Below are 141,727 nucleotides of genomic sequence, written 5' to 3' on the forward strand. Positions count from 1 at the left end.
TTTCGTCTATGGTTCGGATTTTATTTATGCTATATTTTGATGCATCAAATGTAGTATATTAATTGCCTCTTTCCAATGTCTCTTTAACTTCCAATGTCTCTTTAACTTGGAAATTGGATGAAAACTTAGATGAAAAACTTGTTAATTTTATCTTGTTCAGAGATAAATGTACAAGTGAATATTGATGTAAAAAAGTCTTTAAAGTTGAATTAATACTTACTATGCATCCGTATGAGTTTAGTTTGATGAGAAGATGTTTATGTGTTAAGTGTTCATCTAACCATAATATTTGTTAGTCTTAAGGAGTTAGTCTAGTATTTACCACGCTTCCGCAGGAATATTAGTCTAATGAGTATGTACTTTTAGCTATGTGTTCAGCTAGCATTAGTACTATAATTCTTTAAGTATGTTCAATACTTTTAGAGTGTAAAATTGATCATCGTTCTCAATAGCTTATGAATTTGAATATAGAATAAATACAATAGTGATTCATCCGAATGTTGTTGGGAGCAATGTTCTTAATCTCTTGAGTTTCTCCACTTTCGTACTTTAGTTCTTAAATTTAGTTTATTAATCTTGTCAATTCTTGTTAAATAATCAAACGCCACAATGTGGTTCGATACTCGAAGTACTACATTCGACGCTGTATTCTTGCAGTATCGTTGTAATATTAGAGTTATTTTTATTAAACTTGTGTGATCCTACACTTGATTCTTGAACTCGAAAATTACACATCAGGACCTCTTCGGCTTAATGGTAGGCCTCAGTGACCTTTTCCCAGAAGCATTTCCTGGGTTGTTGATTCCCGACGATGGGATCATACGAGACGCTGATCCAGGCGTTGTACACCGCCAGCGTTTCTTTGGGGCTATACGGATGTCGGCCTAGATCCTTTTCATCCTCGTCTGCCTACGCCTCCGCGCTGGAGCTTCCACCGCCTTAGCCTCTTCCTCCGCCTCGGCCTCCTCCACCGCCTCGGCCTTCTTCCGGAGTGGGATCAACGAAATAATCCTTTCGAATCTGGGATAATCCCTGCGAATACCTCGGGGCGGAGGGAAGGGCGTATGCATCCACATCAAAATGGGGTGGTTGGAACCCCCCCCGGCATCGACGAACCCTGGGTGCCTGGCGTCGACGAACCGGAACCGCCACCGAGGACATTGTACATGCACCCCCAGTCGCCGAATGCGTTGATGTCAAACCCGCCGGAGCCGCCACCGCCAGAGTTTCCATCGCCGGACATTTTGTGATGAGAGGTTAGATGAAAATTGGAGAGGAAATGAAGATGATTTGGGAAGAGTAGATGTGTATTTGTGTGTGAAATGAGGATGAAATAGGAGTATTTATAGAGTAAAAAAATAATTAAAAAATAAAAAATTGAAAAACCGGTATTATAATGGTAATATTACCGTTTTTCATTTTTTATTTTTATTTTTATTTTTTATTTAATTCAATTTTTTTTAAAATGAATTATTGCGTCAGCGTGACGATGCCCACTCGCGGGCCGGCGAGTGGGTGTCACGCATGGCGCCGGAGCGCGCCACGTCGCATCGGCGCGTGGCGAGACGTCTCGCCAACCGTCGCGGCGTGACGGAATGCGGAACGGGCTGGGGACGAGACGGGGTGCTGCAACGCGTCACGCCGCCGTCCCATCCCTTCGTGACGGAATACGAGCCACTCGCGTGACACGTTGCAAGTGGCCTTATTAGCTAAAGAAAAAAATAATTAAATCTAATCTTGGTTACTACTCTTGAAGTGAGAAGAAATGATTGTGGAACATCCAGTGAAATTTGGGCCTCAAATTTTACCGTAAGAGTATCAGCAATGGCGCCTGTCTCGGCGGACGTCCGACCGGCGTGCCGGACGTCTGCGCGGGACGTCCGCCATTAGGCGAGAGAGGCACGGATAAGGGCGTCCGCTGCGGACACCGGAGTTCTGCGGCATTCCTGGGACGTCTGTCATTGCGTTGACACAACGGACGTCCGCACGGACGTCCCGATTTTTTATTTTTTTTAAAAACTCTATATATGTTACGGACATTTTTAAGGAGTTTCGAACATTGTAAATCAATCCTTCGACTATCAGAAATTATATTTCCGGTTGAATTTTCTACACAGCAACTTTAATGTAAATCAGCTCGACCCCAGCTAGGGGCTCTGCCCCTTGGACCCCGCAACTCGGGGGCGCTGCCCCCGAACCTCTGTCTAATCATAATGAATTCAAACAAGCGTGCACTCCGCACTTCCAAACTTATATGATGTCTCATTATGACAATATTGATCAATCAAGTTAATCCGATTACACTAAAATAACCAACACGACATGCGCCAAAAACAAGCCCATATTCGACTCCAGAACGATATAATTGAAGAAGTATGGCAGCGGAGGGGTCATCGTGGATGAAATTTGTATTTATTGAAGTGTACTTTTTTAGTTTTTTTTTGTTGAAATGTACCTTTCTTTTTTTATTTAATGAAATTTTTATTTCGTAATCGTGGCGAAATTTATTCCGTAAATTGTTTAATTCTGGAAATTGTTTAATTTGTGAATTTTTATTATTGTGGGAAGTCTGTCGGGATGTCCATGAGGATGTCCGTATGACGTGGCATCCGCTGTAGGATGTCCGTATGACGTGGCAGGAGGTGTTTTTGGGATGTCCGTCGGGACATCCGCACCACTGCTAATGCTCTAAGATAAATAGTTAGCCGGATAAGTTTGAGTACACTTTGTAAATCTTTATCGGAACAATACCAAAAATCGTCCCAATTTTGAGCAGCATTTTTTATTTTGAATAAGTAAAATTGTTTTCTGATACTCTCTCCGTCCTCAAAGAGTATGAACTTTGGGTTCGGCACGAGTTTTAATAAATAAGGGAAAAGGTAAGAGAGATGGGAGAAAGGATAATGGAAATAATGTTAGTGGAGAGTGATGTCCACATTATTATAATGATATAAGTGTTAATGGTAATGATATAAGTTGTAAATAAAATTATGTGTATTGGTAGTATGTTGTTTGCATTTTTTTAAAATTAGAAAGTTCATACTCTTTAGGGACGGACGTAAAAGGAAATAGTTCATATTTTTTTGTGGTGTTCGGTTGCCAAGATAAAATAATACCAAGATATAATCTAGGATTGAGTTATGAGATCATTTTAGTCATAGGGGGTTAGTAATGACTAATTATCCCATGATTATCCATCTATGATTGAGTTGTGAGATTGAATCTCATGAATCAAACACACTACAAATTTAATTTCGGATACAATCTTGCAAACTGAACACCCCATTTGAGGACCGCGGGAGTATAAATGTGTAATTCAATTCTTTAGAGCATACATAATAGGAAGGATTTCCCCACGGACTAGCACTAGGACTTCCCAAAAACATCTTCTGCCACGTCACTAGGACTTCGCACCCCACTGCCGCATCACTAGGACATCCCACTACACAATAGTGGACAAGCACTAGGACATGCCGGCGGACAAGCATAATAATAAAAATTCACAAATTCACAAATATGCAATTACGGAATTAAAATTTCGACACGAATACGGGTGGAGAAAGTGCAATAATAATTTTATTAAATAAAAAAATTAAAATAATACAATGCAACAAAAAAACAACAATTTAAACAAAGTTTGGTATGCCTTGAATCTTTATAGTTTAGTATGATATGTTTATGTTTTAGACCTTCATTTTCGACGATCGTTGGGTATGATATGAAGTGCAAATGAAATGAAGTGTAACGAGCCGGATACATAGAGTTGAAATTTAAAAAAAAAATAAAAAGTAAAAAAATCAAAAAATGCTCTCGTCCGTTGAGGACTCACAATAGCGGACGAGCAGACGGACGAAACGAGAAATCCGACAGATGAGAGGTCGCCCGTCTAGCTCGTCGCGAGCCACTCGCCGGTCGCAATAGTAGACGAGCGCGACGGACGAGCGGCTCACTGGTCGCTCGTCCGCTAGATGTTCTTAGTAGTAGTAATTGAATAGGGAGGGTAACACGGAGAATATTGATCTTGCTTGTGAGCTTCTCCACTTTAACACCAAATACGGGGTTTATCTGATTAAAGTGGGTTCGAAATATTTTAGTGGCGTACCCAAAGAGCCCTTGCATTTGTTGGCAGGTAACTTTCTCTTTTTTCTTCTAAATGGAGTGATATTCAAAATTTCAGTGGCGTGTATATAATAGTTATTGATTCTCTTTTCCTGTTTATAGCTATTAGCCTATTACTATGATTCAGACTACAGTCAGTATACTTAAGTAAGTAAATATCTTGCACATGCATAATTCTTTAATTTGTCGATAATCTTAATCGATTATATGAATTCATAAGATTTTTATCGCTATATGAAAAATATATCATTCCTTCTTTTATAAAACAGACAAATCAAATTCCATAAATAAAACTTTGTTTTCCAATATTTATTCGAAAAATCAATATTTATTGGGTTTTTAAACTTTTCTGCGTGCTCTGCAATGATGGGAAATAAATAAAAGACTGGAACCTGAAAAGAGATGATTTTTATTCAAAAATTCACTTTTCCAAAACATTAAAAAAAATGGGAGAAGAGGAAGCGGAACATCCCCAAAACTCACCACTCAGCGCCGGCCACCATTTTCCGGTGGGTTCCGCAGTTGAAGTACAGGAAAGCGACGCAGGCGTACGTTTCGTCGGCAACGTGGTCCCTCTTCCCAGAAATATCGACCCCGAAAATCAGGGGAAGCTTCACTTGACGTACAAAACTCTCCTGGCGCGCAAAGGCCGGTCGGGCCGCCTGCACGAGTTCGTCGACGCCTCCGCCTCCGCCGCCGCACAAGGCGGGCAAGCGCTTCGAGGTGGACGACCTCGTCGAAGCGTACTACAAAGACGGCTGGTGGGAGGGCGTCGTCACCGCCTCGGTGGACGGCGGGGAGAGGCTCGTGGTGACGTTTGAGAACCCTCCCGACGAGCGCGAGTTTGCGCCGTCGAGGCTGCGGCCGCTCTGGGATTGGGCCGATGGGGTTTGGACCTTTCCTCAGAGAAAGGGGGAAAATGTGAATTCGGGCTTTAATGTGGGAGAGAAGGTGGAGGTTTCGATTGAGAGAGATGGTGGGGATTGTGATTTTAGGGGCGCTTGGTTTCCGGCGGTGATTGTGAGGGATTTGGGGATTGGGGTTTATTCGGTGGAATTGAAGGATAAAAATGGCGGGAGTGTTGAAGAAGAGGTTGAATGTGGTCGAATTAGGCCTTGCCCTCCGGTTCTAGGCGATGGGAAATTTGGGGTTTTTGAGAAAGTGGATGCGTTCTTCGATTATGCGTGGTGGAGTGGATTGATTATGAAGAAGGTTAAGATGAATGAGTACATTGTGTATTTTGAGCACAGGGATTCTACTAAGAAGATGGATCGGCCGGAATTGAGGCCGCATTTGGAATGGAAGGATGGGAAATGGGTAATTGAAGGCGTCGCCGAGGCGGCGGCGTCATCGACGCCAAAGTCGTCGAAAAGTAGAAGAAAATCGACCTTTTCTGATTCTAGGGTTTCTCTGAAAAGGCACAAGCCCCAAATTGAACACGCAAATGGAGAAACAGAGCATGTTGATGAAGTCGGAGATGATGTTGAGTATGATCGAGAGCGGCGCTCGAAACGGATACAGGATGTACACATTCCAGCGATGCTGCCATTGATTGATGATGATGATGATGATGATTCTAGGGCACCAAATTCTGCGCAGAAACTGCCGTTTGTGAAACGGAACGCTATTTGGAAATCGATTGAGTCGATGGAGGTGCTGCGGAGGATGCCACAGAGGCCGCATTTTGAGCTGCTGAGTGCCTTCAAGGAGAGCCAGCGGGAGGGGCTGGCAATAGGGTGTATGGTGACCTTCACGAACGCGGTGGAGGCGAGCCGCGTGCTGAAGTTCAGCGATCCGAAGAGTGTGGCGGACGACCTTAAGGAGACGGTGTTGGACTTAGAGAGGTATGGTTTCAAATTTGGGGCGGTGAGGGAGCGGGTGATGAAGTTGTTGTGGGTCGGGCTAAGGGGATAATGGAGCAGATTGAGGTGCGGAGTGGGAGGAGGGGGGGAGATTGAGAGGGATATACGGGTGATAAGCGAGCATTTGGGGAGGCTGGAGGAGCAGCTTAAGCTGGCGGAGGTGGAGGTGGAGATGGAGATCGGGCGTTTGCAGGGAGGAGAATCGGCAGCAGGTGGAGAGTTTGAGGGGTGAGTGCCTGTGTGTAGTAGCAATGGCGATTGGAGAGGAGTGTGCATGGTTTAGAATAGTGGGGGGTTTATTTTGTCCTTTTGAAGCTTTGGCATTTTAGGTGTCTCTTTTGCCTTTGGTTTTTAGTTTAAGTTGAATTAGATGAGAGGAAGCCTTGTTGTAATTATAAAGTTAGTATTTACTACACACTGCTCTCTACTCTTGATTGATAGATACCATTGCAAACAACAAGAAGTGATTAAATAAATAATGACCAAAGGTGTGAATCTATTTACATGCTCCATTTAGTGAAAGATTCTTCAAATACAAAGGTGGGGAAAAAGAGAGTTGTTCGAGTGTGTAGGATTCGACAAATTGGCAGTGCCACCATTCATTCATTCATCAACAATTCTCTCAATTCTAAGTTACATTTTTGTATTTTGGTATATTGAGCATTTGATTCGTATTTTTTCTCGTATAATAGGACAAAATATTGAAACATTCTTATATTAGCTTGGGTTAATTGAGGATAATTTGTCTCTAAATTCTTAAATTTTCACTAACTTTTAATTTTGTTGATAACTTTAAAATATATCTATAAATTACTAAATTATTGGTTTGTTTTGATTTAGCAACTAATCAAAATTCTAAAATTAATATAAATTGATGAACGTCAACCTTAATGATGTCATATTATAGGCAATGAATAATATCGTATTAGTACATTAAATCAAATAATTTATTTGTTAAATTATAATTTATATTTAAAAAAAATGAGGTGGAACTTGGAAGTAAGAACGAAAAATGAGAAATGAGATTAAAGGGATTACAACAAATTAAAATATTTAACTTAGTATAATATATAAGTTGGTGTTTTGGTTAACGTTCGAGATCGAGAATAATTTAGTGCATTTATAGACAAATTGTCTAGTTGATAATATAGTCAAAATAAAAATTTAACAGATGTTTAAGAATACAAAAGCAAATACCTTCAATATTTGTCTTATTAAAAATAGAATGTTTCTTTTTTCCGATTATCCTACTAAAATTTATACATTTTCTAAAATAAAAATAATATTACTATCATTTCTATTTTTTTCTGTATTATTTTAATTTCTTTTAACTTATCTCATAAAATAATAGTACAATATAAAACTCTGCCGAAAAGTAAGTACTCCATTTCGTATCTAGTGAGAGTATTATTTATTAATAACACAATATAAAACTATGCCGAAAAGTAAGTATTTCGTATCTAGTGAGAGTATTATTTATTAATGCCACTACTTTGTTCTATAATTTATCAATTTTTTGTAGTATAAAAATGTTGAAGTCCTAAAATTTAGCAACTTTTTATAAGACAGTCCACGAAAAAAGAAAAAAAAAAAACTAATGTAAATAAAGAAGAATAAACCACTCCTTTCTTAATTGACCTGACATTAATGTAGGTTGTCAATGGCGCCCATCCCGGCGGATGTCCGGCCGGCGTGCCGGAGTTCGGCGCGGGACGTCTGCCGTTGCGCTGTGGTGATGCGGATATGGACGTCCGTTGCGGACATCGGAGTTCCGCAGCGTTCCCGAAAATTGCGTTTACCCCACAGACGTCCACTATTGCGTTTACCCCACGGACGTCCCGATTATTTTATATTTTTTTCTGAAAATTCTATAAATACGGCGCGGATGTCCGCCGCTGTGCAGTGGAAAGTCCTTATGACGTAGCAGGAGGTGTTTTTGGATGTCCACGGGGATGTCCGCCGGGACATCCGCACCACTGTGGATGCTCTCAGACAACCCCATTTCCGCCCAATGCCGACTCCACCGCCCACTCTCTCCTCTCATTCCAGAATTGAGTTGAGCCTAAAATTTCATCCGCAATTTCATTGATCACTTACGACGTTAATATATTACTATTTTTTAAACTAAAACACCCACAATCTATTCAAATTTAGGCATGAAATTAAATTAAGATTTCTTATTTCTGAAGGATTTTTTGTACTAATTTGCTCTCCTTGGAACTTGATATTAGGCACAACCAATTTAATGGCATTTTTCAATTGGATACCTTTTGAAACCTACCCAATCTCCACAATGCATAGCTCTTCTCAGTAGATGTTGGCAACGTAAATTCATATGGATGTCTATACACATGCCCTAATCTCACTCAGCTTTCTCCTCTTGAAACACATGCAGAATCCAACAACAACTTACACAATCCTTCTCATTTTTGGATTTATTAACATGTTTACAAGTTTTACATGTTGCAATTGTTTACAGGTTTGTATTTTATTTGACTGATTATAAATTGTTTCTTTTGCGAATTATCATAGCAAAAAAAAATTGTAGGTGTTGAATTTGTCATGTTTTATGTAAAAACGATGGAGTTTTGTTAGAGAATGGTTTAGAATAGGTTGGTGGTTTGTTCCAAAATAAAATGGCTACAAGGATTATAAGTAATTGTCCAATGAGTTGACTCGTTGAGTGTTAGGGAGAAGATGGAGTCGGTTATTACAGAGAGCATGACATCTTAGTTGTATATAGTTATAGAATGTTTTACTACATAATTTGGATGTATTACTGTATGCTTGCATACATGCATACCCGACTTTTACGTGTATATAAAATGTGTATGGGTCATTTTAGCAATAGTATTTATATATATCAGGGTAGGCCAAATTCCTTCTCATATTTACTCACGTGTCTCTCCAGTGATTTTGGTCCTTTTGGATGCCCTTCCTCCTCTTGGACATATAATAGGAGTATCTCATCATTATTCAAACGCAATTCCACTTTTTGTAAAATTAATGTTAATACGAGTTTTATATCACACAATTTACGCAGGTTAAACATTCAATTTTGTAGTACATCGAAATTGTGTAATTAGTTCAAAAAGTTTATAAACTACTATTATTTACTGTTTTAAGGTGTAACAATGCTAATAATACTATAACTACAAAAAACGTAATGTTTTGAGTAAAAACTGATACTATATGCAGAATCTTATAAGATTCATTTCTTTCATTTTTACTATAGCTCACAAGCTAATGTGAAAAATTGACTAGTATTTTAATTGCCTGTATCTCAATATTTATAAGAACATGTACATAGCTTATCGAATTCATGTACCATTTCTCTTGTGATAAGTAATAAAAATAAGGATCTGATATTTTTTTAATGATAAATACTATATCACGGTAAATGAGGGATAATATAATTCTCTCCCTTTAAATTCTTCATACGGAGCATAATTTTTCTTAGTTTAATTTGTAGTATGAAAGATGATTTCAGTTTCACCCTTTCTTATTCATCTTTTTCCCGTAAACAGTGATAATCTTATTCTTATTGGAGTGCACATGAAAAATAAGAAATTAAGTAAATCTTTATTTTTAAATAAAATTATTATTCTTTATATGCCAACAACCTGTTGAAGATTATTAATTTTGTATTCAAAGCGACTATATTTGGAATTCGCAAGTACTCCGTACTTTATCTAAAAGTAAGATATCTGTTAAATTATAAACCAAGCATTACGTACTAACATTAACATGTAATGAACACCTAATTTTAAAACAAAAACTCTTCAATGGAAAGAAAATTAAAGTTCAATAATAAGCATATATTGCACAATATGTGATAGCGCATGATATTAAAATATTGATAGGATTCAAACGAATCTTATTTCATGACAAAATAATCTAAACCCAAAAATAAATTAAATAAAAATTACCTAAAATTATGAGCAGTAAAAACATGAAGCAATAAAATTTCAGTTCAAAGGTCAATATTATACATCTTGCTCATCTTCTTATTCTGCTACCAAAATCATCTTAATTATAATAGCGATTCTTAACCCAATTCCTAATATTTTCTCGATTCTAAGCCATCAAATTTAAAATTGGTGAAAAGTAAATATGTAATGATTGGAAATGTGATGAGATAAAATTTGGTTTGCACAAAAGTCGTAGGTGTAAGAAATGGTCCTTCCAATGTCTCTTATCATTTCCATTGTTTTCAAAATCGTCTGCGTCTCAAAATTTCGGTTCATCAACACCCCAAATTAATTTTCCGATTTCAACACACATCCCTTTCCTCTCTTACTCCTCTCTTTGATGATTATTTTGACTTACTCAATCCCTAGAACTCTCTGTCCCTTTCTTATGGCCCTTCACAAAAATTAATCACAATTAATAACACTACTATATATCAACATATATCTGTCAACTTAAAATAGAAACAAGCTCTATCCAAATTAAAATACATACATAATCATTGAGAGCTTAGAACAAGTACATTATAAAAAAAACGTTACACAATGGCACTTTAATCATCAATTTTACACACACATACCAACAAAAGAGGGGTTTAGCAAAAAAAAATTCAGGGTTTGGAATTGAATTTGCTCTATGTTAAGGATGAAGTTCCTTAACTCGTAGATTTTGCGTCGAACGTCGCGGGAGCTTTTGCCCGTCGATCAATCCGGCGTCAAAATTATGATTTTGTGCGTTTTGCACGTTTGAAAGGAAAGAGAGTAAGAGAAAATAAAATAGAAGGATAATTGATATTTATTGAATTAATGAACTAAAGAACAATGTCCACTATTTATAATAGTAGATACTAACTTAATGAGCAAGACAAAAGATATGGAAAAGATATGCAAATCCATAATTAACTAACTAAATAATAATAATAATAATAATAATAATAATAATAATAATAATAATAATCATTATCATCATCGTATCAACTCCCCCACGGTTGAAATCCACCTTGTCCTCAAGGTGGGAACCATGAAGCAACGATGAGCGTCGAGGAATCCTCCTGGATCAAACATACACCGAATAGTTGAGCGTCTCCCTGCATCACCTCCATCAAAAATCATCAAAGGATGACTATTGTGGTTGCCAAAATTCATCGTTAAAATGGGAAGCTTGTCCACGCGTCCCATAATGCTCAAACACGACGTGTCCTTGCGCGGAGGAATCCACCGTTTATCACCGTCAAGCGATGTTGGTCGATGATTCATTCTTGCAACATCACCATCAATTGGATTCGCGTCATCATTAAAACCTATATCATCCAAATTGAGAAATTTCTCTGTAACTCTACTCTTGCCGAGAGAAGAACTATAGCAGTCGCGCTTCACACCCTCTGAAATCCCCAATTTTATAGAACCGGGGACAACAACAAGTACAAAATGAGGGACCGATGTTGGAATGGTATTGGAGTCGCCCGACTGAGATATCACGGCTAGTGGGAGTGGGTCATCGTCTAACAATTCGCCCTCATCTCCATTGATATCGGGGCTGCACGAAGGAGCTGGCGGGGGCAGATTCGTGGACGAGACAGCAGTTGTAGCGGCCAATGGGGCGGCTCTGCGGAGATGGCTCGTCGGCCTCATTGCGGCGTGTGGATAACCCAGGCAACGTTCACGTGAATCCATCTGAGACCCCAATTCCCTGACAATAGCAATCAAACGCTCGAGCTGTGAAGCCAAGTCAGCCACCATTAGGCTTGGTTCAGACTCCGGTGTCACTGGATCACGTGGCATGTCGAGAGGCTCCATATGGCCGACATCATTAGTCGTTGGGAGACATTGCCAATCCGGTTGATCGGGAGGTTGCGGATATAACAACGACGGTTGATCATAGGTCGAAGAACTCTGCTGCGTGCGCACCCATGGCGGGTCCCAGCAAGTGGGCTGTCTGAGCGCGGTGTGGGGTGGCTGCTGAGGCGGTTGATGAGGCTGAGAGTATCCATGCTGCGTGCACAACCTTGGCGAGTCGAGTGGGGGCTTCCTGGTGCAGCGCTGCTGTCCAACGGGCTGGTAGTTTTGGTGGGGTAGGTTTGCGGCGGCGCCTGCTGTCAGCGGTGGTTGTTGATAGTCGATGGGCTGGTGGCCGTGGTGCAATTGGTCTCTGTCCGGCTTGTATGGAGGAAGCGGTGGATTCTGAGGTCCGTCATAAGGACTTCGCAGCAGCGCGTATGAATCCATGTAGGTGTAGGGCGGCTGCAGGGCTGCGGGAGGGTTGAACTGGTGACGGTAAAGCTCAGGATCATACGCCGACACAAGACCATAGGTCGGGACTTGCTGGTTGGGACGAGGCAGGACGTAGTTCCACGGCTGTCCGTTAGGTGGGTTTGGTGGGGGTCGCAGCAGTGGGCGGCTGATTGGAGGCGGCGGCTGGTAGCAGGTGATCTGGAATTGCTGCTGTGGGACGGTGTACAGCGGGGGGCCATCCGGTGGGTCCGGTTCGGGTTGCAACGGAGGGAGCGTTGCTGCTACCCCGCGCTTATGCTCAACCAATCGGGTCTCGAGTCGGGCGAGACAAGCGTGGATATACTCCCACGTTGCTGCTGTTGAATTCAGTTGCAAGCCTTCGGATGCTTGCGATATCTCTGGCCATGAATGAAGATTGACTTCGGCCATGAGTTCGAGAATGAAAGCACCAATTGTTAAGGATGAAGTTCCTTAACTCGTAGATTTTGCGTCGAACGTCGCGGGAGCTTTTGCCCGTCGATCAATCCGGCGTCAAAATTATGATTTTGTGCGTTTTGCACGTTTGAAAGGAAAGAGAGTAAGAGAAAATAAAATAGAAGGATAATTGATATTTATTGAATTAATGAACTAAAGAACAATGTCCACTATTTATAATAGTAGATACTAACTTAATGAGCAAGACAAAAGATATGGAAAAGATATGCAAATCCATAATTAACTAACTAAATAATAATAATAATAATAATAATAATAATAATAATAATAATCATTATCATCATCGTATCACTCTACTTGTAATCCATTGTTGATATGCAACCCTAAATATAATACCCTATCAATTTCAATAAAATAAAATCTCTAATCATGCACTATTCAACGTATCCTCCACAATCAAGTTATTATATGCAAAATTTTCTTCTTTTTAATTTCATTTTTACCCTATGATTTTCATGATTGACAATTAAAACGAACCAAATCCAGGTATTAAAAACATGCAAAATCTGTGTTTTTCAAGTAACACTACTAAAAGTAGCTCCACAAGCGATCACTGCCGAAAATCTCTGGCCATTCATCCGGCGACGGCGAAGTCTCCAACCGAGGCGGGCTAACGAGCATCCCCTCCGCCATATCCACGAGCAAATTAGGCATGTAAAACAACTCCTCCTCATCAACATACGCATGCATTTCGCTCACCATTTTCGCATCCTCCGCCGCCGCCGTCTCCTCACAGCCGGCGGCCGCTTTGGGACGCATGAGCTCGGCCGCGCCGGCGGCAGCCCGGCGGATGTCGTGCGGCGAAGAGGAGGCCGGGATGGGAAATGAGGCGGCGTGATCGGGCAAGTTCAATGCGACTTGGCCGCCTTTGAGGGCGAGGGTGGCGACGTCGTAGGCGGCCGCGGCCATCTCCGGCGAGGGATAGGTGCCGAGCCATATGCGCGTGGTTTTTCTTGGCTGGCGAATCTCTGACACCCATTTCCCGCTGCGGCACCTTATTCCGCGGTATGTTGGGTGTTTTCCCGAGGTCGGGGAGGAGGAGGAGGAGGAGATTGTTTTGGTGGATTTCTTTGGAGTGTTAGCCATACATGGAATCATGAGTGACTCACTTTTTGTTTGTGTATATATATTACATATAATTGTAATGGTTGAATTTTGGGTATAATATATGATTTGGTTGATTTATGGAAGAAATTATAAGAGAAACTATATGTATATAAGGGAATAGGATTGTGTCAAAAAAAAAAAAGAACCGTGGGAAATTCGTGGGTAAATTGAGGACATGGGTGGAGACACACGTATTGTAGCATAAAAAAGTGAGCTAATATTGAGCTGTTTGTTTACAGAGGTCAATACCTTTCGTTTTCAGGTTATATCTATAAAAATGAAAAGAATATGGTGGAAGTGTAATTGTATGAATTGTTATGATGAATAGTTTGTTGGGAATGACCGCTTACTATCGGTATTTTCTTTTTATTTGTTAATTTCTTGTTTTTCATTCTTACAAAACGTGGTGTATATATTGAATTCAAGGGAATGTTATCGGTGAATTACTATATCTGTATTTTGACACTTTGACTATACCGGCATAAACATGCAATTGCTACTTGCATAAATACCTATGTTTTACTTGATTAAGTAGTTAAATATGTGAATCACCCACGCCTTAGTTGATTATCTTAGTTTGACTCTTAAAATGTTAAGGTCCAAAATATTTGAAACTTTTATAAAGATAAATTAAGGTATATCATGGTAGGCAGCGGGATTATGATCAATGTCGAACTAATTTCTAGCGTAAACCGTCGAGCCCTTCATTTTTAATTTGTGTTAGTTCATTTTAGAACATTTATAGATAATAAGGAGTTCATTTTTAGTTTGTGTTAAATTTTAGAAAAAATTTAGATGACGAGGAGTTCATTTTTAGGTCATTTTATACGGAGTTCATTTGTAGATTATTTTCATTCTTTCTAGAAAGAATGAACTAAAACGATCGTAAAATGAACTCCGTGTTATCTAATAATGAAGTCGGTATTGGTTCGACACAAGGAATGAGTTCTGCATATATCACAACCTGTAGGCCGGGCCCATTTGCAATTAATTGGCTAGTGGCGTTGGATTAATCCACATTTAATCAAATTATGTCATATTTCTCTTGATATGGAATATTTTTTCCCATATATAATCGTATTTGTTTCTGAGGGAAATAACAAGTAAGCTTATAGTGTGCCATCTGACGATTAGCACATCAAAGGCTTGATCCGATTGTAACAAAAGTATACTATATTATTTCAAAAGTATTCCTCCTGTCCTATTGAAAAATCCTCATTGAGAATGTTAAGAAAAATATGATTAAAGTATTAAATGTATTGATTCACGTGTAGTTTTAGACTGAGAAAAAAGTGAAAGACAAATATACAACTAACTATAGTAATTAAAAAATCTTATAGTGTATAATAGGACAATTTAAATAAGACAACTTAAGGGCATCCACTATAGGGCCGGCACGCCGCCCGCCCCGGAACCGCCGCCACCGCGGCTGACTATAGTGGGCGGGGCGTCCGCCCCGGACAAATTTTTTGGGGCGGAACATCCTTCGCCGACTAGGCGGCGAGGACACGCAGGTGCGCCGATAGACGCGCCTTCCAATAGCACATCCGCCCGGCACGGCGATCCGGCGATTTTTTTTTTAGTTTTCGACAATTTTAGAGAGAGGGGAGATCGGAGAAGGAAGAAGGAGAGAAAGAAGTAGCAGGTAGTACACGTTTTTGGAGAGAGAGAGAAGTAGGAGGAAGAAGGGGCGTCAATAATTTTGGAGACAAATCCTTTAAATAATTGACGATTATTTAAAATTAAATTTGTTTTTTTAATTGTTCATTGTATAATTTTACCGTTTCCAATACAACGAATATTTGGTCTCAATTACCTCGTTTTCTAATTATTTACATTCCGATAATATTAATTATAATTGATTTAAAATAAATGAAATAAATAAAATGAAAAGTGGCTAAAAATTTTGGGGCTATTGGAAGTGTCCACCTTATAGCTGCGGACACTTTTTTGTGGACGCGGACAAATAAATTGAGGCTATGGACAAAAAAAGTGGCGGAGCTATTGGAAGTGTTCGCCTTAGGATGCCCTAAATAGACGGAGTGAGTAATTTGGAAGCGAACCACATATCCCAACATCAAAATTCAGAAAATCCACACTTGCTTGTAGATCCGATCCCTCAAGCATTTTTTCTCTCGAGAATATCGATTAAGAATTGCTAATGTTGACTGTAATTTGTAATCTTGGAAGTTGGGATGGTTAAATTATAAATTTATTCTTAAAATAAAATAAAAATAAATGAAACAAAATCATTTAAGTATACATAGAGGTAGATAGGAAACCATAATTATCTTCTTAATAAATTAAAAAAAATCAATTTGAATTGTGTTTCAACTTTCATCATGAGCGATAGTAATGAATGTAAAAGAAGGGAGATGAGGTAATAAGAAACCACCCAGCATAAAATTATTGAGATCATGTACTAAAATAAATGAATTTCTTACAAACTATAGAAAAATATATTCAAGAGCAAGCCGCCAGCCATTAATTTAGCACATTCACTTATAAGAAACACATAAATTTTAATTGCCTTCGAAAACCAAGCCTAGTTAGTGATTAAACAAGTTTCTAGTAGTAAATAAAATAAAAGAAAAGAAAATTAAATAAATAGTCACGAGAATTTTACAATAAAAACGAGAACACATAAAATGGGTAGTAGTACAACATTAATAAATTTAAGAAAACACCTAATTTTCGTATCAAATCATCAGACGCATAGACTACTACTACATGGCACATATCTTATTTTTCATCTGTGAGTTCCCATCATCTTATCTATACGGGAAACAACATGAATTTCCCTGCCTACAAACAAATTACAGAATCAGCAGCATCCTAACAAAACTTATGGAACTTTGTGGGCTTCATTTCTTCCCACTAGAACCCTTTAAAAATAATTTCACAACTCCACAACCCAATATGCCAACAAAATGAAATAATGGAAACCAATCACTTGCAAGATGTGTACCCAAGTTCAAATAAGCACATCCTTGTGTAGAAAACCAATTTCCCAATGAAAACTACGATACTGCACGATTCCAGTCCCGATGTGTTAAACTTCAAGGTCCAATAAGAAAGGTGCTGGAATTCATCACCCAAACGCATCCCCAACTGAAAATGCCTCCAATAATTAGTGCCAAGAAAACAGCAGACCAGATGACAGGAATGACACTGTGAATCTTGCAAGACGGCATACAATGAAAACTCTCCAAAAACAAGGATCATTGCAGTTGATACTTCCGTAGCTTGTCCCTCACAGGTGGCTCCAAAGCGGACATGCATTGTTCCCATGCTCCATCCTTGAGCATCTGGCCACATTTCAAGTAAGCAGTGAGTCGTCATCACTTTATTCTTCCTCAAATTAGGAATAATTATTAAACACATCCTCACCAACCTAGTATACTTTCCAAATTCTAGAGTGGAATTTAGTCCCAACTAGCGGTATAATTGATCAAAATGCCCCAATTCCATTCCTTAAAAGAAAGGAAACAATCTAGGAAAGGAATTGAGATTATCAATAAAAAAATACTTACTTGTTTATACCCATGCAACACCTGGCATACTTCATTGTGTAGGTCCTCGCTCCTTATTTCCTGGGAACATAACATAAAATAAGAAACATGACTTGTTGCATATTCCACACAAAGAAACTAGTGAAACATCACTTACATGCCAACTTGCAATTGCCTTACACATGAAAACCAGTGAATTTAAGGCCCCTGATGGATTTGCTCTAACCTGAAACCCATCGATAACGTGTTGTCAAATCATGCCACAAAGGAAGTCACTGTCAAAATACCATGGGCATATGAGAACATAATCCTCTTACCATTGCACACAAACCTCTGAAAGCATCTTCCTTCTCTATGTCATCTCGTATCCTAATTTTATTCCACAGAAAAGGTTATCAAACTAGCTTCAAAATGAAGAAAACTGAAATCATCATGAAACCAATTCAAATTAACGAACTTTTTCCTGCATAGTTTACGAGTGTACAAGACAGACAAGTATTTTAAGTTGAAACTGGCTGCTAAATTAAAAGGAGATGTATTTCCTGCAGTTTTTCCAACAAGATGTTCAAACTCTCATTTGCAAATATATTATTGGCCTTTACATCACCTTCCCTAGTGATGCATTAGATGCAATTAACTTAATCCTTGATAGAGAAAATTCAAGTAGTAAAAAAAAATATTGATACAAATGAACAGAACTTACATGGACAAAGCAATACACCAAGACTGCATGAAATGCTCCATGTGTGGTGAGACAAGCTCAGGGCAAACCCATGCAAGTCTTCCAAGCGTAATTGCTGTATTTTCAATGAGTGATTTGTTGAGGCCCTGGAATATTAGCATAAGCAGCATGAGAAAAGCAATTAGACATACTTTCCCACTATAATATCCCTGATTCCAGGGCATCAACTTGAGGATACTCTGGGTCCTGGGATTTCTATGTATAGTCACAAATGGAAATACTATTATGTGATAAAAAGAAAGTACTGGGACAAAGGTAGTATTATTGCTAATACATTTATGAATGGGTCTAATATCTAGTACTATACCCTATTACTTTGGCAGCTGTGTGTCACATTCTTCCTTGCTGAACTACTTTGTAAATAATATTGAACATTAATAAAGTATCATGGTATTAGTGTTCTAAATCATTTGATGGATTTCAAACCACATGCCACATCTAAAGCAAGTAGCAGCGTGTAGATTAAGTATCAATCTTCTAAAGCATTTGTAATGCATACACAAAATCAGATCTTGTTCTCAAGTTTGAGGAACAATGGAAGAACACATGACTAGCTGAGATATTCATATAGTAGGTGTGGCAGAAAATTACTCCCAATGGAACGGGAAGCATGAACTTTCACATAGCGGACCATTCCTGTCTGAGTTCATTTTAAAATAAATCATAAGATCAACTAGTTTCAAGCAATAGAATGTAAAGCCACCCTCACATGCAGAAGGCAGAGTAAAACTTAAGCAAGCATATTAGAAGTCCAACAAAAGAAAGAATCAAGGAACGCTGGTTACCTCAGGATGTTGAAGTATTAAGACCAAGGCTGATACCACAGTCAGAACTACTGGAGACATCTCCTTGCGAACCTGAAGTTAAAAAGTTTCAACCAAAAAAATGTCAAGGCTCATTAAAGATATGAGGAGAGAATTATTTCTGCCATTCAAAATAATTGGGTCCTTTATGGTATTCACTGAGACTTGTTAAGAACAGGCTCACAGACTAGACCACAGGAGAAACTGTGAAATTGAGAAAGCACTGGAACAAAATGCATCAAGATGGGAAGGAAGTTACAATCAGAAGGTGAAGGATCTAAATGCACCCATAGTAAACATACAGATACATGCTAGTTCAAGTACTTCCTCTAGAATAGCAGAGTGTTGCACTGCAAGGCTTCACGAATTACTTCGTTGTCAATAGTTATCGGCAATCATTTCGAATTTTGCATGAATATGATGCCATCTCATATTCCTTTCTTTTATCCGACAAAATATTATATCAGGAATGTTTATGAATAAATTAAGAGATTCTGCATCATGCCTAGAAGATTATTCATATTTCTCAACTTTTTACAATATGCACAAGATAAGGCTTGACACTGTGCAAAAAGGATGATACCTTTATTGCTAGTTCTCCAATTGCCCAGCATGCATTGTTGGCAACAGATACTGTTTCCTTCAGTTTTGGGGAGTTCTGACGAGAGTGAAGGTAAATTGAATCATTAGAAAGGAAGGTCTAATAAAACAATAGCCAATGTAACAGATAAATTATTCTACTTACCAATTGCTTAGCAGAAACATCAAGGAATTCAGCTAATCGTGGATGTAAATGAACTGGACAGACCTAATCATATCATCAAAGAAAACACCGTTGAATGAACGCCCCAGCTAGGGTAGCTAGTTGGACCAGCACTAAAAAAGAATCATTCTCAACTTACTCTAGCAAGGTCCCCCAGCAGTGCAAAAGCACTTTGCCTGACATCATAGGCATCATCCATACAACATTGCAGCAGCAAGTCTCGTAAATTACTTTGCGAAACCTAAAATAAAAAAATAATTAGTAAAAATGATAATATGAAATTGTGAGCCCCACAACAAAAAATATACAGGAAAACAGATGTTATGAACTCATTAACATACTTTTATGCTATTTTTTTACAGTTAGGTTACAGAACTTTGTGACGTAGCAAGTAAAAGCTGAAGTTTGCCACAGCAATAACAAAGAACAACTCAAAGTAGTTGCCATTCAAAAAAATGCTTATCCAATAAGAAATCAATGGGAAAAATATAACACTATATCACTCAAGTGTAAGGGGGGTCAACACAATGAATAATTCGCCAAAAATAAATTGTAAAACAAGATGAGTACGTGGTGCAGCATCACAACATTAGCCATTATCAGGAAGGAGGAAAATTACCAAACTCTCTATGCCAGGACCAAGACCCTCAGTAAGTCCAGAGAGAAGATCCAAACAGCAAACTATGAACTCTTTATCATACGGTGAGCCAGCTGAAATGGGATCAGCCTGAATGGAGAAGTGCATCTTTTAGAGTATTCATTGCAAGAAGAAAAAATAAGTACAAAATTTTCGTCAATAACCTTAAAGTAGCAAGAGATTATGGGAGAATAATAAATTGTAAAAAAAGTCAAGGTGATTCAAAGGTACCCATTCTATTAAACTGAAATGCATCAGGCACATTCTAACTATTATATTTGCACATTTTCAAAGCAAAAGAACCAAATAGTTCAATCCCTTAGGCTCTACAGATGATTTGTATAAGTTTGATCTCGTGCAGAATAGAACAAAGCCGAAAGAAACCCTAAATCTAATGAAACCACAACATGAGGATCAGGGGCCACTATTCATGTAAATACTAAGTGACAAGATAAGCTAAGGACTCAGTAAGCAGGTATATATTACTAATTCAAACCTTTGCCAGTTGTTGAGTCTGGATGATGCTTATGCACCTCTGATACACTGGTTGAGCAAACTGCAAAAATCCAGTACCCAGTGCCTGAAAGAGACCATGCTATTCAGTTTCTCTTGACTATATTGTCCCAGATATACTCAATTCATATAGTTTTCCCTATTTGCACAGCAATAAGTGCAAAAAATTCAAATATGATTTCCAAAGAGATTACAGTTTACCTGTGCTATTGATGTAAAGCATTCCAGCAGTGGGAAAAGATCTTTGTCAGAGTTTGAAAGTTGCTGCCACTTTGTAATCAGTGGGGGCATCAAGATCTCAAGATATTTAGGCTGCATTAGAGTAAACAACATTTGTCCTTATAATGCTGAACAAGGGGGAAGACTTAAATAATACAATTGCAGTGAACAATCATGCACAGTACAGACCTGATTCAGTTCCCCTCCAACAGCATCTGCTAATGTTCCAATGGCATCATACACAATTCTGAGATTCCTCCTCTGTGAACAAAAAGGCGATCATGAAAAAGAAAAAAATAAAGAAAGTAGAAAAAAGGAGCTAAATAAGCACTGGAAAAGTTACACATGTATTTGACTAATAAGTTATGAAGCTTTCTACCCAGTAACCACATAACTGGAATAAAGAACATACAGAGGAGGAGCAAAATGAACCTGATATTTTCCAAAGGCACACATTAAGTGTTGCAGAATGACATCCAGTCGTGGTACCAACTCTTCCGCGGCTTCCTGAAATTTTGAAGAGAAAAAAGAACATTATAGGGAAGAAAGAAAAAACAGTATATGAATCAATAGTAACAACAATATGACTCCATTTACTAAAAGCTTCTTGAAAGACAAATGTAGGAGAAAGAGACCTCTTCAAGTGTCGCAAATGCTGAACAAGCAGCTTCTTGTACCCTCTTATTATCATCCAATAATCTTCGTAGGAAACCCGTCAAAACTTTGTCAAACTGATCATGACCTTCTCGATGTGCAGTACCCTACAACAATTTCCAATAGAGTTCAGTTTACATAAAGGAAGATTGATAAACTCAATAATCTCGTCATGGGCACCAAATGAACATAAAACCAATTAAGATGAAACAGAGCCTCAAAACATATTTAAAAAACAATAGAACACTGAGAATCTTGAGCAAATAGACTATAAGTCTCCAATACAAGGCTGATCAGATGACGAGAGGTGAGCAAAGTGAATAGCCTCACATGGAAATATTTTTCCCCAATTAAAACACCAATTCCCAAAACAATATCCATTCCAGGAAAGCAGAGAAATATCCCTTATACAAAAGCACACCAACTCCAAGATGCTTCTTGACTGTATGTGGAAAGCAAGGAATTACAATAATTTACCTGAACAATATATTTGCTGAACCGTGATAGTGTCCAACAAGAGATGCTCCTTATCAGAGGATACTTGTCATCTAAGAGAGGAACAAGAAATGCAATAATCTGCAAAAGAATTAGACACGAATGTATCACGGAAAATCAGATTGGGGGAAAATACAGAGGTATACTATTCATTATGGATTGAACTTTTGAATACAATAAATTTAATGAACCAAAACCACATTAAAGGTATCAATTCCTTAAAAAACAAAGTAAACAATACAACAAACCAGGATCATTATACACATGCAATGCACATTAGGAAAGAGCTTATATCAAATGAAGAAATAGACAGATAGACAGCATGCACTGAAATTGGCATGATAGGAGGGAGAGGAGGATATGATTGAAATTACAAGCTGGAACAAAAAAAAATTCAACTATCACCTATAGAAGCCATTTGAAGTAAGTTTAGAAGCCTTTTGAAGTAAGTATAGATATCTCAGTGACACCATGAGAGATTAGATTATGTAGCTAAAATGAAAGATCACCCTGATAAACTGTTCAGTCTCTACACATGTCCACTACCTCAGATAAATGTGGATAGAGGCCATTAATGCATCCCTCGCCTATGGCACCAAAGGCTAAAACGGCAGCTTCCCTATCTTTCCAGGCTTCATCACCAGTAGCAGACAACTTTGCCTGCAAAGAGAGCCAACCACAATTTCGACAAAATTGAGCAACAGCAAATATGTAAACATCAATAGAAAAAAAAATATGGCAGCAGTATGTATCCACAATATTATTCCCATGCCACATTATGTTTCTCATCACCTTCCATAATGGATACAGAATAATATTTGACTTTCTAATTCAATATAACATTTGTGCAATCAAAGGATCATTAAATTAAAATTTTCAGAGTGACTACACCTATGAGTCCTGCTAATTGTTGTTGTTGGAACCTTTCATGTCCAGCAACTAAAATAAGCAACTGAGACACTTGAGTCTTCATGAACTTTTACAGCTTTATACAGTTGAGAATGTTATCTAGTATATCAGTACAACATTTTTTGAAAGCCTCCACCATTTAAACATCATTTAGCAATGAATTACATATAGAAAACTCCATCAGGATTTGAAATAAAATTTAAAAAGTAATAACAAAATCTCAACCATCAATGATGAAGGGGAAAGTAACCAAGAAGAAAAAAGTAAATAACAGGAATACAGAACATCTTTCACCAAACAGCATCACCTGCACAATGGGCATCAAGGTGGGCAAGATCTCATCTCCAAACACATTGGAAATGAAATCCAGAGCAGCTGCACTGCATTTACGTAAGTTCCACACATTTACGATATCATCATCCTGAAATCACAAGAAAACTTGAATATACCAAACAAAAGACTTCAAAGGGGCACAAGTAAAAATATGAAGAAATAAAACAACATTAATGAATTATGAATCTGTATCTGTATAACTCCCTCCTTCCCACTCTAAGTGGAGCATTTCTTATTCGACACGAGATTTTATGTAGTGTTGTTTTGTGAGTTAAGTGGAGTATAAAGTAAGAGAGAGAACAAAGTAGAGGGTGATGTTTCTAATTTAAGAAATGTGTCATTTAGAGTGGATATCCCAAAAAGGAAAATGTGTCACTTAGAGTGGGATGGAGGGAGTATTATTTAGAGTAGAAGGGTTAGCAAGCCAATTCCAGTCAAAATGTGCAATTGGTACTACATGATAGCAACCCCAGACTTGAGTCTACTAGATGACCACTCCTAAAGTTACTTCAATGTTTATTTTCAATATTTGTCTTACTAGTTAGTAGTTAGTAGTTGTATAAGCATTTGTGTTTTGGTTTCCTACTTAATGTAAGTATAGGGTTGGACTCATATATGATCATCTCAGAGAACTTTGAGATGACAGATTTTTTGGGAGGCTCCGATGTCAATATGTTTTCTTTTTCTACAAGTTCCGTTCAGCACAGTACATTAATTTGTTCGATTTCTTCTTTTCTCTCAATTGTCATTTGAATTTACCAATTTGGTCCAACTTGCCCTTCCACCACATTTATGATTCAAATGAGCTGCATCAAGGCTTAGTTGGTTGAGATTGTACTCTACTAAGTAGCTCAGCAAAATCAATTAGTTGAACAAGACCGACGTCTTGAGCAACTTATCGTGTATGTTCTCCACGGCAAGGCCTGAAGTGGACACAGTACCCAGAGCCGATTTTCCAAGACAATTCATGCGTTCACCAACTCTTGTAGTTGCGGTTAGACCAGCCTCTTCAGTAAGATAGAGTTTCCACTTTTTCATGGTGATGACCCAAATTATTAGCTCTGCCAGGCAAAAAAAGTGTTTATTCGTACATCACAATCCTGATTCTTCTAACTCTTTTCATTACTAATTCTGAGAAAGTAGGCCTACCCTTGATTGCAATGGATGGCATCTCCCTACAAGGGGTGCTTAGCTATTGCTAGGAGTTAGGCCCTGCATGTGTGTTTTTAGTTTTCCTTATTATCCAAGTGGGAAGGTTGGAGCAATTTACATTCCCCTCCGGAAACCAAAAATTGTTATTATTGAAACCCCGTTTTGTCCATATCGACAAATTTCTGATCTTGACTCATCTATTAATGAGTGGATAACCCTCCCCCTTTTAAGGCCCTTTAAGGGGGAGAGTGGCCCATTTCTAACATGGTATTACAGCGGGCCCAAGTCAATGATGGGTTTCTTTGTTGCAAGTGTGAAAGCCCGATGATCTTTCCGGCCCACACATTGCAGGGCCGTATTGACCCCCCCCCTGTCCCACATCGACAAATTAAATTAGTGATCTTGACTCCTCTATAAATGAGTGGATAACCCTCCCCCTTATAAGGTCTTTTTATGGGGTGGGTGGCTTATTTCTAACAGGAATTTTGGCAACTTTCTTGGGCAGGCTACTTAGTGCCTTTTAATCATGTTTTTTTCCTTCAAGTTCTCTTCAGTTCAATACATCAGTATGACCATATTCTCATTCTCTCAATTAACCCTTGACTCTGTTTCTACCACCAAAACCAATAAGAAATGTCATAATTACCTCATCTTCCACATCCTCTGAACCATGAAAGCGAGATGCATGAAAGCGAGGCTTCAGATCCTGCATTATTTAATTTGCTCAGGAACATGTCGCATATCAAAATGCTACATCCAAATGAAACAGTATGAATTGCAATGTAACCTGCTCTCTGTCTGGAAGAGATCCATCCTCCTGCAAAAAGAGAAATAGTGACGAGAAAACAAACAGAATTAATTTCAATAAATCAATAAATAAAGGGTCGAGAGAATATTTATAAAAAAACCAATGAGAATAATAAGCGAACCTCAGCTTCAACAATAGATTCATCATCATCAGAATACGCCATGTTTGAAAGCAAAATCTGTAGAAGTAGTAGCGTGGCATATTAATGAAATGAATTGGTAAAGCAAGTTATTCAATGGAGAAGGCTGCATCAAGCATGAATCGTACTGGAAGAAGCCGTGGTAAAAACTCTCTCAAGTTTTCAGGAGGCAATTCAGCTTCGCAATAGGCAGACCTGTCAAGCGAAAACAAGGAAAATAAGTACAATAACAAAGATAGATCTCAACATCCAAGAGTTAATTCTCAGATGAGACAAAAAGACAGTGAAATTAAGAAACAACAAAAACAGCATATGCATAGGAAATAGATGGAAAAAATCTAGTTCCTGTAATTATATTCAAGAGATGTATACTGCTAAACTTATAGCTAAAACCATTAACGTGATTTACTATGTGGTATGCACTACAGATAATTTGGTCATGCAGCAGAAAATAATCCTCGAAAACTAAAGTAAATTTTTATTCAGCTGAACTTCAAAATCTTCAAAACCATTTATTAAGATTTTATGAAAAATTCTAATCTGTACGCTAAGGCCCTACTTGGTATGAAAAATGGAATGTTCATGTGATGGAATGGAGGAGAGAATGGAATGGAAATGCAAAGGAATTGTCATTCCATTCTTACCTTCAATTCATTCTATCATACTAAGAACTAAAACGTCAGCCACCAGAGAGAACCCCCACTAGAAAGGAAGCGAGAAAAACAAGAACATGGATTGCATGACCACCTATTCATAGTGTAATGAGGTGACTCAAATATTAAACATATATCCACTTCATCTTGCTTTTCCCTTTCTAACCATACAGAAATACTGTTTTACAGTTAAATAAAGTAATCTAACAAAACATCCAAACTAAATCAGGACATGAGCTTTTCAGAAGATTGGAATTTGGATTCATGATCAGAGAAGTCCTATACAGTGATCATTAATTGAAGTAGCAGAACTCTTTAGTTGAGCTATAGAATAGTAGTAGCTCAGCATTCCACACAAATAAAGCCAAACTTGGTAACAAATAAAATGACAACATAGCACATCATAGATTTCTAAATGGTCAGAACTGTAAAATATATCTTGAAAGCAACTATATACCAAAATTCACAAGCCTCTAGAGCCACTTCATCATCTTGGTCTTTGTTGACAACCAGCATATACTCGATGACGTTCCTTAAATGAGGCTGCAGTATAAGTTTGAAATGGTATCCGGAACATCAGCATTAACAATTTTGTGAGTAATATGGTTGGATCAATAGATATATTAGTCTAAATCAACAAACTATTAGCAACTTAAATTTGAAGATTAAGGACATTTTAAACTATTAATATTTTTATACATGTGAAATGTGTTAATTGAATTACACACCTCCAATACAGTAGAACGAACTTCAATTAGCTGAACAAACGCAGCACACACCTGTGTAGCAAAAGTGCATCAAAAACCCCAGCGATTAGATAGATATTGGTTAAAACCTGGATAGTCTCACAATAATGTATGAGCCACCAATAATTGGTGCACCATGGAACACATTTCCAAGAAATCATACACTACAGAAAGGACCTTTCACCTCAACAAATCCTATGATCAGTTAATGTGAATAAATACACAAGAAAAATGTCTAGATTACCAAACATGAGATGTAAAAGTTAAGACATGGAACAAGGGAAAGAAAGGCACAGGCAAGAATTGACAGATCCCATCAGCTAAATCAGAAACAAATGCATAAACAACAAAACATTATAGAGGAAATAGAAACAAATGTATAAACAACCAATGTCTGTACGACTGTTTTATTACATCGTTTGCCACATATCCACTCATCATTTGCATTGAATTACAACAATTTAGCAATAAAAAATAAATATATAATTAAATAATCTTACCAGCTTCCGCACCTCCGGAGTTGGGTCATTAGCAAGAAGAAACAAACCTTGTAAATATTTATCCATAGACACAGATAGAACCTGCACACGGTTACAACAGCTTTTTATAACATTTGAACAGCAGCTAAAAAGACACATAAGTAACTAATTTTTCCAAATCCAAATTGAACGGCACTCACAGTAGGCATTAGCATAACATACTGATTCACTGAACCCAAAGCAAGCTTCCGTAGTGTAGCATGTGGTGACTGGAATAGCTGTTTTTGCACAAATTACAGACAAAATGAACCTTGATATCATAGGTTTAAGTGTCGACGGACATAGGAAGGGGGGGGGCAGCAAGAAAAGCACATCATGCGAACCTGAAGGAATCTAGGAACAAAGACGTTAATGGGCCGTTCAGATAATCCAGAAATATCAGAATCTAGCACTTGGGGAACATCTTCACAAATCTGCATTGAAAGACATTAAATTAGAGCATTCGTACGTACAGAGCTACATATTCAGCCTCACGATTATTTTCTTTAAACAAATCACCGAGTCAAAAGGGTGAGGTCTCTCATCCCAAAACGAGAATGCTGAAAATTAGAAAGATTTTACGGAATTGTACAAAATATGTTTGGCTCTTTTTTCTTCCAATGCAAGAAGAATAGTTTGAGAACAGACAAAGGAAACCAACATGAAAAGTATTACTACCACTGCAAAAGATACCAGGAAAGAAAATTCCAACAGAATATCTTGCATCACTCCGTTTTACATCTTATTGGGGCTAAGAGATACAGAATGGTAAAGTGTGATAGTTTAGATAATCCAACAATGCGGAATGAACTTATGACGTAGTAAAATGATAGGAGGAACAAAAATGAAACAAAGACAAGTGTTTGAGATACTAGCATGTATAGATAGCCAGAAAAATCAAGAAATTATACCTTAGACAAAGCATCCATAGCACCTTCCATATGATTGACATCATTACTATCCAAACACTTTACAAGCGCATGTAGCAATTCAGGCCACTCAGCAACTCCCCCAATCTGAACAAAAGTACTAATAATGGTCCCAGCTGTAGACCTAATTTGTTTATCAGCTGCTCCCACACAAGGTAACAACTCCAACTTTATATATTGTTGATTTGCAGGCGGCATGGTTTTGAGTGCACTTCTAAGGTTGTTTTTCAGAAGCAGGCCAGCTGCTTGCCTAACCTCAACTGAGATTCCCTGATATATTACATTTACGTATGAGTACATTGACTGAGACAACAAAAGTTCCACATCAACGGCTATTGGACACAATATTTTATTATTAGCAGCTTCTCAACCAACACCAGCTAATCAAAAGTTCTAACTATCCAGGAGTTATATAATATATAGTTCAAGCAACTACATCTATCCAGGCCAAATTTGGACCTCACAGGAATGCAGTTGTTTTTTATACAGTATTACCATGTCAGTTCAAAAGAAATGACTTGCTTCCACATTCAGTTAAACTTATTGGTATTTTGTTCGACTTAGTAGCACAACTTGCTGAAAAAATGAACAATGATAAATTACAACAAACTAACATTAAGTTATCACGCTCAATCTAAATCCCCACCAGAATATGCAGTACTAACTAAAACAAAACAATGAAACGCCACAACAGGCGAAGTTTTAGCATTATCCTGCAACCGATGAATCCATAAAGCCCTAACTGGTAGAATTTCAAAACACAGCCGTTTTAATAATGTGATACAATAATCCCCCAAACCTAATCAGTTCCATGTATAATTAGACCGAGCAAGTAACAGCAGTCGTAAGCACAATCCAGCCAAAGTTTAAAAGCAAAGTCAATGTTGAGAGTTAAGACGCAAATAAACCTCCGCTCGCGCGAAAATGAAGGCGAGATAATTATTGAAATCGGGGAACTGAGAGTAGTGCTCCAGCTTCTGCCAAACCGCAGACATGTCATCGGCGGTGGGAGCCATCTGCTGCTGTAGAAGCCCACAGATCTCCCTCAGTCCCTCCTCCTGCGGCACCCACGCCGCTGCTTCGCCACCGGACGCCATCCCTTACTACTTCAACACAAAAATTAATCCCGTTTACCAAGGATTAAAAAACTGATAAAAGTGATCGACACGATATTTGGACAAGAAGTAAGAGAGAGAAAGACGAGAAGCAGAACCAGCGATGAATTGAAGGCTCTGTTCCCAGATGAAGGAGAATGAGAAGAAGGCAGAGAAAGATTTTGAGTTTTTTTTTGGCTTTGAAAAGTCGGGATCGAGTGCGGGCGGATGTTGGGGATACTGTATAGAGAACCAATAGAAGTGTTGTTTGGGAAATTTGTAGATTTGAAGGTGGGCCCGAGAGCGAAGTGGGCGGTGAATAACGGGGAACAAAAAAACCAGCCACAGACACAGTTGGCATACTTTTTGGAATAAAGTCTCGCAATATTCATATTTTCTTTGCAAGAATCATAATCTAATCATTATTTTTTCAAACAAATCCAGATGATTTTATAATTTAAATTGTACTCCTACTTCGAGTGTATTACTTCGGATATAGTGTTCATAATTTCACAAATCCATTTATTTTTTCGAATTTTTATTTTAAATACACTGTGTTTAGTTTTGTTTATATGAGCCATACTATTCATTATTTGCAGTATTAAGCTTGAAATTTTGTTTATGATATTTTCAAATCATTTGTATTCATAATTATATATTTTGTTAATAATTTTGAAAAATCGAGTATATCTCATAGTTATATATTTTTCGTAAGATCTCTCTTGTAATATTAGTAGTTTTTTTGAAGTATTAAATAACTTATTGGTGATAGTTTTTCAATATTCTGAAAATCAAATTGGTATGTCAACCGAAAACCAAACTAGTATGTCAACCGAAAAAATTACAAGTTCATGATTAAAATATTGTAAATATATAAATATATGTTTTCAAATAATAACATTTCATATGTTAACGAATAATCCATCTATACTGCATGATTTCAAAATCGGGATGTTGGAATTTTACCATGTGTCGCTCGTGTTGTACCCAAACTAAAAAAAAGTGATTTATTAGTCATTTTTATAGTGGAACAATTATGGTAAACCCACTTTTTTTACATGCAATCTGATTCTTTCTGTATACCATAACTTGATTACGTACACCATGTTGGATATTTGAATTTTTTTTTGTTATGTGAAATCTCATTTTGTATATACCACGCGTCATATACAATTTGTGAACCTCTAAAATCTATTTTTCATACCATAATTCAAAAAAAGTGACCTATATTTTTTTACCTAAACTTTGTCATAATATCAAATGCAATCCTCATTCTTTAAAAATATGTATACAAGTCTCTAAACTTTGATGTACTAATATCTTTGGAAAGACTTTTATTTTTTGAACTCTTTTATGCTCCAAAATACCATGAAGCCCTCAAGGGGCATTTTATTATAGTATTTGTGATGAGAGAGACCACAATCTTCTGCTCCGACTTTTGATGCAAATTTGACATTTCATTTAAAATTAAGTCATCTATCTTCTTCTCCAACTTTTGATGCAAATTTGGCATTTCATTTAAAATGTAGTAGTACATTAAACTGCCATCAACACTTAACTTTCAACATCCTTGTTACTCCTATTAGATACGATGTACGCAAGGTACAAATACAAAAAGATGCACATAACTTACAATTCCATTACTTCGAATCACAGATAGAATTCCAAAAATGCAATTTGAATCCCATTACTGGTCTTTTAGAGCTTTGCCTCTTGCTGGCCTCGTCGGCTTGATCAATTTGCCAAGCAGGATTAAAACTATTGGAACAATCGTTCCAATATAGTAAACACTTCCGTAGGCGCTGACTGTTTCGTGAAGGCTGACTGGCTGAGCATCTGTTAAGGTACAAGCACAACACTATGGTCAATCAGCTACACATTACTGTTGATATCTTAAGTCGAAATTTAATTGTGGAGAGACATACGAACCATGAAACCAATGCAGGAGTAGTTCAGAATGAGAAGTGTGTAAGCGAAGTTCACGAACACTAGCAGGTTCTTAACCAGAGATGATTGCCTAGCTTGCTGCCATCTGTAAAGAACTGCCCATAGACCAAGCGAAGTCGGATGTGAAGAAATGATTCAGATGTTGCCCGAAAGTAGTGTTGGCATAGATTGATGCTTACCTCTTGAACCAGCAATCATAGTAGCAGATTGGATGAAGAAGATGATGTACCCGGGATATAATCCCTGTCAACCAATGAAAAAGAAACAAGCAGTTCAAATGAGAGTGTTTAAACAGAAAGAAAGAAAGAAAGAAAAGCACTAACTAAACTAAGCCTTCTGTGACCATCCTTTTGTGTACATTCAGATTGACTGACAAAATTATGCAATTTGTTTCAGAAATTACGAATATGTTATCCTACAAAGACACCAGGCCTTAAAAGCATGGCCACACAATTTGAAACATCTTGACTGTCTCAGAATATTAACAACTCAACCTTAGTGCCCCTTATATATTTATTTCAGGTTATCCTCACAAGATTATTCTTGAATAATCTGGTAGTGGAACTAGAAAGCATGTAATCATATTTTTGGAGGAACAAAGGTGATACTTGACATATTTTTGGAAGGCTTTTAAATATAGAGTGACTAGTCTTGTCAGTTTCCAACGAGCAGTGAAGCCTGACATGTACTGGTAGCTTAGTCGTTTCCAGAAGCCATATTCTTGGTATACTGGTTTTGTGAATCGAGAAAGTGGGAAATGTGGTACAAGATAGAGATATAATCCCATACAGACAGCGGCTTCAAGAACAGCTTTGCAAGTTGCCAAATAAGGAGAAGGGGATGGCCCCTGCTTTGTAGGTTGCCAAATCTATCACACATGATAACCGCTGAATCAAAAACAAGATCAAAAGTACGGATACATGTTAGAAGCATTTATAAGAATATAGAACCAATACCCCTTTTCTCTCAGTCCATTCCTAATAATCCTTCATTTCATACACTGGACCAGCAAAGTGACTTCCGCAACACAGACAGTAACCAAAGTACTCAAGCAAAGATGGCTGCTTTTTCAACCGGTTCCGCTTTTGAGCCTCACGCAAATCTTCCTCTTTTAGAACTCCATCATTGTAATTAATCACACATGATATGATTTTTAGTGTTATCACCATCAGAGATCCTATACATAGAGAACACCAAGGATGTATAAGAAATTTCATTGAAAACATGATATTAGTTCATAGGCTTGATTTAACTACACTATTCCTCAGTAGAAAAATGGTTTGACCAAAGAATCTACAGATAGAAACATTGAGAGAACTATCGGTTTTACTACCATTACAGAAAATAAAGTAAAGTAAAGATTATTCCGAATAAGAAAAAAACATGTTATTCATCATTCATTATTATATAGACAGTATTACATAGTCTATGTCACTATACAGAAGCATGATAATCCTAATGCGTAATACAGTAGCTCAACCAATAAGTTTTTAAAGCAGCTCTAGACACACTTTAGCATACCATAATAAGAAAATTGCTTGAATAAAGTTAAGATACCCACATCAGCAAATAAATGCTACAGCATGTCATAACCATGTCAGTACGTGTTCAACAGAATTAGGCTTTTGATACTAATCAACAACCAAAGATGAGCATGATCAAGAATGAAACAAATTTAAGTTGGAAGTAATGAGAAGGTGCTCACCTGTAGCATCTATACCCCCTTCCTTCCATGCATCACCACTCATGTAAGCTGCACACATCAACATTATTCAAAAACTAAGAAACTGATGATATAATCCCCCACGCTACCACACATTAACTAGAACTGTATATGATTTGCTACCATACCAAATAAAACATTTGTCCAAATAACTTCAAATAAACAACTAATCCTACTCCAATTTTAGAAAACAGTAGAAGTGAATTGAATATGGCTCACAAATAACGAGTAATATGTAAAAGAGCTCTAAGATGTCAAACCTCACAGCAGATAGGGGCATTCCAAAGATTTGACTTACACACAGTTGAGGCGATAGATACAATGCTTGAAAATTGAAATCAAAAGAAATCGAGATTTCGGTAACAACAATGAAAAGTTCCAACTGACCAGCCAATGAGGTAACCGAAGGCGAGGAAGAAGGTAATGATTCCACAATAGTTCTGGCAGAGCAGCATGGAGGCGTAACCTAAGAGCATCGGCACAAGGAAATGCAAATTAGAGGAGAATCCAAAGGAGAGATAGGAAAGGAAGGCTCCGGTGGCGGCGGCGTAGAAGTGGCGCGGCACCGGTCCACCTGGAACGAAGCGGTGAAAGAAGCTGACGGGGATGGAGGCGGCGAAGCAGAAAAGAAAGCGGAGCACCGGAACCGATACTCCAATGGAGGAAGCATGGAATCCAACTCCATATTGGAAGAGTGAATCTGAGATAGAGAGCTTTGTCGTGTTTGCAGTTTGGTCTCATGGCTCGTCAAGTAAAACAGTCCGTCTATTTATTGTAAACGATTTTTGGATAATAAACACTTTTAATATAGTAAGTATTAAATTACTTAAATATTTAAAACCAGTGAACAATCAATTTTTGGTTTTGAAAAGTTGAGGAAGATCGGGAATTACAACAAATGTCGTTTTCCATCATGCAAGTCTATCATAGTTTGTGAAACAATCAATGTATGCTAGCTTTTTTGTGCGAATATCTCCATCATTATATGCTAGGGAGTTTAGTCCAATTAAATCTAGTTTAGGGAGAGATGGAATTTTGCAGCTAATATTCTCTATTTTTAGTTGAGCTGCATTGTACTTATTTTGGTAGATGAGGCGGTTTGAACCAATCTTGATCGGGAAGTTATCAATTGCTAACTCACTCTCTAGTTGCTAACTACAACTCATTTAAAACCTTTGGATTTTAGAAATCCAGTGGTCTAAAATTTGCCGCTTGTAATTTTCATTTTTATTAATTAAATCGAAATAGATAAAAAATAAAATACCAAATTAGGGTTTTGGATGAAAATGTCAATATAGTGTTTTGAAAATATCAACACATTGCTTTGAGAATGTCAACACATTGCTTATGTCAGCATATTACTTTAAGAATGACGTTCTACATGCATTATATTGACTTATAAAGCATATTACTTTAAGAATGACGTTCTACATGCATTATATTGACTTATTTTATATACTATGTTGACATTTGTTGTTCTACGAAAAAATTGAAAAATTTTGAATTTTTTTTCAAATTTTGAAATCGGAACATATGCAAGGGAGATCTCGTTAGAATCCTTATGAAACTATCTTTAATTTGATATATGTTGTGCATAAAAATAATTTAGATCGAGAAAGTTATATGCGTTTTAAAGTTATGTGATATTTTTCAAAAGTTAGTTACAACTAATTTGTTGTAAATTGACATTAATACCCTTATTGACGTTTTTTGTTGATCGTATTGACATTTCGGAACTAATGATCTAGGCTCTTGATTTAAATATCTAAATGCTATTATTTAATTATAGTTAGCAATTAAGTATTGAGTTAGCAACATAATGCTGCCCTTTTAATAGGAGTATAAAAAACTCATTAAAATGTAGAGGGATTTGATTGGATTGGGCTATTCGATTGAAATGAACTCTAATTTGACCGTTTTCAACCGAAGCCCAATCTAGGCCTAGAGCCATAAGAAATCACACAGTTACTCAGACCTTCTTGGATCGGCACAAACAAGGCCCATTACTATTAATGCTACGTAGACCGTAGTACTATATTTTAATTATGACCCTAATTATTCTGTCTAATTATATTTTCCAAAATCTTCCTTAATTCAATTCAGTTTTTCTTAAAAATTATTGTAATAAGATAAATTTGAATATGCATATTTTTTCTAATATTAATATAATATTTTATGTAATTTAATTAATTGAAGATTATATATCTGAACTATAATTGAAAATAAGAACGTAATCATCCAATTATCACTATTTTCAATTTATAGTATTTAATAGTAGTAAAAAAAAATACATGCTACATGAAAAATAGCATTGACCCTACTTTTCCCTCCATGCAGTTGACAAATGATATCAAAGAGTAATAATTTTATTAAATGCAATTGATATATGACAAATGATATCATTGGTAAAAGCAAATTATGAAACTAGACAATAGTACATTACAAATGATGTTTTTTGTACAAGAACAAGATATAATAAAAGTAATGATATTATTGGGTTACGTGGATGGGACCACAGATGCATAACATCCACATAAAATACCTACCATTAAGGTATAATAAACAAATAAAGAATGTTTAGTTTCACGTCTACTGTAAAATGAAGTTCTGTAGAATGAACTTGTGGCTAGTTTGATAGTTTAAAAAATTGGTGAATGTACGATTGCACAAATGAAGGAAGTTTGATCACTAAATTTCTCCATACTTAACAAAAATCCTTCATTTAAGATAAATTAAATTCCCTACTTCCTGAGAAAAGCTTCACCGTTATGAATGCCTTGAGAGATCCATTAATGTTACCAGAAAATCGCATAACATTTTCGTAATTCAATATTTCAAAACTACCCACCAAATAAATAAAGAATAATAATAAAAATAAACACTAAAAATTATTTCTGATTACAAGCTCACATGAGATGAGAGTACAAACAAACTATGATATAGCAACTGAGATATATTTTGTTTCTCCTTATGAAAAAGTGGGAGTAACATAAACAATAATTGGACAAATTGTTCCAAAATAGCTGCATCAGCCAAAAATCATAAAATAAAAGGCAGAAACCAATATCCAGAAAATTAGGTCTCATGACTAACATTTCTGCTAGAAGTCTGGTTTTCTACTGCAAAATGATATCTCACCTCATGTTCATTGCACCAATAAACTCCACATGCATAGCAGGAACATAACCACCATGATTAGTACATGTGGGTCATATATTTAGTACAAATAACATTAAGGAGAACAATTTTACAATAATGATGCACATTATTTTACAATAAAAGATATCAAATATAGATCTTTACCAGATACCTCATTACCATGAGGCCTACAAAACCTACACTCTGAATTATGAAGCCCTTTACACTTCATTTTTTCTACAAAGATTGTTGATTTCCAACAGAGAGAAGGGTTGCAATTAAAAATGCTGCAACCTCCCTTTGAACTCAGCAGGAAGTATTTGTACAGAATCCACACACAGCCCACCTTTGGTGTGAGTGCAATCAATCTGTGTCATCGAATATTTGACTTTGATCGATTTGCACGAGCTGGAGACAACAAAATCTCCGGCATGATAATGGATCCACCTCCCTTGCTCCTTCAAGTAGCACTGTTTTGTTGCTTGCTGACCATCAGAGGTCGAAAGCTGGAACCGCACAGGCTTTTTATCCCAGCCATGAACGTGCTCCGAGTTGCAAACCCTACGCCCAAACCTCTTATTGGCGCGTCCTAGTTGTAATCTGAAGAATATACTGTAAGACCCTGCCGGAAAGGGGAACTCTATCTCCCCATCGACCTCAAACCACCATATTTGCTGGAGATACGCAACTGATGCAAACCTACACACAAGAATAAATTTCATCAGTTTTAGTTAACTTACTGGCTATGAAATGCACATGTATTGCTTCTAAAAGAACACGGGGAGGGAGACAAGGTTCACTATTTCTACAGAGTTTGAGGTCATTAACAAGATTCACTATTTCTACTGCAGGATTCAAGAAACTTTTGTAATTAGTCACCACTCACCAACAATCCAATTGACCATACACAAGTTAGCATACTTTCTTCGTTTGTGAAATCCAACAAATTTACTTTTAAAATCGGTTTCTTTTCCAATAGTCAGAAATGTTTTCTGATTCATACCTATGAAAGGAATAGCAAGATATGGTTTTACAGCCATTTGTTTAATTCCTAACAATGACCATGTTCGGTAAGCAATGTATCTTTCAAGATTTTGGCAATTATTTCAGCAAATCCCATAGAAAGACCAATCAATACAAAATCTTTCTGTTGCATAATATTGTAACACACCTAAAATGTAACTACTTTCTTGCGTTTAATTTGTGTCAAAGCTTGGACTAAGAAGAATGACATTGGCTAATACGACAAATACATTGATGGATTGAACATTTTTAGCTCATTTCATAATTAAATTCTTCAAATTCTCAATTTAATTAATCCTCACCTTGATTCCTCAGTTGGAATACGGCTCCAATATCTCCTATCATCAATCCCTGTTATCACCAATCCATTTGAAGACACCGACATGCAAATGTTGGCTGTCCTCTTATCCAACCATACTTTCTGCAAAATCACCCAAAATCGATCAATCAATCACCCAAATCTCAATGAAACCCTATTCCAAAACAATTCAACAAAAATAAAATCCAAAAGCATAACAAATTGAGATAATTAAGGAATTGAATCAATTCTAGGGCACACCTTAGAGCCACCATCGAACGAATTAGCCCTACAAAGCCTCGCGTAAATATCCCTCTTGCAGAGACCCTTGCAGAAAGAGGCATCATTTTCGAATACCCTACCGATAAGATCTTCGTAATTCAGCGGCAATTTCGACTCCCAAACGAAATCGGCCGACGACGCTCCCCGGAAAGCCCGGTTTAGTTTTGCGAGCTGGCAGATCTGCATCGGCTCAAGGTGGCCAATAACCGACGCCACACAGCTCTCCGGCAAGTCGCCCAGCCAGGGCACCGGCGACGGGGCTATGGCGGTCGCCGCCGGCAACGAAAACAATAAGCCCATGTGATTGCAATCAACGAACCGAATTGAATTGGCCGTGGGCGTAATTGGAATATGATGTGGTTTATGTAAATGAAAATATGGAGTGTGGTAAGAGAGGAGAGAGGGAAGAATGAGGAGAGAAGGAGAACCAGGCTCAGTTGTATGGATATATATGAAGGAGGTGGACGCGTACGGTGTGAATGTAACTCTGTCCTTGTGTGTATTTGGTGCGTCAAAATATTAGTAAAAAAATATGGACGATTATTTTTTGTTTTGGTTGGGTTAAGAATACATGGGATTATTTCGACAAATTGCATTTTAATTTTTATCTTTCTTTTCTTTTCTTTTCTTTTCTTTTATATCTAAGATTTGGTCATACTCTTATAATCCTTCTAATTTACAGATTTGGTCAAACTTATCCATATTTCTTAAATAAAGAGGCAAACCTTTATCCTTGAGGAGTTATTATAACATGTTTCCCGACGACAGCTCAAAGTTTTTCTTGATAAAAGATAAATATACACAGGGCGGAGCTAGGAATTCGTAGGGAGAGGGGCAAGTTTACATATGAGAGAATTTTAATAATTTGAGGATGGGCATTTAAGAAGAAATTGAAAAAATTAAATTATAAAATACACAATATATATATATATGAATATGAAAATGTGAGGTGGGGCAATTGCCCCTCTCTTCTTGTATGTAGATACACCCTTGAATATACATATAATATAATATCCCTCAAATTTTAATATTTTTTATAATTAATTATATTACTCCATTATTGATTTACCTTTATATATTTTACATTACAAAATATATCATCTATTTGATCATTAAAAAATCACGAGTATAATTATTCTTCATATATTTACGACTAAAGTCCATTTTTGGTCCTTAACATATAACAATTTTTTGATTTTGGTCCATAACATTATCTTTTGAATTATTCGGTCCCTCATAAATAAAAACGGGTCACATTTGGTCCATTTTGGACGGAACGGTCAAATATTTGACGGTGTTAATTACCGGGTCACAAATCCGTCACTAATCCTTCACTAATTGGGAGAAACTGATCCGTCATTAATCCGTGACTAATCCGTCACTAAATAAAAATATTAAAATCAATAATATTTAAATTTAAAGCAGAATCCTCCATCTCCATCGCCGATTCCGACCTCGCCTCAACCCCCAATCCCATCAAACTCCAAGAATTCAACTACAAAGATCTCGAATTGGCCACCGACAACTTCTCCGCCGCCACTCTCCTCGGCCGGGGCAGCCACGGCCTCGTCTACAAAGGCGTCCTCCGCGGCAGCCGCCTCGTCGCCGTAAAAAAACCCTCCAGAGCCCCTCACAGACTGCACAAGAATTCCACCGAATTCGAGAACGAATTCGACATCTTGTCCAAGCTGCAAAGCCCTAGATTGGTCAATCTCGTCGGATTCACCAAGAATCCCTCCCAAGATCGCCTTTTGGTGGTCGAATTCATGAGCAACGGTACACTTTTTGATGTTTTGCATTCCACCTCACGGCCCCCGAATTGGGGGAGGAGGATCAAATTGGCTTTGCAGATTGCTAAAGCTGTCGATGTATTGCATTCTTTGAATCCACATGTGATTCATAGAGATATTAAATCGGCTAATGTGTTTGATTGATAGAAATTTCAATGCCAGATTGTATTTCATTCACAGTCTTTTTTTAAAATTTAAATATTATTGATTTTAGTGTTTTTATTTAGTGACGGATTAGTTTCTCCCAATTAGTGACGGATTTGTGACCCGGTAATTAAAACCGTCAAAAATTTGACGGTTCCGTCCAAAATGGACCAAATGTGACCCATTTTTATATGTGAGAGACCGAATAATTCAAAATATAATGTTATGGACCCAAATCAAAAAATCGCTATAGGTTAAGGACAAAAAATGGACTTTAGTCTATATTTACATATCAAAATTTTAAATGATTAAATTCGTGCCTAATATTTTAATGAGTTGTATTTCATTTCTTTTTCAGATTATCATAATAATAACAAAATATTCACAATTTCGCAGTATAAAAATTTTATAAATGTTAAAAATATACTATTAATTTTATTTCCCAAACTTTTTTTAATAAATACTAAAAACTATATATTCCCTATTAATTTAAGTTTTATTTCTGTTATCCAACTATTCAAATGTTTTCTAGTATTACATTAATCAAATTTAAATAAATTGAATATTATCTAGAGGTAGAGCCTTAGTATAGTTGTTTTACCTTCCAAAATTAGTGATATCATTATTTCCCTAATTTAATTAATACTACTATTATTTATTCACTATCCTTTTCTTTTTCTTGTGTGATGCCATTAAATATAAATTTTCAGTAAATATACCAAATATATAATTGTATAATGATATTTATAGTGGAATGGGAGAATAAAATATAGTGATAAATTAAAGGATTTCATAATGATATGCTAATTTACTTTTTAATCAATTTTCCTATAATCTTAAGATTTATGCATTAAACGTAAATTTGAGAATCGAGTGTTAGCTAGAAACTTCTATCGTCGCGACTCGCAAGTGACCCCTTTTATATTACATAGTATAGTAATTTAACAAATTTTAGAGTAATAGAGATGTTTTGGAGTATTACTTAAATTATCTCATCATGAATGTATACACCAAAAATTTTGAGGACCGAGTAATCCCTATTAGGAGTATATAATTATTGTAATATAATTATTGTACTAAAATTAATATTTAAAAGTTGTCAATTTATGCACTACACATGTATTTAAGGATCCCATATTACAAATTTTCATCAGTGATTCATATTATGCTATCAAGTAGTAATAAAATGATGTTTTATGTAATTTGATTAATCATGTCATTTTTCTATAAACTTAAGGAACTATGAGATAAATGACAAATTTTCACGAAAAATCAAATAAAGTAACTTATTGATGTTTCCCTTAGTATTTAAAATTGACATTTTGTTTATAAAAATCAAATAAAGTAACTCATTGGTATTAAGAGGGATTGGAGTATTCTGGAATCTTCCGAAATGCTATAAAAATTTCAATGGTAAGTCAACATTCAATTTGGATGCAAATTTAAGTAAGTAATTTATTTTTATTTTTGCACCGAATTTTAGCAATTAAACTTGAATTATATTTCACAAATGTGTAGCGTAGATTATTGGAGGTTTTAACAATCTTCATAAATTAAATAAATCTGTTTGGGCAACTTTCGGCAACATGACACTTTTATTAGTGTTATTATTTTTCAGCTACATGGTATTGACAATTAGTCTAAACCCAACGAAAATATAATAATCAAAGCCGCATACAGAGCCCACATTATCCATCTCCATTAGCATACATTTAATTATTTATAAAGTAAATGATTAGATAATTTCCTATTAAAGATGCCACGTAAGTGTGCGTCACAATCTTAATCTATTCACCAATTTAAAATCTTTGTCGGAGTAATTTTCTATTGTTAATTCTAAATTATTTTTATTATAGATGAATATATATAAACTGAATAAGCATCGAATATAATGAAGCGCACGTTAATTAATGCACACCCGCTAGCTGAGCCTAGCTACATTATTTGTGGAAATAAAAAGCTATAAACAAATTAAATCATAAACGTAAGAATAAATTATACTCCATATTAATATTCCCAGTAATAAATTTATTAAATATGTTCAGTTTGGGAAAAAAATTGTGCACAGAACGTGACCAACCCTCAGTTAAAATATAGGACTAATTTCTTAGTTAAAATGTAATGATTAACTTAATAAAGCTTACTCAATAATTAACTCATTAAAGTTAATTAAATAAATAAAATAAAGCTAGATTATTAGAGGAGTGGGTCCAGCACTGTATATGTCCGCATATGTACTTTATATAATAATCTAAATTGCTAATATGTGCAATGATGATGCACTACTTGTTAATTAATTAATGTTAATTAGTTGTTAGCTAAGTTCGATATGGAGTTGCACATGCATTGATCAAAAGGCAAGAATTTAATTAAATTAGAAAATTAAAGATGCGGCAATTATATGAAGGTTTGATAAGATCTCAACATGACAGCTTATCATCTCTTTTATATAGTGACATTGTATTTGGTACATTATTTTCGAGTGATAAGAACATGTGGGACACTGATAACTTGTCTCATTCTTCAAAAATCAAAATGACATTTATGAAGAAGGAACAAAGGGAGTGAAAAATATGCATAGAAAAATTATTGCACCAACATTGATCAATTAGTTGAAATTGCAAACCGAGTATATGATAATTGCAGAACAAGAACTAGCTATTATACTATATGAATATATATTCAAATAATACTGGAAATGAAACAATCTCATTATTGAAATATTCCAAATTCAAATTCGTCAATTCAATTTTAGTTGAGATACTTTTGAACTTTTCGTGAGTAGGGAGTATAATTTATATACATGATCAAGGGAGACAAACAAAGAGCTTCGTACAGTTTATTTTAGTTTTGCTACATGTATATAACAATCTACTACATACTTTATAATACGGCATTCTTCATTAAGAACTTACTACTATATATTATTTTTACATCAGTACTGAAGTTCGGTATATTCACATTAGTGTATAGAATTCATCAATTACATCAGTGTAAAATGATGATTTAAAATGATAATTATATGAGTAAGTGCACAGAATCACATAGTGAAATCAACGTCACTTTCTATGCCTGAATACTAGTTTGATACGGTAGGTGTGTTGGGATAGTGATATTACATGTTGCAATAGACATATACTTATAATCATTAAACTGTAGTACTCTATCCATTGACGTGAGTGTGTGACATACTGACATTAGCTGTAGTCTGATTTATTCAATTTGTGTAGTTTGATAGGATTGTGTCATGTGAATGAATCATCTCTGAAATTTACTGCACTTAAAATATGAAAATTATCTGGTTTGGATCCTAAGGCCATCCACAGTAACCGCCCAGCGACCGCCCAGCCGAGCGCCGGAGCTGGGCGGTTCGCTGGGCGATCTATTGCAGCCGCCCAGCGGGCGATTGGAGAGAGAAACCGCGCAGCGCTGGGCGGTCGGCTGGGCGGTCCGTTAGGCGCTATTGCAGCGCCCGGATCGCCCAGCGCTCCGCCTAGCGCGAAAATTAATTTTTTTTCCCGAAACACTATATATACGCGCTTTGCTCGTCATTTTCATTCGCACCACTTGTTTTAACGAGTACTCTCTCTATCTTAATTTCTGTTCAAGATCAACAACGGGAAATGGATCTCAACAACGAGCCTAGTTCCGGGAGTAGCGGGGCTATTATTGTACTTTTTAATAGTATTATTAAACTTTTCCCGTATATGTCTCGTAAATTAAATTCTGTATATTGTGTGATTGTTAATTATGTCATTTTATATAATTGTTATTAGTGATGTGGCTATTGATGTGGCTGGGCTATTTATGATGTGGCTAGGCTATGGCTGGCTATTTATGATGTGGCAGGAGGATTTTTAGTGCTGATGATGTGGCAGTGGCTAGGCTATGGCTGGGCTATTGCTGGGCTATTCCTATTGTGGATGGCCTAAAAGAGCAAAAATTTCATTTTTTGGGCGCTATGCATATACCGTACACGGTGCAATTCGGTGAAGGATTCTACTAAGAGACTAAAATGCACCCTATATGTTGGGAGAGTTGGGAGCAACTGAACAACTTACTAAGTTGATGGACTGGTTTGCAAACAAGGAAGGGAGTGGGGGTTTAAGGTGTTGAAGAAGAATCAGCTCACTTGATCAGTTTGAGCTGAAACCGTAAGTCATGGAGAGTATATATACATCTCTGATTCAATTCCTTGAGTCATTTAATCAGTTAGAGTTGATTTTACACTTTCTTTGTGAGATTATTATATTCTTCAAGATCATCCGAGAGCAAGAGGGTTCTTGAGAGATTGTGATAGTTTGAGTGCGAATTGATGGTATTCTTCCTCTGTAAATCCCATCTTGAGAGTCAGTGAATAAAAGAGGCTCATCCTCTCTGTGGATGTAGGCTTTACAGTCAAATCACGTAATCCTTTGTGCGTTCTGTTTTCAGCTCATAGATTTCGTTTATTCAATTTGTATTTGAATCGGCATCGCAATTACAATACATATTCTAGTTACTACTACTATTATTTCTATGTTTACTATTAGTATATTTTCTAATTAAGGTTTAAATTTTACGTGTTGTGTGAAAATTGTGTAACATTTCATGTTCGTCTCATGTTTTTATCTGTACAATTTGTGTGATCTTTCGGAGATCTTCCAACAAATTGTGTTTGTATTTTTATTTCTCCCACATCGAATAATAAGATCAAACATTTAAATTTGGTTATACTCTTATGTAAACAATGATATACTACGTAGTAGTTAAAAAAAAAGATATGCATTATTGTTGGTGGAAAAGGAAGAAATAAAAATTGTTTTGATAATGTATCTAGCAAGCGATAAGGCTGAATGCCTGAGGTTACCTAGACTTGCCAAACATGCAGAACGGCTTATTGAAACTTCGTTGTCGTTTTCCTTCTATTAAACCGCAAAACGACAATGGTATACAGCTCATCAACACAAGCTTAAATAATTGATACTCCCTTAGGCCATCCACAATAGGAATAGCCCAGCCATAGCCTAGCCACTGCCACATCATCAGCACTAAAAATCCTCCTGCCACGTCATAAATAGCCCAGCCATAGCCTAGCCACATCATAAATAGCCCAGCCACATCAATAGCCACATCACTAATAAAATGACATAATTAACAATCACACAATATACGGAATTTAATTTACGAGACATATACGGGAAAAGTTTAATAATACTATTAAAAATTAAAAAAGTACAATAATTTAAAAAAAGTACATTAATTTTAAAAAAAAATACATTAATAAAAAAGAGTGACAATTCACTCCTCGTCTCCGTCGTCGTCGCCTCCGTCGCTGTCGCCTCCGTCGCCACCATCGCCGCCGCCACCATCGCCGTCGCCTCCGCCGCCTACGCCGCTGCCGCCGCCACCGGTCTCCCTCCGTATAGCCTCCAACTCGTCCTGCAGGCTCATGAGCAAGGTTTGAAGCACGCTCTTCTCCACGGGATCCGTCGCCACCCGCCATCGTCTTGATCAACTGAGCGCGCGTTTGGGCGCGAGCGAAGAATTTGAGCTCCTGGGTGGATTGGCCAAGGGGGGATGCCGACTGGACCTCCTGGGAAGCCCCGGCGTTCCCTCTCGCCGCCTGCTGAGCGCGCTTGCGCCCAATCGGGCGAGGTCGGCCACCGACCGAACGCGGCGTGGGGAACTCCTGCGTCGTCTCGGGGAGGTCGTGGGAACCTCTGCTGCTGCCGCTGTAATCGCCGGTGTAGTTCAGTCGTTGCTTCTTCGGCCAGCCAGAGTCGACACCTATTCGGAACTTCTCGGACTCGCTCAGTACAAGATAGCAGTTCCAGTAGGTGAAGTCCTTGTATAAACCCTTCAGTGGGAAGGCTTTCTCCGCTATTCTCCTGCAGTCATCCTCCGTTTGGCCACTGCTCATCATGCGGAGTGCGTTGGTGTACAAACCCGAAAATCGGGAGACCGCCGCCCTGATTCGGTTCCAGCCCTTCCGGCAATCCTCCCCGTTGCGGGGCCTCCCCTCCGGGCAAAATCTCTGGTAGGCTGCTGCTATCTTGCCTCACATGTTGACGATCCTTTGCTCGTTCGAAACGAGAGGATCGTCGCAAACACTCACCCACGCCTTGCTGAGCGCGACGTTCTCGTCGTCCGTCCACCTCCTCCGTACCTCATCCTCACCCGGCTGCGACGACTCGCCGACCTTCTTCTTGCCCTTCTTCTTTGGGGCGCCACGCCCCCGCACTGCCCCCCTTGAACTAGAGTCTCCGGAGCTCCGAGAGTATCAAACCCCAACTCATCTAAGGAGAAACTATCAAACCCCAAGGGTGTTTGGGTCGATGTGTGCGAAGACCCAGTCGAAAAATCAAAACTGGGGCGATAGACATCCCCCGCCGTCGCCGGGGACCCCCCAGGAGTCCCCTGTGTAGCCGGTACGACCCCCGGAGTCCACTGTGTCGCCGGTACGACCCCCGGAGTCCACTGTGTCGCCGGTGCTCCCCCGGGCATCATCTGCATCCCGGGTACCCACCCCGGTATCGGCGGAAACCCCCCGGCGGACTCCCCCCCATTGGGGCCCCGGGCATCATCTGCTGCCACGGGTACATGTTGTAGTACCCGGGCACCTGACCCCATCCACTTCCCACAGGGATCGTCGGAGTTTGTGACCCGCTACTCCCGGAACTAGGCTCGTTGTTGAGATCCATTTCCCGTTGTTGATCTTGAACAAAAATTAAGATAGAGAGAGTACTCGTTAAAACAAGTGGTGCGAATGAAAATGACGAGCAAAGCGCGTATATATAGTGTTTCGGAAAAAAAAAATTAATTTTCGCGCTAGGCGGTGCGCTGGGCGATCCGGGCGCTGCAATAGCGCCGAACGGACCGCCCAGCCGACTGCCCAGCGCCACATAACCGCCCAGCGCTGCGCGGTTTCTCTCTCCACTCAGCCGCTGGGCGGCTGCAATAGACCGCCCAGCGAACCGCCCAGCGCCGGCGCTCGGCTGGGCGGTCGCTGGGCGCCTATTGTGGATGGTCTTAACTTTCAGTACAACTGTCCTAGTTCAAACAGGTCTAGGTAACTTTGTACAGTTCTCGAACCCACTTCTCCTTTCTTTATTATTTATCTTTTTTATCGACGAAAATATAATTACTCTCTCCATCCGTCCGTCCGCTATTAGGGCATCCACAATTCCGGTTCGGATTCAGGTCCTAAGTCCCCTCCACGTCATCATTCCTTTAAATTTCAGTCACAGGTCACAACTCTGAAATCCTGCAGGCCCTATCCAGGCCTCAACTATTAATTTAAAATAAAAATAAAAATGAAAACATAAAAAAAAAATCAGCTCCCTCTTCCGTCGCCCCTCTCCCTTTTCCTCTTCCGGACTAAAAAAAATTAGAAATTGAGGCCTGGGTCCGGACCGAAGGGCCTCCAACGCCGGACTGGGATGCACCGGGGCACGGCCCCACATCCTCCAACCTCGAGCCGGGCCGCAACAGGGAGCGGCCCCGGGACTCAACTGCGGCACCAGGCGCGGCCTGGGACTCTCCTCGCTCCCCTCCATTGACCTTCATTTTGAATTTGAATTTACAGAATACTTATCAAAGTGAGTACTTGGAATTTTGATAATTAACTCGTATTGACCTTCATTTTGAATTTGAATTTACAGAATACTTGTGTCACTTAACTTCCATATTAACTCGTTAGTCGAATTAAAGGATACGCTATACTCCCTCCGTCCGGCATTAGAAGTCTCATTTTTTTGCGGCACGAGTTTTAAGAAATGTAAAAAAAAGTGAGTGAAAGAAGTTAGTGAAATAAGGGTGTCCATAATGGTGGCCCTTGAAGGCCACCAAAATTGGCCCGGCCACCAAATGTGGCTCTCCACAATGGTAAAACCTAAAAATAACAAGGGCCACGAAATGTGGCCCTCTCCAAAACTAAAATTAATTTTGTTTGCTTTTTTTAATGATATTTTTTAATTTAAGTACAATAAATTTTATTAGCCTATAATTTATTATATTTATAAATTTAATTTAAATAAAATAATTTGGATTGTAACTAAAAAAATTTCACAGCCTAACCAAAAAAAAGTGTAACAAGAACATCGTTGTATTATATTAATAAAATAAGAAAATTATACAATGAAAGTTTTATACTTTAAAAACAACAACCCGAAAACCCATATCACTATGCGGCGCTCCTTCTACGGTTCCAGACCTCTTCAACCATATCAGTCTGCAGTGATGTATACGATATTTGGCTCCGCATATTCGTGTACCGCTGGATCAAGTATTCATTAGTACGTGGTACACCCATCTGCAGGGGCTCCATGGCAATACCCGAGCTCGAACTAGCACCATCTTCCGGTGTCCATCGCTCTGCAGCAAATCCTTCGTCAGCTATTATCATATTGTGCAATATGATACATGCAGTCATGATGCCTGAGACATCATTTTCATGCCATTGTCAAACCGGGAACTGTATAATGGCCCATCGCGCTTGGAGGACACCAAACGCTCTCTCTACATCCTTCCTAGCACCCTCTTGTTTTTTCGCGAAGTAGGTTTGCTTCTGCCCAACGGGTTGTCGGATCGACTTCACAAACACATGCCAACGAGGGTATATCCCATCAGCCAAATAGTATCTCATGTTGTACTGCGTGCCGTTGGCCATGAATCTAACTTGCGGACCCTCACCCCGACTCTCTTCATTGAACAGGTGGGACGATCGTAGAACGTTGATGTCGTTGTTCGACCCAGCGACCCCAAAATACGCATGCCAGATTCGCAAGCGGTAGTCAGCAATGGCTTCCAGGATCATCGTGGGATGTCGACCTTTGAAACCATAAGTGAACTGCCCCTTCCAAGCCACCGGACAGTTCCTCCACTCCCAGTGCATGCAATCGATGCTTCCCAACATCCCCGGAAAATGATGTACAGTCCCGTGCATATCAATCAGACTCTGGCAATCATTGACCGTTGGCTTCCGTAGAAACTCCCCTTTGAAGATATCCTTAATGCCCCTACAAAACTGCCTCAACGTGTGTAGGACAGTCATTTCACCCATCTGCAGGTATTCGTCAAACATGTCAGCGGGCCCGGCATAGGCAAGCTGCCTAATTGCCACCGTACAATTCTGATATGTCGACAAGCCGGGTCGGCCGGTGGCATCATATCGCAAGTTGAAGCACTTGAACCGATGTGCCAAACACGTCGCTATATGGACGAAGAGTTGTTGCGACATTCTGAAATGCCGACGGAAAATCTCTGCCGGATAACGGGCGTTCTCGCTGAAGTAGTCTTCCATCAACCGGCGGTCAGCCCCGGCATGGTCACGGTCGATACACCGCCGATGATAGAACGGCCGAGGGACTACTACCGCGGCCGCCGCCTCCGCCTCGTCAGCTTCCTGTTGCACCGCTGCAACCAGGTTTTGGAACTCCTGATCTACCGCTTCTTGGAACCGTTCATCGTCGGAGTCCATATTTCAGAAGTTGAAGTAAAATAGATGGGAAAGATTGGAGAGAGTGGTGTTTGAATTGGGGTAGAAAAATGGAGGAAAAATGGGGTGTATTTAATAAAAAAAGGAACACAAAAAAAAAATTAAAAATCGAGGTCCAGCCGCGAAACGTGGCCCGCTGCAGTGGTGGGCCGCGGCTCACACGGCTCAGCCGCGTGAAGGCCGCGGCCGCGGCTCCCTCGTGGCTCTTGGCCCTCAGCCACCATTCTCGGCTCTCTGCAGTGGGGGCCGCGCACCCGAGCCACGGGCCGCGGCTCCCCCACTGTGGACACTCTAAATGTCTCACTTGTATATATTAGTTTTAAATGAAATGTAAGTGGAATAAGTTAGTTGAAGGTGAGACTATATTATCATTTATGGTAAAAGTGAACCGGAACCCCTATTTGCGGATGGACTAAAATGGAAAAATGGAACTTCTGTTCACGGGCGGAGGGAGTACTCATGTTACAAATTTAAATTAGGAGAACTATGGAGTATTCATTTACTAATTCTTCGTTAACAGCTTATCTTCGTATGAGCTTATCACTTGCAATACAATTTCAGATACTCCGTTTATATTCATGAGTTTATCACTTGAGTTTATGGATAATTAATACTCCGTACTGCTTGTTTCACTTGAGGGCATTTTTAATGCATTAGGAATGTAGATTTGTGTTTTAAAGTGTACCACCCATGCTTTAAAAACATTTCATTTTTGGTGCTCCAACTAAAACTGAAAACAATATAGAAGCATTCTAAAAAAAAGTAATAGGGAGTTGGGACTGGGACACACATTTTCTTTTGTATGCTAATAAAGTAAGTGGTTACAAAATTATGTAATGAAAATATTTTTGTGTTGAATTTCTTATATTTCAATTATTAGTTCCCCTTAAAGTCAGTGGTTGCTCGGCTCCTGGCGGAGCTATATCATAAGGGGCAAATAGAGCTTAATTTTTTAATATACTATCAGTAATTTACAATGTATCTGTATATAGGAAAATTATATACCAATGACAATTTATAATATATTAAAATTAAATTAAAATTTTATACAAAATAAATAACATTAAAAGTGCATTAAACGAGTATACAATCAAAGAACCTTAGGTATACTACTTATCAATTATAAATCAAATGATTAAATACAAAAAATATTTACCAACCCTAATTAACAAGGTTACAATTAAATTTAAAATGAAACAATTGATTTTTTTTAAAAAAAAATTAACAAGCCAAAATTATTATTGCTACAGTACAAAATATCTCAGGTCTCAATTGTAGTTCCTGGATTTAATAGAGGCAGACAATTATACAATGATAGTGTCGATGATGATATTTCCGAGCAGCAACTAGGCCGCAAAATTCCAACCACAACATAGTAAACTAGTACTATTATATATGTATAATGATAACATTGATCACGTATATAATCAAAGATTAGACGTCGATCTATCTATATTTTCCTATGTTGTCATAATTAATAAAAATACCATTACTTGCCAATAATGCACATACAACTTTATGTGTGGCTGCGCTAAACCTAAAATTAGTTCTTCCAAATTATATGAATCAAAACCATATAGTATTTCTTTGGAATTTTATTGTGAAGTCTACTACTAAATGTTTAGTAATCATTAGTATATAGTTCAATGATTTTTCATTTGAAGTCTAGTACTACTACTATTTAGCAATTAGAGCCCGAGCATATAATTGACAATTGCAAAACACTTTTTGAAAAAATATGATATAGAGAGGCAAGTAAGTATTCCAACGCAAAAACCAACATTGAACTTTTTCATTAATCATGTTATTACATATGACAGCCTCTATAATCTTGAAAAAAATACATCGTTAACTAAATGTAACAAATACATAGAAACGAATCAAAGAATATAAACCAAACAAAACTACAAACCTATGTAGCATCTGCAACAAATGAAAGAATGATATATCTCATGACTACCTCAAAACAAATGATATCTGCAACAAATGAAAGAATGATCAATACCACTTCTCTACCTACAAAGAATAGATCGTATCTGTTTCTGTTCAAACTAATGACTGATGACAACGACCACAATCAACGAGGCAAAGACGACGACGAGCCTCCACCACCATTAATCGGAGCCCACGCTGACACTGCGTAAAGAGGCTGATCCGACCAGCTCAGGGTCAGTGACGAGGACGAGGACGAGGAGGACCCTTGCTGCACTTCCACCCTATAATTGTGGTTAGAAGAGTACATCTTCAACATCATCTGCCCTTGAAGCAGCTCTCTTTCACTAACTCCAACGCAACGAAACCCTCCTTGCTCCATCAGCTGCTGCCACTTGTCGAACCTCTCGTGCCTCTCAAACCGATGTCGCCCCTCACAACCTATGATGTTCCTTATCTCCCGCCCGAACATCTCTTCCATCTTCATCCTTGCCGGACTCTCCAAGGGAAGGCTCGAATCAATGGAGTCAAACACGGCCGAGTAGTACTTGAGTGAATTGAAAAGCCTCGCATCCAAAGTGGCCTCATTGTGTGCTGCTTCCTGCTCTGCCATTACAACCACTTGAGCATTGCTGCTTCTGATCAACCCCAAAAACTCCCTCAACGCGCTGCCTTCGTATAGCATCTTATGCAGCTGAAATACACAGTTCGCCACCACTGTCTCCTTCTCCTTCACATGAAGCATCCACAGCCTCACATCTTCTAGCCTATCAACCACTGGATGGAACTGAAAGGGGAGATTAAACGCCTCAGCAAACCCGGCTAGCCTATCCCCTGTCTCCATCAGCTCCTGCTTCGACTCACCAATGCCTGTGATCCTCACGTGGCTCGGAGGGCTTGCTCTGGAAGCCAAGCTCTGGAACAAACTAGGCCACTGTAGCCCTTGCTTGATGTCAAAATCAATGATGTGAATCCTGTCCTTCCCTTCCAACGCCCTCAGCAGGATCTCGTTGCATGTGAAATGAACAAACTTGCTGATCGGGCTGACTTGATTCAACACCCTCAACCCATCATCATCAACGTGCTCAAGCTCACGAGGGGGCGTGATGTGGAACACTTGAGGCCATAGCCTTGCGACGCGCAGTGCCAAGGCCTCGGTGAAGTAGGCGATGAGGCGGTGTAGAGGGGAGCCTCGTGGCGATGCGAGCTCACCTAGCCTAGCAAGGCAATGGCTGACTGCAGCAATGTTCTTGGAGCCTATTTGCTCAGCACAAGCCACAACTAAGTTGATTAACTCGACACACTCATGCTCCCTTTGGCTACTCCCGTTGTGCCCCGCCACGACCTCGCTTGGATTGCGCGAAGACGAGCCATTGCCAGCAGCCTCACGCTCGACCGTGGGGTTACCACTACCCAACCCGAGAGCCAGGCTGTGACTACTCGAGGAAGTGCTTGAAGAACCCGAGGCTGAGACCTCCTTGTGAGGATGCACATCCTTAGACTTCCCTGAATCAGTAACCTCAGTCACAACAGAATCAAACCATGGGATGCTCGACAACGGCGGGAGAGGAGGCGGGTCGAAGCACCCTCTCTCCTCTTTCTCCTCACCTGAGCATGGGAGAGAGAAAGGGACCTGAGGTGTACCAGCATGGAACCAGAAATCCTCACTGCTCACAAACTCCCCTGATTCTTCCACATATTTCCCATTGCCCCTTTTCCTCTTCTTCACTGTTCCCATGTAATTACTCCCTTCATCTGTAGCTGCATATCTCTTCTTACTTCTCCCCCAAATCTCCTCCCTTCTCTCTGTTGCAACAAGAGGGAGCTTAATGTTCTGCCTCAGAGAACTCTTGGACTCAATACCCTTATCAACTGAAATCCCAACCTGCCTAACTGGCTGCGGCCGCAACGCCTCTTTGCGCCCGAAGCTACATGGAAAATCCAACCCCTGTGTGCTCATGTCAGGGATATGGCAAGCTTGAAACTGTGCAGATGCTTCACTCCTCAATCTATGCCTTGGTGACAACAATGTAGAAGAACAACCAGCCAACATTCTTCACACCCTAAAAACCCCCAAATTGTGTTGTTCCTTCACTTTTTTTTACTTCTTCCTTCTCTGAAACTCCAAATGCACTCACCTCCGGGTTCTCTATGATTCTATACTTCCCAAATTATGAGACAATTTACACTTACATTCATATATGCCAAGAAAATTGTATTATATGAGGAGAAATCAAGAAAAAACGGAACAATGTGTGCTATGTGTGAGTTTCAAGGAAATGAAAAAAACAAGAAAAAATGAAAAAATGGGAATCCGATGTCCAAACAAATCGAACAAACCTCTCCTCTCACGTGTGTGTTTATATATGCTTTTGTGTGTCCTATATGAATGCTCAGAGATGCTTATATGATATGTGCAGCAAAGAATCGAAAGAATTTATGATTAACAAATTGAAAACAGCAACGCCACCGAATCAAAAAAATCAAAGAATTTGACAAATCAATGCATCAACATTCAAACCTATCTAGAAAAAGAAAAATGACAATCGGATTCCTCGACATTCAAAGCAGAAAAATCATTCGCGATTTTCCATCAGAACAAGCAAGAAAGCAGTAACGCAGCATTCGCATCTCCAATCAATTTTGCAGCTGAGAAACATAGAAAACGAATGATCATCAAACACGGCCTTCAAACCGCCCATGCTAATTCTAATTCAACCTGAAAAAAGTTTCCCCCGCCCCCCAAAAGAAACCCCGCAATTTTCAACAAGTCATAAATTCAATCAAGGATGCTGAAAACAAACAAAACGGTCATCATCTCTTGGGCCACAACCCAAAAAGCTATAAATCCAAACGCAACTGAGCTTTTATATACTGAACTATTCTACTTAGCGGCGTTGGTTTTTTACCTTGGATTAAAGTGAAAAGAGGGCGGGTTTTGGGGCGTTAGATGAAGATCTACGGTGGGAGATGGGTGAGAATTGTGACCGTTAAGATGTCGGTGAAATATGACCGTTGGAAGGGGAGTTGATGTTTTGTTGGGAAGTTCGTTGATGCCATGTAGGACACACGCGCGCCTCTCACCCTCGACTTGACCGTTTGGGGTTCTTTTATAACTCTTTATCCACATGGAATATGAAACTCCTGCTTGAGCTTTTATACCGTGTTTTAGTGACTGAATTGACGAGGAAATAAAATTTAAGTAACAAAAAATACTCTCTCGTTCCACTCACGTTCTATTATAAGTAAAAAAATTCTCTTTCTTACTTAATTTCCCACTTATTTTATTCTTTTCACTCGTCTACTTCTACCTCTCTCATACTTTATTTTCACTACTTTTAACTTTTTAAATCCTGTTCTAAAAGAAATGGTCCGCTTATGGTGGAACGGGGGAGTACATGTTATTTTTATTTTAGAAATTATGTCAATTTTAATGGAACAGTCCAATAAGAAAAATGGTTTATTTTAAACAAAACAAAGAAAGACTTTTTATACTACTTCCTCCGTCCCAAGGTAGTTTAGTCATTTTTTGCACTCGTTTTAAAAAAAACGATACTAATAAATAGTTAAAGTCAGGAGACACTAATGTAAGAGAGATAGTAATGTAAAAGAGAAATTAATATAGATAAGAGTTTTCTCTACACTATTCTCTCTCTTACGTTACTCTCTCTCAACTTTCATTATTTATTAGTATAATTTTTTTAAAATGGTGCAAAAACGGAACTGACTCAACTATCTTGGGACGGAGGGAGTAATACTTTTTCCGTCTCTTAAAATATAGATTTATTTTATTTTATTCTAGAAAGTATATTCTCATTAGGTAATAGGTGAGATTTATTCTTTAATAATAATACTTTATTATTTATCAATTATGTATTAAAATTTGTGTTATTTTAAAATATTTTAATTTAAAAGACGGATGAATATGCGATATATTTTATGAGCAAACTAAAAAGAAAAATATAATACTCTTCATCAAATTTTATTCAGTTTTGTTTCTCTATCCTCCAACACATGGCCAGACGTCTCTTTTTAAGGATTTTATATCATGAGTTGTGTGTTTAATTTGTCTAATAGTATTAGCATAGTTTGTATGACTCTGTAAATTTTTACACTTTGGTGCAACTTATATTTTTATGCTTTAATATTAATAAATTAAGAAGTATATTGAGTTTTTAATTGATAGGTTGTCTGCTGTTGTAAGAAATTGTGAGTTTTAACGGTATATCATACTTTTTGGACAAAATTATTTATTTCTATTTACTAGTGTAATTTGGAAAATACTCGTACTATAATATTTGTAACTAATATTTGTGCATAATGGAAATAATATGTTTGTGTGATGGAAATAATTATGTAATAAGTATGATTAATGAAATTCAAAATCATTTGCTTGCACTAATTCATACCATTGTTTTGCATTGTTTCTATTTCTTTGTAAACAATAGCTTATCTGATTATAGCATCCAATGCAAAACATAAGTATGATAAAATAGTTGACGACGAAGATTTCGATGGGAACGCACCAATTATCAATTAGACTAGAAAAAAAGACACAAGTTGATCTTTGATGCATTATCTCATGTATGATAAAAATACTTTTTGTTTTTAAATGGAAGTTTTGTTACATCATATTTTGACTTGATATAAATTATAACATATTATGTGATGAAAATTGGCTTCGAAGAAATGAAAATTACTTGAACTCAAATGATTATAATGCGAGAAATGTAGTACTATATCCCACGAAATTTGGAATATTAATTAGGGACAACATTGCACTTCATTTTGTAATATATTCCTACTTATATTTTGTTGAGTCGTTTGAACTCCTACAATTACAATTTAAATGATGTCAATTTGTCTGTCTTTTAAAAGAGTAAAATAAAATCTGCTATACTCTTTTATTTTAAAGAGACCAGTCTAATTTTAGTCCCCTGCATTTGTCCTAAAATTCTTTTTGATCTCATACATTAAGTTCGTGACATTTTAGTCCCTAACATATTGTTTTGATACCTTTAGGTTCCAACATATTATTTTGGTCCAAAAAATCATTTTCTGTTAAAATTAATAGTCAAAATATTTGATCAATTTAATAACTCAATTATAATCTAGGATTAAAGTCTAATTTTGGTCATTTACATTTGTTTCCATAAAATTCTTTTCGAGTCTCATATCTTAAGTTTATGACATTGTTTGAGACCAAAATGTACCAAACTAATATATTTAAGATTAAAAGGTCACAAACTTAATATCTGGAACCAAAAAAATTTTATGACCAAGGTAAGGGATCAAAATTAGAAATATAGGGAATATCACTTTTGTTTTTCACGATATTGTCAATTCTTTTGATTTGATGCCGACGTTACTTCAATCAATAATCACTTTATCTATCTCTAGTTTTTATCACTTTTCCTGTAATTCATTTATCTAGCAATTCAACAATTGCTTTCGACAATGTTGACATAAAAAACCCACAGTTATTAATAGTACTGTAGTATTTAGGCACCCAAATATTAAATTCTTGGCTTTGCCTCTTAGACCATCCACAATAGGAATAGCTCAGCAATAGCTCAGCAATAGCCCAGCCATAGCCTAGTCACTGCCACATCATCAGCACTCAAAATCCTCTTGCCACATCATCAAAACAAGCAAATAGCCCAGCAATAGCCCAGCTATAGCCTAGCCACATAATATCCACATCACTATTAACAAATATATACAAAATGAAATAATTAACAATCACACAATATACGAAATTTAATTTACGAGACATATACGGGAAAAGTTTAATAATAATATTAAAATTTTCAAAAGAACAATAATTTTAAAAAATACATTAATTTTTTTTAAAAAAATACAATAATAAAAAGGAGTGCCAATTCACTCCTCGTCTCCGTCGTCGCCGCCTCCGTCGCTGTCGCCACCATCGCCGCCGCCACAACCGCCGCCGCCGGTCTCCCTCCGTGCCGCCTCCAACTCGTCCTGCAGGCTCATGAGCAAGGTTTAAAGCACGCTCTTCTCCACGGGGATCCGTCGCCACCCGCCACAAAAATCGGGAGACCGCACTCCTGATTCGGTTCCAGGCCTTCCGGCAATCCTCCCCGTTGCGTGGCCTCCCCTCCGGGCAAAATCTCATGTAGGCTGCTGCTATCTTGCCCCACATGTTGACGATCCTCTGCTCGTTCGAAACGAGAGGATCGTCGCAAACACTCACCCACGCCTTGCAGAGCGCGACGTTCTCCTCGTCCGTCCACCTCATCCATACCTCCTCCTCACCCGGCTGCGATGACTCGCCGACCTTCTTCTTGCCCTTCTTCGCGGGGGCGCCACGCACCCGCTCTGCCCCTCCCCCTTCAACGAGAGTTTCCGGAGCTCCGGGAGTATCAAACACCAAGTCATCTAAGGAGAAACTATCAAACCCCAAGGGCGTTTGGGTCGATGTGTGCGATGAACCAGTCGAAAAATCTAAACTGGGGCGATAGACATCCTCCGCCGTCGCCGGGGACCCCCTATAAGTCCACTGTGTAGCCGGTATGACCCCCGGAGTCCCCTGTGTCGGCGGTACCCCCCGGGCATCATCTGCATCCCGGGTGCCCATCCCGTTGGTGCCCACCCCGGTATCGCCGGATACCCCCCCGGCGGACTCCCCCCCGTTGGCATCCCGGAATACATCTGCTGCCACGGGTACATGTTGTAGTACCCGGGCATCTGACCCCATCCACTTCCCACGGGGATCGATGGAGTTTGTGACCCGCTACTCCCGGAACTAGGCTCGTTGTTGAGATCCATTTCCCTTGTTGATCTTGTACAGAAATTAAGATAGAGAGAGTACTCGTTAAAACAAGTGGTGCGAATGAAAATGGCGAGCAAAGCGCGTATATATAGTGTTTCGGAAAAAAAAAATTTAAAATTTCGCGCTAGGAGGTGCGTTGGGTGATCCGGGCGCTGCAATAGCGCCGAGCGGACCGCCCAGCGCCACGCGACCGTCCAGCGCTGCGCGGTTTCTCTCTCCATTCGCCCGCTGGGCGACTGCAATAGACCGCCCAGCGAACCGCCCAGTGCCGGTGCTCGGCTGGGCGGTTGGCTGGGCGGCATTGTGGATGGTCTTAATACTGATTCTGTAAGACCATCCACAATGCCGCCCAGCCGACCGCCCAGCCTAGCGCCGGCGCTGGGCGGTTCGCTGGGCGGTCTATTGCAGTCGCCCAGCGGGCGAATGGAGAGAGAAACCGCGCAGCGCTAGGTGGTCGCGTGGCGCTGGGCGGTGCGCTGGGCGATCCGCTCGGCGCTATTGCAGCGCCCGGATCGCCCAACGCACCGCCTAGCGCGAAATTTAAATTTTTTTTTCCGAAACACTATATATACGCGCTTTGCTCGTCATTTTCATTCGCACCACTTGTTTTAACGAGTACTCTCTCTATCTTAATTTCTGTACAAGAGCAACAACGCGAAATGAGTAACGCTGGTGGTGGTAGTGGTGGTAGCGGAGGGGATGCTGAGGAGTACGAACGTCGAATGGCCGAAGCGTTGGATACCTATACGACCAACGCGATAAACCAATGGATGGAAAGAGCCTTGCAGCTGGCGATACCTCGACCTCCCCCAGCGGTCCACCGCCGCAGTGTGATTGATCGGGATCACGTAGCTGCACATCAGCGCCTATACGAAGACTACTTCGCACAGGAGCCTCGGTTCAACGCCAACCTTTTCAGGCGTCGTTTTAGGATGAGCAGGGACCTGTTTATGCGTATCGTCAACGCATTGGAGTCTCGATATCTGTATTTCCGCTTCAGGCACGATGCGGCTGGCAGACTCGGCCACACACCTATTCAAAAGTGCACTGCGGCAATCCGGCAGTTGGCCTACAGAGGTGCGGCAGACATGTGGGACGAGTATCTCCACATCGGTGAGACGACTGCCCTGCAATGTCTGAAGAATTTCTGTCTGGGAGTGATAGAAGTATTCGGTGATCAGTATCTCCGAACGCCTACCCCCGAAGACTGCCAAGATCTGTTGCGGATGCACGGGAGTCAGCATGGGTTCCCAGGTATGTTAGGCAGCATAGATTGTACGCATTGGGAGTGGAAGAACTGTCCCGCAGCCTGAAGGGGTTCTACACGTCCGGCTACAAGGGAAAGAATACCACGATGATCCTGGAGGCCGTAGCTGATTACCGGCTTTGGATTTGGCACGCGTATTTTGGGATAGCTGGTTCGAACAACGATCTCAACGTCCTCAACTCGTCGCCACTTTTCAACGAGCAGTGCCAGGGCGTCGGTCCGGCCATCAGTTTTGTCGCCAACGGCAACCAACATGATATGGGCTACTACTTGGCGGATGAGATATACCCTAGGTGGCCCGTCTTTGTGAAGACGATCCGATGCCCAGGAGATGAGAAGAAGGCCTACTTTGCGGCACGACAGGAGTCGGCGCGCAAGGACGTGGAGCGCACATTTGGTGTGCTCCAGTCTCGATGGGCGGCAATTAATGGTCCAACGCGTTTGTGGAATGTCCAATGCATTGCTGATATAATGTACGCCTGTATTATCATGCACAACATGATTGTCGAAGATGAAGGTGGCGAACTGACCAACTGGGCCAACGACGATAATGAAGCCGGTCCAAGCCACGGCGTGGCCGCCCCCAACGTACGGAGTGGGGTACCTCACGATGAAGCCGGCCTCCTACAAGCACATGCCGACATGCGCCAAACGCGGCTCATATTCGACTCCAAAAGGATTTAATTGAAGAGTTATGGGCGCGGAGGATTGACCGCCGTTAGTTTTTTTTAATTATGTAATTTTTTTTAATTAATGTACTTTTTAAATTTTATTAATATTAGTGAATTTTCTTGTTTTTGTGTCGTAAATTTAATTCCGTATATTGTGTGATTGTTAATTATTTCATTTTGTATATATTTGTTAATAGTGATGTGGATATTATGTGGCTAGGCTATTGCTGGGCTATTTGCTTGTTTTGATGATGTGGCAGGAGGATTTTTAGTGCTGATGATGTGGCAGTGGCTAGGCTATGGCTGGGCTATTGCTGGGTTATTCATATTGTGGATGGTCTAATGTTTAGTAGGTGCATGCTATGACTAATGTCATGCTATTCCTCTTGTGGGCCTAAAAATACTTCCATATTTCTCTATTAGCAACACTCCATAGTGAGCATAGTGAATATCTAACACTTCTGACCTTCTATCCTTAAACCTATAATTACTGAAATGTTCGCCTGATAATAACATAAAAGAGGTGAAATCAGAAATCTCTTAACAATAAATATAGAATGCTCAACCATTAAACGCTTTACTATTGAAAGTAAATAAGGATATGGAGACGCAAGTAATTAATCTACAAGCTAAAACAATCAAGTATTCCAATGAAGAAACCAACATAGAACTTGTTCATTAATCATATAATTCATACTAGCTAGTATTACATATGACACAACTTCAATAATCTTGAAATTAAGAAAATACATCGATCACTAAACGCAACAGACACAGAAAACAATCAAAGACTATATAAACCAAAGACAACTACAAACCTATTTATGAAATTACAGGTATATCTCATGACTACACCTCAAAACAAATGATATCTGCAACTGCAACGAATGAAAGAATGATCAATACCACATCTCTACCTACAAAGAATAGATCGTATCTGTTTCTGTTCAAAATAATGTCTGATGACAACGACCACAATCAACGAGGCAAAGACGACGACGAGCCTCCACCACCATTAACCGGAGCCCACGCTGACACTGCGTAAAGAGGCTGATCCGACCAGCTCAGGGTCAGTGACGAGGACGAGGAGGAGGAGGACCCTTGCTGCACTTCCGCCCTATAATTGTGATTAGAAGAGTACATCTTCAACATCATCTGCCCTTGAAACAGCTCTCTTTCACTAACTCCGACGCAACAAAACCCTCCTTGCTCCATCAGCTGCTGCCACTTGTCGAACCTCTCGTGCCTCTCAAACCGATGTCGCCCCTCACAACCTATGATGTTCCTTATCTCCCGCCCGAACATCTCTTCCATCTTCATCCTTGCCGGACTCTCCAAGGGAAGGCTCGAATCAATGGAGTCAAACACGGCCGAGTAGTACTTGAGTGAATTGAAAAGCCTCGCATCCAAAGTGGCCTCATTGTGTGCTGCTTCCTGCTCTGCCATTACAACCACTTGAGCATTGCTGCTTCTGATCAACCCCAAAAACTCCCTCAACGCGCTGCCTTCATATAGCATCTTATGCAGCTGAAATACACAGTTCGCCACCACTGTCTCCTTCTCCTTCACATGAAGCATCCACAGCCTCACATCTTCTAGCCTATCAACCACTGGATGGAACTGAAAGGGGAGATTAAACGCCTCAGCAAACCCGGCTAGCCTATCCCCTGTCTCCATCAGCTCCTGCTTCGACTCACCAATGCCTGTGATCCTCACGTGGCTCGGAGGGCTTGCTCTGGAGGCCAAGCTCTGGAACAAACTAGGCCACTGTAGCCCTTGCTTGATGTCAAAATCAATGATGTGAACCCTGTCCTTCCCTTCCAACGCCCTCAGCAGGATCTCGTTGCATGTGAAATGAACAAACTTGGTGATCGGGCTGACTTGATTCAACACCCTCAACGCATCATCATCAACGTGCTCAAGCTCACGAGGGGGCGTGATGTGGAACACTTGAGGCCATAGCCTTGCGACGCGCAGTGCCAAGGCCTCGGTGAAGTAGGCGATGAGGCGGTGAAGAGGGGAGCCTCGTGGCGATGCGAGCTCACCTAGCCTAGCAAGGCAATGGCTGACTGCAGCAATGTTCTTGGAGCCTATTTGCTCAGCACAAGCCACAACTAAGTTGATTAACTCGACACACTCATGCTCCCTTTGGCTACTCCCGTTGTGCCCCGCCACGGCCTCGCTTGGATTGCGCGAAGACGAGCCATTGCCAGCAGCCTCACGCTCAACCGTGGGGTTACCACTGCCCAACCCGAGAGCCAGGCTGTGACTACTCGAGGAAGTGCTTGAAGAACCCGAGGCTGAGACCTCCTTGTGAGGATGCACATCCTTAGACTTCCCTGAATCAGTAACCTTAGTCACAACAGAATCAAACCATGGGATGCATGACAACGGCGGGAGAGGAGGCGGGTCGAAGCACCCTCTCTCCTCTCTCTCCTCACCTGAGCATGAGAGAGAGAAAGGGACCTGAGGTGTACCAGCATGGAACCAGAAATCCTCACTGCTCATAAACTGCCCTGATTCTTCCACAGATTTCCCATTGCCCCTTTTCCTCTTCTTCACTGTTCCCATGTAATTACTCCCTTCATCTGTAGCTGCATATCTCTTCTTACTTCTCCCCCAAATCTCCTCCCCTCTCTCTGTTGCAACAGGAGGGAGCTTAATGTTCTGCCTCAGAGAACTCTTGGACTCAATACCCTTATCAATTGAAATCCCAACCTGCCTAACTGGCTGCGGCCGCAACGCCTCTTTGCGCCCGAAGCTACATGGCAAATCCAACCTCTGTGTGCTCATGTCAGCGATATGACAAGCTTGAAACTGTGCAGATGCTTCACTCCTCAATCTATGCCTTGGTGACAACAATGTAGAAGAACAACCAGCCAACATTCTTCACTCACTAAGACCTCCAAATATTGCTGTTCCTTTACTTTTTTTCTTTCTCCCTTGTCTAAACTCCTAATACACTCACCCTTTTTGTCAGAAATTTCCTCTCTATGTTTCTCTATGATCCTATACTTGCCAAACTATGAGAAAAAATTACATTTACTAATTTATTTTATGCCAAGAAAACTGTTTTATACGAGGAGAAATCAAGAGAAACAGAACAATGTGTGCTATAGTGAGTGTGTGTGAGTTTCAAGGAAATAAAAAACCAGAAAGAACCAAAAAAACGGGAATCCGATGTCTAAACAAATCGAACAAACCTCTCCTTTCTCTCAGTGCGTGTGTGTGTGTTTATAAATGCCTTATAATGTCCTATATGAATGCTGAAAGATGATTATATGATATGTGCAGCAAAGAATCGAAAGAATTTATGATAAACAAATAGAAAAACAACAATGCGACCAAATCAAAGAATCAAAGAATTTAACAAATCAATGCATCAACATTCAAAACCTATCTAGGAAAAGAAAAGAAAAACGACAATCGGATTCCTCGACATTCAAAGCTGAAAACTCATTCGCAAGAAACGCGATTTTCCATCAAACGAAGCAAGAAAGCAGCAATGCAACATTCGCATCTCCAACCAATTTTGCAGCTGAGAAACACAGAAAACGAATGATTATCAATACTCCCAAACACGGCCTTCCAACCGCCCATGCTAATTTCAATTCAACCCGCCCCCCAAAAGAAACCCCGCAATTTTCAGGAAGTCATAAATTCAATCAAGCATGCATGAAAACAAACAAAACGGTCATCATCTCTTGGCAGAAATCAGTCGTTTATGAAAACCCCACTACCCAAAAAGCCATAAAGGCAAACGCAACTGAGCTTTTATATACTGAACTATTCTACAAAGCGGGCGTGGTTGTTTTTACCTTGAATTAAAGTGAAAAGAGGGCGGGTTTTGGGGCGTTGGATGAGATCCACGGTGGGAAATGGGTGAGAAATGTGACCGTTAAGATGTCGGTGAAATATGACCGTTGAAAGGGGGAATTGCAGAGACAAAATGTTTTTGGGGGAAAGTCAGGTGGTGCCACGACGGATACACGTGCGCCATCTCCCCCTCGCTTTTTGGGAACTTGACCGTTCGGATTTCGTCCTTTTTTCCCCTCTTTCTCTTTTTTAATAATTATTCGCAATTCTTGATTTGCTTAAATATGTTATTATTAACTGTTTTTTCTTGTCTCACCATACTAATTGGGTTATTCAGTTTTGTTACTTTATCCTCCAACACATGGCCCAACGTCGTCCCTACATTATTTTTTCATTTACTCAATTTTGGGATTTATATAGTGAGTCTATGTGTTTAAATGCGTTTAATATTAGCATAATTAGTCTAAGAGGATCCACAATAGCGGACGTCCCACCGCCAAGCAGCTCGTCCGTCGCGGACGTCCACTATTGCATGCGGCTAGCGGGTGGCGGACGTCCCAGGCGGACAAGAGGTCGTCCGTCGTAAAAGGCGGAAGTTCGTCCCCTTGTCAGTGCGCTCGTATTGTGGGCAGGCGACGGATAAGAGCACGGACGTCCTGATTTTTTAATTTTTTATTTTTTTATTTATACTCAATACAACTCATTGCACTTCATTTTTTGTATATTTGATAAACACCAACAATTAAAATGAATTAATATTATTTTTCAATTTGTTTTATTGGCTACAACGTCATCTAGTCCTAGTGCTAGGCTATTATTATGTAGTGAGATGTCCTTATGACGTGACATGATGTGTTTTTGAGATGTCCTAGTGCTAGTCCGTTGGGATGTCCACATTATTGTGGAGGCTCTAACTATAACGTTTGGTGCAACTTAGATTTTTATGCTTTAATATTAATAAAATTAATAAGTATATTGAGTTTTTAGTTAACTCATTGTTGTAAAAAATAGTGAGTTTTAGTATATCATAATTTTAGGAATGAAATTATTTATTTCTTATATACCTCATTTGGTCCACTATAAATACAACAATTCCATTTGGCGCGAAATTTATTTGTGAGTTAAGTTGAGAGGAAATAAAGAAGAATAATTTTGGAATCATATTTAGGAAATCTGTCAACCATATGAAAAAGGAAAAATATTAAAGAGTGGAACAAAGAGAGTATTAGTGCAATTTGGAAAGCATAAGGTCGTTAATGGTATATAGCCATAGGTAAGGCAAAAACATAATCATGATATTTATTTTTCTTTATTGTCAACTTCATCTTCAGACATCCGATGATTGATTGATTAATAAGTAAAAAATCGATGCCGCCGACTAGAGCCTTCCAATGAATTGAAATAAAATTAAAACGTGAAATGCAAATCTTAGTATTGGATGACTAGCATTTCAGAAGAAATCATAAATGAGAAACACGAAAAGAGAAAAAAGTGAGCGCCTAAAACAGAATCATTATTCCAACGACAAAATTTCCAAGCCAGAGAGATGGGAGACAGCCTCTACTCAGATATGAGTGGTGATGCGAAATGCAAGAGCACACAAGGCTCAAATCCAATACCCACCCCGCCCGCCCCGCACGTAGCAATTATGTGTGCGGGTGAGCTGACCTAGTCATAGAGTGGTTAATCCTAAAAGGTCTCGAGTTCGAGTCCACCGTAATGCGATCCTTTAAAATTTCTATTCATCTGCCTATTAAAAAAATAGCCATCCAAAACGAAGAAATGTCAAAGGCAATTAATAGCAACAAGGAGAACGCACTTCTAAATTTAAGGGCCAGGCAAAAGCCTCTTCTTGACCATCTCCCAAGGGAACAGTAGATTTTACACGACATAATGCACCCACTGCTAGTCTAAAACCCATTTTCAAGTTAACTTATATAAAAATCAGCCAGAAATCATGCCCGCAATGAAACAAATATTAGTCACCATCCGACCAAAAGCAACAAACCAACTGCGACATCACTTACAAGAGTTGAGATAAATTGGTATTGAACTGGCCTGTATTCTTTGCAGCTTTGAACAATAAGCATATAAACTATATCAGCTCCAGATACAAGGCTTCTTGCTTGCTGGTTAAACCCAATTCGTCGAGAGTTGAGGGGCTCTCTCCATCACCAAAAGCACGTCGAGGATATGGCCTCACCTGAAAATAAGAAACATCCCATGTTCAAACACCATCAAGTTCCTATCAAGGATTCTCTCACTCAGAAAACAATTTTTACCAATCTGTAGCTGCCAGGTTTGACCACTCTGCCAATATCAATGTAGTCAAATACACTCTGTAAAACAAGAAATACAAGTGAGTAACTCTAAATTAATATATTGAGATGTACGATACACAATTCAGATAACAAGGACATCAATCAGCATACAGCAATTTGCTGAGGGGTTAAACAATAATGATACATGTGAAGCAAATTCTGTAATCATACAATGCCTATTTAGTTAATCTCATCACATATAGAGTATTTAAAAATGGAACAATCTATTTTAGTATTCATTAAATGCACGAACTTTCCCGAAAGGAAAAAAACATTGAATAAAATGAAGCGTATAAACATGAATGGGTATGTGTAGTGGTTTTAACCATTTTATTCCCACTATGCATGACCTTAAGTAAGGCACACCAAGAGAAGAGTAAACAAATGTTAAGGACTAAACAAATCCAAAATGACCACTTCAATTTAAATACAGGTGGTTTGCTATCTCCCAAACCTAAATTTAAATACAAACCAATAAATAGTGGATTTAAACCTCATTTTAATCTGATAAGATTCCTTTTTGCTAATTAGAATATTTAATACTAGTTAAATAGTAAGCATTATTTATATACACATCAAGATGTGGAAATGTGTCTTCATCTAACACTTATATTTTAGCCTAGGAGAGCAGACATACTTCTCCACAAACATATTACCTGTAGCTTGTCTGACTTGAGAAAACGTCGTCCCCGCCTACTTCCATCAGGCATCCGCACAAGGAGGGTAACGGCATTCTCATCATCTGGAGTTGGTTCCCCAGGAAGGGATGCCTCTTTTGCAGCTAATTGTCTCTCTTTTTCCTGGACAACAAGAAGACATGCATCCTTCAGGAAATAAGCACTTCATACCACCAAATTGTCATGTTGTCTAATTTTATATTTAGTTATTAGAGTAGTGGGTTGAGTCAGTTATGCTGTTATGTGTAGTTTACTATTAATACCACTTAGTGAGAGAGCGTGGTTATCTATTTATGAATGAAAGTTTAATCCGGTAAGTGCAGTGAAGGACAAAGACATGGACCCCTTTGTGCTGCTATGCCTTTCATCTATTCTGCTCTTTATTTGAGATCTCCACTTGAATTCTTTGTTATCGCCTTTACTGCTAAGTCCTAACATGTGATGTAAGACAAACTTCAATAATTAATTTTATGGAAGTCATAACTGATTTTTTTTCAAAAAAAGTGCTGTTGTAACTGCAGAAATTTAAGTTCGGGCGTAAAATTGCAAATACTGGTAAATGGTGTGTTATTGTTATCTACAGCAATTAACCCTTAAAATCATTTCTACGAAGGATCCATCCACTAAACAAGGTTGCATGTTTCACTTTTAACCTATATATAAAGTGGGTTATTTTCAATGTTTTGTGAAGACGGCAAAATAAGTAGTATAACTCTAAAAATTACAACTATTGAAAGTGTATAACTCCATACTACTTTTTTAATATTTTGTTAAGATGGCAAAATAAGTTGATAATACAGGCCATAATATTTTTTAAAACAGTACAAAAGATGGATTGTTCTATGATGAACTTTTGGGCCTACCAAAATTAGACATGGAACTAAAGCTTGTGGAAATTATAAAGCAACTGAAAGTGAAAAACAAAACCCTAACACAATATAGGAAGAAGCACAGAACGCAATATACATATTCACAAAGTTGTAACAACAAACCAATAAACAAAGACCTAGGTTTCATCAAATTCATTTCGTCGGACATGCAAACGTATTTTAGGTCACTGAAGATGAGATAGACTGGAGGGAGGGAGGCCAGGTAAATGGAATTAATCAGGCATGCTGATTAATTCTCAATGCAAGGGGTAGCGGAAGAGGCAATTGTAGGAAGGCGTCATGGATTTTTGAGTCCAGTGTTGTGTGTAGTAAAAAGTATGTAAGATGTTTCTCACCATTAGAGACAGAGAACCATGATCCAATACTATGTTGATAAAACCTAGATATCATACCGGACTTTCAAGGCTACCCACCCCTTAACACAAAAATCTAAGAACAAGATGTAACTGAACCCAAGGAAGCATATCAGTTCTATAAGTGCATAAAAAATTAAAAATTCAACGGGTTCAACAACAACAATCTTCAACGTATTATACCTGTTCTTCTTGCAATTTTCTGTGCATTGCTTCCTCCCTGAGTTTCTCTTCTGCCAGAGCGGCTTCCGCTTCTTCTTTGGCCTTCAATTCCTTTTCTCGGTCAGCTTGTAATGAAGCAAGATACTCATCATCCTACATACAAAAGCATACATTGTAACCAAAGCCCTGAAAACTTAGCTGGCGTTAAAAGCATGAGATATTTACCTGTTGCTCTCGTATCAATCGCTGAGCAGTAAGAGAAGGAGATGGAGGACGAAGATTATGCCTGGGGTAAGGATATGTAGAGACACCTAAACCATTCTGTGAGAGATGATGAGGTGCATGAGGGAAATTATATCCACCTCCTTCTGGGATACCACCAAACATCGCTGCTTCAAGCATTACAGCTTCATCATGTTCCACAGATGAGATGCCCCCCCACTTTCAATATGCATAGATAGAAGAAAAAAATAATTATTCCTAATATACATGCAAGTCCACTGAAGATGAAATGAAGATATGAGTTAAAGATTTTTAATATTATGAAAAAAGAAGTAACCTCATCAGATGGGAATTCACTTCTAATTTGGTGGGGACGGGGAACATTATTTTCTGGTGGAGGACTCGAAGGTGGTGCATCGTCAATGTCTTCACTAAGTTCGGCAGTATCGATAGGGGCTGAAGACACAAATCTCCTCCTACGTCTGACCAGTGGTAGATCTTCCACATCCTCAGCTTCATCGGGCAAGGTTGTGCTTCCGACCTCCAATTGAGATTGCCTGCAGATACTAATAGCTTATCTGACTCCAGGCAATAAATTTTTTATTATGTGCAGAATCTTAACATGTAGCCGATCTCATGCAAACTGTAGTTTGTCAACCACATTGACATAGAACAGGCTCACCTCCCATTTGCAGATAATATCCCTACTTCATCTGAAGTCCCTGATATCTGAACTTCTCCTGAGGGTAAAGCCTTCCCCTCTCGTTCCCTCAGAGCTTTTTCCCTCTCTGCAGTCTAGTACCACTTTTCCATTAGCTGAGCAGCAACAAGGTTAGAAAAATATAGCAGACAGAAGAAGAGAAAACCTGCAATGATAAGGAAACGACATGTGCAAACTCAGCATCTTCTGGGTGGGACTGTGTCAGCACAGGAGCAGGATCTTCAGAATCCTGTATCAGAATGGATGGCCAGCATTGATTAAAAGTATTTCATAATAAATATAGCAACTCAGAATTTGCTTGAGTAAGGTACCTGACTTGACAATCCAGCTTCCTGCTTGGAAGCCTCAATGGCAGCACGTATCATTTCTTCCTCTATATCATTTCCATAGTCAGGCAAGTCGACAGTAGTTGGAGCACTTGGTTCAGAAAACCTGGAGCTATATCCAGTCCCATGTGTGGCAGCACGTGTAGGTGGTAAAATTGGAAAGGGTTCGTCATCATCTATTATGACTGTTCCACGTACTTCTGTTCCATGTCCGTGTGTAGATCCAGTTACATCTTCAATGATGGAAGCACCAACGGAACGGCCAGTAGCACCAGTCTCATCTTTCACCCCGATTGGGATCTCCCTCACCTCTCTTGGATGTGAGACAAAGGGTGTTCGATTTGAAGCATCACCTCTATCATAAATACTTCTATTGCAGTTGGGATCAAGGAGTGAGAATGGATTTAAGTCTCTCCCAAATGGTAATAAGGAAGGTGGAGGTCTATTGGACTCAAATGACATAGGATCATCTATATCCATGCCTTCAGCTCGAGAAGACGTAAAAGATGTCTGTTGAGTTCTGTATGCAGACAAAGTAAGCAATTACCTTGACCATAATGACCCATACTAACTTTTGGCTTTTAAGTATCTTCAACCAAACAGAACAAAAGAATACAAGAGATACAATGAACCAAGGTGGAGCCACTAACAAGTTTCTGTCCCCTTCTGTAAAATGGGCATTGACAGCTTCATTGAGGTTGCCCAGATGCTCCTGCTCAACCAAGACAGAAGAGTGAAACAAAAATGACTTAGAAATAACAAATAGTCAGATAATTGGCATCCAACAAAATTATAAGTGAGAAACAACAAAGTATAAAAACTAAATTTCCTTGAACAAATAATTTAAACCATAATGGAAAAATGAAATAACTCACGTAACTCTGAAAGAAGGATTTGAAAGATGAGGTGACTTTTATTCAATATGATTGGAGATTAAAAATTTAAAGAAACTTATTTTCTATCAAGAAGTCGATAGTAGGTTGATGGCTCGGCTGTAGAGGAAATACCTTCTATCAGACATAGATTTCTGATCGATAATTTTGAACTTCCCCAAGATAGTAGCTAAGGAAAAATACTAATCTGCTAGTTTGAGGGCTGGAGGATACTGATCCGCCATCGACATACACATTAGCTAATGTGGTTGTGGTGGGGGGGGGGGCAAACCCCAGCATCTGAGCCTTTTATAGAACTGAATCTCAAGCTTCACCATAATAACAGAGATGGTGAAGTAGCCTAGGATGAGACACTGATCAACCAAGCAAACCATACAGCGGTAGTGACTGGGGCCAATGGACATTTAGAACTCAGACATTAGACTAAACTAAAATGATATATTAAGAAATAGCTATTGTTTAAGAAACATGGTTGCTTCATGATATTATCTGTCTGTGGCGTGCATGTGCAGAAGGGGGAGTCAGGAGATGGATCTTCTCGTTGTCAACAAGTGGAGTTAGCAACTCAGTTTTAGTATACTTAAATAGCTAGGTTTCATCATCTTCAGAATTTCTTCCTGAATAGGAACAAACTTTTAAAAATAAACTGCATCATCTGCACTGATTTTTCAACCGCTCCACTATTTTTCAATAGTAGACGCCATAAACTTGAATCCATTGCCTTGTTGACTCCCAGGTTTTGGTGTCTATAACTACTAGCGTATTTATGTGCCGAAACAAACTAGTTCAAGCGAAAAAACTTAACGAATGAGGTATTTGCTAATTTCCTATCAAGAACTTATTTCAGGAAGAATAGATTCTGATCCACTTTGAATTAAACACTTTGTATATTTCACTGCATGATGCTTACCAAACACACCATGCTTTAGCATAAAAGAAGAATGCTGGCTCTCATATAAGTAAATAGCAAGTTACAAATCCTTTGTAAGAGTCTAAATTATTCCACAAAATCATCTCATAGTGATTAGTTTAAAATAAAATTAATGTCTCATCACTGCCATACCTCATTCAAAGTTTTCCGTCCCACAGAATCCATCACCACTACCAAAACGTGTAGCTTCGGCAGTACAAAAGGTTTGATTAATTCGAACAAAAATACATCTTTAGTCAGTAAAATCCAATCTCAATACGAAACTGCTCCCCCATCAACGCAGCAACAAAATTTTAGCACGTGAGTTTCCCTACAACTAATTTACTAAAATCTGAATAAAAGAAAACCCTAATATTCTACCAATATACATACACACATACATATATATTCCCGCAGCTTGCAATCCAACAACGCCTCATATTGCGATCACACATAACATTTTCAGAAAGAAAACGAAAAACATAAATCAATATCATCAAATAAACAACACGAGAACATAATATAAAATTATCGCACTAATTTATACTAAAAAAAAACCTCAAGCTTTTGTATAGCGGTGGTTTCATCGGCTCCGGTAATGCTCATGAACGTTTCAATAGCTCCTTGATCAGTCGCCATTTTTCCCGATTACTTCTTGTCAATTTGAGGAGAATGGAATCAGAGTTTGCGTGAGAACTGAGAAGTGAATTAATTTTGTGAGTGATAAAGTTAATTTATTTGGCAAATTTAGAAGAAATATAGAGATATTCAGCAATTGTGTGTAATACGTGGAGACTGAGCTGACCTTTTGCACAGATCGAGGGGTAATATGGGGATTAAATTTTCTTATAGTTCCTTCTGTAGTTTTCTGAACTTCCACGCTTCTTTTTCAGTTTCACTCTGAAAAATAAAATTAAAATCAAATTGAATTGAAGAGTGTCCACTATAATGAGGCGCGGCTATAGCCACGTTTGGGGAAAAAGCGGGGCGGAAGCGGGGCGGGTTATAGTGGGAAGGGTGTCCGCCGCGGGGGTGGACGCGGCGAGTGGGGCGAGATGCGGCGGACGCGCGATAGCCGTGTGCGCGGCGAGGACGCGGCGGGGGTGCTATAGCCGCGCCTATAGGCGCGGCGCCTATAGTGGAGACATTAGCCGCGGCGGTTGCATGCGATTTTTTTTTTTCACTTCAATTCACCTATAAATACACCCCACTCCATTCATTATTTTCACACCATTCAAACACAACATCTATACAAATTTCTCTCACTACAATTTGGGGTCGGAAATGAACAATTTGTGGAGAGACAACTGGAATGCTCTGATTCAACAGGTGCAACACCAGGCCGCCCAGGAGGTAGCGGCCCGTTTGGCGGAGGAGGCGGAGGATGCGGAGGATCCGATCCCTCGCACCATTACTCATCGGCGGACAATCCCACGAGACCACGTCGGTGCTCACCAACGTTTAATGGATGATTACTTCGTGGATAACCCCCGTTATCCACCCGAGATATTCCGCCGGAGATTCAGGATGTCGCAGCGGCTGTTCAATTATATAGCGACGAATTTGGCGGAGCGTTACCGGTGCTTCACCCTCCTGCGTGATGCGGCTGGCCGGATCGGGCTGTCCACACAACAGAAGTGCACCGCTGCAATCCGACAGCTTGCCTACGCCAGACCAGCGGACATGTTCGATGAATACCTACAGATGGGTGAGACTACTGGCCTCACGGTGCTTAGGCAGTTCTGTAAGGGGATCCGGGAAATTTTCGGTGGGGAGTTTCTACGGAAGCCCAACCCAGATGAGTGTCAGCGCCTACTTGATATGCACGGGTCGGTGCACGGCTTCCCAGGAATGTTAGGAAGCATCGATTGCATGCATTGGGAGTGGAGGAACTGCCCCGTGGCATGGAAAGGCCAGTTCACTACTGGATTCAAAAGCAAACATCCAACGATGATACTGGAAGCCGTTGCGGACTACCGACTGAAGATCTGGCATGCGTATTTCGGCGTGGCAGGTTCGAATAACGACATCAATGTTCTTCAGTCGTCGCCTCTCTTCAACGAGGAGTGTCGGGGGGAGGGGCCAGAAATCAGCTTCGTAGCCAACGGTACGCAGTACAGTAGGGGCTACTATTTGGCAGATGGAATATATCCGCGGTGGCCCGTATTCGTGAAGATTGTCCGCCAACCGGTAGGACCGAAGAAACAATATTTTGCGCGCAAACAAGAGAGTGCTAGGAAGGACGTTGAGCGGGCTTTTGGTGTCCTCCAATCGCGGTGGGCTATTATACGTTGTCCCGCACGAGTTTGGCACGAAGATGATGTCGCGAATATTATGTTAGCCTGCATCATATTGCATAATATGATAATAGAAGATGAAGGATTTGCGGCAGAGCGATGGGCGCCGGAAGAGGGTGCAAGTACAAGTCATGGTGTCGCCTCCGCGCCGATCCAGATGGGCGTACCACGGAGCAATGAATATTTGATCCAACGCTTCGCTGATATGCGCAGGACCACATCACATAACACAATGCAGGCCGATTTGATTGAAGAAGTGTGGGCACGTAGGGGAGGTGGTGGCGTTGTGTAAACTTGATAGTGATTTGTACTAGATTCAATGTAGTGTGTGATTTTAATTTTAAATATAATTTAGTGTGTAATCCTAATTTTAATTTTAATTTGTATTTTATTTTTATTTTTATTTTTATTTTTATTTTTAATTCGTATAGTCGGCTTCTTCTAATTACGTATAGCCCGATAAAGTTGTTCATAATTACTTGAAATATTATAAAATAAAAGTTGATTATAAAATTTTGGGGCTATTGGAGGTGTCCACCATAGTGGCGGACACAAAATTTTAGGACTATGGACAACAAAATTGGGGCTATTGACAAAAACTGGGGCGGGGCTATTGGGCGTGTCCGCCTTATAGTGGACACTCTTTGAGCCCGCCTCCGCCACCTCTGCAATCGGACCATCCCACTTCACTCTCCCTCTCCCTCCCATTTCACGCCGCACCTCTCCATTTCGACGGAGACCAGCGACGCCGCCGCCTCTCTCCGTTTCAGTCGAACAGCATCCGCTTGGTAAAATTATATTTCTTCAATATGGAAACAGATAGTGAGCTTCGATCGATCTAGCAATATGGAATCTGGCATGGTTGAATTGTTAAGAAGACTAAAATTGGAAGTGTAGAATTTGCTCCACTTCTTTGGCACACAATTTATGTTCACCGGTTTTGCATTATATATATTTATCTCTGGTTCTCAATCAATTCGACAATTATCGACATTAGCAGAAATATCTGTTGCAGGCCCTGATCTGAGAGAAAGTAGAAGCTTTTTCCAACAATAAATCGATGGAGGACAGAAGTACAACTGGAAGTTGGAGAAACAAATTAGGGTTTTGGAAATGGGCGATTGCTTCTGTATTATTCAGACTAATTTTAACATATTTTTCCAAAAACCTCAACCTTTCTTCACGGCCTGAAGTCTCCACTCCGCTCACCAGCCTCCGCCGCCGTACTTCCACTCTCACTATCTCTCTGTATTAGCTGCGTTCATGTATGTGATGTTACTATATCTGCAATAAGTTCGATTGAAATTTATTTTTTCTTGTAGTGGCGGAAGGCTACTGGCTAAAGCAATTGTCAATGTCTCCTTATTCTGGTTTGTGATAGTTCATGTTGTGCTTGCATTCGTATATGAACTTATATTTTGTTTCGTTTTGGATTTTTATCGTGGTAAGACTACTCTTATGGGTGTGATAAACAGGTTCAATGTACCATGGGTCGCCTTTGTTGCTCTCCATTCTCGGGCCACTTACCGTTAAAAAGTAATCACCCCATTAATTTTTCTATTGAACAGACTTTGAATAACTTCATGCTTGACTTGATCATCAATGTTTTGTCATTTTGGTGATTATTCAATTGCGTAATGCAGGATTGGAGGGCTATCCAGTGAACTTTTATGCAGGTATCAGCTTCCTATCAATTTCTCTCTCTCTCTCTCTCTCTCTCTCTCTCTCTCTCTCTCTGTGGCTTATGGTCCACCCTATAAAGGATTCATGTCTTGTCACACATTGCTGTAATCTATACTTTCTAATTCTATCAGAAATACTAAGAATGCTAATTAGGATCGTTGGTGATGCTGATGCATTGCATCTTTCTAAGCAGTTTCAGAGGAATCAAGTGAAGCTTTTATTAACTGTTCGTAGAATAGATATGTTATTTCTCCATGCACACAATCTTATGTCACACCATGCTACCATGCTACACCTTTCATCTTTCTGGTTCATCACTTAAAATGCTACATGATCCTTCACTCTGACGTGGCTCTCTGACAATTGTAATGTAAAAAAAACTATTATTTCCCACACAACCATGTCAAATTAGTTTGCCTTTTCTTTTGTGGATGGGGTTCGGCTACAAGATGTAGACTTCATGCAGCATGTACTGCACATCTTCATTTCCTTTCTTCAGAACTGAAAGTGTGCCAATTTCACATCCTGTATTTGGATTTTTTTTGTACGAATATCATTAAGCTCAGTAGAAAATCAACACACTTTTGGATACAGTCTGGTTTCTGTGGTTGCAGATTTTATCAGCGCAATCCTTATTCGTGCAACTGGGACCAGTCTTGTAAGAGCACATCTTCGCAATTGGAAATCATTAGGCCTTGATAAGCTGTCCAAAGGCAATGGTAACTGAAAATGCTTCCATTGAATTGGTCATTTAAGTTTTTTCAATGGCACATCCAGAAACTGATAAAAATAACTTTATTTTGTAATTTTTTTATAGAGGTTGTGCCATCTGGTGATATTGCTGCACTTGTGTATTTGTGGAACCCTTTCACAATCGTCTCTTGCATTGGTTTCAATACTTCAGCTATAGAAAATATGTTTGTTGTCATGTCACTTTATGGAGCATCTGCAGGTATGAAGTGAGCAACCCTTCTTTCTTTCTGCATTATTGATATAGGATATTAAAAATTTTAAACTGCTACACATTTATTTTGCTATTTCTGTAAAGCTTTCGAGGCTGTCTTATGCATATTGTCAGGAAAGGCTTAAGTAGTAGTAATACTATACAACTCTTTGATTGTGTCCCAAATTTCAATTTGCATGTGTTACGGTGGTTGAACTCATTCCGTAAACTTTACATTTGCTAATGTTTTACGACAAATAAAATTTAAAAATAAACACCAGTATTCAGTTTTGACGTACTGTGGATTATAAGTTTGCTTTCCAAATATGCAGGATTAGTACCATTGGCCGCTTTTGGGTGGGTTGTATCATCACATTTATCTCTGTATCCCATAGTTCTAGTGATTCCGGTATGTGTTGGGGCAGAAATTTATTATTTAGCTATCGGTAATTTTTTTTACAGATAGATGCTAAAGAACATTCACTGATTTTGCTCCCATTTAGGTGGTTTTTTTGTTGGGTTATGGTCTTGATGCACCCCCAAGAAAGCTTTTTGCGCTGAGTAATCTACAAGGCGGAGAAAAGAGATCTACCGATCATGCTGAACTCAACTCACTGAATGATAAATTTTCTAAAACAAATTTCTCCTGGTGGAGAGTTATCATCTTCTTCTTGTGGGCATCTGTATGGACTTCCTATGTGTTAATTATGTGTGTCATCTCTATGAAAGAGTATGGTGGTCTTGGGGAGATGTTTAAGAGGTAAACATTGCGTGTAAATACATTTTTTGGTTATAATTTTCATTTCGGTTTAGCATAATTTAGGCATATCAATATGAAATAGTAGCTATGCTTTATGCCATGCATGCTGCATCAAATGTATCGTGAATGACCATATTATGATTTCTCAACTTGTTACTTTTACTTGAACTCTTACCTAACTGGAGTGGAAGTATTGGCAGAATTTGACCCATTTACGTACCCCCTTTCCAACTGGACAATAGGAGTAATATTCTTAGCTGTGGTTGAAATAATTTCTTTGATCTTTGCAATATTTAATTGAATGTGCTTTTCCTATTGGATTTTGTTGATTATACTTTGTTATATATTTGCTCATTTTGTTTTCTCTCATCGTGTCCACTGAAGACCTAAGATTTGATATGTTTGCCTATCTATTTTCTCGAATTCATTGATTACTGCCGGTTCCATTTTGCAGGACATATGGATTTATTCTTGCCATTGAGGATTTGTCACCAAATATTGGCGTCTTATGGTGAGTTCCAAGTGAGTGTTTTGTTTGTCAAATGTGCAATGCCTAGCAGCTTGTTTCTTTCCGAACTTCAATAACATATTTGCATCTTTACTGCAGGTACTTCTTTGCGGAAGTGTTTGATTTTTTCAGGAATTTTTTCCTGATAGTTTTTCATGTGAACATCCTATTCATGATTCTGCCGTTAGCTATACGGCTAAATCATAGGCCATGTTTTTTGGCCTTTGTTTACTTGGCAGTCTCTTCAATGCTAAAATCTTATCCTTCGGTGAGCTTTCCCATATTATCTGAATCATAAAATCTTAATGTTTCTATTTTTGGTTGGGACATTTTTTATGACCCATTCTCTGTTTATCATCTTTCTTTGCTTAGATCAAATATGCTTTGAAGTTTGAACAACTCTTTATTTAGTGTATACTTCTAAGATTTCAAAAAGAAAATGGAACCAACAACTGTTACTTTTTGTTACTATTGAAGGAAAATAAAACCAATAACTACTCCCAGTTCTCCCCATTCCCAAACAAGAATTATGCCCTAGAATTGATGACTACTCTTTTATTATGCATATAAGTTAGACATATATATTTGTGTGTATTTGTTCATTCATAAGATATTCATACAGTTCATTTTTGAGTTAGGAGTTAAATGTTCTTATGAATCTTGCTACACAGCATGGAGAAAAGCAAACTATCTAGGATGCAGGATCCTCACTCTTGGAAAAACTTATAGTGGAAATTGTATGAATAAGAGAATGACATTCTGATAGGACAGAAATTCCCGTACTTGAAGCCATGCATTCAAACGTTCTGGCAATTCTGCAGTTTACATGTTTAAAATACTCCATCAGTTTATGAAAGATTTTGTTGATTGGAACCAGCTAATGGTACATTGAGTTGGAATCTAATTTAATATCTAAAAGAGCAGGTACTAGTAAATCGCAACCTCAATTGGTGCAACTGCTCATTGCTGCAGTTTAGTTCAGTTGTGCTACTGACTGAAAACTAGGTATTGAGGTGCAAAATTGATCTTAGATTAGTTGCAGTCTGTTGAATAAGGGTGAACAAGGGGAAATAGTTGGTTGGGCAAGGATTTGTAGACTTAAGTGATAGTTAAACCTAGCATTGCTTTGGTTTTTCTGTTAATATGTTCGACTGATATATTTGATAGCCTCATTTATCGTTTGAGTCATGATTATTGATTGCATATATTGATATCTTGATTTACTTCTGGTTTATCTAGGTTGGGGACTCGGCTTTATATTTGAGTTTACTGGTACTATTTGTTAATGAGTTAGCAGGTTAGTTGCCTCTTTCTCTGGATGCACTTTCACGTGAAGTTTGATTGTGAGATTCCTTACCTTGAACTGACATCTAAAAATCAATTTGGGCACAGAGATGCAATTTACATTCTTCCTCTTTTGTGGATATGTTGGGATCTCTCTTCTCAGCCCTGTAATGCACAACCTATGGATTTGGAGGGTATGTGTCTGCGTGATTAGATGGATATGCATAACCTTTTCCTGGGAATTAGACATAATCTCATGTAGCAAATTAAGTGTCTCTGCTAGTTATTAACTTGTTATACGATGCAGGGGACTGGGAATGCAAACTTTTACTTTGCGACTGCAATCGGATATGCTTGTTTCCAGGTTATTACTTTTCGAAATTGTTCCTTGGTAATGATTAATGAACATACATCATTTTTTGAACATACTCCATATGTTCTCTTGATCCATGCGGAAAATTTGCAGTGATTACTGCAGCAATGTTACGAGTAATACATTTGTTAAAAACAACCATATATGAATCACATGACTGGTGGATTAAGTTTCTTCAATTAGCCAATTATTGCAAATTGGTGTCACCTTTTTCACTGTTGGTGATTTTTTAGAGTGGCTTATACATGAAAGATTACATTGGTATAAACTCTACTTATGATTTTATAATAAAGAATTTTCACAAATTCCATCTCCATCCTATATTTATTTGTTTCTGCATTTTGCAGATTATTCTGGTGGTTGAGAGTGTGAGTGCTATGTTAAACCACGACAGGAAGATCAGAAAGTTATGCAACAAGGTTTAACATGGCTGTCGGTTTTTGTTTAAAGGACTTTTGCAACAAGGTAATTGGTTTGAAGATGTTCACTTGTGCAATTGCTAAATTTGTTAGGGGGCTACTTGTATCATAGTTCTGCACGTGATTTTGCTCATACGGAGTATATTTATCCTAAAATACTTACAATATTTTTTTTATCTATATTGCATCTTATTTTTAATGTATATTTTTGTTATATTCTTTATTTTATCTACTCTTTTATCATAAAAATCTTGTCTTTTGGTATAAGGCATAATGGTAATACCTAGTCATATAAATATGTTAGGGTCCTATTGGCTATGGATTTCTTTAACATTAAGGATTTGTTTGATAAGTTGGTAATACCGGATTTGTTTGATAAGTTGGTAATACTTAGATATAGTCATATAAATACTTGGGTGTTCGGTTTGCAAGATTGTATCCGAAATTAAATTTGTAGTGTGTTTGGTTTATGAGATTCAATCTCACAACTCAATTCTAGATGAATAATAATGAGATAATTAGTTATAGATAACCCCCTATGATTAAAATAATCTCACAAGATGTAATCTTGTGAGATTATTTTATCTTGGAAACCGTACACCATCTTATATGACTATTTATCTTAGTCCATCCATGCCTACAGCTTTTTCCTCAAGATACAATGATACTGTATTTCACGGATACCATTTTTGCCTCATTTATTTACCCAGAAAAAAAATCTGTGTCATACCCTTGCATCAATCTTCCACATACGAACCCTTCATCCATGATTCTTCCCCTTCCAGTCGTCGCCTAATTTCGTACCACTGGCCCCTTACTCTGTCTGCGGATTCTACAAGGTGACATTAATCACGGCGGTAGTATTTTCAATCTCAGTGACCCTTCAATATTTTGAGCGTATTTCACTCTGCGGACGCCGTCGGAACATGGCCATTGGCGCATCACTACCGATTCATTACCTAGCTTTCTATTGTGTTGACTGATTCTTCAAAGCTGGAGTGATTCTCTAAGGCAGTAATGATATCTGCTGGGCTAATTTGATTTTCCCAAATTTTTGCTTCAATTGGAGGAGGATACCCTATTTGCTGCTCTTGAAATGATTCCAGATTCTCAATTTTTGGGGAGAGATTGCTTGCTTTGTTCTTCGTGGAATGTAGGTCTTTTTTTAATCAAAGGCAATTAATTACTTGATTACATTATTAACAACTAATGAGTTATCGAAAATAAGAGTAATATGCCATTTCATGTGCTGTCTAATACATTAGACTAATAAACATGAGACGGAGGCATTTCTTTTGACAATACTTATTAGGGTCTAAAGAAGTGTAAATCAAACATCCTACATATTAGTATATATATATCAATAGAAGTACAAATACAAATACAGAAAGCCACATTCACTACTCGGAACCCTTAACATCCTGAAACACCATACTACTCTCTAGTACTGAATAAACTGATCGATTAAATGAGAGCACCCATTTACCACACACTAATAGTTTACTTTATTCGATTAGTATTATAGTAGTAATATAGAATTGAGTCCCTCTGTTTATGATCTAAATTTGAGAGACGTGGATGTGATATCCATTTGGAAACTGCAAACCAGGACTTCTAACAATCTCCCCTCCTTTGATTGCTTTCCACCTGCAAATCATATATTACATCAATACGATTTCACCAAATTATTAAATTAATCAAAATGATCTATTAATTAGTAATTACTTGTATTTTGTGACCAAGCAATGGAGAAAGACGGCCATCTGTAGCTTCGCGAAATCCGCTCCCACGCACACTCTCAACCCGCCTCCGAACACCATGAATTTCCTCGATGCCACATGTGTGTCTACTCCCTACATCGTTCAAACAATATATTATACTCCCTCCCTTCGTCTCACTCTGCATGCTTCAATTTATTATAGTTACAATTTGCATGATTGAAATTTGAAAACGAAGTTGTTCGACTTGCCTCCCATCGCGATGGATTGAATTCGAGCGGATGCTTGTATGTGTTCGGGTCTAAGTGAACGGTTGGAGGGCATACCATAACAGCCCAACCTGCCGGTATTGTATACTCTGCAAATCATATATAGTTAGGGTTTACTACTACTAATTTTTAAATTACACACAATTAATACTATAATTCTAACCTTTAAATTTAATATCTTGCAATGCTTTTCTAAAAATCACAGGAGCAATATTGGCCAGCCTCATAGTTTCATTAATGATCTGCATGCAAGCAAAACTACGTATCGTTATCAAAATATTCAATTTCAATAATGGTATATTATGATATATAAATTGAAATATAAATACACCTGAAATGTGAATTTCATCGATTTGTATTCACTCCATGTTAGTCCCGAATCTGGATTCTCTCTCCTTTTTATGATTGCCTCGTGTTCTTCCTGCAACGCGACATCCCAAATTAAAATTTGTATGCATTTATAGGGACATAAAAAAAAATGTAGTACTAATAAGTTGAGGAGATTAAGAAGAAATTAATAGTGACCGTTAATTGTTGTAGAATAGAGGGATGGTCGGATAGAAATTTGACAGCTAAAGTGAGTGCCACCGAGGTAGTTTCATAGCTAGCGAAGAGCATCACGAACATCTAATCCAAAGCGATATCCTCTGTAAGCATCGTATCCTTTCGCTCGACCTCTTTCAACACATAATCGAAGAAATCACTCTGTGTTTGTCGCGGCCTTTGTCGTCTTTCTTCAAGCATATCCTTCAGCATCTTCATCGCCTTCTTTCTCCCCTGATCAAATTTAATGAACATGGCTTAATTATATTAGGTGTTGCAAAATTAGTAGATAAAATAATGAGAGATGATCATGATATATATACTTGTAAGCATCGGTGGAAAGGTGTTCCGGGAAAGTTGAGGGGAAAGGAGATCAATCCCTTTATGAAAGCTTCAAAGTATCCCCTCAAGTCTTCACTCGATTTTTGTGAGTCATAACTGATGAGCTTTTTCCCGGTGAGATCAAATATCATCTGCAAATTAAAACAAATTAATTAATAGGGTGCATTTTATTTTCTCTTTTTGAATAGTACCTCTCAAAATTGAGTGTACCTGAGCTGTAGTTTCCTTGAGATCAACTATGTCCTGGGTCGACCACATGGCCAAGTAGCGATTGGAGGTGGCCTCGACTTCCGGAAGCATGGTCATGAGGCTTTCGGGGCCGACTAAACTGAGCACCATGTTCTTGAGCTACTTGAACACGGAGCCATGCAGATTGGCTAGGCTTTTTGTTCCGAAGATTTGGGTGAATGAATGTGTAGGGATACCAGCTCTCGAACAACACTCCCTCCTTTCATTAATATATGTTTTATTTGGAGTTGTATAAAATTACATAAAAATATTTATGTAATGTGTATTGGTTCTTTGCTTTATAATTGGGCTTGTATTTTAAAGGAAATCAAACTTGAGATATCACAATTCACAGGTTCTATATTTTAGATCAATGTCTAACAAGGAATAGGTAGCGGGAGTACTACTTTATTTGACTTCTTCAATTATTCAGAGCACACAATCGCAATGTCATTGCATGTAGTGGTCCACTAAAGTTAAGCAAAAACATGCTGATTAATATTATCTCCTTTCATTAATATATGTTTTATTTGGAGTTGTATAAAATTTTTAAAATTATTTGAGTTTGTTATAAGTAATTATGGCAACCGAATATAAATTTCACTTTTAGTAATAATTTTTTTATTAATTGAGACAATATATCTAAAATTGATCAATGAAATACTTTAATAGTGAATACTTGTAAATTGAGATATTTAATGGTAGATGAAAGAATTAATTAGTATATTTAATGGGAACTAGTGTATTTAAAGAAAATGGGCAACAATTAAAAAATAAGGGTGTTTAGACTGGAGTGGGGGGGCCATGCAACACACACACACACACACAAAATCCAAATGGACATAAAAGATTAAGGAAAGCTAAAGCTAGTAATCTAGTACTTCTATAAAATAGTTATACCGTTTAAAACATTTATTCATTCAAGAACGCTCCTAGAGCAAGCACAAAATCAAGACAAACGTTGTTGCACCTAAAGAGTTAGTTTTGAAAATTGGAGAATTCATTTTCAAAGATTAGTTTAGACATTGATGTTGCAATTTTTATCACATTCAGCGTTTTAATGGTTTGTAATATCTAATCAAGGAAAATATTAATAACAATAAATTTGAATTCATTTTATAGAAGATATTTTAAACTATCGACAAGATCACTTAAGTTTCGTTGGAATATTGACTGAATAAATTTTTTCAATTTCTTGTTCTTTATGAAAAATCTAAAAAGCTCACATGCTAGGAAGCTACCAAAGAAAATCACTCCCTCCTTACTAAAAAGGTATGAACATTTGATTCGGCATTATATAATTATTAAAATAAGAGAGAGATAAATGATAGTATAAGTATAGTTAGTGAAGAGTGAGCTCCACATCATTAATAGTATAGATAATTGTATAAGGCTACCAATTGTAAATGAAATAATGTGTAAGGGTAATGAATTATTTAACTATTCTAAAATTTGATAGTTCATACTATTCAGAAATGAACTAATAAAGAAATAATTCACTCTTTTCAGAGATTGAGATTAATGAAGTTCACTCAAGACTATTTCTTTTCAGAGATTGAGAATAATGAAGTTCACTCAAGACAATGTAAAATTGTTAAAACTATTGTGTAGCATTCCGCATTTTATAAGATTACAAATTAATTCAAGAGTTTTGATCAATAGTGAATTTATCTATTTCTAGGAGTTGATGTAAATTTAAGAATTGCAGTATGCAATAAGCCCAATAGCCTGAATGACAGAATGAATGCTTTAAAATTGTTCAAATTGGGATATACCAAGAGTTTTGGGCTGAATATATTCTATGATCCCATATTTCTGTGTTAGTATTCCACAATGATTAGCCTCATTGGCCCAAATTATGGATAATAGTAGTATCTATCCTAATCTAAAGTGCAAGTTTGATGAAAAGTCCTTAATGACCTTTTAGGAGGGAAAATGAAAAAATGAGGTGTCTTCTATTCAAAAATAATTTTTTAAGGCAAAAACAATTGGACAAATAATAGCCCAATAAAATGCCAACTTCTAGTTTTAAAACACATTTAAATAGTGCACTACCATTAAATTTTTTTTTTATAATTAAGTTATTAAATTTATATATTAATTAGACTTATATTTGAGTTAAATTGGAATTGTGCTAGAGAGTTTAGTTTGCCTTCCATTTATTTAGGTTAAAATTGAGATTTAATCATTTATTGCAATACTTTTTCTCCGAAGTAATTCACAAGCTAAACGACAAGACATATATATAATGCTTACAATTTCATATCCTATATTTACTCAATTACAGTTTTTAGTTCTTATATTTTAATTCGCCTCTAATTAATCAATACTATTAAGTTTATAGATTAAACTAAGGAATAAGATGACATTATATATATTTAAAATTAAATCAAACTTATAAAGTTTGTATAACTTCTTAATATAAAGAGTTGTGTAAATTCTCACATTATTCAAAACAAAAAAGATGCATAAAATATTATTGTTATTTTAAATGATAGTAGTAATTTACTTTTTATACGTATATGTGGCGGGAAGTAAGAAATTTATTCTTTCCAATATAAAAAATTCATTTAGTCTTTGGCAATGTATATCAAGTTATGCTATGGTCTGAAATTAAAAGAAAAAAATAAACAGTCAACTAAAATGTGATTATTGGATAATACAAATTTTCTAACTTGACTTCTCAAAGAAGTTTTAAATTTATATGATTTAAATTATTCATATATTTAATGTGGATATGTTTAATATTCCATATATTTTTTCAAATTAATTTTTTATAAATTAAGCTATTAAATTTATATATTAATTTGCCTTTTATTTGGATTAATGACTTGCATCGCACTTTCAATAAACATCTTTACTCACACATATTTTCTTTATTTGTATATCTTATTCTAATTAATTCATACTCTTAGATCATTAGTCACACATCTTATTTTTGTCATTATTTTTATTGTTTTTACTTCACTTAGATTATAAATTAAAATTGCATAAATGTTTCATTCATTGGGGAGTAGTAAATTCTTCATTTTGAGTGAGACAAGATAAGTACATTTCTGTTTTTTAAAATCTCCATATTGCTTTCAATTCTTATTTTCTATATATTTATTATATTTTATATTCATTATTTGAAACTCTTATGTCTCGTGCATAGCTCGGGTGTTAATACTAGTTCTAATAAAAGGATTAGTGTTAATTTTGTTCCAGTAAATAGACAATTAAGATTTAAGCAGATATGCGTGGCAAGTTGGCAACTAGCAAGTCAAATACGTACTGGACTATTATTTAAATGCAATGACTTGCGATGCTTCATATGTCATCATAAAAAAGAAATGGTACTAGTAATTTAATATGTAACGCGATGTTGGATAATTTCGACTTTTCAAACATACAATATTACCAAAATGTCATAGGTTTTTCAAACGTACATATAAATAAAGTGAGTGTATTCAATTGCTGACTATAACTTTAATGCCTAACTATCACTAATTTAAGATCATAAAATTTTAGAATTTAACTATTTATAAATTGCTTTTCATTTATTTATTCTTTAAATATAAAAATAATAAAATTACCAAAATTAGGGTTTTGAATCAAATTGTCAATGTAGGGGTTGTTCGGTTTGTAAGATTGTATCTCGAGATTAAATATGTAGTGTGTTTGGTTCATGAGATTGAATCTCACAACTCAATCCTAGATGGATAATCATGTGAATTAGTCATAGTCAACCCCCCCAACTAAAATAATCTCACAACTTAAACAATTTAACATTGACATTGTATATGCATTATATTGACATATTATGATAGTTACGTTGACATTCAATTGCTTCTTGATAATTACGAAAATTCAAGATTTTTTTTTAAATTTTGATGTCGGAACTTATGCAAGTGAGATCCCGTCCTTATAAAATTACCGTTAATTTGATATATGTTATGTAAAATAATAATTTAAATTGCAATAGTTAAGTATAGAGATATTTTTACAAAGTTAGTGATAACTAACTTTTGGTCAATTAACATTAATATCCATAATTAATTTTTTTGTGCATACTCATAAATGAATAATCTTGTACCTTGATTTAATTATTCAATGCCTATTATTTAGTTGTTGTTAGCAATTTCTAAAGGAATTAGCAATACGACGCAACCATAGATAAAACATGAAATACAGGGCCGTCCCGACAAAATCAGAGGCCCTGTGCAAAAATCTAAAATGAGGCCTACCACTATAGAAAAAAAGACAATGCATTTTAAAGCTATATGATAATTAAAGAAAAAAAGACAATGCATTTTAAAGAAATATACTATAGAAAAAAAGACAAATTGATGCGTTTGCGCTGCTCCCAATCGCAATGGCCGATGATGGCAGGCGCTGCAGAAGCGATCAACGATGGCTCTGGTGAGCTGGTCCTTGTTGCGGCGTTTGTCGATGAGGAACACCGAACACGAACAGGCGGCTCCCAGGTCTACGATCGGGAAAAGAAACCGATCAGAATTGGAGTCACGGTGCTAGAAAAAGGCCTAGGCGTTGCTATACAAGAAAAATAGCTTTGTTGGGCTGAAAAAATAGGAATACATGTATATGAGCTGAAATATTTCAGAGGCCCCTGAAAATTGGGGGCCCTGTGCGGTCGCACAGGCGGCACGGGCCAAGGGACGGGCCTGATGAAATATAACAAGCTTTAAAATATTATGCTTACGTGTATTCTGTAAATGTAGATTACTATTTTAAGGTCGTTAAACTTATCTAGTAACTCCAAACAAATATATTAAATCCTTATAATATCTGTCACCAGTCTTAGATTTATCTTTATTGAACAAATAATTATAGTGTTATCAATTCTAGTTTTGTAGATCGATTCCCCATATGTCATCCAACCACACATATATTGTTTGTTCAACGACTATAAACATGATCTCATATTATTGAACAAAAGTAAATATAGTCTTTGGATATCAAAAACCAGAATTTAAATGGACATGAAGAGTTTATATACTCTCTTCGTCCACGAAATAGTCTCATTTTCCTATTTTGGAATGTCCACAAAAAATAGTCTCATTTCTAAAAATGGAAAGTTTCTCTCCCATACATAATACATTATTTTTTTCTTTTACTTTACTAATTTCTCATTAAGACTCACGCTGTCCACAAATTAGACTATTTATTATAGTCGGAGCCACAGAGGGAGTATAAGCTCTAAAGTTACGCATTAAACAAAGTTTAACCATAAGTTTGCTCCAAAACTAATCCATCCTTTACTTATTGTGATTAAGTAAAAAAAATCTAAAAGGTCATTCATTAACTAATAAAGCAAATAAATTTTAAAAAAATCTCTTGAACATAAGAACAAATAAAACTTAAAATAAATAAACGAAAAGAAAATCCTAATTGATACAAGGAAAAAATATCAAAGCCAATTTATATTGGTTAATATTTATATCTAATTGACTAATAAAGCAAATACATATCAAAATAACTTAAATTTTAGGAAACTCTAATTTATAAGGAAAATGAAAAATAAGCTAACTAATTATGCATTTGATACAAACTAAAAAAATCTGCATGTCCACAATTAACGACCTTGTAGTTTAATTGTATGATTTGCTAATGAGACCAAGTTCGTTTAAGCAGATTAAATTCGTCTCACATTCAAATAAAATTTTGTGCAATTACAATCCAAAATGATGTTTTGGTAAATGACTTCAGCAGATTTAGTCACCTCAAATTCTAATATGGCCATTTGGGCCAGAATCCAACTCGTTAACATATTTAAATAATACTATGACTACATAGTATGAACTGGTAAATTAAGTTGATTTATCAAACTTTGGTCAAAATTAAGTAATTTACATACTATTAATCAATTATATTTATTCTTTAATTAATTAACATGCCATATATATGGTTGTTTGGTTTTAAGTTTGAACTTCTAAAACAAGAAGATGAAATCCAACCAAAAAATGGTTAAAGAAGCAATAGAAAAGAAACTCGAGGAAGCCGCATCAAAAGGCGACACAACAGCTCTCAGAAAATTACTCGAACAAGATCCAATCCTTATTCATCAACTCGCATTCCCATATTCAAGAAATCTCCTACACATAGCCACCATGTCTGAACAAGAAGCCATCGTCGAAGAGATAACGACGAGAGATCCACAGCTAGCACGAAATCCAGACTCCCGAAACTCGTCGCCTCTCCACGTGGCGGCAGCGCAGGGAAGCCTTGGGATCGCCGCCAGACTGATCACGGTGGCCCCGGAGATGTGCTGGTGGCGCGACGATCAGGGCATGAACCCGGTTCATGTGGCTGCCGTGAAAGGGCGTGTCGAGGTGGTGAAGGAGCTGCTTCGAGTGGACTCGTTTCCGGCTATGGAGAGAGTGGACCGCGGGCAGACCGTGTTGCATTTGTGCGTGAAGCATCGGCAGATTGAGGTTTTGAAGGCTTTGGCGGACAAGTTGGGGGATCTTGTGTGTGCAAAGGATGATGATGGGGACACGCTATTGCATTTGGCTGTTAGGTCTAATCAAATTGAGGTCATTTTCTACCAATTCTAGTTTTTTTATTGGATTAGTTCATGAACGAACATTGACTATGGAGTATTGTTTTTAGATGGATAAGTTAAAATATGACAAAAGTATTATAAATTCAATACAAAGTTGACATATTGATGTGTAATATATATATATGACAAGTGTATTATGTTGTTTTAATTAGTAATGTAAGAGAGAGAAAAAAAAGTGTGTTAGTAGAAAATAGGTCACATATCAGTAGAGAGAAATAAATTTCCTAAATATAAAGTTTCTATTTTAAGGGGACGGATCAAAAAGGAAAAAAGTTTATATTGTTAGGGGACGGAGGGGTATATATGTTACTCCCTAATCAAATACTGGATATACTCCCTCCGGTCCCCATTAAATGTCCCATATTTATTTATTTGGGACGGTCTCCGATATATGTCCCATTTTAGTTGTACTGTTTTTAGTATATTTCATTAACTCATTCTTTACTCCACATTCCACTAACTTTTTTCATCTACATTCCTTTACAAAATTAAAAAATTTCTTAAATTTCATACCAATCAAATATGAGACATTTAATAAGGACTAAAAAGAATATTACTAATATACTTGGGCTTACTTAACTTTACTGATGAAGTTGTTGATCCAAAATCTCAGATACTACAATACTTGGTGAGAAGCAACAAAATACTGAAGCTAACACTTAATTCCATGGGCAAAACAGCACTTGATATCCTGGAGGAGAGCCCTGAAGACACAACCAACTACATAGAAATGAAGAAAATGCTCACAAGCCTGTCGACACAATCGTTGCTCGACGCCCTCCCAAAGCTCACCGACACGACGATGGTGGTGGTCGTCTTGATCGCCACCATGGCCTTCCAGGCAGCCATCAGCCCCCCAGGCGGCGTGTGGCAGGACGACTCCCCATCCCACAAAGCCGGGGAGGCCGTGATAGCCTCCACCCACCCCAAAATATACAAGGACTTCGTGCGAGCAAACACCACCGCCTTCATTTCATCTCTCGTCACAATCGTCCTCATCACCACCGGCCTGCCGTCGGAGAATTTTTATCTTTATGTAATAGTGATGTACGCGATGTGGGTGTCGTTGGCTTCGATTGCGGTGAGCTATGGAGCGGCGATAACGGTGATTTCTTCGAGTAGGAAAGCGCAGTCTCTCGGCAAAGTTATCAACGTAGTTAATGCGGTGTCCAACAGTGTCAATGGGTTCATATCGATGTATGGTGCTGTACGGCAACTATATTTGTCGTGGAGGAGTAAGCAGCGGCGGCAGCAAGATCTTACTGCGGATTCTTTTGTCCTGCGTGCCTTTTATTGGATTTTCGAGCTGTCGGATCGTCGTTCCGGAGATTTTATTCCCCGTTGGTTTCCGAGGTCGGCTTCTCCACCGCCGGACAATTTTTGATCTCATTGTGTAGACTAATCTATGTATGTGTGTGATATCGATATGCATGTTTGTTCAAACTCTTTTTTTTGTTTATGATTTAGATATGTACGATGAGTGAATTCTTATTGGATGATTTGGTTGACATGAGAATTAGGAGAATTGGATTATTTGAAATAGACGAAACGAGTTATAGAAAGCTCTAACTGAGATATGGATGAGTAAAAAATTTTGATATATGGAGAGATCAATAGAAAAGAAAAATGAATGGGAAAAATAAATTTGACGGATACAAACTATAACTCCTATTTTTAGTATCCAAAATATATAATTTGAGTGTATTAACTTATAAATAAATAAACCTTTTTTTAGCAAACTAATAAAATTCTTTGCTCATCCCATGTTTAGTGGTATAATACCATAAAACTTGTTGATTAATTCACCTCTCTCCCCGACTCTCACTCAAGAAGTGCACCATCCTCTGTTCCGCCCTGCAATCATCTCTAACAGAAAATGGGCAGAGCCTCCAAATGGTTCCGAGGCCTACTCACCTTCAACAAGCCCGACCCCACCGCCACCCCGCCCTCCAAGAAGAGGTGGACCTTTCCTAAAGGAAAACACCGCCGCCGATCCCACCACCACGCCGTCGTTCCCGGCAGCTACGTCGACGACGATGAGACTAGTAGGCGGGTCATTGCCCTCGCCACCGCCACCGCCGCCGTCGCCGAGGCTGCCGTCGCTGCCGCCCATGCCGCCGCCGCGGTAGCCCAGCTCACCAGCGGCGGAGGTTTCGACCGCGCCACCGCCGCGCATGCTGCCCAAAACGGCGTCGCTTATGCGTGCCCGGAGGAGCGTGCTGCTGTTGTGATTCAATCCCATTTTCGTGCTTATCTCGTAATCTCCTCTCTCCTTCTCTCCATGTTGTATGTAATTTTGTTTTTATGTTATTGCATACATACTATTTTATCCATGTTACAAAACAGGGTTAACTTAACTCCAATTTTTAATCTATTAATATGAAAACAAGCATAATATCAATTGGAATCGTCATAATCTGCCATATCCCTATTTTCATTGCTTTTTGGAATTAAATAGAGAGGAAGAAAATGGTAAATTTTGTGATGCTTTTCTAGTTACTTATTGCACTTGAACAGAGTGAACATTTAGACTTTCATTAATTTGGTGTTTTAACGCTTAACAACCTCAAATGTAATCATATATAGCATGGTCCATTTCACATCTATCACTCATTTTCACCAAATATTGCTACTAATCAAGCCTTTTTTGGAACATACACAGTCGAGGAGAGCTCTACGGGCGCTAAGAGCCTTGGTTAAGCTCCAAGCGGTCGTGAGAGGCCACATTCTGCGGAAGCGGAATGTTGACAAGTTACGACAGCTGCAGGCCCTTGTGCGCGCCCAAGCAAGGGCACTGGCTGGCCGACTTCTCATTGAGGAAAGCACAAAGCCGTCCCAACTCAACCACACAGTAAGACATTGAATAAGATTTGCCTTTGAATTGTCAAACGTAGTATTGAATATCTATCTAACAGGAGAAAGCAGATCACGCAACGCTGGCCGGTGTCAAAATGCAGAGGAGGAAAGGCGATAAGGCGGCATGGGACCAGGGCGACAAGGTTGTACAAGTTGACACGGGAAGACCAAACACAAACCCTGTAGGCAGAACCATCATCCACTCGTCTCAACCAAGCCACAGTTCCGACCATACCACGTGGTCGAGTACATCCCTGCGTTCCCTCACATTAGGCCTAGACGCCAAAGCAACGGGAGCTCCAAGAGGGCGCTGTTCACGCCTGCCAAAAGCTCCCTGAGCAGCTGCACCGAGGAGCCGAGTTACGTGGCTTACAAGGTGATACGAACACTGAGGTGGGTAATAATGATGACAAGAAGATAGGATTTTGAAAATTTGGCCAAAGGAGCAATCTTGGGAGAATGCAGAATAACAACTTTAAGATAATGGCTGAAGACTCATTATCATAAGTTGTTATTATATTTTATTTTACATTTTTGCTATTAAATGGTTGAGTTTGTTGTAGGGGTTTTAGGGTTGCTTGGTACCAGTAATGAAAACAGGGAACCAGTAAAACCAATATCTGTTGAAGTATGCTAAAAAAGAAATAAAGAAACATTACTACAAGTCTTAAAAACAACATTAACATTCTCCATTTGTTCAAAAAGAGCAATATCAGTAGTCTCGTGGATGTTAATTGCTATTCATGTACACAAATATAACAAATATGAATGGATAAAATTAAAAAAACAAACCATAATTTTATATGATGAACACTACGAAGTGAGGTGAGTCGAATAAAGGCAAAAAATATATAACAAAAGCAACCGGTTGAGAAATCCGGATCAGTTGTCGCAGCTCCATCTTGATGTAGGCACGCAGCTAAGGTAATGACACCAACTGCATTTGTCATTCGCGTTTTCACCTTTGAACAGCATCACCAATCCCACTGTAAATCTACAGAATTAGAGCGAATTAACAGTAAAGATCAGTATGATACAGCAAAGTATATGTCCTGGCAGATCAAGCATAAGATGTAGGGAAATCTCACCCGATAATAAACAAAATAGTGGCCGTAATCCAGAAAACGTATTGGTAGACTGTGTATTTGGACTTCAGCCTGGTATCAGCTGGGCGATTCCGGCCTTCCAACCAACCAAACTGGGGACGAGCAAGGAGTATAAACCCGAGGAGGAAACCGGAAAGAAAGCCTTGTCGACATGTGGAAGAATTCCAACAGCCAAGTTGATTGCAATGATGACAATCAGAGTAAAAAGAGCTGCAGCCTGTTCAAACAAATAGGTTTTGTTTAGTTGTTATGGAATTCAAAATCCCTCTTATTGGATTTTCATGTACAAAATCCCTCAAAAAATGATATACATAGCAGAACTTACCTTGTTTGTATATATAGTCCAGTTAGTAAATAACTCCGATAACATAGCTCCAAGAAGTCCAAACAGAGCACCAGAAGCCCCAACGGAGATGTTATTACGGATGAAAAGGGAAGATAGAATGCTTCCACCAATACCTGACAACAGGTAACGCACTGCATAAACAAGGCCGAGAATATAAATGTGAGATTGTGATATTGAAAAGGAATAGAAAATGAATGATTGATTACAGCAGGACATCCAAAACATGATATACGAATACTGGAAAACTATTTTGAACTTAAATTCTTACAAAATCCAAATTGCTGCTCTAGGCGAATTCCAATAAACACCAAGCTTAGCATATTCGCAAGTAAATGAATTACACCAGCGTGCAGCCAGATGCAAGTAAAGAGCCTCCATGATTGATTCTGGTGCACTATCTTGTCCCACTCAAGCGCTCCAAGTTTTTCCAGTCTGCATAAGAGACAGCGATTAAAAAAACATCCATCTCTAATTTCACATAAAAACTTCGATAGAAGCTATATGATAATCTATGAGAATCACTATAACTAAAATGATTGCAATGAAGTAATCATGCACTTTTTTTCATCAGGGTAGGTATTCCAGATATTAAAGGAACTATTTTTAATACTCACCAATTAGCTGCTTGTATCGTAAAGAAGAAAAGAAGTAATAATCTTTAAAATTATTATGCATCAGAGTGCTCTCTTATGTCAATTACAAAACTTAGCAAGAAAACCAATGGAAAAGAAAGTTCCTAGATTTTATAGCTCATTTGAAAATATTACTATAAATTAACAAGGACATCCTAAAAGGAGGACACAAAGTTTATTTTGCTATGAAGATGCTAGATCAGAGTGTTTATTTACTCTAAATTCCAGTGATTGACCGACCCTTTAAGTAGACCATCTGTATTTCATACCTATAAGGACTAGCTCATCCAAAAAAAAAGAACAAAAAGATCTTCCTTCTGTACCAAAAGACTTTTGGCATTGAGGTCCTAAGAGCATGCGTAACGCAAGGGGCCGGGCCGCATCTCGCGAGTCCCGGCCCGTCCCGAGCGTTGCACGGAGGAGAGTCACGGCCCAGGCCGCTCCCGGGGCCGCGTTCCTGGCCTGGCTAGCGTCCCGCGTCCCGGCCCGGGACGGCGTTGCACAGTGACGGGCCGCAAGGCGCGAGTCCCGGCCCAGCGTTGCACGGTGACGGGCCGGGCCGCAAATCCATTTTTTTTTAATTCGATGTCTATAAATACGAGCCTTTGTTGTGCATAAATCTTACGTGCATTCAATTTCAATCCTACGTTACATTTCAATCATCTATTAACTCGAACAATTATACCCTTTGTGTCGGTGTAAATGGATTGGTTCAACATCGATCAACGTGAGATGGAGGAGTTCGTTAACTCGAACAATTGGTACATACCGGCGTCGCCACCATCGCAGCCGACGCCTAGTCCGGGAGTCGGTAGCAACGTCGATGGAACATCGCCGGTCACCACCGAAGAGTTCGAGGTCAGTGAGATGGAGTCCGCTCAAGAGCGGGGCAAGGGGAAGGTGGGCGAGGAGGATGGGCCGAAGAAGTACAGTCCGCAAGAGACAATGTGGCTTGCGAGGAACTACATCGACGTCGCCGAGGATCCTATCATCGGCAACCAGCAAACCAGCAAGGTTTTTTGGGAGCGGATTGCTGAGAAGTATAACGCTGGCACAGCGAGGCGGACCTCGTCCAGATGGCGAAGGATGCGTTCTTCACTGACGGGAAGAAGGCCTTCAAGTACATCGACGTTTGGAAGCTCGTCGAGAAGAGCCCGAAGTACACCAGCAGTGCCGAGCTGGCGGCAACTGGGGCGGTGAAGAGAACCAAAGTTTCCGCCTCCGGAAACTACTCTTCGAGCGAAGAAGGTCCGGCGATCGACCTCAACGTGACGGACGACGACGTCTTCGGCTCCTCTCCTAGCATTCAGAGCCGCCCGATGGGAACAAAGGCGGCCAAGAGGAAAGCAAAGGGGAAGGCAACTGCGAGCAACTCCGCTATGGTGCCACCACCGACCAATCCGTCTCTGGATAAGATGTCAGACACTTTGTCGGAGATGAATATTACATGGCGGATGAGCCAGCTGACGGAGTTGACAGCGAGGGATACATCGAAGATGTCGGACGAGGAGCTCGAGTTGCACCGTGAGATGATCGCCTACCTTCGCGCCCAAATGAAGAAGTAGTAGTCGTGGCCCGGGTTTCTTGTATTTTAAATTTGCTTCGTCTAGTAATGTAATGTTAATTTCGAATGAACAATGCATTTTCCCGGTTTCAATTGTTCAACGAATTGCGTTTTCGAGTTAAATAGGTTGGAGTTGTGAATAGTGTCATTTATTAGTTGCAGCCCGAGTTGCGGCCTGCAGGGTTACAGCAGTTGGGGCCTGGGCCGCAACTGTAGAGGAATGATGACGTGGAGGGGATTTGGGGCCGGAAATGGGGACGGGGTTACTGATGCCCTAAGGATCAGCTTAGTTGCCAGCCAGGCTAGAAGAATAAAGCAGACATAATTCATGATGGAATTAGAAATAATATTAATCCTAATATCTAAATCAAAATTCTGTCACAATCACAATCATAAATAACTGCTAAAGATAGGTTCTCCATTTATGAGCTTCGAAACTTTATCCGCTAATTAATAGCCACAGAATTATAAACACACACAAATTAAACTGAATTATTGAGGACCTATGAAGGGAAAGATCACATCACAACCAAAATTGAGAAACGAAAGGCAACAAATTAAGCACAGAATGAGTAATGAAAACAGAATTGAAGAGGGGAAAGGAGGGTTTACGTAGAGGAAGAGGGGCCGAAGAGAGGGTTTTGGCGGAGGGGCTGAAAGGAGAGGCGGCGGAGGAACTTGGCAACGCAATCTCCGTGATTCTTGGGGCAATTATTGACGAACATGATCACCACGAACATGGCGACGTTGGCCAGAACGATCATCGGAACAAGCCAGGAAGTCCAGTAGGTGTCGTGATAATCATTATCGTAGGTGCCAACTCCGCCAGCGTAGTAGCTCTGGTTACGGTCCCCTCTCCGGATCTCCATGTCCAATCATTCTTCCCTTCTCTTCCCTTAGCTAGTTGATCTACTGTAAATCCAACTCCTGCAGTTATAAATGTCACAATTGGATTGGAGTTTGTTATTGCAATAAATGGAGTTTGAGTTAGAGAGAGAGGTGGGTGGGGCTGTGTTACTTATGGAAGTTTTTGGATTGAAAACGCGTAAGCATTGCAGTTGAGGTGGAGAAGGGTGCCACTGTCTCAACATATGTTTGTTTATCATTTGTATATTGTCTGATGGAGATTGCAAGACACAGACACACGAATCTGCATCTTTAACTGTCTAATGACTATTCATTTACCTACCTCCACGGTTTCATTACATTTTAAATTTCCCACAAATTTTAGTACTATAATTTTATTTTACTACTATAAGTTAAAAGAACAAAACAAAACAAAACAAAACAAAACAAAATAAAATAAAAGAAAGAATGAAATAAATGATATATGAGACTTTTGGGATAAATGAGACATAAGTAGAAATAAAAGGTAATTAAAGTATTGCTAGAGGGGAATAATGTTCACCTTTCTCAAGAACAAGAGCTCAGAGTATAAAAGCTCAAACTAAAATTAATATTCAAAGTCTGTCTTTTTAGTTTAACAATAAGACATTTATATAGATAAAGGGAAATCCTAAACATATAAAAAAAATAAAACTTAAAGGAAATAACTAAAAGAAAATAAATAAAAAAGAAAACCAAACAATAGGGAACCCTAATTGGTAGAAGGAAAATCAATATTTTTTCATTTACTAATTCTACTAACTAGGAAATAAATAAAACTCAAAAATAATTTACTTAGCTTTCAAGTTTTGTGTGTTGCATCAACAAGTATGTTATTTTTATGAGACATAAAAATATGGAAAGAGTTTTTATTTTGTGAGATACTTTTATGCTATGAATAATATTATTGTTTGATACGTGCAAGTATTTATTATTGGTGAGAAAATGAGAGAAAACGCTTAAAACATAACGAAAGTTCCCAACTATATTTACATTAACTTCCAATATATTCTTGCTCTTTTTATCTGAATGTATATTTGTCTGAAATCATTTAATGTCCATTATAAGATCATATGTTTCCAGTGTTAATATAAGAAACACAATTGTCTCTTGAATAACTTGTTTGAGTCATATCCACAAAACTGAGGGGGAATTTTTTATTTGTGTTACATATGTTACAATTGCCTGGACGGCAATCAAAACCTCAATTTTAGCAAGATCAAGCACTCTATCAAGCTTTATTTATTATTTTTACGATATTTATAGTGATACTGGTAGTGGAAGGTTGTGGGTTTTATTTGCATTTTTTATAAAACTAGGATCTATTTAAATGTATGGCGTTGTCCTGATTGTGTTCATCGTGGCCAGTCCGTAAGTTATGATTAATACTTTGATTCAAGTTTGTGTAGGGTTTAGAACAATATTTAAATATCGATTATTGGTAAGGAAACAATTGGCAACAATGATTCCAACCAGCGTTCACATGGTCAAAACTTGATAGATTATCATTTTAGTATTTATTACCTGGTCTTGCTAAGTACATCTTCAGAGTAATTTGCATCATCTTATTCTGATTTTGCATATCTGTTTAAATCCGCCTATAAATTACTATAAAACTGTCGATTTGTTTTGATTTTGCAACCAAATTATCATTTTTTTTCTAATTTTGTAACTAATCAAGATTCAAGAATAACATAGCTTGATGACTTACACATGGTACCATTGGACGTCAACCGAAACATCATTGCGATTTGGACAGCGAACAACATCGTAATATATAAGATTAACTAATTTCATTATGTTGATTATGATTTATATTAAGCCATATTAGAGTCATAATTTTGATTTGTTGCAAAATGGATATGAACTATTCAATTAGTCATTAGTTGGTTATTTATAAATGTATTTTAAAGCTGATATGCAAAATAATTTGATGAAAATTTAATAATTTACATACAAATACCCATAATTTCTAGGTATTAACTGTTAGTAAAAAAATCAAAATTACTAATAAATGTAGTAAGATGAGTATATAGAACCGCATAGAATTTACAACAAAATTTAAGTCTAGTAATAAACTTAAATAAAATTTACAACAAAATGTATGGATGTGTTCTATTACGATTTAAAGTAATTATTTAATCTAAAGTTTTCATCACATCAACAATATACCTTTTGTTTTTTAAGTATGGTAAATCTCCCACAATATTTTCCATCAAACACAATTTACTCAATATACAACTCGAATAGCTATTTTTGATTGCCTCGTTGCCAAAAAGAAGACGTTTTCTTGTGTTGTTATAATAATTTCTTGTAATCTAAGAGAGAATTAAAATGGATTTGGAAGTTTGAACAGCTCAATGCGGACAGCTATAATTGCGTGTATGACTGCGATATTGCATCAGATTTATTTGTTTTACATTGTGTAAAGGAACAGTTTACCTTATTGTTAGATGAGGAATCAAATAAACATTATTGTCTTTATTTTATTTTGCTTTACCCGCAAAAAAAATACTATATATTATTATACGTGAGTGGCTAGTTTGTAACATTGTATGCTACAATCACTAGTTTCATTTATTATTTTTTTCCCTCTTGCAATATTTTTTCTGATGGATATAACAATAATACTACTATCTCTCTACAGAATTAGTCAACAAACACTAGAATAATACACCATTGGTTTGACCATGCCTCCTTATTAATTGTATGATGATTGGGAAAATTTTATGACAAAAGTTAATTGCCCATAGTGTGCTTCTAAAAATTTATGGACTTGGCGGTCATTTAGTAATTCTTATTACAATTGACTTATTCTACGTTGTTACTTTTTTTTTTTGGCTCAAATGAAATGTGTATCCAGTTAATCACAATCACAAAGGGCTTTTCTGATAAAATATCATTTTTTAACAAAAAAACCCAAATGTTCATACTCGCCAGTGAATTATATTTACTCAAGATCCTTTTTTTAAACCAAGATTTGTTAGATAATTAAATTTTGTCGTCAATAACATAAAACATACCATCAAGAATGCCAGAAACTAATGTAGAGAATAATACTATCAAACTCAAACTTGATTTAATTATAAGTACATCCGAGTAGATTTTCACAGCATCAATCTTCAAACAACTATACAATCAAAACCAAACTATTTTGATTAGCCCAGCCTTACTACCCATGACCTACCAAAATGTAACACAACGCGAAATATCAACACTATTGAACAAGAATGAGCAGCCAGATCAAAATTTGAAATATAAATTGCGAGGTGAAAATGTAAATAACAATTTAACTAATTTTGCAACCTCTGAAACATAAGTAAAATGTGCAACCTAACTTAAGAAAATTAATGCTATTTATAACAAAAACAAAAGTCTAATAACCTCACAAGATCATGTTTAAGGGCGTACAATAACTCGTAGCTTGAAACAAAAAACAGCACATAACAGCAACGGCATATAACCATTTGTATTCGTTATGCATATAACATATAAAGCAGTAAAATCTTTTTAACGCTTGCCGCCACCACCTCCAATCTTTGGGCCTTTGGGTGCTGCTCCCTTGGCCACATTGGCCTTTCCGGAAGTCTTTTGCTTGGACATAACTTCAGCCTTCTTTGCCTTCTTCTCATCTTTGGTTTTCTTGATTCTCTCCTTAATTTCACTGATATACCAAACAGGTTTAATCATTAATTATAGTAAGTAGAGTGATATTTTGGCATTCAGATTTCAATTCACAGAATTCCATGGTATCTCATACCGTAGAGCAGCTTCACGTGCAGCATCACGAACCTCTGGTTTCTCAGCTCGTTTTTTCTGAATAACTTCTAAGGTGGCACCAACAATAGACCTTGAGTAGGGCTTCTTGTTGGTACGGCGCCTCTTCTTCACAGCTTCGGCAGCAGCATCCTAAGCCAATGAAAAAACAATATAAAATCAATAAAAACTGTCAAATTAAATTGGTTGAATGATAGATATAATTCACCTTTTTATGTTGTTTCCTGTACATAGCAGTCCAAGAAAGCTTAGCAGGCCTCAGGCGATTGTGGAAGTACCTCTTGCATTTCGAGTTAACAAAGAGGAACACCTACAACAGCAGCAAACTCATCTCACAAACCCTAACAAGATGAGGTGCAAATATTAAGGTGTAGGAAAATGCAACCGCTAGCAATGCGGTCATCCTACCTGCGAGTCCGATCTGATAAACCTGATGCCCCTTCCAGGATAGATCTTGGCACCGCTAAAACGGCAAAGTTCCGTCCTAACAACCAAGAACAGATGCAACTAAATCAATACTCAACCGGTATGATACACCATGCAGTGGACAAATGCCACATCTAACAAATAATTATATGCAAGGCAAAAAGAAGATATCACAAATAAAATTAGAGAGTCAAATAGTTCAATTCCTCAATCTCCCAGAGCAGTCAATTTATATCAGAACCAAGGTTATACAGAAGATTCTAAACAACATATCCAAGGCAAACTCAAACAAATTGGCCAGGAAACGATATTTCAAGGTTAAACGAGTAAAATACTTGAATTAGATTCTGCAACTTTCAAACCCAGGGGTAACTAACCAGTAATTGTCCAGCAGTGGGAAAATTAATACGAATGGAAATTGAAATGTACAGAGCACTGAAGCCAAATATGATGATTTTGACAAACTTCTAAATCTACATCCGACGGAAAGCTAAAAAACAAAATCCAACGCAAGCAATCCCTAAAAACATCTACAGGTTGAATAAGTTCCAGAAGCAGGATTGGATTGACTGAAGGATGCGCGATAGCATATAAGGAAAAGCTAACCAGCAGATATCATACAAAAATTACGACTTACTTGAGAACCATGGCTGCAAAATGTTGCTCGGCGCGGGAGGTTTTGTTTATGGTGTTGTAAATGCCAGAAACCCTAAAAGCCGAAAACAGCAATATAAGGCGTTGCAGTGAAATGGGCTCGAAAGGAACTAGGGTAGCAAAGCCCATCTCCCAATCTATAAGGCCCATTTAAAAAATATTTCTGAACCCAATCTTCCCCAGCCCAAACCTTAACAACTTGTCAAAGGTTTGTTTCGAAGCCAATCGAATGAACACAAGCTGCCTAAATTAAATTAAATTAAATTAAATTAAATTAAATTAAATTAAATTAAATTAAATTAAATTAAATTAGAAACATGGGAAAACATTGTTGTTCCTCTTTAAATGTTGCGTTTTGAATATAAGCGGTTATAAGGTAACTAAGTCGAAAAACATAACCATACTCCATATAGTTTATAGAATTGAGATAAGGTTGGAGGAGAAGCCATTTCAATGGCTACTAATCTCTCAGCACCACCTCTCTCACCATATCTCTCCTCCCATAACCACCACCGCCGCCGCTGCCCGCTCCATTTCGCCTCCCCACTTCGTCTTCCCGCCAAGAAAAGATGTCCCATTTCATGCGCCGCATCCAAGAGAGCTCCTCCGCCGCCCTCCGCCGTCGCCGGCGAGCAGCAAAGCCCATCCCTAGCCGACCAGCTCAAACCTTTGTCCACCACCATTCTCTCCGACCAACCCAACGAAGCCCAGCTCCTATCCAAGCCCAAATCCACTTGGGTTAATCCCACCAAGTCCAGACCCTCCGTCCTCTCTCTCCAGCGCCACAAACGCTCCTCTCCTTACTCGCACAATCCCCAAATCAAGGACCTCAGAAACTTCGCCAAGAAATTGAACGATTGCGAGGAATCCCAATTCTCCGCTGTAATTGAGGGAATCCCTCACCCACCCACAAGAGAAAACGCCCTATTAGTTCTCAACAGCTTGCGGCCATGGCAAAAGACCCTACTTTTCTTCGATTGGGTAAAAGCTCAGAACGCATTTCCTATGGAAACCATCTTTTACAATGTCACAATGAAATCTTTGAGGTTTGGCCGCCAATTTCAGCACATTGAGGGTCTTGCTCTAGATATGGTTGAGAAGGAAATCCCTCTTGACAACATCACGTATTCCACCATTATCACTTGTGCAAAAAGGTGCAATCTTTTTGATAAAGCTGTGGAGTGGTTTGAGAGAATGTATAAAACTGGGTTGATGCCTGATGAGGTCACTTATTCCGCTGTGTTGGATGTGTATGCTAAATTGGGGAAGGTGGAGGAGGTGATGAGCTTGTATGAGCGAGGTAGAGCTAGTGGGTGGAAGCCTGATGAAATTGCTTTTGCTGTTTTGGCGAAGATGTTTGGTGAGGCAGGGGATTATGATGGGATCAAGTATGTTCTGCAAGAGATGAAGTCTCTAGGGATTCAACCTAATTTGGTTGTTTATAATTCTTTGCTCGAGGCTCTTGGTAAGGCTGGCAAGCCTGGTTTGGCCAGGAGTTTGTTTGAGGAGATGGTGGAATCGGGTGTTTCCCCGAACGAGAAGACGCTTACGGCCTTGATCAAGATATATGGTAAGGCTAGGTGGGCTAGGGATGCATTGCAGCTTTGGGAGAGGATGAGGTTGAATGGATGGCCTGTGGATTTCATCTTGTACAACACGTTGCTGAGCATGTGTGCTGATCTCGGGCTTGTGGAGGAGGCGGAGAAGCTTTTTGAGGACATGAAAGGGTCAGAGAAGTGCAAGCCGGATAGCTGGAGTTACACTGCCATGCTTAACATATATGGGAGTGGAGGCAGTGTTGATAAGGCCATGGTCTTGTTTAGGGAGATGTCTGAGGCTGGTGTGCAGCTCAATGTGATGGGGTGCACTTGTTTGATCCAGTGCTTGGGGCGGGCGAAGAGGATTGATGACTTGGTGAATGTGTTTGAGTTTGCTGTGGAGAATGGAGTGAGGCCAGATGATAGGTTGTGTGGTTGCTTGCTCTCTGTTGTGTCCTACTGCGATGGCAAGGATGCTAGTAAGGTTCTTGCTTGTTTGGAACGAGCAAACAAGACATTGTCTGCATTTGTGAAGGTGCTCAGTGGCGATGAGAGCACTGACTTTGATGCTCTGAAGGAAGAGTTCAAGCGGATATTGAGCAGCACGGCTGTTGAGGCGAGGAGGCCGTTTTGCAACTGTTTGATTGACATATGTAGGAATAGGAACCACCATGAGAGAGCTCATGAGCTTCTCTACTTAGGGACTTTGTACGGTTTGTATCCCGGTTTGCACACCAAGACTGAGGATGAATGGCGGTTGAATGTCCGGTCACTGTCAGTTGGAGCTGCTCACACCGCGTTGGAGGAGTGGATGGGTACTCTGGCTAAGATTGTGCAACGCAAGGAGAGTTTGCCTGCATTGTTCTCTGCCAACACGGGGTCAGGGAACCACAAGTTCTCTCAAGGTTTGGGGAGCGCCTTCGCCTCCCATGTGGAGAAGCTTGCGGCTCCTTTCACAGAGAGTGAGGGGAAGGCCGGTTTGTTCACTGCTACACGGGAAGATATGGTGTTGTGGCTGCAATCAAGAGCGCCCTCGTCTGTGACCACAGCATGAGTGCAGTTGCCTAGGCGCCAATTGCAAGAGTTTTGGACATTGTATACTTTTCTTTATAGCTGGCTTTACTTTGTTGTGGCCTTTGTCATAGGGCAAATTGATATTTGAAAGTAATATTAAGACTACATTTCTCACTTTAGTTTTTGTTACTTGCCAACTGTTGTTAGAGCCAATAGTAGTCATCTGTTGCTGTTGAACTTATTATCACGAGTGTAATATCTGCAGCAAAATGATGGCATATCTTTCTGATTTACTCTTTAACCATGTATGATCTCATTTCATTTGAATATGGAAGCAAAAGAAAGGTCAAGAAAAGTGAAGAAGCTTTGTCTTAGTGACAGTTCATTCGGTGCAGCTACTTGCCTTGCTCATAAAACCATGTCTTGTTTTTGTTTTATGGATTTAGGTGAATGTTGTTAGTGGTTCTTCTTAATAGATCAAGATTCACCACATAATTCTCTTACAAAGCTTGTAGCCTGAGAGGAAGGCAGCAAGTACATAAACTATAAAAGAAGCGAAAGACAAGCACACGGAGGCAACCGAAGCATTCCAAACTGAACTTCCAATTTCCATCTGTTTGATTGATGGCACAGCAACTGAAGATGCTGAAACAAGCACATATCCTGCCAACTGATACATCACATCACTACCATTCGTAACAACGGATAGTTGCCTTTAAATACACAACCAATTTCTATTTTGCATGTATATTAATAAAAGTGATACCTGATCAAAAAAGAAGCTGATGTAGTCAGATGCCTTGTCTGAGATGCATATGCCTCTGTGAGCTATATCACATATATTTTTGAAGATCTGATAGGCAGCATATATCACTGATAAAATGTTTGCAGTGAAGCAGTACCTATGCACAGTAAGCCACATAATTCATGTCAAAATCCATATCTTTAGCTATTAGGGGAATCATCACTTCAAACTACACGAATATTGGACTGTTTTAGCTTTCCAAATCGAAACTGACAGAGCAGCAACGTGGAAAAATAAAGATTTTCATTTTGATATGGGATGAAAATCCAAAAAACCAAAGTAGTGAAGTTGGTATATTCTCGGACAAGTTTCACAATTCATGTGTGAAAACAAAACAGGTGAAAAGTCGTGTATTTTGAGGCAAATAACCTCGTATCTCTGTGTGAAAACTTTTTCAAACACACACTTGTCCTGAATCAACTTACAGTAATTCAGGGTATTTCTTCAGCTTTGAATTTGTTGATGGTAGTGCGACCAGGGCGAAAGCAGAGCCAAAGGAGAAAAGGAGAGAGAGAAACCTAAGGAGGAAGCTCGCGGTCTGCACTGGAGGTCTGGAGCTCCACCTGGTGGAGGCCACGGAGAATGAGAATGGAGACGGTGTTGGCAAAGGAGGCTGTGCCGGTGAGAACCCTGCAACCGGAGAGACTGTAACACCAGACATTGATCCCCACACTCTATAACTGCAACATGCCTTCTTCCATTTTGTTTCCTTTGCTTACCTGCTCTTTCTTAAACAAAGCTCTATAGCAGACTTTCTTATCTAACATTCTTTCTTTTGTATTAGTATTACACAATTTGGCATTCATGAATCATTAGTTTAACAACACAGTCAACGCTGCAGATACAAAACATTACTAGGATTGGTTATATTTTGCATATGCTGATTCAGAGTACTGTGCAAAGTATTGAGGGAATTAAAATTATTGACTTGATGTAAACCTGTGACAAATGATTTTTAGCTTATACTTAATTTTTTACTAGTTGGTGATCAATAGTTCCTGCTATAAATTTTAGAGTATTAGGTGAGAAAGTAGACTTACTAATCTACTAAAAAAGACAGAATATTCCCCCAGTTGCATTACTTATTATTACAATAATCAACCTATCAACCTGAGAAATCAAGAAAAAGGTGGAGTACAATTTATTGTGAGAATGAATGACTATTTATTACTAGTTTGGATTTTTTCTTTTCATCTAATGCAAAATTATAAAAAACAACATACAAAATACAATAAGCTTGGAGTAGGGGAAGATTTGCCCAGAAATACGTTGTAAAATGAAGAGAATCTTTTCAAAAAACACGACGCGTGACTGCAGGCCGAGAGCTTACTTAGCAGAACCTCCTTGTTGGCTTCAGATCAAGGCTTGGACCTGTATCCCCATGGATTCTGGCTTGCCCATTTCCATTGGTCCCTACACATTTCATCGATGCCATATTTTGCCCTAAAAAACACGTGGAGAAAAATAGGATTAGAGATCAAAATGGCTAGCAATTTTATATGTGAACATCTAAGAGAAGTAAGGTACTTACTTCCAACCAAGCTCTTTCTCAGCTTTATCTGTTGATGCATAAACAGCTGTTGCATCTCCCGGTCGTCTCGGACAGAGTTTAATAGGAAGTTTCTGTAAGAAGCGAAAAGTGTTCCGAGTATATAAACTAGTCTAGCACGTATAGCATGTTTCATGTTTTTCAAAGGAAAGCGCAGGATATGCATTTACCTTTCCCGATGCCTTCTCGAAAGCTGCCACCATTTCAAGAACGGATGTGCCACGGCCAGTCCCCAAGTTGTAGGCAACGCAACCTCAAATATAAAACACGTGTTGGATGAATCAATAAGGTGAAGTGGAATTTTGAATGCCAAAAAAATATCTTGTAATATGTGGTTGTTTCTTATATGGATAAACTAGTGTATTCACCTATGTCATTGCTCTGCAGAAGCTTCTCCAGCGCAACCACATGGCCGTCTGCCAAATCCATAACATGGATGTAGTCTCGGATCTGTTAAGGAGAAACTATCAAACATAATATCTAGGAATCACAATAAGTGCAGCAGAACACAAAATAGACACACGGCAATGCAGTTTTACAATCTTCCATAGATACCCTAAAGATGTAGTACAATATATTTTTGTGCTAAAAAATGTACGCGATGGATCACGTACGAAAACTTTTAAAATCAAGAAATGCAGTTAACATCCCATACTACATTAGATTATCCTACATACCGCGCTACCATCAGGTGTGGGATAATCGTGCCCATAAACATTTAGCTCAGGCAATCTACCAACAGCCACTTGTGTTATATAAGGCATAAGATTATTGGGGATTCCCTTAGGGTCCTCTCCAAGCATGCCACTCTCGTGGGCCCCAACCGGGTTGAAGTATCTGAGTAAAATTATTCTCCATTTTTGGTCTGCCTTCTGCAGATCTCGAGCAATTTCTTCCAGAAAGAGCTAATGAAAAAACAAGAAAATGTTTCATTTAGGACTCAACTCAGACAACATTTTCTTGAGACTCAATCATGAAATCACAAGTGGTCTCAAGGGGACAAACCTTTGTGCGACCATAAGGATTCATAGCCTTCAACTCGAAGTCTTCAACACAAGGAATTTTATCGGGCTGACCATAAACCGTTGCAGACGAGGAGAACACCAACTACACACGAGATCATATCTTATGTCAACAATGGCGTGAGTAAAGATAAGCTCATTCGTAGTCATATAGCTATATGCTGAAAGCAAATTAGTAAATACGACATTGTTGAAAGCAGACTTGTAAATAAGACATTGTTGATTTTGTCATAGGAAAGACCAGACTCATAAAACACGACCAATCCTACGCGGCATTGTCCTGAGTGGGACTAGTCCATCTAACCAAACCACATATCATAAGACTAAGTTATGTTATATGTGTAATCCACAAAACTGACAACCCACAAGTAGATCATGTCAGCATTATCAAAAGAGACAGATCACCATATCTTTGCCTTACAAACCACATTACAACTGCTAATGAATCATGTACCTTATTTGAAGATGACATTATAACACATACATTCCTTTCAAATTATACCAAACCTTCTTTAAAAATGGATTTCCCATTTCACTAGTTTTCTAACTACTAATATCTCACAACATTCAAGTAAAACAACATACCTTCTTACAGTTATACTTTGCCATGACTTTGTATAAATTGATAGATCCAACCAAATTGTTGTCGAAATATCTCATAGGATTAGCAACACTCTCACCAACAGCTTTAAGCCCAGCAAAATGGATCACTGCATCTAATCTACCAAAAAGTTTAAAACTACCAATTATACACACAACACATTAGAAAATACAAAAAAGTAGATAAACCAAGTAAATGTATAATTACTTGCTCTCAGAAAACAATTTCTCCAGATCGTCCACATTCCTAATATCCCCCTGCAATCAAGACAAACCATCCAAAAGGCAGCATCTCTATCAGGAAAAAAATCTTAATTTTGAATAAAATAAAACATATTTTCTCAAAAGCAACTTGGAATATACCAAATGGAAATCGAGATTGTTGGAGAGTTGGGGGCCGACCAACTGCCTGACTCTGTCAAGTGCTTCTTCGACGGCATTGTCGAGGTTGTCTAAGACAGAGACCTTGAAGCCCTCTTTGAGCAGCTGCACCACCGTGTGTGAGCCGATAAAGCCAGCGCCCCCAGTCACCAAAATCCTTTCTTTCGTACCCATTTTGTGATATGATCAAAGAAGCTCGCGCCTTTTTAGTGTGTGCGTGCATATCTTGATGTTGCAGGATTTGGGATTTTAAATAGAAAAGCGTGTCGTGTGGATGATGAGTCAGCGTCAATCAGAGGATAGATGAGAGTTTGAGTAAAAAGAGGAATTCCGGATAAAGTTGTACCGAATTGAAAGTTGCTTCGTTTCTCACGAATGATCTATATCACCAATCATATGAGAGAATTACTAGTATTCTGTTGAAATTGAAAAACGGAAATATCCACTCTTCAAAAAATTAAAAACTATTTATCTTACTAGCAACATCCAACGTCCCAGCCTCTCAATTCGCCTCACGAATCACAATCCCAATTAAAATAAAATCGCATGACAATTGTTTTCAAATTGTGTGTTATAAGCTGAATTTGTGTTTTGCAAACAGCAGTTCAACCGGATGCAGTGGTCTAGTGAACGTGCAACATAATCAGTCAATGAAGGGATATAGATAATAAAATTACACAAGATAGAAACTTGAAGATAATAATCAAGATATGGACGACACTCCATTCTCTAGAGATGATCCCAGAGTTTTTGATTTTTGCTCATCCACAATAGGCTCCAAAATACTATACTCCCTTCGTCCCAAGTTACTTGAGTCGTATTCCTTTTTGGGTTGTCCCGAGTTACTTGAGTCATTTCTCTTTTTGGCTAAAAACAAAACATCTAATCACACCTACTTTATTCTTTCTTTTACTTTACTCTCTCTTATTTCTCTTACTTTATTCCCTCATCTACTTTATTTAACTCACTAAACACAACTTTCTTAAATCCCGTGCCGAAAAGAAACGCCTCAAGTAACATGAGACGGAGGGAGTATTAAACAAACGGATGAAGGTGCTACATTATTGATTATCAAATTTGGGCAACATTTAAGACCACCCATCATCGGTGACTTTGAGATAGGAGCAAACACATAAGACAAAATAGAAAGAAATAAAAATAAAGTAAAAAATTAAATAACTCAACCCAACCTTCAATTTGGGGGCTTGTCAGCCGACCCAACATAAAGGGGAGGGCAAAGGACACATGTCTATTTTGTATTGGCTCAATATATTATTATTTTTACTTTTTTTATTTACTATTAATTATTGATTAATCACTACTTTATTTATGTACATGTTTTAGCACATTTAGATTAAATTTGGCACAAACAATTAAATATGTACTAATGTTTATCTTGTTTAAGGTAGCTTTTTTTTCACTCTTCATTTGTATTTTAGTTTGTTTATTTCCATTTGTATTTTAGTTTGTTTATTTCTATTATCGTATTGTATTTTTTAATGTGTGTAATTTATTATTATATTGTGCTTTAATTATTTGAATATCTAATATTTTCTATTTTAAATTTGAATCATATACTTTTTATTATAATTTTTAGATATTATTTAATATATTTAAATTAATTATAAATCAAAGTATTAATATAAAATACCCCTCCGTCCCCGATTAATTGTCACTCTTTTCCATTTTGGACCGTCCCTCAACAATTGTCACACTTTATTTTTATCATAAATGGTAAGTAGGTCCCATATTCCACTAACTCACTTCACTCACATTTTATTATGAAACCAATATAAAAAAGTGGATCTCACATTCCACTAACTTTTTCAACCAACTTTTCTTTGCATTTCTTAAAACTCATGTCCGGTCAAAGAGTGACAATTAATCAGGGACGGAGGGAGTATATGAAAAAGAAAATATTTTATTAGGTTGGGTTGGGTCACTAATGGAAGTAAAAAAGTTGATGGGGTTGAATTGAGTGAGGGTTATGTATGTGGAGGATAGAGAAATGAATATTGATGCGAAGCATTTTTTCTATATTTTTCCCCTTAGTGCTACACATTTTTATGTAAATTATCAAATCGATGTTTTCATCGAAATTTAGGATGTAAAAAACTTATTGGAGCTCACTTAAACATTCCATCAAACACTTGGTGTGCTATGTACGTAAAAGACAAGTACAGAATTCTCTTTGAGGCATTTCACCAAACAATTGGTGTGCACTGCGTTTTAACTCAAAATTCAGTACAACAGCAGCGCGGACGACAGAATCTCGCCGGAGACCCGCCGGAAATGCACGCTCAATGCTCCAAACAGAATCACTATCTGTCATTTCACACAGCAAAGCTACTAAGCCACATATGTCGTGCATACATCGCAACGCCCGTCCGGTCCAATTCTCGAAGGCGTGGAGACTCCAGTGCTTACCACCCACCCGGGTGAGTTTTGCACCAACAAATACACCCGGGCGGGTAAGATTCGGAAGGCGTAAGGAGTCCAGAATGGGTAGAATTTCTATCACATGACCGGGTGATTTTTTTGTTTCAAAATCCACCTGCCCGGGTAGCTGTTAAACGGCAGTTTCATGTTTAAAGAGGGAAGTTGTGCAAATTGGGGGTGGTTGCTTTGGAACAAAAGGAGACGAAGAAAGAGAGAATAGAGGGAGACGATTTTAGCAGAAAATTGAGAGAGAAGGAGGCATCTGAAGAAGAGGAAGAATTAGGAACTAAGGGGGAGAAATTAATTGGAGATATTGAAGGAGCTGCTTGAGGGAATTTGGAGAAATAGATTGGGAGCACTTGGCGTGAAGTGCTGGAGACTAATTTTGCAAAGAAGAGAACTTCAACAATTCATCATCCTCAACTTCTCCGAAATTGATCCATGGTTTCATTCAATATTGTTGTTCCTAGTTTAATTATGATAGGCTAAGAACTCCATTGTTGCTCCAAACATGTTGTTAGACAAGTTAATTTCATGATTTATCTTATGTCTGTTTCTATCTCGTGTTCGTCTTTGCTACTTGTTCATTAAAAGAAAGTATTGCTTAAGGTGCATCTTTGGTGATAATTCATTAATCTTAATTTAATGTTTCTTTAGCTTGAATTAAGACGGACCAAGGGATTATCAAGTAGATTCGTTTAGATGACAAATTGGTAATGGATTTTGAGCATATTTTCTTTGAATCTCGCACTTCCGTAGGATTTTTAGAATTGTGGAACTTGATTTTAAGAATATGTGTTTAGCTATTCTTTGACCATTTGTGTTTAGCATGTATAGTGCCTACACATTTTTTTTATGCATAGCTTTTTTAAAAAAAATCAAAATGTAATGTTCCAAAAACATGCTCTTAGCCCGAAAGTGACTAAGAACCAAACAAGAACATGAAAGTGAAAGTAGAGGTCCCACAAGTCGAGATCCTCCATGCTATCAAGATGTAAAAAAACTAACTAAATATACAAGAAGGAAAAAGAAACAAGATCAAAACCAACCACCAAAGGAGTAAAAAGTTCAACCCACATCTCTATGTCGGAAACGGAAGTTGGGATATCCCAACTGGTCCATCCTAACTAGCACCTTCAGGTACCGAGGCGCAGAGATTGGATCAAAGTATGTCAAGGCAGGGGTCTGTACCCCCTACTTGCCAGAAAATCAGCAGCCCGGTTTCCTTCTCTGTAGATGTGTGAGAATCGAACATGCCGCTGAGCTGTCATGCTCCGGATCAAAGCCATATGATGTCTAAAATCCGCAGAGCTAAGGTGTCCAGATGACAACAAACTAACTAGAGCCGCTGAGTCCAGCTCTATCCAAATGTGAGTAGAAATCTCCATAGCCATCTCCAAGCCCCAAATAAGAGCCAAAAGCTCGGCTTCAAAGCTCGATGATGCAGCTATTGGAGCACAAAAGGCCCGCAGAAGGCCTCTATCAGAACCCCGGACCAATCCTCCCTCCCCCGCCGCCAGTGTCGATGTAGAGAAGGCACCGTCTGTGTTCAGCTTCACTCAAGGTGCATCAGGGGGATGCCATAAGACCATGAGCGACCGCAGAATACGCTGTCTGGGGGAGAAAAACATGAAATCAACCGACGACAAGCATCCCCTCCAATGAGTCGAGGTGATCCTACCGGCCTGAACAAGCACATGCAGATGATGAGTGACCTGCCAAATAACATGTGAATGACGAAAAGGACGACTGCCATGCTTGCAGCCGTTCCTCTCCATCCAAAGAAACCAAGCAATCAAACAAGGAACAAGAAAACTAATATGCATGGCGGGAGCCCTCTGGAAAGAAGACCTCCGCCAGTGACCTAGTCTAATTGCAATATTAGTGCTCGTGTGAATCGGTGTGTGCGAGGAAGGAAACCAGGCATCGAAATACTCCCATGCAGAAACCGTCGACTGACTCGAAAAAAAGACATGACTGAGAGACTCGACCGAAGGAGACCTACAACAATGACACCTAGACGCTAACTCAATTCCCCTCCTCTGCAACTTCTCATCCACCGACAGCCTACCAAACAGTAACCTCCAAATGAACACCGAGATGGTAGGGGTCAACCCCTGATTCCAAATAAGCCCTAAAATCTCCCTCTTCGGCAATCTAGTCCGGATGCTCTCCCAGGCTGAGGTCACAGAGAACTCGCCATGGCTAGTCAGACTCCACCGCCTCACATCCTTCGCCCCCAACTTGATCGGCGTGGCTCTGATCTGGTCTATCACATCGGGAGGTACGCCAAACCTGAAAGACAAACAATGCAAGATATCCTCATCCCATGCATGCTCATGCCAATATGATGCAACGTCCTAAGATTGAGGAGGATCATTTTCCGGGATGCACAGACTCCGGATAGGGCTAGCCCCAAGCCAGACATCATCCCAGAAACTGATCTTCCCCTCCCCCAAGGACCAACGAATATAATCATGCATGTATGACCAAATACGACGCAAACATAGCCAAGTAGGACTATCATACGACCAGCAAGGAGATGTATGCAAATGACATGTTAGGATATTGTACTTCTGGATCATGAAATGTGCCCAGAGAGAGTCATGAGCAAGAAGTCTCCACCACAACTTGAACCCAAGAGTCATTGCCACTTCCCTGAAGCGGTGAATACCCAAGCCACACTCATCAAAAGGTAGGCAAATCTGTCTCCAAGAGATCCAGTGCAGCTTCCTCTTCTCTCCAACTGTGCCCTAAAAATATCTAGCCAGTATTTGTTCCAACTCCTCCAGAAAGCCAAGCAGAGGGTTCATGACCTGTAAGATGTGTAGCGGGATGGCGGCTAACGTGCTCTTAATCAGAGCAAGATGGCCCCCAAAAGCAAGATGTCGGTGGGACCAACTGTGGATTTTGTCCATCAGCTTCTGCCTAAGGGACAAAAGATGATCTGCCCTCCTCGCTCCTCTGAAGATCGGGACCCCAAGGTATGTGAAAGGCATCACCCCTCTCTGAAATCCTCCAACCTCCTCCACAATGCTAGCAAACTCCACGTGTTCATCCACCAAATAGAACTATGTCTTCCCATTGTTCACCATCTGACCAGACACGGCTATGTAGTGATCCAGGCATCCAACCAACTTCTCTACCGCCTCTCTGTGAGCCCTCGAGAAAATAATGATGTCATCCGCGCAGGAGAGGTGGGTGATAACGGGGGCCTTTTTTTGGCATCTGTAGACCATCTCTCTATCCCCCTTGATCCGTCTGTCGAGACATCTCGAGAGGTAGTCTGCCGCCAACACAAAGAGCGAAGGTGATAGTGGATCCCCTTGTCTCAGCCCCCTGGAGGACTGAAAGAAGCCTGCCAGACCGCCCTTCACCAGAACAGAGAACCAGCATGATGACATGCATCTCCTAATCATACCCACCCAGGCTGTTGAGAATCCCATCTTTTCCAAGACCTGGAGCAAAAAAGGCCACTGGACTCTATCATACGCCTTTGTCATATCCAGCTTGAGAGCCAGATTGGGCGATCTCCCTCTACTCGAGAGTTCCTTCCCCAGGTCATGTATCAACTCTTGGGCCAAGAAAGCTTTGTCACTAAGCAGGCGGCCCTTGATGAACCCACTCTGATTCGGTGAAATGACAAGGGGTAGTAGAGGTGCAAGTCTCAAAGCTAGGATCTTTTGTGATGATCTTGTTCGTAACATTGCAGAGGCTAATCGGTCTAAAATCTCCTCACGTGACTGGATTAGGCTTCTTCGGAATGAGAACGATCATGGTCGCCGTGAAACTTCTGGGCATAAATTCCCCACTGAAGAAGTCCCCGACTGCTGCAATCACATCACTCCTCACAGTGTCCCAGCAGTGCTGGAAGAACAACGAAGTGAATCCATCCGGTCCGGACACACTATCGCCACTGATCCCAAAAACTGCATCCTTAACCTCCTTCTCCTACGGCTGCGAGCATAGAGCCTCCTGATCAACCAAATCTGGCAATGTATGTATGAGAGAAAGATCGGGCTGTGCAAGGTCCCCGACGTCCGATGTCAGAAGCTGCTGAAAGAAGGCTGCTGCCGACTTCCTAATCTCTGCCTCTTCCGTCAGTGACTGTCCCCCAACCTCGACCGTGTGTATCCTTGAGTTAACTTTCTTCTGTCTGACCCATCCATGAAAGAATTTGGAGTTTCTCTCTCCATCTGCCGCCCATTTGATAACCGTTTTTTGTCTCCAGAATTCTTCTTCCATCTTTGCCGTGACGATGAGCTCTGCAGAAATTCTACTGAATTCCACTCTATGTGCTAGTGTCGGGTCACTGTCATATAGGATCTGTGCCTCAAGAACTGCCTGTTCTGCACCCTTTAGGTTCTGGAGGATGTTGCCAAGCACTTCTTTGTTCCACCAGACCTTTAAGAACTTCTTAATCCTAATAAGCTTGAGTTGGAGGTTCATCATGCCATTATACCCTGTTTCTGCCTCCCATACTCTGGCAATCTCGCCCCTAAAAGTTTCATGCCGTACCCACATGTTCTGAAATCTGAAAGCCAGTCTCGCGATCTGGACAGAAAATTGGCATCTCATCAAAAGAGGGGTATGATCAGAGCTGAATCTCACCAGATGTGTCACTCGGGTAGTTGCGAAGACTGATGCCCAATGCTCTCCAATCAAGATGCGGTCTAACCTCTCCCAAAGTCCCCCCATGCCACGTGAAGATCGGTCCATCAAAACCTGGGTCAATCACCTGGCACTCTGCAATAACATCTGCAAACTCCATCATGTCTCTGTGTCTGTCTGTGTCACTCCCCTGTCTCTCTTCATTGGTCAGGAACATGTTGAAGTCTCCTCCCACTAGCCATGACCTTCCCTCCATAGCTAGCAAGATGTCTCCTAACTTTTCCCAAAGTGTCTGTCTTGTCTCTCTCGTATGTCTCCCATAGACTATGGTGATGTAGATCGGGAAAGAGAAGATTGCGACAGAGACCTTAGCGTGTAAAGCCTGTCTCGAGTCGTCTACCACTTCCACTGTCCAATCCTCATGGGCAAGAATCCAAATATGACCACTTTCATTGGTTCCCGCAAACCGAAGGCCCTGGAAGTTCCTCCCTAAAGCTGGCGGCGTCCTCTGTGGTTCAATCACTGCTGCAAACAAAACCTTGTGTTATCGAATCAGATATCTGAGATGTCTTTTAGTGCGGACGTTTGCCACACCCTGCCCGTTCCACACTAGGAACTGGCTCGTCATGAGGAAAAAAATCAGGTTGTGCGCGAGGTGGAAACCCTCACTTTCTTCATCGGTGCTTTAATCATGGGGCGCCGATCCCCATCGCTGGAAAACTCCATCGGTAAGCTCCCATTACTGGCAGCCTCATTCAGTACCCCCTTTGCTCTTCTGGCCTTGTGAATAATCTGAGCGTCTGCAGTTTCGTCATGCAAAACCAAAGCCATGGACGACTCTGTCTCAAGATCATCATCCTCCAAAATATCAAATCTGTTACTGTGCACTCCAAGTCCCGTGTAGTCCTCGTGGTCAGATAAACGTCTCCCTCTAAATATAGGTGAGAGAGATCTAGGTCTGCTCTGCGGCTCCCCCTATCATCCGTCTCGAACTCCGATCCCTTAGTCTCTGACACGGCTCGGCCCTCAACCTCTTCTAGCCTCCTCAACCTCCTTCGCTCTCTATACCTCGCTCTGCTCTCTGGGCTTCTCTTCTTCATTCTCTTACCCTTATCAGATGGGTGTTGGTCAAGCATGCCCGAGTTAGAGGCAAAAATAGACTCTCGAAGCTGAAGGTTGGTACCGTGGTTGTCTTTTCGGCTTGTCACCACTTTGTATTCATACCTTGTTGACTGCACTTCCTTATCCTGTTCCTGCGATGCTGGATTCCTAAAAAAAGTGCCTCTTTTACCCACACGGTTCCAACCCGATTCTGCCTCTGTCTGCACGACTGGTAGCTTTCCCCGTGGCTGATCCCCTTGCTCACCTCTCATGTCATTGTGCTTTTGTTGTGCCGGTCTGGAGTAATCCTTCTTGGGTGGTGCCGGTTTCTTCCCAAATGCATAGCACTGGTCCTCTGAGTGGCCAACATGCTTGCAGGCCGAACAGTAATGTGGGATCTTATCCCATCTCACCTGCAAAGTCACATCTTTTCCCCCAAGTCGAAGTATACATTTTTCTGGGACTGGCTTTGAGATGTCTATTTCAATGCAAATGCGTGCATATGACAAACGTGCACGTGTGATAGTGCTATGATCAATCTGAATGGGCTCACCGAACAGTTTACCAATGGAAAATAATATAGATTCCTCAAAGAGATGAATGGGTAATGCATGCAAATTGCACCAAACAGCAGCAATGAGAGTCTCAAAATAAAGATAAAAATCAGGAGTCCATTTAAACATTCTCATCGGGTGATGCTCAATAAACCAAGTATTATTATTACTAGCTCCACATAAAACTTTCACATAATCATCTATCTCAGACAGGGTGATGAGGATATGCTTGGCACTAATAAAGTTCCAGGTTAGCGTACCTTTTAATTAGAAGTTTGACAGGGCATTGCGGATCGAGTGCGGGGTTGGGATGGAGTGTGAGAACTTTCCAATCAGGGCGAGCCCCATGCGATCTGCAAGCTCATTGTTATCAGTATCAGGTAATTGGAGGCAAGGAATACCGTTTTCCTGGGATGCCGTCCCCCTTTGTTTCACTTTATTGGGGTCCAAGATGAAAGGTACATTCGCTATCTTTGGTTGCCCGCCCTTAAGCACATCCGCCATGGTTTTATTTGGCTTATCTTTCCCAGATCCCTGTGAAGTACGGGATGAGCCTTCTTGGCTAGGTTCCTGTATCAGAGAGCGATCCATCATCGCCATCCATTCTGGGGAGGGGGTGGGAGGAATGTCTTTCTTTTTGGTCTTATGGTTCTGGGAGGAGGGTTTGAGATTGCGGGTGTTCTTTGATGGCCGAGAGGGCTGGGAAGTAGTAGAGTGTTTTGGCAATTTTGTTGTAGGAGATGGCTCGAAAGAAGGCAAAAGAAGTTGGCTAGTTTTGGGGTTGAGTATGTTTTTTCGAAGTTTGGGTGATGTGTGGATGGAGGATGGGTTAATATTTAGGCTTTCTTAGGTATGGGTTTTTCAAAAGTCGCGTACCTTTAGTTTAGAAGTCGGCCTAGGTATGGGTGCGTTCTTAGCCCCCCCGGGATGGATGCTAGGATTAGTTCTATCTTTTCCCACGTACCAAAATGTCTTTCAATTGATCCTGAGCCCGCCACGGTTGATTTGACTCGGCTGATCTCGAAATTTGCAACTTGTAGTACACGTGATTCCGCCAAGTCAATATTAGCATGTACTTCATGATCTAACATGGTAGTATTCAACGATTCCATGTCCAAAGTGGGAGCTTTCAGATCACCTGGTGTATCGCAAAGTTTGGCGACAACCAAGCTCCTATCTTCTTCCGCCATCGGCTTCAATCCCTCTCCCGAGTCACCGAGCAACTCCGACGGTGAAATTTGATCAACCACGCCCCCCGGCAGTTTGGAGAGTTTCTTCGCCGGCGAGCTTCTCATCACAATCAACCACCCACGTTTCCTTCTCCTCCATCTCTGCCACACCACCGCCGCGATCGTCCCTCCCACCATGAGGAGCGACCATGGCGGAAACCATAGATATTAAGTAACCCGCCAAAAAACCCTAGTCGCCACACGCTTAATGCGTCGACAACCAATAAACGATGATATCCCCCAACCCGCTCACCTCTCAAAACCCGACACAGACCAGACCTGACCAGACCGGAGTTAGTCGGACAAACCAGCTCTGGTGAACGGAAAATAAGAAAAAGAAAAATGCAAATCCTACCACAACCCTAATAAGCGCCGCCACATGCCTCTACCGCCCGGCGCCCACCCAGCACCTGACCCCACCGGACCCCCCCGACACAACCACGGCGCGACCTCGTCGGAATGGGCGGCCGATCGCCTGAAACCGTGAACAAACTCGACGACGCACCAGATTTGATGAAAACGACGACAAGAGCCCTAAAAAACATTAAAATCTAAAATAAAATGGTGGAAATCAAGAACAAGACACGAGGAATCCAATGAAACAAACTGGAACGAATTCCGACGGGTAGAACTCAAGAAATCAACGATTTCTGTATGACAGAAATCGAAAACCCTAGTTATCTATCTTAACCTCTATCATGTATAGTGCCTACACCTTAGTTTGCTTTTAATTGTCCCGAATGTTGTGAGATAGAATCGAATATATAAGAAAAATCCTCTTGTTGTCTACAATTATTTGGAGTAACTTTCGTCTCTCTTGTGTTAATTAGAAATTTAAACTTTGTTTCTTTTACATTTAAAATCTTTCTCCAATCAAAACCCTACATCTTTAATGTTTATTATTTTATATGAAGTTAAACAAACTTACCTTCCCTGTGGATCGACACCTTAAATTACTACACACGAAGCTGTAATCTTGCAGTGAAATGGTAATATTTGTGTTAATTAATTGAACTTGAGTGCAAATTATTTTGTTTTGATAGACCTAAAATTACACATCAAATATTTTATTAAAAAGTTGATTGGGGTTGGGTTGGGTGAGGGTCACAGATGGAGATAGTCTAAGGTGTTTGATGAAATATCCAAGAACAACGTGGCTTACTCATTATATGCCACGTTGAGGATAAGGGCATCCTTAACCCCAGCCCAAATTCAGGTTTCAAGTCCCTTCCATGTCAAATTTCCCTAATTTTCTGTGTCATGCCACAATTCCTATTACCCTGCAGACCTCATCCAGACCACAACTAGTAAATTGCACTATTCACAACTACAAGCTATTTTGTTAGTAAAATAAAAGGCGCTGGACAATTAAAAAATGAAAAATTCATTGTTCAGTCGAAAATAAAAATTACAAACTCTAGAAATTAAAAATTACAAGTCCTAGAAATAAATAGAGTCAATAGAGGCAGAATAAAGTGAGAAATTGGTGGAAGAATGTTGAACAAATGATATAAAAATAAGCAAAATTTAAAAATTTTAAAAATAAAAAGTTGGGGGTTCGGGTCCGGCCTGAACACCCCATAACCCTAGGTCGGGCCGCAACCAGGCGCGTCCCTGGAGCCTCCAACGCCGGACCGGGACGCATCCGTGCGCTGCCCCGGTACTCTTCCCCGTCCTCGGGCGCGACCTGAGCCGCAACTCCCTCCCTCCAACGCTACAGGCCGCGGGCCGGGACTCAAGTACGGTCTGGCTCGCGGCGTTAAGGATGCCCTAAAATGTTTTTTTTTTCTTTTTTCGGTGGTGGAGTTGATAGGACCCTCGAGCCACCAAATCTTGCGAATCTCAAACATGTCTTGTTAATTTTATTTAATTTAGCAAACCTTTTATATCCGTATCTTTATACAATCTTTATCTATATTAAGTTTATAGTTAATATTCTATAAATTGGAAGTCAATCTAATCTAAGTCACTGAGAAATAATACTAGTACAACTTATTATCTCATTCATCTTGGCACGTCCAAGAACCTACAACTCCAACTAGGTTTATTTCTTTTACTCCTACTATCCATTGCTCAACAACACATGCCTACTTCCATTCTAACCACTAGTTGGCTAATTAGGGGATTAGTTCATCTTAAACCCTAACACAATTTGACACTAGTTATTATGAGAATTATGTGGGCTTTTTATTACAAGATGCAACAATCTACTACAAAGCTTATTCGAAACTATATTGAACAAGGTGTTGTAGACTTGAAACAACCTATTCAAATCAAGTTAATATCCGTCCCACATTTTTAGTCCATTTGTCATTTTTATCCGTCTATTATTATTATTATTATTATTATTATTATTATTATTATTATTATCTACTTTCAATTTTTACCATAAATATTAGTATCACTCACAATCCACTAACTTATTTCACTAACATTTCATTTAGAGCATCTACAATAGGAATAGCCCAGCAATAGCCCAGCCATAGCCTAGCCACAAACTCCTTCTGCCACATCATCAACACTAAAAATCCACCTGCCACATCATAAATAGCCCAGCAATAGCCTAGCCACATCATAAATAGCCCAGCCACATCAATAGCCACATCACTAATAACAATTATATAAAAATGAAATAATTAACAATCACACAATATACGGAATTTAATTTACGAGACATATACGGAAACATTAATAATACTATTAAAATTTTAAAAAGTACAATAATTTAAAAAAAGTACAATAATTTAAAAAAATTACAATAATTAACAAAAAAGTACAATAATTCCGTCGTCGTCTCCGTCGTCGTCTCCTCCGTCGTTGTCGGCACCATCGCCACCGCCTCCGTCGTCACCATCGCCTCCCCTCCGTCGCCGCCGCCGCCTCTACCCCCGGTGGCTTCCCTCCGTGCCGCCTTCAAATCCTTCTGCATGCTCAGGAGCAATGTTTGAAGCAAACTCTTCTCCACGGGGTCCACCGCCGCCCGCCATTCGGCCATCGTCTTGACCATCTGAGCGCGCGTTTGTTGACGCGCGAAGAATTTGAGATCCGCTGTGGATTGGCCAAGGGGGATGCCGACTGGACCTCCTGGGAACCCCCGACGACCCCTCTCGCCTCCCGTCGAGCCCGCCTGTGCCCAATCGGGCGAGTTCGACGAGCGAACGAATGAGGGGTCGGGACCTCCTAGGTCGTCTCGGGGAGGTTGTGGGAACCACCGCTGCTGCCGCTGAAATCACCGGTATAGTTCAGTCGTTGCTTCTTCGGCCAGCCAGCGTCGACACCTACTCAGAATTTCTAGGAGTCGTTCAGCACAAGATAGCAGTTCCAGTAGGTGAAGTCCTTATACACCCCCTTCAGGGGGAAGGCTTTCTCCGCTATCCTCCTGCAGTCTTCCTCCGTTTGGCCACTGCTCATCATGCGGAGGGCGTTGGTGTACAAGCCCGAAAATCGGGAGACCGCAGCCCTGATTCGGTCCCACCCCTTCCGGCAATCCTCCCCGGTGCATCGCCTCCCCTCCGGGTAAAACCTCTGGTAGGCTGCTGCTAGCGCGACGAGAGGATCGTCGCAAACACTCACCCACTCCTTGGCCAGCGCGACGTTCTCCGCGTCCGTCCACCTCCTCCGTACCGAGCTGTCGTCCTCACCCGGCTGCGAGGACTCGCCGACCCTCTTTTCCTTGTTTTTCTTCTTTGGGGCGCCACGACCCCGCCCTGCGCCCCTCGTTTGAACGGGAGTATCCGGAACACCGAGAGGATCTAACCCCAATTCATCGAAGGAGAAAGTATCAAATTGGGGCAACGGCTGCGCCACCGTTGATGTGTGCGACGAACCGGTCGAAAAATCGAAACTGGGGCGATAGACGTCCCCCGGCGTCCCCTGTGTCACCGGGGATCCCCCCGTCGCCGCTACCCCCCCCCCCGGCGTCCCCTGCGTCGCCTGTACCCCCCGGGCATCATCTGCATCCCGGGTGCCCACCCCGACATCATCTGGGCACTGGGTGCCCACTCCGGCATCGCCTGAAACCCCCCCGGCGGACTCCCCCCGGCTGGCATCCCAGGCATCATCTGCTGCCACGGGTACATGTTGTAGTATGGTGGCATCTGACTCCATCCACTTCCCATGGGGACCAGGGGAGTTTGAGCTTGAGACCCGCTACTCCCTGAAGTAGGCTCGTTGTTGAGATCCATTTACCGTTGTTGATCTTGTACAGAAATGTAGATCGAGAGAGTACTCGTTAAAACAAGTGGTGCGAATGAAAATGACGTGCAAGGCGCGTATATATAGTGTTTCGGAAAAAAAAATTCGCGCTAGGTTGTGCGCTAGGCGATCCGGACGCTGCAATAGCGTCGAGCGGATCGCCCAGCGCACCGCCTAGCGCCACGGAACCGCCGAGCGCTAGGCGGTTTTTAAATCCGGAAACCGCTAGGCGGTTGCAATAGACCGCCTAGCGCACCGCCTAGCGCCGGCGCTCGGCTAAGCGGTGCGCTAGGCGCTATTGTGGATGCTCTTAAAACTAATAGTCTAGACAAGTGGGACCCCAACTACTAACTTTTTTCACCCACTTTTCTTAACATTAATTAAAACTTGTGCCAAAAATAAATGTGACTTCTATTCACGGATGAAGGGAGTACTATTTAATTAAAATTTCCTAAAATACCCTCCATGGCCCAAAAATCACATGCTTGGTACATAGAGTTATTTTTGTCACGAGGTACAAAAAATGCTATAGAAAAACCAAGGACTATTATTGTGCGAAATTGAAAAATCAATGATCATTTATGAAGTTCACTCTGTATTAAATGAAGTTAGATTCATACGTTGCTAATATTTCACCTCACGAAATCAAGCATGTATCGGAGGATGTTATACTTTGTCTGTTACATAAAAATAAATATTTTTAGAATTACACATATTTTAATAGACAATTGATAAAGTAGGAGAGATATAAAAAATTAATTGGAGTATTGTTAGTGAAAAATAAGTCCTACTTTATTAGAGAGAGAAAAGTTCAAAAATAGAAGCAAATTATATTTATGGGATAAACCAAAAGAGAAATAATGTCTAATTTTATAGAATAAAAAGTGACATACATTAATTTTCAAATTGTATACGTTAATTCCATAGAAGTACAACTTTTTTAAAAAGCCTTGTGTTATTTGCGTCCAATTTGGAATATAGGTTCTCAAATGGTAGGACTTGAAAATTTTTTACCCGACGGCCGACACGAATCCGCACGAAAATAATGAGTTTGGATCTGGCGTCATTGGATTTGTATCCTTATTGGGTTGACCTGTTAAGAACCCGAAAATTTCGGGTTGGGTTTGGGTTGGATGCAAGTAGGATACGGATAGCCCATTAAGAAATATTTTCATTATTGTTATTATTTTTAAAATAAATTATGCTTTACAAATTTCTTGTAAATCAGGTTTAAATTGTGGAAAATGGATTCTTATCGCGTAAATCAAGTTTAAAAATTAGGTTTAATCATGTAATGTATGGTTCGGATTGTTATCGTGTCGTGTCAACTCATATTATATTGTGTCGTTAATGGATTTGGGTCGTGTTCAGATTTGAGGGTAACAGGTCGGGTTTGTGTTCGAATTGACAATTTCCTTAACATGTGAGGTTTGAGTTAGGCCTTATTGGGTTGCATCGGAGCTAACGACACCCATAGTCTAATGGGCCACCTTGTTTTTGTCATCCAATTTTGGGAGAAACGCGAAACGATCACACATTTACACGTGTTCGAAAATGTGATAAAAATGCTTGTTTGGTCACGTGAAAGCAGTGTTGTTAAAAACGTGACCCGAGCGCGCTCGGGGCGTGGGGCGCTCAGGTCGAGACCGGCTTCGCCCCGACATGGGTGAGTCGAGCGAGATTCATGGGGCGCAGTTGGGGCGCAGTTGGGCGGTGGGGGCGACGGCATTCATTGTGTTAACAAAATTTTTTGGGTTTTGAAAATGGAGATGTGCTTTAATGGGTAGAGAATCGAGGCATTCATTATTTAATCCACCTTTTCCTCTATTCAAGATTAAGTAATTGTTTTCTCAGCCTCATCATCTCTGCGACCCACTTTTTGATATTTCCCTAGATTAATTAATTAGTTTTTAAACCACTAGGTTAGTCTAATTAAATTATTAATTCTTATTCACCCACTCAAGTTAGAGTCTGTATCAATTCCAATGCATTAGTTATTGCAGTTATTTTATTACTCAATAATTCTTTTTTTACCCACTCTACAAGTTAGAAAAGTAAAAATTTTAGTTTTTTTTTAATTAAAATATTCATTATATTGATTAAATACCTTTAAATATTACTACATAAATGATAAATAATCTAAAAAATGGTACTTTCACACCAAGAAGTCTTTTTCACACAATGTATTTCATTAACCTGTATTAAAAGTATAGATATAGCTTAATTAGGCTAATAGTACGCGCTGATTCGTGGGTCCATATTCAGATGTGAGATGGAGTAATGATGTATGTAGATTTATTTGATGTGATAAACATTCAAACAACAAACTTATAAAAGAGACACAAATATAATCATCATTCGGCTATTCTGGCGCCCCGATTCGTGGGTCTCTCGCCCCGTCGCCCCATCGCCCCGCGACCCGGGGTCCCCCTCATTGCCCCGGGGCGCCCCGCGACCCTAACAACACTGCGTGAAAGTGTTGCGCATTTTCAACTATACATATCAAGCCCCTTGTGTTTTTTCTCCTCATTCCTATAAATTTGTAGTACTCCCTTCTTTTCATGTGTTTTTACCCCTCTTATTAACAGCACCCTCCGTGCACAGCCGAAGAGCTTGAATTATCACATGCCCGAACAAATAATGTAAGTATAGGTTAACTAATGACTAAAAAAAACGATGAAGTTGGATACCACAAACAAAAACTGTGAAATCTCTCCTACTATTAGAGGAGTCCAATTTGCAGGGCTTGTATAAGAAAATAGGTAGGTAGTAAAAAGTAAACACTATTTCCAAAGGGTTGAAATCAAGACGAAGAACAGAACATATCTATTCCCCACGATATTGACATAAACACTATTAATCTGGAATTTTGTTAATCTGTAATTTTTGAAAAAAAATCCTAGCTGGGGAGTAAGCATACAATCATGTCACTGTAAAAACAACCTGTGACTGTGAAAACCTCGAATGTGGTAACCAGCATATTTTTGCAAATTAGTCATTAGTCATCCAAATAATAGTAAGATCCAGCGGACTTCTGCTCCCGATCCTTGGTCGACTCGAGTTTGTTGATTCTAGGCCGGAAATTTGTGGGGTCCCTTCTGAATGTGATATCCAGGTGCTATATACATGTTAAGCATTATGGAAGAATTGTTTAAAATATAGATGTGATGTGGCTTACAGATAAGAAGAGGTTCATTCCAGTCAGCAGTGATTGAGGTGAATTGGCAACACAGTCAATGGATGGCTTTCCCTCATACACAATCACCCTATCAGCAAGGTATGTTGCCATGATGAAATCATGCTCCACAACAAATGCAGTCTTCTTCGCGTGAAGTATGAACCTCTTTATGACTTTTGAAGCAACAATGCGCTGCTCTGAGTCAAGAAAGGCACTTGGTTCATCTATCAAATATATATCAGCTGGCTGCAGCCGTACCAAAACAAAACAAGTGTAAATGACACAATAATATCCAAAGTAAATACTCCATATGGACAGGATCACCTTTCCAAGACAAATAGTGAGGGCAACCCTCTGCAATTCTCCACCAGAAAGATTCACCACCTCTTCATCCATCAATTGCTCAATCAATAGAGGCTTCATCACATCAGATACAAACTGAGGATGCATGTAAGAATCACGAATTCTTGAAATCAACAGCATTCTCACGCTACCCTTATATTTAGGACTTATTTTCTGTGGCTTGTAAGAGACATTGAACTCAGGAATTTCAACATCAGATCCTTCTACTGAATCAGGCTTCAAGTGGCCAGCTATATAACACCGATACGCCACCCTGTTGCCGTATCGCGTATCGGATACGTATCCGATACCGATACGCGACGGATACACCGTCGATACGTATCCTGGGCGTATCCGCGAGCTGGGCCGTATTGGGCCGGGAAACCTCAGATTCGATACGTATCCTTCGGCGTATCCGCGAGCTGGGCCGTATTGGGCCTTCATCCTCCTCTATCTGCAAAGATCTGAGGTTCTCCTCTTCGAAATCAACGTCCATCTCTGTCGAAGAACTTCGCAACTTTCAATTTACGAACTTCAATCCGATTTGGGAACAAAATCGACAGTTAATCGGATATGAAGAAGAAGAAGAAGAAAGGGGAGGCGCCGCTATTGCCTCAACTAGGGATTGAAGAAAATTGGAAATGGGAGAATGAATTGGGCAAGAAGTAGTCACGATGGAAAAGGAGTATATTTGGGGCTCATTTTTTGGGCCAATTTATTACTCCATTAACTTTGTCTAATTTTGTAACTATAAATAAATATTTTGATCAATATTATTGGTAATATGGATAAGTATAACCAAAAAATCGATGTGGTGTAATCGACCATAAAAGAAATTGACTTTAGCTTTTAATATTTTGTAATTTTATTATTTTTATTTGTATAATAACATTAGAATATCTATTTTGTAATTTATTATGCACTATTATTATTTATTAAAAAAATAGTTAAAACGTATCCGCGTATCGGGTTGTTTGGGAAAGAGCCGTATCCGCGTATCCGTATCCTTCGGATACTGATACGCGTATCCGTATCCGTGCCGCATAGGTGGCCAGCCTAACATTTGGAAGGAGAACAGCTTCAGCATATATTAACATGTTTTTTAAAAGTAAATCAACACGTACCAGCATCCGTATGAAGGTTGTCTTTCCTGTCCCATTTTCTCCGAGCATCACGATAATTTGTGAATCGGTGAATTCACCCTCCACTGCCTTGAGCCTGAAGTTTCCCTGAGTCTTAGTCATGGTTGGATACTTGTATCTTGCATATGTTTCAATTTCCTCCATACTTTCTTGTGGAGTCTCTGCAACCTGCAAGGAGAAGTACATTTTTTAAAAATGGCATCTCAGTTACCTAAATACTGCATGTTAGTAGCAAAAAAATATAGGACTTACCTTAAATGTAAGAGATTCATCTCTAAACCTAAGATTTTCGGTTGGAACAAATCCAGCCAGAAAAATATTAATTCCTTCTCTAACAGAGAATGGAAGAGTAACTACCCCATATACACCAGGTCTCCCATAAAGGCAGCATATGAAGTCCGACAAATAATCAAGCACACTAAGATCATGCTCTACCACAATCACATAGCTGAAAACAAAGATGATAGTAACTGTGTAAAATTTTCATACTTGGATAGTTAACAGAAAAAGTGAACACCGCTACCTATTAGGTCGAAGCAATGATCTAACAACTTGGGCAGCTTTTAGTCTTTGTTTAACATCAAGATAACTTGATGGCTCATCAAACATGTAAATATCTGCATTCTGTACAGCAGCAACAGCTATTGCAAACCTCTGAAGCTCTCCACCTGATAGATCTCCCACATTACGGTCCATAACCTGAATCAACTTAAGGTCAGCAGCAAGTTCTTGTTTCATATCCCTCTCATCTTTCTCAGAAAGAACTTTCCCAACGTTTCCTTGAGCAATTTTAGGAATGTGATCAATGTACTGGGGCTTGATGATTGCCTGAGAATAAATGCATCACAAATATGACAGATGAATAAACTAGAGAGAAATAAAAACATGGAAAATAACAACTGTCGACAAATAAAAAACAGAGTGGGACAGATGGATTAAGTTTCCAGGTAGTCGAGCTATTATTGCATTTGCATTTATTAATATCACCTGCTATCTCAGTCACTTCATACAAAAAAATCTAAGTATAATGGCAATAAAAGAGATTAAAAATGAAGATTAAAGACTTAAAACAATGTAGGTCAAAAAATATAATTTCGTTTGCAAGCTTATGATAACAAAGTACTTTCCAGTTTCCTCTAAACCAAATATTGTAACACCCAACAAAAGAATATAGAGATATTTATTTAATCAAATGCAGACAGAACTTGAGCATTATGTTAAACCCAAAAAGTTGTCACGGTCTAAAAACCTCCAACAATCAGAAGAATCTCAACAATATTCTCTTTTAACAGTTATTTTGAAGCAATGGGATATCAATGCCATGCAACTTGGTGGTTCACTTAATCAAGAGAACTATAGCTGAAATCAAGATGAAATATACCCTAACATTGAAAGTTATAAGAATTGCAAGAATGAATAAGAATTAAGAAGCCAAAACTATGCAAGCATTCTAGCAACATCATTATCAGAGCTAAAACCTTCAAATTATCTTCAAGAATACGGGTGAAGTAATTTTGCAGTTCAGATCCTCGAAAATAAGTTAAAATTTCTTGCCAATCAGGAGGATTCTGCAAAAAAATAGATATAGAGAGAAAAAGTCAAGGAACATGTTAAACTCCTAAGGAAAATTCAAGGCTAGCTGAATCGCTAAAGATAGTCACATTAAAGCGTCCCAAGTTAGGTTTCAACTTCCCGGCCAAAACTTTTAGTGCAGTAGATTTTCCAATGCCATTAGTTCCCACCAGGCCCAGAACTTGCCCAGGTCTCGGTACAGGTAATCTGTGAAAATGTTTGAAAAGTTAGAAAGCAACAAAAACATTAAACACACAAGTTGCCTATGCAATTTAAAGGTGTTAGGGCCATAACGATGGGTTGTATCCTTGTCCAAGTCTTTTGGTAGATTAATAATCTGAATTGCTTCAAATGGGCATTTCTGGAGAGCATGCAGAACAATTAATGAGACGCCAAAACTTGAATTTCATTTCTATCATACTGGACAAACCTTGACACAGATACCACATCCAATACACAACTCCTCTGAGATGAAAGCTATCTTGGATGCAGGAGTCACTTCTATGCAAAGTTTACCTGGATGAACACAGCAGTATGTATAAAAAGTTGTAAAATCCTAAAACAGAAAATAAAATGAAAAATCCATATGATGTGACAATGAGTGAATCAATATACAACGTATCTAAGTTTTGAAAAACAAGAATCATGGAAAAGCTAAAGATAATATTTTTGTATTTGACTCGAATAAGAAATTCAGTGGTTGCTGATATTATAATCGCCGAATGGGATTGATGGTAAGACTTAGTCATGCTGCAATCAACCGGTATCGATTCACAACAGTATTTCATCGTAACATTGCATTTGTACACGCTGATTGATAGAAATGATCAGTGCCACCAAGTCCTACGAATAAGAACTAAGAAGCCCCAGTTCATGCCTACATCTATGATAAGAATGTAAAAGGGACATCACTTGAACACTTGGGATGCATTATTTTGTTATGCATATTAGTAGTAGTTTTATTCTTTTCAAACAAACATGGGTCATAATCCCATGACCAAATAATACTTGAGATCAATCATGCCAAATTAACGAAAAAATAACCATCTAGAGTATTTCACAAATCCCAAATTGAGATCAGAATTTTACAAAATAAACTAATAGAAATAGAGCCAGTATAATACTCCCTCCGTCCCCCAATTTGAGTCACTCTTTTCCATTTCGGGCCGTCCCCGAATAAGAGTCACTCTTCCCACTTACCATTTTTGGACATCAAAATTACCCTTTATTACACAAAAAGTCAAAGGGGCCCCACATTTCACTACCTAAGTCCATTTATTACACCACACATTCAAACTTTTCCTTAAAACTCGTGCCGAGTCAAAGAGTGACTCAAATTGGGGGACGGAGGGAGTATACATGTAAAAGAAGACAGAATCTGCAGCAGGCTAGTTTAATATTATTATTAATAAAAACAGGAATTGGGGTTTTGACCTGTTTTGACAACAGGACAACTCTTTTTGCACTCCTGCCGACATTTCTTAGGCTTACACTTGTCGGAGCTCACTATGGCAATACGCGTGAGTTTCTGGTCCGCCATATCTTTTATTCAACTAGTTTGGTTTCTAAAGAGATTTAAACTTCAAATTAAATCAAGAAAAACCATAACCTTTCAAATTAAATCAGCTGAACGGAAGATCATGTACGTGTAGTGTATATATATATTGGCATAGGAAAAGGTATAAGGTATCATCTCCTGCGAATCGGGAGAGATAGAGAGGCGGCGCTAGGGTTCCAAGTGGGAATAAAGAAATCTGGGGTTCCTTTCGTTTGGTTTTTATTTTGTAATTGGCTGGTAATTTAGGAAACAATTTGGCCGTAGTGTATGTTGAGTGGTTTATCATTAATTACATCGGACACGTTTTGCACATTGGACACGTTACGTCTTATGTTTCTGCGCACAGGTTTTGTACGGACACGCTCTTCAAAATATAGGAATTGAAACTGTCCCAGTTCTAAATTGATTTATCCTTCGAGTCAACATTTTCGTCATAAAGTCTTGACCTATTGATTTAGTCTACTTGTTTATTTGATTTTAACAAAATCTTAAAAATTCTGTGACTATTGACTGAACTACTAATTCATGCCTAATTAAGTACTCAAACAAATATAATTAATTATTTCAGTTTTGACCACCCAGGTTTACTCTGATCCATGGTTAATATGAAGTCTTCTCCAGACCCCATCCCATCAATCATGCAAGACATCAAAATAGCACATTCAACGCTAATCTTAGCCCCTTTCTTGAGCCCTAAGACCATCCGCAATAGGCGGACGATGGCACGCCCGATGGCGCGCGCCGCCCCCACTGTGGGTGTGTGGCATAGGCCGCGGACGATAGTCGCGGCCTATGCTTCGGGCGCGACTTAAACCGCGGACGATGGCCATCGTCCGCGCCATCGTCCGCCTCATTGCGGACGCAGCGGACGATGGTCGTGGACGATGGCCATCGTCCGCGACATCATCCGCCCCATTGTGAAGGCCGCGGACGATGACACGCGGTTTCGTTTTTTTATATAAATCTCGTTTCTCATTCAGTTGTGCATACGAACATATCGACTATCTCTCAACATATTCTCTCTCAACATCCAACGAAAATGAATCCCGGCGAAGACACCAATAGTTCTAGTTCGTCTGATTCCGGTCGTTCGATTGACGAAGCATTAGATGCAGCCGTTGAAGAGGCCATCGCGGCATGCTATTCGCAAATGCAGCGCGAGAAGGCGGCGGCTGCAGCGGCGGCTGAGCAAGTCCATCGTCCTATTCGACCTAGGACGTATGTCCGACGCAACCACGAGGAAGCTCACAGGCGTATGGTTGAAGACTATTTTGCCGATCAACCACGTTGGGGCCCGACTGTTTTCCGCCGCCGGTTTCGAATGTCGAGGTACCTTTTTCTCAGCATTGTTCGTACATTGTCTTCACGTGAAGAATACTTCACGTTTCGGGAGGACGCCATCGGGAAACCCGGCCTTACACCATTGCAAAAGTGCACGATTGCTATTCGTCAGTTGGCATACGGCACCACGGTGGACCTTTTTGACGAGTACCTCCACTGTGGGGAGACTACAGGCCGCGAGTGTTTGAAGTACTTTTGTCGGGGGATAGTAGAGGCCTATGGCGACACATATTTGCGCAAGCCGACTGCCACTGATTGCCAGGGTTTGATGCAGATGCACGAGACGGTGCACGGGTTTCTTGGGATGCTCGGGAGCATCGACTGTATGCACTGGCAGTGGAAGAACTGTCCGAGGGCGTGGAGAGGCCAATTCACAAGTGGATACAAGGGCAGCCACCCGACGATGATACTCGAAGCCGTCGCTGACTATCGGCTTTGGATCTGGCATGCTTACTTCGGCTTAGCCGGGTCGAACAACGACATCAACGTCCTCAACTCGTCCACTCTCTTCAACGACCAATGTAACGGCAACGGCCCGGCCATAGAGTTTACTGTCAACAGACGCCAATACCATATGGGGTACTACTTGGCCGACGGCATCTACCCACGGTGGCCAGTTTTCCTAAAGACAGTCAGCTGCCCGATTGGTGAGAAGAGGGTTTTATTTGCGCAAAAGCAAGAGGCGGCGCGGAAGGATGTAGAGCGGGCATTTGGGGTGCTCCAATCACGGTGGGCAATTGTGAAAGGGCCGGCTCGTTTCTGGTACAAGGAAGTCATCGCCGATGTCATATATGCGTGCATGAATATGATAGTCGAGAGTGAAGGCGGAAGCATCACCGATTGGAATGACGACGACCGTGCATCTAGCTCTGCCGGCACATCGACCGAGACACCCGATAGAGGGTTACCGTTAGGTTTCGATGAGGTTTTATCTAGGCAGGCCTCAATGCGCAACCAACAGGAGCATGCGCAGCTCATGAGCGACATGATTGAAGAAGTGTGGGCTCGTAACCGCCGTCGATGAGTTTGCGTTTTTTATTACTCCCTCCGTCCCGTGCTACTCGCACGTTTGCTTTTCGGCTCGTCACAAAGTCCTTACACTATTTATAATTTAAGTTAGAATTAATGCATTTAATTAATATGTTAGTTTAAGTTAAGAGCTCTTTTATTGAGTGATGTCTCATTACACCTAAAATTCTTTTTTAATTACACAAAAAAATCAATCCCAAATTTACGGCCTAAAATAAAAAGTGCGAGTAGCATGGGACGGAGGGAGTATTTCGCATTGTAATGTATTAATTTTATTAAATGAATGAAGTTTTTAAAATTCGTATTTTAAATGTATTTTAGTTTTTTTTAATTCGTATGTATTTTGTAAATATTACAAAATTGATGATGTGGCGCGCCATAGGGCGCGCCTTAGGGCGCCCACTGCAGGTGGAGAAGGAGGAGGATAAAAATGCTGACGTGGCGCGCCATAGGGCGCGCCTTAGGGCGCCCCACTGCTGATGGTCTAAGAGCATCAATAACCCCGGCTCGGTTTCAGGCCCCAAGTCCCCTCCACGTCATCATTTCTCTACAGTTGCGGCCCAGGCACTAACTGCTCTAACCCTGCAGGCCACAACCCAGGCCGCAACTAATAAATGATGTTATTAACAACTTCAACATATTTGACTCGTAAATGCAATTCGTTACAATTCAAACCGGGAAAATAAATTCTTCATTCGAAAAAAGAAATTACAAATCCTAGAAAAAAATTACAAATGCAAAAAAACTAAAAATTATAATATAAAAAATGCAAAAAATGCAAAAAAAACTAAAAATTATAACATAAAAAAATGCAAATAATGCAAAAAAAATAAAAAATTAGCAAATTGGATCTGTCGCCCCTCTTCTTCATTTTCCTCCCTCTTCTTCCTCTCCCCCTCCCTCTTCTTCATCTTCCAAATGCAAAAGAAATCAAAAAATTGGGCTCCGTCACCCATCTTCCTCTCCCTCTTCTTCATCTTCCAATTTTTGGCAAAAATTACAGCTCCGTCACGTCCCGTCTTCGATTAACGCAGGGCCGGGCTGGACCCCGTGACCGTCACCAGGCCGCAAACACGGCCCCGGGACCGGCCCAGGCCGCAAGTCGCCCCCCTCTTACGCGCAGGACGGGCCGGGACTCGAGATTTGCAGCCCCGCCCGACGCGTTAACGATGCCCTCATGTTTCCCAGGACATAATCCATGCCCCAAATCATACTAACTTCGATCCGTCCCCAACTTTCCGGCGCTGGTCACTGCTTTGCCACACAACGTCACGTTATGCAGAATTGACACATTGCTCCCAATCTCCGTAGTTTCTCCAACAACGACCCACAGCTACGTCGCTGCACGACGGGAATCCACTCGCGCACAAAAACTAGGCACACCGCTGCATGACGGAATCATTCCGCCCACAACACCTGCCCCGATCACCTCCCACTGCCGAGCTTCACAGCTGCCGTTCACCGTCATCATGTCACGCAACTACACCGGATTGGGGAATTATGAACAACTGGTCTATCAATTGGATGCCACTACCTCCAAGTTGGAATAACATTGGGAAGAAATAGATCGACGTGTGACAGAATTACAGGCATCAACAGCCCTATGCGGGTGATAAGGCTAATTTCATGAATTGGTTAAGGGGTTAAATTCACACGTTTGTGGGGTCTAACATATGTTTTAAGCCAGGTATGTAGAAGGTTTTTCGCCAGATCCAGGAAAAGAGAAGGACATTTGCATGGTCCAAGGAACTGACAGATAAGTGAGCAATTTGAAGAAAAATTGCAAGACGGAGGAAATCAAGATGCTGAAGGGTAGAATGGAGATTTCTACGAAGGCTTCTAGAAGATTATGTCTGCACCTATATAAGGGAGAAAGCATGCAATCTGGAGAGAAGGCTGGGTGGAGACCTCATTAACAGATCGTAGCTCATAGCTCACTCACTTCTACACACTTGGGTATTCATGAGGGAATCGTAGGGTAGTTCTGGGTTATAGTTTGCTAGACAGTAGTTGGGTAACACCGTCCTCAAGGAGGGCGAAGATACAATTTAAACGCTTTCATTTTTAGTTTCCTGTCATGGATTTCGCCGAGCTACGCCGTTCGAAGTTCGGCCCTGTTTGCGGTTGGATTGCTTTTGGTTATTAAATTTATGCTTTCCGTAATTTCTCTGCTTATGTCGATTTCGATTATGGATGTTTATTATTCTGAGTTTGTTGTGATTGCTGAGTTGGATGTTTGAACTCCGTATTGCTTGCTGAGTTTGGGTGAAATCGTTTGGAATCTGGTGTTGATCGGAGTAGATCTTGTTGAATCGGGAACTATGGAGCTAATTTTGGTTGTTGTTGGGTTCAGACGGCTTGGATCCGGAGTGGATTGAGCATCCGACGTTGGATCTGAAACAGAGTGATTGAGATTTATGCCTAGCTTTCGTGCTTTCATTTCATTCCGTCTAGTATTTGTAGATCTGTTTTATTTTTCGGTTGTTTGCAAGTTTCCAACGTCCGAATTTCTATATTCTGTTTGAATCTAGATATGTGCTCTGTTTTCTTCATGTTCGAGTTTGATTCAGCTCCTAAGATACATGTCGTTGTTAGTTAAATGCTTTGTTAGTTAGTTGCAGCTTTAATTTCGTACGTTCTGTTTCTGGAATATGGTCCCCACTGTTTACCTGCTTTCTGTTTAGAGATATTAGGAAGTCGTTTGCTCGGTCTAGTAAGCTAGTTAGTTATTTTATTGCCACAAGGTTGTTCGATGTCAGCATGATGTTTACAGTTTCCTAGGTCTAGAGGTTAATTTCGTGCCTAACTCTAGTGGTAGTTAAACCTCAACACAAATTTACGTGGCAACAGCCGTTTTCTAATCCAAAGTTCCTTAGATGCTCTCCTACGTATCCATCTTCGTGGGATCGACCCCTACTTCTCTATACTAGTCTATAGTATAACGGGTTGAGGGATCTTTGAACGCGAGAAGTGTGTGTCCAACGACTGAGCCTTCTATATTATCTTGAGTTCCTAGACCAAGTGATCTAGTGGATTCATTGGATTTAGTGGCTCGACCTAGAACAATAGAACATGAACACATGTCTATCAGCTTCCGCGCGCTTCAAATGGCGCCGTTGCCGGGGATGGATGGCGTAATTTGTGATTGTGTTTAGAGGATTTTGGCGTACATAGTTTTGATTTTTCTTTCTTTTCCTTTATTTTCAGTTTATGAGCAGAGGCTCACGGTTTGGACATAGTAACTCGTCTGGGTGGAAGAACGATCAGTTTATTTGGCAAGTCAAGGACATAGCATCTACGGTCACCACCAGATCGGGATTATCTACGGGAGATCCGTTTCCGTTTGGTTCGGAAAGTGAAGAGGATTGGAACTCGTCAGGAAGGGAGGATCCTAAATCATCTTCAGAAACAAGTACAGAGGAGGAAGAAATAGGGGACATGGCAAACATAGTCGATCCAGAACCGGAAACCGGTTCGCTCACCGCCCATCTAGATGTAGAGCCAGCTCAAGCCATAGTGATGAATCCGCGACAGAGGTCCATTGAGATCAAGACGAACGTGCTCGGTATCCTACCCACATTCTCTGGACGTATGAATGAGTGCCCGTACGAGTTCTTGAACGAATTCAGCAAATTGTGTAGCATTCAGAAGAGGCCAAATGATGCAACAGAGGAGGACTATCGCCTGCGTGCGGTTCCTTTTGCCTTGAAGGGAGAAGCCAACACGTGGTTATTAAGGTTACCTCTGGATTCTATCCGCACATGGAGGGATTTCAAACTGGAGTTCCTTGATTACTTTTTCCCTTCCAACAAAACAAATGCTCTGAAGAAAGAAATAGTGGAGTGCAAGCAGGACCACGACGAGTCGTTGAGTCAATATTGGTCGAGGTTCACAGGGTTGTTCGATGCGTGCCCAAATCACAGGATGATAGAGGCAGAGACCTATTATCTATTCTATGAAGAAGCAAACCCTGAGTCAAAGGATTTAATGAACTCCTCGAGTGGGGGAAATTTTACAAGGAAGAAGGGAAGCGAAGCAAGAGAGATCATGGGGAAATTGATAGATGCCAAGAAGGCATACGATAACCCAAGGAATTTTGTGAAGATAGGATCAGTGAATGCGATGAGGGAGCAAGATGATGAGAAGGTAGAGGCAAGGATCGACAGGCTTGAGAAAGCACCGTTGAACGCAATCGAGAAGACCGAACTACCAACCTCACAAGCGAAGGAAAAACCTCCGGGTCTAGGAGATAGTCAACTTCAGCAATATTATGGACCTCAGGAAGGAGAGTACCAGGCCCAAGCTAATGCGATGGGGAGTTGGAATCCCGATGGAAGTTGGAATCCAGGGAGACAAAGAGACGCACCCTGGAGGAACCATCCCAATTTTAGATGGTCGGGCAACGAACAGAGCCAGCCAGCACCACAACAGAGTATCCAGTTTGCACCTCAGCCCGAGAGGCAGGGTAACTGGTCTGGAAGGAGTCAAGAGGGGCAGGGCAACTGGAATAATCGGAACCAGGGAGATCATCCGAATTGGGGGAACATGAACCAAAACCATCAAGGGAACTCTTATGTACCACCGTACCAAAGGAATTTCCAAACCAACTACCAAGGGCCAGGAAATCAGTACAACAATAGTTCAGGAGGTCAAGGAAACCTTCGCCAGAATCAAGCGAGTGGTTCGAATCCAAGTGCATGCCCAGGGCCCAGTCAGCCAAATTAAAAAACACCAAGGAATCTGGATGAAATGGTGCATGACCTCGTCAGTTCTCAACAGCATATGCAGAACAACTTGCAATCGAACAATGACGCAGTCCACAAGATTCAGGATGCTCAGCAAGAGCAAAAGACGGCAATGGATATGTTGGCAAAGCAACTGTCTCAGATAGCAACTTCCTTGAGCGAGATGCGATGGAATGAAGACAAGATTCCCGCCTCAGTAAGGATGCCTGATAGAGCTAACATCAGTCTAATTACTTTAAGATCCGGGAAGGGGTATGAAGGTCCAGAGATGAGGACGAATGAGGAGACAAGCCCCGCAGGAAGCAAGGAAGGAAAGGGTACAACCTCTAGACCCGAGCACTTAAAGGGAAGCAGTTCCGGGAGAGAAGATGACCTTCAGGAAGGAGATTTGGGGAGGCCATTACCAAGTAAGGCAGAACCATTTTTCCTAGACCCAGAGCCGGAAATGGAAAATGAAGTAGTGAGGAAGGAGTCAGACGGACCTACAGCTAGAGGATCTACAAGTGCAGAGAAACAAGTGAAACCGTTTCCACACCGAGGAGAAGTTAAGAGGAAGAAGGATGAACCGGTGGATTTTATGGATATCTTCGGAAAGTTGGAGATCAACTTACCATTCTTACAAGCTTTAAAGCTACCGGTCTTCAGCAAATTCATTAATGAGTTTATAGCTGGAAAAACGAGGCCCAGCGGGAAGATTCTGATTGGAGAAAATGTATCAACAGTGATTCAGAAGCGGAGAATGCCCTCCAAGTGCACTGACCCAGGTATGTTTACCTTGCCTATTTCAATCGGTGATGTCAGAATTGAGCATGCCATGTGTGATTTAGGGGCATCGATAAATGTTTTACCGCTTTCCATTTACAATAAGCTGGTAGGAGTAGGGATGATCGATACAAATGTGGTAATTCAATTGGCAGATAGGTCATGTATCTGTCCAGAGGGAGTCTTAGAAAATGTTATCGTCAAGGTGCATAATTTTCTGTATCCTGCCGATTTCCATGTTATCAGAATGAGTGACAATGAGTCTGCTGAGTCTAGTGGTGTACTTCTAGGGAGACCTTTTCTCCGTACAGCCAAGACCGTAATTGATGTTTTTGATGGAACTATATGCCTTGACTACAATGGGGAAAAATATACCTTTAGCATCGATGAAGCAATGGAGAATCCTCTTGATGTAGAAAATTTGCATGTTATCGATGTTATTAACCCCCTGGTCCAGGAATATCTTGAGACAGAATTAATGCAGGAACAGATTGAAAATTCAGAGATGAGTTAATCTATCGACAGAGAAGTGGCTGGATGTTGTGAAGCGATGAACACAAGTGAATTATCAGATGAGGAGCTAGCTAAAGCAATCTTGGAATTCTGTACAAATCTAGGAGTAGCTAAGTCAAGGAAGACACCCCATGTGGCGAGCATGGAGGCTCCTTCTAGGTCAAGGAAGAAATGATATATGATGGAACAAAGAAAAATCCTTTGCCCCAGGAGGCGAGTACCCTGAAGAAAGAACTGAAGGTGCTCCCACCAGGCCTCAAGTATGCTTATCTAGAAGAAAATGAGACTTTTCCCGTTATCATCAACAACAACTTGACCAAGGAACAGGAGAAAGAATTGCTGAATGTGATCAGAAGAAACAAGAAAGCCATAGGATGGACTCTATCCGATCTGGTAGGAATTAGTCTGGATCTTTGTATGCATCATATCCGGTTGGAAGAGGGAGCGAAAGCCAACAGGGACCCACAGCGTAAGCTTAATCCGAACATGAGAGAGGAAGTTCTGAAGGAAGTTTTGAAGCTGCTATCCTTAGGCATCATCTATTCCATACACGATAGTGAGTGGGTCAGCCCAGTTCACATGGTACCAAAAAAATCAAGGATTCAGGTAGTCAAGAACGATAAGAATGAATTGGTTCCCACTCGACTTGTTACTGGGTGGAGGATGTGCATCGATTATAGAAAGCTGAACGAAGCAACTAGGAAAGATCATTTCCCGCTCCCATTCATTGATCAGATGTTAGAAAGGCTGGCGGGAAAGCAATATTTTTGTTTCCTTGACGGATACAATGGATATTTCCAGATCTACGTAGATCCTGAAGATCAAGAGAAGACTACATTTACGTGTCCTTTTGGCACGTATGCTTATAGAAGAATGTCGTTCGGTCTATGCAATGCGCCAGACACTTTTCAACGGTGTATGATGAGTATCTTCTCGGATTTATTGGAGGATTGTATCGAAATTTTCATGGATGATTTCACTGTGTATGGGAATTCTTTTGACTCCTGTCTAGCAAGTTTGGATATAGTATTGAGGAGGTGCCAGGAAAAGCATTTGGTCTTAAATTTCGAGAAATGCCACTTTATGGTCCCTGAAGAAATTGTCCTAGGGCATGTAGTTTCAGAGAGGGGTATACAGGTGGACCAAGCGAAGGTTGATGTGATCTCAAAATTGCCTTACCCTACGAATCAGAAAGAAGTTAGAGGATTCCTAGGGCATGCAGGTTTCTACAGAAGATTCATTAAGGATTTTGCGAGGATTGCCCAACCACTCACCCATTTGTTGCATAATGAAGTTGATTTCGTTTTCGATAAGGGGTGCAAGGAAGCTTTTCAGCTACTGAAGGATAAACTAGTCTCTGCCCCTATTATCAGAGCGCCAGACTGGAGTTTACCGTTTGAAATAATGTGCGACGCAAGTGATTACGCAGTAGGGGCAGTACTAGGTCAAAGAATCGATGGGAAAAGCTATGTGATTTTTTATGCATCGAAAACACTCAATCAAGCCAGAAGAACTATGACACCACGGAAAAGAAAATGCTGGCAGTAGTATACTCATTTGAGAAGTTTTGCCCGTACTTGCTGGGGTCGAGGGTGATAGTATTCACTGACCACGCGGCTATCAAGTACTTGTTGGCGAAGAAAGAATCCAAGCCAAGATTAATCTGTTGGGTGTTACTTTTGCAGGAATTTGATTGGGAAGTTCGAGACAAAAAGGGGATAGAAAACAAAGTGGCTTATCACTTGAGCAGGATTTTCCAAGGAAAGACGGATGAAGCTATACCTGATGCATTCTCGGAGGAGCATCTGTACTGTATAGGAACATTTCCTAGACCCATCTGTTGGGAAATGGTGATGGGGTTAACAGGTCCAGGAGATTCTGAAAAAGGGAAGTGTCAATTGAGCGTTGAGTCGTGGTTCGCAGACCTAGCAAACTACTTGGTCACGGGAGAGGTACCAAGTTCTCAATCAATCACCCGAGCCCAGAAGATGAAACTGAAAAGCGAAGCCAAGTATTATTTTTGGGACGACCCATATTTATGGAGAATGGGAGTCGACCAAGTAATTAGGAGGTGTATTCCAGAATGGGAACAGAGGGATGTGCTTAATTATTGCCATGCCCTAGCTTGTGGAGGTCACTTTGGACCAAGGAAGACAGCGAGGAAGGTGTTAGATAGTGGTTTTTATTGGCCTACATTACACAAGGATGCCTTCGAATTCTGCCAGAATTGTGAGAGATGTCAGCAGACACGGGGAATTTCCAAAAGAGACGAAATGCCACAGGTCCCAGTAATCGTCTGCGAAATCTTCGACGTCTGGGGAATCGATTTCATGGGACCGTTTCCATCCTCATATGGGAACACGTATATCCTTGTGGCGGTAGATTATTTGTCAAAATGGATAGAGGCCAAGGCTACCACCTCTTGTGAAGCCGGTGAGGTGGCAAAATTTCTTAAGTCTAACATTTTTAACAGGTATGGTGTGCCTAGTGTTATTTCGGATCAAGGAACACACTTCCGAAACCGAATGATAGAAGCTCTAATGAAAAAATATGGAGTCCATCAAAGGTTGTCTACACGTTATCATCCTCAGTCAAATGGGCAGGCGGAAATATCAAATAGAGAGATCAAGGCAATACTAGAGAAGACGGTGAATCCGTCAAGGAAAGACTGGAGTAAAAGGCTTGACGACGCACTATGGGCCTATAGGACAGCCTATAAAATGCCTATTGGGATGTCACCCTACAGGCTAGTGTTTGGAAAGATGTGCCATTTGCCTGTAGGTGTGGAACACAGAGCATATTGGGCGGTCAAGGAAATTAACATGAACCCTCAGGCGTGTGAAGAAGAGAGGAAACTGCAGCTTCAAGAACGGAGGAATTAAGGCTTGAGTCTTATGAGTCCGCGATGTGGTACAAAGAGAAGACGAAGCTATGGCATGACACAAACCTCCGCGTCAAGGAACTTCACGTTGGTCAGAAAGTTCTCCTTTTCCAATCCAAACTCAAGCTGCTACCAGGAAAGCTAAAATCCAAATAGATTGGGCCGTACACTATTGTTGGCCTCCGAGCGAATGGAGCAGTGGAGATCCAGGGAGGTGCCTCAAACTCTACTCCCTTTTTTTGTTAATGGTCATCGGGTGAAGGTTTT

General features: G+C 39.6%; 15 protein-coding genes and 4 pseudogenes across 20 annotated transcripts; 5 read left to right on the forward strand and 14 right to left on the reverse strand.

Moving 5' to 3' along the window:
* Positions 1-4,743: 4,743 nt before the first annotated feature.
* Positions 4,744-6,421, forward strand: LOC121770727 (DUF724 domain-containing protein 2-like; the record flags this gene model as incomplete). The annotated part of the gene is made up of 1 exon (XM_042167488.1): positions 4,744-6,421. A coding segment is annotated over one exon (1,290 nt), but the record flags the coding sequence as incomplete, so codon positions are not given.
* A 6,474-nt stretch (positions 6,422-12,895) lies between these two features.
* On the reverse strand, positions 12,896-13,835 carry LOC121771206 (ethylene-responsive transcription factor ERF026-like). Its single transcript, XM_042167984.1, has one exon. The coding sequence runs from the start codon at positions 13,772-13,774 to the stop codon at positions 13,205-13,207; it is 570 nt and encodes a 189-aa protein (XP_042023918.1). The 5' UTR covers positions 13,775-13,835; the 3' UTR covers positions 12,896-13,204.
* A 2,532-nt stretch (positions 13,836-16,367) lies between these two features.
* LOC121771680 (transportin-1-like) lies at positions 16,368-29,633 on the reverse strand. The gene is made up of 29 exons (XM_042168522.1): positions 29,217-29,633; positions 28,291-28,578; positions 27,724-27,813; positions 27,541-27,618; positions 27,362-27,442; positions 26,844-26,894; positions 26,573-26,658; positions 25,591-25,657; positions 25,445-25,501; positions 25,303-25,332; positions 25,162-25,221; positions 23,338-23,451; positions 22,668-22,781; positions 22,104-22,202; positions 21,608-21,733; positions 21,405-21,479; positions 21,162-21,233; positions 20,955-21,065; positions 20,737-20,820; positions 20,223-20,330; positions 19,743-19,844; positions 19,586-19,648; positions 19,424-19,498; positions 18,823-18,894; positions 17,999-18,123; positions 17,613-17,664; positions 17,453-17,521; positions 17,317-17,376; positions 16,368-17,091 (listed from the first exon to the last, which is right to left on the reverse strand). The coding sequence occupies exons 1-29, from the start codon at positions 29,403-29,405 to the stop codon at positions 17,005-17,007; spliced, it is 2,685 nt and encodes an 894-aa protein (XP_042024456.1). The 5' UTR covers positions 29,406-29,633; the 3' UTR covers positions 16,368-17,004.
* Positions 29,634-30,949: 1,316 nt separating this feature from the next.
* On the reverse strand, positions 30,950-33,790 carry LOC121770861 (annotated as a pseudogene).
* Positions 33,791-36,284: 2,494 nt separating this feature from the next.
* LOC121772517 (F-box protein PP2-A12-like) lies at positions 36,285-38,242 on the reverse strand. Its single transcript, XM_042169649.1, has 3 exons — positions 37,793-38,242; positions 37,536-37,654; positions 36,285-36,909 (listed from the first exon to the last, which is right to left on the reverse strand). The coding sequence occupies exons 1-3, from the start codon at positions 38,111-38,113 to the stop codon at positions 36,489-36,491; spliced, it is 861 nt and encodes a 286-aa protein (XP_042025583.1). The 5' UTR covers positions 38,114-38,242; the 3' UTR covers positions 36,285-36,488.
* On the forward strand, positions 38,191-40,115 carry LOC121770223 (annotated as a pseudogene).
* An 8,075-nt stretch (positions 40,116-48,190) lies between these two features.
* On the reverse strand, positions 48,191-49,207 carry LOC121770224. The gene is made up of 2 exons (XM_042166995.1): positions 48,662-49,207; positions 48,191-48,319 (listed from the first exon to the last, which is right to left on the reverse strand). Exons 1-2 carry the CDS (start codon positions 49,205-49,207, stop codon positions 48,191-48,193), a joined length of 675 nt encoding a protein of 224 aa, XP_042022929.1.
* Positions 49,208-51,108: 1,901 nt separating this feature from the next.
* LOC121771150 (scarecrow-like protein 28) lies at positions 51,109-54,221 on the reverse strand. The gene has a single exon (XM_042167936.1). The coding sequence runs from the start codon at positions 53,208-53,210 to the stop codon at positions 51,303-51,305; it is 1,908 nt and encodes a 635-aa protein (XP_042023870.1). The 5' UTR covers positions 53,211-54,221; the 3' UTR covers positions 51,109-51,302.
* A 6,321-nt stretch (positions 54,222-60,542) lies between these two features.
* On the reverse strand, positions 60,543-63,878 carry LOC121770972 (scarecrow-like protein 28). Its single transcript, XM_042167760.1, has one exon. The coding sequence runs from the start codon at positions 62,775-62,777 to the stop codon at positions 60,870-60,872; it is 1,908 nt and encodes a 635-aa protein (XP_042023694.1). The 5' UTR covers positions 62,778-63,878; the 3' UTR covers positions 60,543-60,869.
* A 1,651-nt stretch (positions 63,879-65,529) lies between these two features.
* LOC121772331 (plant UBX domain-containing protein 8-like) lies at positions 65,530-71,956 on the reverse strand. Of its 5 annotated transcripts, none has more exons than XM_042169389.1 (12): positions 71,584-71,709; positions 71,336-71,466; positions 70,030-70,091; positions 69,365-69,899; positions 69,199-69,282; positions 69,015-69,127; positions 68,670-68,889; positions 68,336-68,551; positions 68,132-68,263; positions 66,685-66,828; positions 65,990-66,046; positions 65,530-65,910 (listed from the first exon to the last, which is right to left on the reverse strand). In XM_042169389.1, the coding sequence occupies exons 2-12, from the start codon at positions 71,366-71,368 to the stop codon at positions 65,803-65,805; spliced, it is 1,704 nt and encodes a 567-aa protein (XP_042025323.1). In that variant the 5' UTR covers positions 71,369-71,466; positions 71,584-71,709; the 3' UTR covers positions 65,530-65,802. The 5 variants fall into 5 exon arrangements, with proteins under 5 accessions (XP_042025323.1, XP_042025324.1, XP_042025322.1 ...); XM_042169390.1 differs by lacking the exon at positions 71,336-71,466 and adding an exon at positions 70,387-70,659 and having other exon boundaries at positions 71,584-71,697; XM_042169388.1 differs by lacking the exons at positions 71,336-71,466; positions 71,584-71,709 and adding an exon at positions 71,741-71,953.
* A 2,180-nt stretch (positions 71,957-74,136) lies between these two features.
* Positions 74,137-79,652, forward strand: LOC121772424 (phosphatidylinositol glycan anchor biosynthesis class U protein-like). 2 transcript variants are annotated; one of them, XM_042169531.1, is made up of 15 exons: positions 74,137-74,267; positions 74,495-74,702; positions 74,802-74,849; positions 74,955-75,015; positions 75,123-75,155; positions 75,757-75,881; positions 75,980-76,114; positions 76,438-76,514; positions 76,609-76,865; positions 77,320-77,376; positions 77,473-77,641; positions 78,613-78,670; positions 78,766-78,851; positions 78,965-79,021; positions 79,378-79,652. In XM_042169531.1, the coding sequence occupies exons 2-15, from the start codon at positions 74,540-74,542 to the stop codon at positions 79,453-79,455; spliced, it is 1,404 nt and encodes a 467-aa protein (XP_042025465.1). In that variant the 5' UTR covers positions 74,137-74,267; positions 74,495-74,539; the 3' UTR covers positions 79,456-79,652. The 2 variants fall into 2 exon arrangements, with proteins under 2 accessions (XP_042025465.1, XP_042025466.1); XM_042169532.1 differs by lacking the exon at positions 74,137-74,267 and having other exon boundaries at positions 74,609-74,702; positions 75,777-75,881.
* Positions 79,653-81,008: 1,356 nt separating this feature from the next.
* On the reverse strand, positions 81,009-88,292 carry LOC121770225 (annotated as a pseudogene).
* A 208-nt stretch (positions 88,293-88,500) lies between these two features.
* LOC121771340 (ankyrin repeat-containing protein ITN1-like) lies at positions 88,501-90,510 on the forward strand. The gene is made up of 2 exons (XM_042168122.1): positions 88,501-89,085; positions 89,728-90,510. The coding sequence occupies exons 1-2, from the start codon at positions 88,513-88,515 to the stop codon at positions 90,496-90,498; spliced, it is 1,344 nt and encodes a 447-aa protein (XP_042024056.1). The 5' UTR covers positions 88,501-88,512; the 3' UTR covers positions 90,499-90,510.
* A 2,127-nt stretch (positions 90,511-92,637) lies between these two features.
* Positions 92,638-96,819, reverse strand: LOC121771146 (annotated as a pseudogene).
* Positions 96,820-99,841: 3,022 nt separating this feature from the next.
* On the reverse strand, positions 99,842-101,419 carry LOC121769823 (60S ribosomal protein L24-like). Its single transcript, XM_042166586.1, has 5 exons — positions 101,344-101,419; positions 100,689-100,764; positions 100,489-100,590; positions 100,264-100,412; positions 99,842-100,167 (listed from the first exon to the last, which is right to left on the reverse strand). The coding sequence occupies exons 1-5, from the start codon at positions 101,352-101,354 to the stop codon at positions 100,014-100,016; spliced, it is 492 nt and encodes a 163-aa protein (XP_042022520.1). The 5' UTR covers positions 101,355-101,419; the 3' UTR covers positions 99,842-100,013.
* A 316-nt stretch (positions 101,420-101,735) lies between these two features.
* On the forward strand, positions 101,736-104,086 carry LOC121770885 (pentatricopeptide repeat-containing protein At5g46580, chloroplastic-like). Its single transcript, XM_042167668.1, has one exon. It carries the CDS (start codon positions 101,814-101,816, stop codon positions 103,950-103,952), a length of 2,139 nt encoding a protein of 712 aa, XP_042023602.1. The 5' UTR covers positions 101,736-101,813; the 3' UTR covers positions 103,953-104,086.
* Positions 104,087-104,316: 230 nt separating this feature from the next.
* LOC121770226 (CASP-like protein 4A4) lies at positions 104,317-105,378 on the reverse strand. The gene is made up of 3 exons (XM_042166996.1): positions 105,143-105,378; positions 104,679-104,814; positions 104,317-104,582 (listed from the first exon to the last, which is right to left on the reverse strand). Exons 1-3 carry the CDS (start codon positions 105,376-105,378, stop codon positions 104,397-104,399), a joined length of 558 nt encoding a protein of 185 aa, XP_042022930.1. The 3' UTR covers positions 104,317-104,396.
* A 375-nt stretch (positions 105,379-105,753) lies between these two features.
* Positions 105,754-108,796, reverse strand: LOC121770886 (bifunctional UDP-glucose 4-epimerase and UDP-xylose 4-epimerase 1-like). Its single transcript, XM_042167669.1, has 9 exons — positions 108,252-108,796; positions 108,097-108,146; positions 107,874-108,009; positions 107,272-107,373; positions 106,944-107,171; positions 106,635-106,716; positions 106,437-106,519; positions 106,249-106,340; positions 105,754-106,160 (listed from the first exon to the last, which is right to left on the reverse strand). Exons 1-9 carry the CDS (start codon positions 108,441-108,443, stop codon positions 106,076-106,078), a joined length of 1,050 nt encoding a protein of 349 aa, XP_042023603.1. The 5' UTR covers positions 108,444-108,796; the 3' UTR covers positions 105,754-106,075.
* A 16,398-nt stretch (positions 108,797-125,194) lies between these two features.
* Positions 125,195-130,427, reverse strand: LOC121772140 (ABC transporter E family member 2-like). Its single transcript, XM_042169131.1, has 11 exons — positions 130,066-130,427; positions 129,062-129,147; positions 128,895-128,992; positions 128,721-128,838; positions 128,538-128,627; positions 127,583-127,887; positions 127,312-127,507; positions 127,038-127,227; positions 125,900-126,168; positions 125,576-125,821; positions 125,195-125,515 (listed from the first exon to the last, which is right to left on the reverse strand). Exons 1-11 carry the CDS (start codon positions 130,169-130,171, stop codon positions 125,396-125,398), a joined length of 1,824 nt encoding a protein of 607 aa, XP_042025065.1. The 5' UTR covers positions 130,172-130,427; the 3' UTR covers positions 125,195-125,395.
* Positions 130,428-141,727: the final 11,300 nt, after the last annotated feature.

Source organism: Salvia splendens, chromosome 16, assembly GCF_004379255.2.
Source record: "Salvia splendens isolate huo1 chromosome 16, SspV2, whole genome shotgun sequence".
In the NCBI taxonomy this organism is placed as follows: Eukaryota; Viridiplantae; Streptophyta; class Magnoliopsida; order Lamiales; family Lamiaceae; genus Salvia; species Salvia splendens.

Coding starts and splice junctions, on each gene's coding strand:
- LOC121771680 (XM_042168522.1), bottom strand. CDS start 29,405: ATGGCGTCCGGTGGCGAAGCAGCGGCGTGGGTGCCGCAGGAGGAGGGA. Junction 28,579..29,216: donor TCATTTTCGCGCGAGCGGAG/GTTTATTTGCGT, acceptor GTAATATATCAG/GGAATCTCAGTTGAGGTTAG. Junction 20,821..20,954: donor GCTTTACATCAATAGCACAG/GTAAACTGTAAT, acceptor GGTCTCTTTCAG/GCACTGGGTACTGGATTTTT.
- LOC121770886 (XM_042167669.1), bottom strand. CDS start 108,443: ATGGGTACGAAAGAAAGGATTTTGGTGACTGGGGGCGCTGGCTTTATC. Junction 107,374..107,873: donor CAAAGTATAACTGTAAGAAG/GTATGTTGTTTT, acceptor TCTCGTGTGTAG/TTGGTGTTCTCCTCGTCTGC. Junction 106,717..106,943: donor CCACACCTGATGGTAGCGCG/GTATGTAGGATA, acceptor TCTCCTTAACAG/ATCCGAGACTACATCCATGT.
- LOC121770885 (XM_042167668.1), top strand. CDS start 101,814: ATGGCTACTAATCTCTCAGCACCACCTCTCTCACCATATCTCTCCTCC.
- LOC121770226 (XM_042166996.1), bottom strand. CDS start 105,378: ATGTCTGGTGTTACAGTCTCTCCGGTTGCAGGGTTCTCACCGGCACAG. Junction 104,815..105,142: donor AAGAAATACCCTGAATTACT/GTAAGTTGATTC, acceptor TACTGTGCATAG/GTACTGCTTCACTGCAAACA. Junction 104,583..104,678: donor TCAGCTTCTTTTTTGATCAG/GTATCACTTTTA, acceptor GTGATGTATCAG/TTGGCAGGATATGTGCTTGT.
- LOC121772140 (XM_042169131.1), bottom strand. CDS start 130,171: ATGGCGGACCAGAAACTCACGCGTATTGCCATAGTGAGCTCCGACAAG. Junction 128,839..128,894: donor AACACCTTTAAATTGCATAG/GCAACTTGTGTG, acceptor ACATTTTCACAG/ATTACCTGTACCGAGACCTG. Junction 125,822..125,899: donor TCACTATTTGTCTTGGAAAG/GTGATCCTGTCC, acceptor GTACGGCTGCAG/CCAGCTGATATATATTTGAT.
- LOC121771150 (XM_042167936.1), bottom strand. CDS start 53,210: ATGTTGGCTGGTTGTTCTTCTACATTGTTGTCACCAAGGCATAGATTG.
- LOC121772331 (XM_042169388.1), bottom strand. CDS start 71,821: ATGGCGACTGATCAAGGAGCTATTGAAACGTTCATGAGCATTACCGGA. Junction 69,128..69,198: donor TCGTTTCCTTATCATTGCAG/GTTTTCTCTTCT, acceptor AAGTGGTACTAG/ACTGCAGAGAGGGAAAAAGC. Junction 68,264..68,335: donor GATTGATACGAGAGCAACAG/GTAAATATCTCA, acceptor TTTTGTATGTAG/GATGATGAGTATCTTGCTTC.
- LOC121770224 (XM_042166995.1), bottom strand. CDS start 49,207: ATGGACTCCGACGATGAACGGTTCCAAGAAGCGGTAGATCAGGAGTTC. Junction 48,320..48,661: donor TGATTGATATGCACGGGACT/GTACATCATTTT, acceptor GTGTTTGTGAAG/TCGATCCGACAACCCGTTGG.
- LOC121771340 (XM_042168122.1), top strand. CDS start 88,513: ATGGTTAAAGAAGCAATAGAAAAGAAACTCGAGGAAGCCGCATCAAAA. Junction 89,086..89,727: donor TTAGGTCTAATCAAATTGAG/GTCATTTTCTAC, acceptor CCAAAATCTCAG/ATACTACAATACTTGGTGAG.
- LOC121772517 (XM_042169649.1), bottom strand. CDS start 38,113: ATGGGCTTATTGTTTTCGTTGCCGGCGGCGACCGCCATAGCCCCGTCG. Junction 37,655..37,792: donor CGTTCGATGGTGGCTCTAAG/GTGTGCCCTAGA, acceptor GTGATTTTGCAG/AAAGTATGGTTGGATAAGAG. Junction 36,910..37,535: donor ATTCCAACTGAGGAATCAAG/GTGAGGATTAAT, acceptor TCTTGTGTGTAG/GTTTGCATCAGTTGCGTATC.
- LOC121772424 (XM_042169531.1), top strand. CDS start 74,540: ATGGAGGACAGAAGTACAACTGGAAGTTGGAGAAACAAATTAGGGTTT. Junction 74,850..74,954: donor GTCAATGTCTCCTTATTCTG/GTTTGTGATAGT, acceptor TGTGATAAACAG/GTTCAATGTACCATGGGTCG. Junction 77,642..78,612: donor TGCTAAAATCTTATCCTTCG/GTGAGCTTTCCC, acceptor TGGTTTATCTAG/GTTGGGGACTCGGCTTTATA.
- LOC121769823 (XM_042166586.1), bottom strand. Junction 100,413..100,488: donor ACAGGAAACAACATAAAAAG/GTGAATTATATC, acceptor TCATTGGCTTAG/GATGCTGCTGCCGAAGCTGT. Junction 100,168..100,263: donor GCACGTGAAGCTGCTCTACG/GTATGAGATACC, acceptor TTGGTATATCAG/TGAAATTAAGGAGAGAATCA.
- LOC121770972 (XM_042167760.1), bottom strand. CDS start 62,777: ATGTTGGCTGGTTGTTCTTCTACATTGTTGTCACCAAGGCATAGATTG.
- LOC121771206 (XM_042167984.1), bottom strand. CDS start 13,774: ATGATTCCATGTATGGCTAACACTCCAAAGAAATCCACCAAAACAATC.